Here is a 122,375-nt window from a genome sequence, read left to right on the forward strand (position 1 = left end):
TCACATAGACGTGATAAAAGAGAATGTCGATAAAGTATAGCTCAAGTCTTCCAGCTGGATGTACAGCAGTAAGGACAAATGTATTTTTGTAAAAAAAATTAAAAAAATAAATAAAAAAAAAGCCAAAGTTATGTAACTTCTATTTAATTACTTGAGATTCACTGATGTTAGTAACATGTGAGGAGTTCAGATGTTGCCTTGAGTGAATGTACTTGTGTTCCTGACAGTAATTACCCACAGTTTATAGGCTGGTAGAGTGAGAAAAGTTACTGTTTGGACATATTTTGAAAGAAACACAGATGATAAAAGTAAAGCTGATTGCAAAATTTATTCTGGACAATTGTCAATATGTGGAGTGATAATTAGCTTTAACAATACAAGCTGTCTCAACAAGGATAAGTGACTTTGTGAAAAATGATTCCTGCTGTGACTGTGCTTCTGAGATTTCTGACCAAAATCACAGCTGACAACCACATCAAAGCAATGAAGGGAACACTATCATTTGTTTGTTTTTCTGTGTATATTTGTGATAGAAACCTGAACCTACTATTGCTGGGATGCTGGGAAGTGCTGATAGTGTGGATTGGCTCTGCTTTCATTAGACAGTGTGACAGGCACAGAGACTGTCGATGTCTCGAGTCAGCTGTGGTCATGTAAAGCTTAACTCTGGCCTACTTGAGGTTTATTTCTACCATCACAAAACACCCAAGGAGTTTTTCGTTACCACTGTTGTCAATGTGCTTGCTCAGGTTGTGGATAAGACCAGCCCTTACTCTTGTGAAGCGCCTTGGGGTGATTTATGTTGTGATATCTTATATACAATGCATCCAGAAACTATTCACAGTGCTTCACTTGTTCCACATTTTGTTATGTTACAGCCTTATTTCAAAATAGATGAAATTCATTGTTTTTCCTCAAACTTCTACACACAGTACCCCATAAGGACAATGTGAAAATTAGGTTTTTTTTTTTACATTTTTGGAAATTGAGAAAAAAATAAACTGCCATGAAGCTCAGAATTGAGCTCAGGTGCATCCTGTGCCCACTTATTGAGATGTTTCTACACCTTAACTGGAATCTACCTAGGGTAAATTCAGCCGATGGGATATGATTTGGAAAGGCACACACCTGTCTATGTATAAATTCCCACAGTTAACAGTGCCTGTTAGACCACAAACCAAGCATGAAGTCTGTAGACCTCCGAGACAGGATTGTCTCAAGGCACGAATCTGGAGAAAGGTACAGAATCATTTCTGCTGCTTTGAAGATACCACTGAGCACAGTGGCCTCCATCATCTCTAAATGGAAGAAGTTTGGATCAAACAGGACTCTTCCAAGAGCTGGCCGGTCATCTTAACTAAGCGATCAGGGGAGAAGGGCCTTAGGGCATTCATACATGTGCACATGCACGCCCTCCTGCAGATGCCATTAAAAGGAAAATAAAATATTTGTTATCAAAATTCCCCCCAGATAAATGTTCTCTTGATTAAAATGAGCTGCAATTTTACATGGTTTTTCTAAAATAAACCAATATTATAATGCTTGGATTTCAGAAGAAACTAAATTTTGTCAGTTTAGTGAAATATGGGTGGCTCTATAGCTTTAAGTCACTCCTCTCGAAAATAGAGTCACAGAATCCTGGAGAGTGGATGCTGAACTGATGGCATGTCACTGCTGTCCCGTATCAATGACTCACTGAGGCCTGAGTGCCCTGACCTGTCACTGGTCTGTCTGTCTCTCTTGCTGGGCCTGTTGGCAGCACTGACGTCTCACCAATATGGTGTTGGTAACACCAGCTTACAATGTCCTACTGCAGCCAGTTAGACATTTTATAGCAAACCAGCAGCTCTAACATGTGTTATGCACTACACATGAACATTTTTTTAAACATCTGCCTAATGTGCTTGTAACCTGGAGTGTAGCTCTGACATGTTGCAGTTTAACTTGAAATTCTGTCTATTAGTTGCTCAACCATTGATACATTGTGAAAGGAAAGGTGTCACAGGGCAGATGCCTGTCCTGCATGCTTTACACAATACAACATAATTGTCCAAATAAATATACATGTGCCTGTAATGACATTTTTGGAGCCGATCCCATTGGTCATTGGAGAGATGCGGGGTACACATTAGACAGGCCGCCAGGCCATCGCAGGGCCAACACATATGGACAGACAAACACATTCTCACCCTCACCTATAGTCAATTTAGAGTCTCCAGTTCATCTAACCTGCATGTTTTTGGAGGTGGGAGGAAGCCAGACACCCACACCAAACACTAACAGGATTTTTTTCATGTCATGTTTTGTAGCAATCAGTCAAAAATAATCTTCTGATCAATATATTTTTTTAGATTATCCATCTATGCTTTTTGGTTGTTGAGATTATATTTTTTTTTCACAGCCAAGTCATAAGATGTTCACCACTGACTTTTATAGAAACCCTTTTGTGATTGCATCATAGAATTTAAGGTAAAACAAGGTGGAGACAATGAAGAAAACTACAAATTGTTCTGCTGAACAAGATTATATTTCAGTCACTAACCATTGCTGCTCTTTTCTAATGCAGCATCATATTATAGAAATACTTTAACCTACACATTATTTAAATACAACCCCAATTCCAGTGAAGTTGGGACATTGTGTAAAATGTTTCTGGATGGCGGCATTTCTGGATGTTGTTGATGTATGGCTTTCGCTTTGCATGGTAGAGTTTTAACTTACACTTGTAGATGTAGCGATGAACTGTGTTCACTGACTGGTTTTCTGAAGTGTTCCTGAGCCCACACGGTAAGATCCTTTACACAATAATCTTGGATTTTAATGCAGTGTCGCCCGAGTAGACGATGAAATCCCTAAATTCCTTGCAATTGAACGTTGAGAAACATTGTCCTTAAACTGTTGGACCATTTTCTCACGCAGTTGTTCACAAAGTGGGGGATCCTCGCTCCATCTTTGCTTGTGAACGGCTGAGCCTTTTGGGGATGCTCCTTTTGTACCCAATCATGACATTCACCTGTTTCCAATTAGGTGTTCTTTGAGCATTCAACTTTCCCAGTCTTTTGTTGCTCTGTCCCAACTTTTTGAAACCTATTGCAGGCATCCACTTCAAAATGAGCAAATATTTGCACAAAAACAATAAACTATCTGTCTGAACATTAAATATCTTGTCTTTGTGGTGTATTCAATTGAATATAGGTTGAAGAGGATTTGCAAATCATTGTATTCTGTTTTTATTTACATTTACACAACGTCCCAACTTCACTGGAATTGGGGTTGTACTTCAGCATAAACACATTTTAAGGGGACAGCTTTTATTTCATTCAAGACTAATTAAAATCTCAGGCCTGTAGACAGGATCTGAAATGGGGAGTTCACTTTTGGTGAAAGTGGACCTTTGTTGGCAGGGGGTCTGGACGTCGATGAAGGCCCCCAGAAAATTTGGGGTTTTTGATATACAGGGATGCATTTTGTAACCTCAATCCCACCCCCCACTGCAGCTTAATGTGTTATGTATATTTTCGGCTTCCCTCATCCTTACTGATTTTGAAGCTAGAACCCCAAGCAGACTCAATGCCGTACTTAGACATTACATAAAAAAAAAAGAAGATATTGTTTCACATCCCACTTTAGGGCCACTTCACACATAACATAAAGTTGTGCAAAAGAAGCAGAAGTAAAAACACAAGAGGTTACATGGACTCTAGGGGCTTTCCTTAAGTTTACAGTCTTTAACAAAATTATATAATTTTATACCATTTTTCTTCTTCATAAATTTAAGTGATTGAAAGAATAAACAAAGCACTTTGTGAAAAACATTGAAGCAAGACAAAACAAGACAGGGAGCCTCTTTGATCTGGAACTTTAAAGTGGACTCTACATCACTAAGCTCCACCCATTTACTGTCTGATTTCACTCAGCCATAGAAAGTCACAAAAGTTTCAAATACTTAAAGACATTAAATATATTAATTACACTTTGTTCTTGGGTTCTTTTAACTACCACAAGTATGATTAAAGTTTTCTAAATACCTTCTAAACAAAACCACTGATTAAAAGAACATTTCACCATGGCAAAGCATTAGTAATTCAAGAATCACATTTAACATACACCAAGTTATAAAAGAAAACATCTCCTGAAGAAAAGCATCAACAGGTTAAATTGGGACTGCGCAAATAGTCTTTTGCTTAATTACACACACAAAAGAAAAACATAACTTTCATACTTGGATAAAATAAGGTTATTTATAGTGTTGCCAAAGTAACTTCAAAAAGTTCCTTTTTTAGTTTCTTTTTCAGTTACTTCATTAGCAGCTTTATGCAATTACTTTATTAGAAGCTACCAACAACTTACAACTAATATGCAATGTAACTAGTAATCTAACTTGGTTACTCTTAAGATTGAGCAATCAGAAAAGTAACTAATCAGCCAAGTATCTAATAGTTACTTTTCTTAGTACTCAATCTTAAAAATAACCAAGTTAGATTACAAGTTACTTTATTAGTTACTGTACTGTAAAAAGTATCTGTAAAATGCACCTGTAAAAAGCAACTAATAAAGTAATTTTTCAAAGTTACTTTGGCAACACTGGTTATTTGGAACACAAAGTGGTTGTGTCCTTCACACTGAAGCTCTGGTGATGAACAAAGTTTGCCTTGCAGATTATGTGTGACCAAGGAATGCTTTGAAGAGCATTTTGGAGACATGAAGGCGATAAATTGGTCCAGGGATGCAGAACCTTAACTTCTCCTGGCTTGGAATAGCTCTGGTCTTATCATTTGGTTGTTAGATGTCCAATAACTTACTCTGACTGGAATTTCACCCACAACTAGTTTCCAGAACACCTTTGAAGAAACTGAATTACAAGTAGGAATCACACCGCTGGAACGTGGCTGACAGAAGTGTTTCAGGAGACATCCCAGTCACTTGTTCTGTTCAAAACTACTTTAAAAATGTAACAATGATGGCTTAGTCCAAGAATTCCCCCCAGCAGTGTATTTTATTCATAGCCAGCAATTCCAATAAGTGCCATTATTTACAGTGAAAAGGAGGCACAAACACAGTATGTACATAAAACTTACAGCAACGCAGTATATGCATCAGGACCACAGCTCCAACACAATCACACTCTACTGGCAAAAACATCCCCATTTAAATACCTAAAGCCCCGCCCCTGGTCATACCAAGAGATAATCAGAAGGGGATGTTTAAACATTGCTCAAAAGCAATTTATAACACAAAAACAGAAAACAAAACTCAAAGTAATAGAAATGCTTTACCCATCTTTGGTAAACAGAAATAAACCATAAAATGTGACAAATTTAAATTTACACACACAAAAATGGTTCAGCCCGAGTTCAGCTGGTTCCTTGGAGTGCGCCACAATGCACTATTTGAAGCGCAACCAGGAAGCACCTTGGTTTGGCCCGAGAACAGCTGAGAGCTGTGCAGCAACAGGTGAGAGAGTTTGTGAATGTTCATTGTCCAGGATATGTACTGGTATATGTAGGCGCAGAGTGTGCACCCTCAGACACGCTACACATGGAAGAAAGTGTATATGAGTTCATGCAGGGGAACAGCGCGCTGCGCACACGGTCCCTAGGCACAGAGGGAGAGAGAAGGAGGGCCACGCAAGGCTGAGAGGGATGTGGTGCTACAAGCGCCCCATCACAATCCCCCAGGTGGAACCAGGACGTCAGGTCAAAAGTGCAACAACAGTCTTTTCATTTTGAGACATCAACCCTTTTAGGAAAGAGAATTAATATACTTTATTGGACAATAATTCTGAATGAGGCCAGGTTCGCTACATGTGACAGTGGTGTGATGCACCATAGGAATGATAGATTAATTCAAGGTGGAGGTGGGATTACACCAAGGATCAGCTCTGAGTCCTTTCTTGTTTGCAATTGCAATGGACAGGTTGACAAATGAGATCAGACAGGAGACTTCATTGACTACGATGTTTGCAGAGGACATTGTGCAGTGGTGGGCACAGCTAACCAAAAAGTTAGCTTTGATAACCATTAATCCGATAACTGAAAAGTTATCTTTTATGACGCTAAACCAATAAACTGATAAAAAAATGTATCTTTATTACAGATAACGATAAGCTTTAGTATTGATTTGGACATGGCCACATCAGATTACACTGTCGGCTTCTGATAAACCAGTTTCACTTTAAGCGCCACAGGGGCTGCTGGGTAAATTCAAGGATCACAAACACAAAAAGAACGCACAAGAAATGAATGAATAAAAAAATAAAACCCCAAACACTGTCATCATCTTTCAAAATCAGTAAAACATAGTATTAGAAGTTACAGTTTATCTCAGTATTAGATACACCATCATTTACGAGCTAAAAGCTGCTGCTTTTTTCACACACTATGAACCCTGCGGCTTAAACAACCGAAATAGGTCCATTAATGCATTGACTGGCAGAGTAAAAGACACGTAGTAAATATAAATTCTTACCTGTTAGTTTCAGTGGGGTTCATTAAATTCTGAAGAAATAATCCACCTAAGGTGTCCTGATTATCCAAAACAGTGTCTAAGAAAAGTCCCTCTGTAACACAGCTGCGCCATGAGATCCCCTTTCGCCCATCAAGTGTTGCCGATTAAATTATCCCGTCAGCCACAAAGAAATAAAATAATGTTAAAATTAGTCCATTTTGTTTCTGCGTCGAGCGGACGGTAACACCAAAGTGAACCTGATCTACGTCAGTAGGAGCAAGAGTACATGTATGCACATGTATACAGGAGTACATGTAGTATGTGAATGAGAAGGAGCTTGGTGGAATACTGCGGTTACAAGGAGTAGAAGTGGTGAAAGTAGATAAGTTTAAATACTTGTGGTCAGCTGTCCTAAGTAATGGAGAGTGTGGTAGAGAGGTGAAAAAGAGAGTGCAGGTAGGGTGGAGTGGGTGGAAAAAGGTGGCAGCAGTGATTCATGACAGAAGAATATCTGCAAGAGTGAAGGGGAAAGTTTACAAGACAGTTGTAAGACCAGCTATGTTGTACAGCTGAAGATGTTGCGATTCTCTTTGGGAGTGATGAGAATGGACAGGCTTAGGAATGAACATATCAGAGGGACAGCTCAGGTGGGACAGTTTGGAGACAGTCAGAGAGACAAGATTGAGATGGTTTGAACATGTGCAGAGGAGAGACCCAGGTTATAGTGGGAGACGGATGATGAGGATGGAGCCACCAGGCAGGAGGAGAAGAGGGAGGCCAAGGAGGAAGTTTATGGATGTGGAGGGGGAGGACATGCAGGTGGTTGGTATGACAGAGGAAGATACAGAGGAAAGGGTGAGATGGAAACAATTGACCCCCTGTGCCAACTGCTAACAGGAGCAGCCAAAAAATTATTATTATTATTAATATTATTATTATTATTAAGTAGTAGTAGTATGAAAAATGTCTTCAAAAGTGGATCTTTAATCAAGGGGTGTTGTGGAGGGCATGCACTGCCCCCAACACCCCCTTTCCATCTGGAATCTCCCCTGGTTTGCAGTATGTGAGCAGGAACAATCAAGAATTTGTGTATTTATGTGGAATGTGTAACCTGATTGAGATGTAAGAAGCTTTTCTGGGTGCATTTTACATCATGTCATCCTCAGAAAGATATTTTTGGCGTATGTTGGGGGAAAAAAAGCTTTAGTGCTTGTTGTTAATGTGTCACAGGTCTACAGCTGTGTTTTTAGTTTAACCACAGCAAGGACACTCACGGAGACACTCAGAACAGACTTTGAAAGAAAAGAAAAGTTTAAAATTATGTTTGTAAAACTCTGCATCTGTTCACTGTGTTGGCACTGTGCTAAGAGTCTACACTCAAACACAAAAGGCTGACACTCCCCCCCCCCTCTTAGAATGCCAATAGGACACAGAGGAACAGACAAAGGAATAAAAAAACAAAACAAAACAGAGACATTATCCTAAAAATCAATTTTTGAATGTTTTGAATGTAATGTGCATATGTCACAAGGATGCGGTAAATTTTATATCTTTCATGCAGCCATGATTTTGTGTCAACATGGCATCAGCGCAAACCCTGTCTTTTGACTAAAAAGATTAATCCAGGTTTTGAGTATATTTCTTATTGTTACATGGGAAACAAGGTACCAGTAGATTCAGTAGATTCTCACAAATCCAACAAGACCAAGCATTCATGATATGCACACTCTGATGAAATTGGGCTATTAGTAAAAAAAAGTAGAAAAGGGGGTCTTCACAATAATAGTAGCATCTGCTGTTGACACTACAAACTCAAAACTATTATGTTCAAACTGCTTTTTTAGCAATCCTGTGAATCACTAAACTAGTATTTAGTTGTATAACCACAGTTTTTCATGATTTCTTCACATCTGCGAGGCATTAATTTTGTTGCTTTGGAACCATGATTTTGCTCATTTACTAGTGTGCTTGGGGTCATTGTCTTGTTGAAACACCCATTTCAAGGGCATGTCCTCTTCAGCATAAGGCAACATGACCTCTTCAAGTATTCTGACATATCCAAACTGATCTATGATACCTGGTATGCGATATATAGGCCCAACACCATAGTAGGAGAAACATGCCCATATCATGATGCGTGCACCACCATGCTTCACTGTCTTCACTGTGAACTGTGGCTTGAATTCAGACTTTGGGGGTCGACACAAACTGTCTGTGGCCCTTGGACCCAAAAAGAACAATTTTACTCTCATCAGTCCACAAAATATTACTCCATTTCTCTTTAGGCCAGTTGATGTGTTCTTTGGCAAATTGTAACCTCTTCTGCACATGTCTTTTATTTAACTGAGGGACTTTGCGGGGGATTCTTGCAAATAAATTAGCTTCACACAGGTGTCTTCTAAACCCCTGGCAATAATTATGGAATCACCGGCCTCGGAGGATGTTCATTCAGTTGTTTAATTTTTTAGAAAAAAAGCAGATCACAGACATGACACAAAACTAAAGTCATTTCAAATGGCAACTTTCTGGCTTTAAGAAACACTATAAGAAATCAGGAAAAATAATTGTGGCAGTCAGTAATGGTTACTTTTTAGACCAAGCAGAGGGAAAAAAATATGGACTCACTCAGTTCTGAGGAATAACTTATGGAATCACCCTGTAAAATTTCATCCCCAAAACTAACACCTGCATCAAATCAGATCTGCTCATTAGTCTGCATCTAAAAAGGAGTGATCACACCTTGGAGAGCTGTTGCACCAAGTGGACTGACATGAATCATGGCTCCAACACGAGAGATGTCAATTGAAACAAAGGAGAGGATTATCAAACTCTTAAAAGAGGGTAAATCATCATGCAATGTTGCAAAAGATGTTGGTTGTTCACAGTCAGCAGTGTCTAAACTCTGGACCAAATACAAACAACATGGGAAGGTTGTTAAAGGCAAACATACTGGTAGACCAAGGAAGACATCAAAGCGTCAACACAGAAAACTTAAAGCAATATGTCTCAAAAATCAAAAATGCACAACAAAACAAATGAGGAACGAATGGGAGGAAACTAGAGTCAATGTCTGTGACCGAACTGTAAGAAACTGCATAAAGGAAATGGGATTTACATACAGAAAAGCTAAACGAAAGCCATCATTAACACCTAAACAGAAAAAACAAGGTTACAATGGGCTAAAGAAAAGCAATCGTGGACTGTGGATGACTGGATGAAAGTCATATTCAGTGATGAATCTCGAATCTGCATTGGGCAAGGTGATGATGCCTGAACTTTTGTTTGGTGCCGTTCCAATGAGATTTATAAAGTTGACTGCCTGAAGAGAACATGTAAATTTCCACAGTCATTGATGATATGGGGCTGCATGTCAGGTAAAGGCACTGGGGAGATGGCTGTCATTACATCATCAATAAATGCACAAGTTTACATTGATATATTGGACACTTTTCTTATCCCATCAATTGAAATGATGTTTGGGGATGATGAAATCATTTTTCAAGATGATAATGCATCTTGCCATAGAGCAAAAACTGTGAAAACATTCCTTGCAAAAAGACACATAGGGTCAATGTCATGGCCTGCAAATAGTCCGGATCTTAATCCAATTGAAAATCTTTGGTGTAAGTTGAAGAAAATGGTCCATGACAAGGCTCCAACCTGCAAAGCTGATCTGGCTGTTATGTGTCGGACGCAGGACGGAGAACCGACCAGCGTTTGAAGGACCCAGTATAAAATAAGCAGAGCACGGTACAAAGGATAACAAAATTTAATGACATAACAGTGCGTGATAAATACAACAAATGAGTGCGCGGTCTGGTGAGGTGATAATACAGTGCGCTCCCAGCTGCACAAATGGTCCGGAGCCAGAAACAGTTTGGACCCAAGGACCCCGCCAACACCCCCCAGGTGGCCGCGACAAACCGAGTCTGTGAAAGAAGAAATCATCATGTGAGCCCACACTTCACACACAGAGAGACCGCTCAAAGGTGTACACAAACAGCAAACACTTCCTGGCTTAATTACTAATCAGCTTCCCACCCTGCAGGCATGGAACACCCTGTTCACCTACTCAACTGCAGTGGAAGCTGATTAAACGACTAACATAACAGCTCAATATAATAAGGTGTGAGGGACACCACATTTACTGACTGTACTAATGTTAGTCACAAAACCTAACGTACCTCAGGAAGTGTGCTGACGAGCGTGAGACCTCACCCCCTCCTCTTTCACAGACCATGGCATCAAACCTGGACGTTCTCTGCATCCATAATGATGAGATGGCTCTCAAGACGACGATCTCACCCGTCTGGTCACAAGGTCGAGTCTCTGGCAAATACACACTGTGTACTCCAGACTTAAATGCCACCATGCTCCAATCTGTGTAGATGCACCACAGCTGTGAGTCCTGACGAGCTGCACATGATCAGCCTCAGGTGATCAGGGTGAGGTCCTGATAACTCAGCCAGACAGCCACTCAGTCCTAAACGCGTACCACGTGGAAGGAAAAACAAAAGACAGAAACAAAAGACAGCCAGGCACCCCCAGCCTCACAACACTGGCAACAGCAATCAGAGAAAGTTGGAGCCAGATTGATGAAGAGTACTGTTTGTCACTCATTAAGTCCATGCCTCAGAGACTGCAAGCTGTTATAAAAGCCAGAGGTGGTGCAACAAAATACTAGTGATGTGTTGGTGCGTTCTTTTGTTTTTATGATTCCATAATTTTTTCCTCAGAATTGAGTGATTCCATATTTTTTTTCCCTCTACTTGGTCTAAAAAAGTAACCGTTACTGACTGCCACAATTTTTTTCCTGATTCCTTATAGTGTTTCTTAAAGCCAGAAAGTTGCCATTTGAAATTACTTTAGTTTTGTGTCATGTCTGTGATCTGCTTTTTTTCTGCAAAATTAAACAATTGAATGAACATCCTCCGAGGCCAGTGATTCCATAATTTTTGCCAGGGGTTCTAACTGTCACAGCACTTACAGGTAACTCCAGACTGTCTTTGATCATCCTGCAGCTGATCAGGGGGTGAGCCTTTGCCATTCTGGTTATTCTTCTATCCATTTTGATGGTTGTTTTCCGTTTTCTTCCACGCATCTCTTTTTTGTTTTTGTTTTTTTCCCCATTTTAAAGCATTTTACAACATTGGAGATCATTGTAGATGAACAGCCTATAATTTTTTGCACCTGCGTATAAGTTTTCCCCTCTCCAATCAACTTTTTAATCAAACTACGCTGTTCTTCTGAACAATGTCTTGAACGTCCCATTTTCCTCAGGCTTTCAAAGAGAAATGCATGTTCAACAGGTGCTGGCTTCATCCTTACTTAGGGGACACCTGATTGACACCTGTTTGTTCCATAAAATTGACAAACTCACTGACTGAATGCCACACTATTTTTGTGAACACCCCCTTTTCTACTTTTTTTACTAATAGCCCAATTTCATAGCCTTAAGAGTGTGCATATCATGAATGCTTGGTCTTGTTGGATTTGTGAGAATCTACTGGTACCTTGTTTCCCATGTAACAATAAGAAATATACTCAAAAACCTGGATTAATCTTTTTAGTCACATAGCAATACTATTATTCTGAACACTACTGTAGGTGTTTTGCAGGCCATGTTTTCCTTGAGCTTTGACCAAACTACTCCAAAATCTAATCAACTCTAGATATCTATCAAAGTAATATTCCCACCAAGACTGAAGGAAATCCATGGGGCTGTTTGAGTTATTTTGTACACAGAAACACACCTGATATTGCCACTTTGCTGAGGCCCAGAGAAATCAGTGTTCATATCAATCCAACAGTGCAGTTGCTGGACTGATGTTTTGTTTTGTCTGGTGGTAGGTGCTCTCTGTGTTCAAGGATAAAGTGGTTCAGTTTTGGATAGAACTGAGCAAATGTCAAGGCCGCACAGAACATATATTACAGTATCACTGAATCAGAAAGAAATAATTTGCATGGATCGGTGTCAAACATATACAATAAGGCATGTGTGTTGCCCCTTGTGTTTTTTGCAATGGAACTGTGGCTTAACTCAGATTATTCTGTGGAGAAAAACATTCATCAGAACGTTTCAGAAGACAGCATTGAGCTATTTGAGTGTTCTGTCGAGATGATCTCCCGTATAGTGTAAATTGACAGTTAGTGTGTTTGCTTTAAAGACAGCGTGTACATGCAAATCTTTATTTTAAAGAGAAAAGACACTTATTGCTGTATTTTTATGTAAAGGCAAAACTTATGTGGGTTGTCTTTAGTGGGGAAGCTCAACGCAGCGGGTGAGGTGTAGATTTCACCAGTCGTGCTGAACGCACCACAGGTGAGCTGTTCCTGTGTTTATAAATATAATACAGAGATAAACTGTGACTATTAATATTGCAGTTTACTGCTTTTTATAAAGACGATGACCATGTTTGGGATTTTATTTTTTTATTTATTTAATTTTCGTGCATTTGTTTTGTTTTTGTGAATGCAGTTCTGTTAACGGTTTTTAAATATATAATATAGAGATACACTGCGATTTACTGCTTTTGATAAAGATGACAGTGTTTGGGTTTTTTTTTATTTTTTTATTTTCATGCATTTGTTTTGCATTTGTGATCCTGCAGCCCCAGCACCCCCTGTGGTGCTCAAACTTGAAATTGGCTTATCAGTAGCCGATAGATGTGGCCACAACCGATTCAATACTAAACGTTAGCGGTTAAAAAGTTAACTTTTCAGTTTTCACCACTGTGTGCAACAACAGCAGGTGTGCCTAAATTATACCTGACCTTTCAACCGAATATACCAGTTTTTGAAGAATTTTTTTAAACATTTCTGTCATTTTCTGTTATGACAGCACTTGGATTTCACTTGGAATGTTCAGTGCTATACTAGACGTTTCTTTGTTTCCATTGTTACACTATACTATACAAAAACAGGAAATTGAGTTGCATTTCAATCTGAGAACCACCAGTTAATTACACATCATACATTCATTCATCTTCTACTGCTTAGTCCAATTAAGGGTTGCGGGGGGCTGGAGCCTATCCCAGCAGTCATAGGGTGCGAGGTGGGGTACACCCAGGACAGGACGCCAGTCTGTCGCAGGGCCACAAACCGACAAACAAACACAGAGACACACACACACACACACACACACACACACACACACACACACACACACACACACACCTAAGGATAATTGTAAAGATTCTAATCCACCTAACCCGCATGTTTTTGGATGTGGGAGGAAACCGGAGCACCCAGAGGAAACCCACGCAAACACGGGGAGAACACGGGGAACTGAACCCACGACCTTCTTGCTGTGAGGCAACAGTGCTAACCACTAAGTCACCGTGCTGCCCACATCATACATGTTTCATAAATTAAAAAAAAAAAAGTTTTCAGACAGGAGTATAAAGCACCCTGGAGTCTCTTTTAGAGGATTTCAGCATAAAACTAGTGTGTAGCAAAGTTTAAATCTGCTATTTATTATAATGTATTTAATACTGTGATGAAGCATTTCCAGGAAATAATACAAAACTGATGTTACTGTTTTCTTCTATTCTCTTCCCATTTTCAATAAAAATTCATTGTTTTTAGTGCTTAAATAACATTAATGTTGTGTGTTGGGGGGTTTGGCTGGATGTTTTTGTGTTGTTTTCTTTTCTTTGCTCTCCAGGTGGTATGCAAACTGGTTTTTGTCTGTGGAGAAGGTGCTGGCAGAAGAGTCCTTCACCCTCATCAGCATTATTAGCTGCACCTGTGGATGATGCTCACGTGTAAACTTAGACTTTCAGCTGAAGCAGATAATGAGATGGCGTTCTGCATTTAAGCCATGAGTGGTTCAAGCAGAATTGCCGGGAACTCGACCTTGTGACGTTCGTTTGTGAGACACTGAGGACCGCGCCAGGGTTTGACACATCGTACCTGTGAAGGAGGACGGGTGAGGGACACATGCTGTCAGCACACATCAGAGGTGTTTATTGTCTGAATGATTGTTAACAGTAATTTGGCATTTTGTTACACAGTATATGTGAACATTGATGAGAATTGTGCAGTTTGCTTCTCACTGCCGTGGCGTACATACTGATGATCCTCCACCTGTTGTCAGAAGCTGCTCATTTACATAAAGCTTAAATTCAGACCTGAATGTGTTGCTGATAGTGTGTGCCTCTGAAAGATATTTGCTGTAGCTCTGTTGACTTACCTCACCTTTTCCATCCTTCACAGAGTCAGTTTGTCGTGTCCACCTGGGGGGTGTTTGGCGGTGAATCTGTGTCCAGAAGCGCCGAGGCTTCGATCCTTCTGGGCGCTGGAGAGCACGCCGTCCTTCACTCCACCAGACAAACCACATATTTATGTTGTACACTAATTATTGCACTAGAGGGGGAAATAAAATCGTTTTGTTTGTGGAACCGCTTTCTGGTTATTTAGCGCTGGGTTCGGTCAGACGTTGGTCCTCTCCTCAACCTGCGTCTGCACATAACAGTAGTTCCCGGCCATTCCAAAATGGACCCAGTGGCAGAAGCGGTTCCGTTTGCCGAAAGAGTTCAAGAACACTTGGAGAAAATATGGGAGCAATTACAGCATCTCGCAAACCAAATTAAACAAACAGATGCCCGCGTTACGGAGCTTGCAGCGCAAGCCGTTCTGCTTCCTGCTGCTCCAGCTGCGACACCATCGATACCGGTGCAGATAACTCCGTCACCCAGAGATTCGGCTTCCGAACCAATCATTTGTCATCCGGAGCCTTATGCGGGAAACGTTGAAGCCTGTGCTCCGTTTCTGATGCAATGTTCTCTGGTTTTTGCTCAGCGACCGGCTTCCTTCTCTTCTGATGGTAGTCGTCTCATATGTGACAAATTTGCTCCGAGGTGACACTTTAGCTTGGGTCACTGTGTTGTGGAGTAATAACTCTCCATTGTTAGGATCCTTTAAGGATTTCTCTCGGGAGTTCCGCTTGGTTTTTGACCATCCAGTGAAAACAAATACCGTTGCCCAACGGTTGCTGAATCTCAGGCAGGGGAGGCGGAGTGCAGTGGATTACTCTGTGGATTTCCGAATTTTTTCTGCTCAGTCCGGTTGGAATGCCGCAGCTTTAAGAGGAGTGTTTGTAGATGGTTTGAACGATCCATTAAAAGACGAGCTAGCAGTCCGTGACGAACCAAAAGATTTAGATGAACTAATATCTTTGGTTATTCCTCTAGATGATCGGATAAAGGAGCGTGGACGCGAGAGAAGACGGACATCAGAGCGGGTTTCTTCGTCTCGGGGCTTTCCCCGACACAGATCTGGGCTGCCTCTTCTTCGCCCCACTGAGACTCCTCCGACGGGACCACTGGCTCCTCTTGCAGATGAGCCCATGCAGCTCGGACGAGCTGAAGCCGCCATATTGCCCCAGTCACATAAGAGTCAAGAAAGATAGTGATGACGTATCTTCAGGTGTTCTGGGACAGGCATAAAACGGGACACACACAAAAAAAAAAAAAACCCTTTGGTTGTTTAGTTATTTGGGTTATTTGTGTTTTTTTTGTAAGGGGTTATAAATTGTTTGGGGATTTAGAGGCGGTTCCGGAGGAGTGAACGACTGGCAGTTCGGCGCTCGGCTGGACTCAGGTAATCGTTTGTTTTCATTATTTGGACTTAGGTATTTTCTGTTTGAGGATTGGGTCGTTTTGTTTTGTTGTTTTTTATTTCCCTGCTTCCCTAACCCCAACCTCACTTTGCTCTGAGACCGTTTTGTCTTTTGGGTTGTGGGGTGGTGCAGGTTGGTCACGCTGAGCGTTTCTCAGAAGACCTCTGCACCTAGGCGGGGGTTGTCAGGGGCGTTTTTTTTGGGGTTTGGTTAGGGCCTGGTTCCTCTCCAGCCCTGGTGGGCCTCTGACCGTTCGTCATTGGTGTTACCGGGGTGTGGTGCAGCGGGAACATACCTCAGTCGGAGTGGTGGGCCGATCTGTTGCCGTTCGCCATTTCGTTAGTTCCACCCCTCCCGATAGGCTGGTGGTATGGTCGGGTTGCGGCACCGGACGGCTTTCCGGTTTTCCGCTGCGCTTCGGGGATGGGACCGGGTTAGTTTTTCCTGTTTCCTTCCCCAGCTTAGTAGTTTTGTGCCGTTCACCAAAATAGGGCTAACGATAGGCTCTGGGAGTGATCTGGGGTCTTTCGGGGTGCTGGGGGGGTAACAGGGTTTGCCAGTTGTTTTATTTTGCCCCCGGGGTGTTTTAATGAAGTCCGCCGGGGGTTGGATTTTTGTGTTATGTTTCCTTCCAGGTTCCACCTCCAGGGTCGATGGGACGGTCCTCTGGGGGGGAATTGATTGTGGGGCCGATTAACCAAGTGTGGCCAGGTCTGGGGTTCCTGGGCTGTGGGGAGGGTACCTCCTGGGGTTGATGGTACGGTCCTCTGGGGGGCGCTGTTCCTCCGTGTAAACCTGGGGACCTCTGTAAGATTCCGGTTTTGGTTGTTCTCTCCTGGAACTGGCGGTAAAGGTCTTCTGGGGGGGGGGGGGGGGGGGTTCTGCATATCGTTCTGGGGGGGGGGGGGTTGTTTGTTATTTTTCTTTGTGAATTTATGTTTGTCTTGTGTTGTTGGGGCTGTGTTGGGTTATTGCATTTGGGAGTTTTTTTTTTCTTCCCGGGGTTGGATGGGACGGTCCCCTGGGGAGGGTTTGGGTGGGTTTTGTGTTTTTCTTCTATGTTGGGTTATATATGGGACTTGTTTGGGGTTTTTGTTGATTCCAGCCGCAGTGCCCTGTCCTGCCGTCTGCTTTCTGTCATGGACCCCGGAGGGAGGTGTTGTTCTCGGGCCTGGTCTGTTTGGTCGCCGGGAGGCTTCCTGTTGATGGGGGGGTACTGTTGTGTGTTGGGGGGTTTGGCTGGATGTTTTTGTGTTGTTTTCTTTTCTTTGCTCTCCAGGTGGTATGCAAACTGGTTTTTGTCTGTGGAGAAGGTGCTGGCAGAAGAGTCCTTCACCCTCATCAACGTGATATGCAGCACCTGTGGATGATGCTCACGTGCAACCTTAAAGACTTTCAGCTGAAGCAGATAATGAGATGGTGTTCTGCATTTAAGCCATGAGTGGTTCAAGCAGAATTGCCGGGAACTCGACCTTGTGACGTTCGTTTGTGAGACGCTGAGGACCGCGCCAGGGTTTGACACATCGTGCCTGTGAAGGAGGACGGGTGAGGGACACATGCTGTCAGCACACATCAGAGGTGATTATTGCCTGAATGATCGTTAATAGTAATTTGGCATTTTGTTACGCAGTATATTTGAACATTGATGAGAATTGTGCAGTTTGCTTCTCACTGCCGTGGCGTACGGACTGATGATCCTCCACCTGTTGTCAGAAGCTGCTCTTTTACATAAAGCTTAAATTCAGACCTGAATGTGTTGCTGATAGTGTGTGCCTCTGAAAGATATTTGCTGTAGCTCTGTTGACTTACCTCACCTTTTCCATCCTTCACAGAGTCAGTTTGTCGTGTCCACCTGGGGGGTGTTTGGCGGTGAATCTGAGTCCAGAAGCGCCGAGGCTTCGATCCTTTTGGGCGCTGGAGAGCGCGCCGTCTTTCACTCCACCAGACAAACCACATATTTATGTTGTACACTAATTATTGCACTAGAGGGGGAAATAAAATCGTTTTGTTTGTGGAACCGCTTTCTGGTTATTTAGCGCTGGGTTCGGTCAGACGTTGGTCCGCTCCTCAACCTGTGTCTGCACATAACAATTAAAGTCGTATTAGTCAACCCAAATTTTATTTGCTTGGTCAGTCAGTACAGTACCATGTGAATAAATTAATCAAAACATGACACCAAATTGTATCTTGCACATGTGCTGTAGTAAATTGTGGTCTCAATTTATATACTTTTGTTTTCTCTGTGTCTCCTCAGGGACTCCAAATTTTACACACATTTTCACATTTTAAATTACCTTAAGTTATTTTCTGGGCTTTTTCTTTTATTACTTTAAAATATGTGGCCTGTGATTAAAGCTGACAGTAATTGACTTCCTGTGCCTTCAGTTCTAAAAGGTGTCTTTTTAACATTTGTGTGCTTCTCAATATGATGACAAATAGTTGTGCATTTCATCGTCACACTACAAATTGTACCACACTCTAATATAGCAAACTTTGGAAACTAACTTGCAAAAACTGTATCTATGTCCATGAATTCTAAAAGTCTTAGGAAGAAAACATTTCTGCTGTACCATGGGACTTTTTACAGGCAGTGACACGCCACTGGGACTGTGATTGATTGAAACACCGTTGGATGACCGGGTGGCTGGCTGACAGCAATCAGCGCTGCAGCCTAATCAACACTATCCCACACCCAACATTTGCCAATTTACTCTTTCACATGCACCAGTTGCCACAGTGACATTTGTTCTCACCACCCTGACATGCTGATAACAAATACTTCATCGTACTAAGAGCTCGTAAAAATTATTCACTAATTTCTTACCTTTCCATCTAATCCAGCTGTGGTTTCATCTGCCTTGTGCACAGCAAGGGCATCTCTTGGTTGCAGGATGTCACGACAGTGGGCGGGGCCACAAGTGTCACTCTAGAACCAGTCCTCTTGAAGCTTCATCTGATTGACGGAAGCTAGTCTGTGCAGCAGTGCAAACGCTACATTTAAATGATGGAAAAAGCAAGACACCGGTGACACCCTTCAGTCACAATCAAGTATTATTACTTCAACTCAACTCAAAAGTGCTGCTCTCATTTCTGATATAAGATGCTGTATTTCTGTGCTCCTGCCCAGTTTGTTTTTCGGATAGTCTCTTGGTTTTGTTGTAATTTGGTACAATCACCACAGCAGGTGAAGGCTTCTGTAAGAGGCAATCTGAAAAGAAGAAAGAAATAGTGTGTTTTATCCTATCTCCAGTGTCACACAGACCTTTGCTTTGAACACCGCTGACCTTCGCTAAAGAAAGATGGGGGAATTGGCGTTCTCTTGCCAGTCCTTACAGAGTGCTTCCTTTGGTGCCAAAAACAATGATGATTCACAGCCCAAGATGGAGTTGAGCTCAGTATACATTCTGCTCATCTGCTATTCTGCTATTTCTAATGCAATTGCCACTATTTTGCTACCCAATTTAACCAAACTGACTTCAAATGTGCCATTACACATATGAAGCCTGGAAGATACCATAAACCTAATGAAGGGAGGAAAAGTAAGAAACAAATACCGTCTTTTTAGTATCCCGACAGGTGAAGAAAACATTGGTTACATAAAATGAAAAGTGACTGACAAAAGTGGATGGCTGTCTTCAAAGACAACAACACAGCGTGTAACTATAATTAAGACTTCTATCTGTGGGTGTTCAATCCCTGTATTGAGCTAGTGTTTAAAATTAAGACAGAGGCCACATTTTCCACCTTGTGAAATGCAGCACACTGCACTGTGCATGTACCGCTGCTGGTTTACACCTGAGGCACTTGTCACTTTCACACCAACAACCATTTGATACCACATATACTTAGACCCCCGTAGCACATAGCAAGAATGAGCAAGAATCAGGCGGAATGGGGGAAAAAAACAAACCTCGAGGTACAGTCGGGAAGGACAGACAGTCAGACAGTCATGTAGGACTGCTGGACGACTACGTGGAATGTTGGCGGATCCACTCCGGATTGAGTCGTGCACACCCGGGCTCCACCAGGGAGTTTGGGCTCCATGAAAAGAAATCTTACTGGGCCACTCCCATATTATTTTGTCAGTGTTATAAATGTATTAGGGGCCTCTCTGGGCCCCTGTCAATCCTGGGCCCTTAGAATCCTTCTCCTTATTCTCCCATTTCAGCACCCCTGCCTGCACAACCACAACCCAAACATTGTTGGACAACAGTATGGAGACACAGACTACTGTCAGATTGCACCAGAAACATAAAGTGCCCAGACTGGTGGATGGATGCGCTTGAGGGCTGTAACTTACTCACTCACCCACTCATACACGATTCACTCATCCACTCGCTCCCTTGCGTGCACTGGCCTCTGACCAGGACATTGTGGCAGCAGGATGGACATGCGTCTCCCACACATGATGGACTGTCAGAAGTGTGCTCATGGACACAGCACGGCGAAGGCAATGTATTGATCAAACAGAGTGCATGGAAGAGGTGTGCTCTGCGATGACCCGTCGCTTCCCCGGCATGTGGCACGCCGCAGGACTGTGCTTGATATGGGATATATTTATGCACATGGCGCAGCTGGGGCAAGAGGGGCTTCCCTGGCCATTGTCCGCCCTGCGCAGTGAGATGCATCTGAGGCTGTACCGGAGATGAGTTCACATGTATATTTATGGTGTCATGGTCTGGCGGAACAGGTCCACCGTCATTTTTCCAACAGAGTTAGATAGTAAATATGTCATAATCTGTGTATTACGGGGGTGACATCCCATTCAGCTGCATTGTGGGTGCTGCGCTGAGCCTCTGACACGCACAATGACGCATGGACTTGCAGTGACCGACGGTGCTTTCGGTTTGATTGCGCAATGTTCATGTCCATTGCACATGATGGATGCGTACCACATACATGTTGCATATCACCATATACTTTGCGCTCTCTGAACGGGATCCAGTGGAGGTGCATGTACATGGTACAAGCGGGACATTCCGGCAGGATCTGACATGCCCGATCCATGTTGGGGTTCCCCCAACTGCGATCAGATTGTTCCGACCGGTGTTATGACACCGTATGAATATGTAGATTGCAGTAGGATTGCGCTTAGACTGCACATAGACTGCCATTGGAAGGGTGTCCCACCTGGACTGCACCACAAGTGTTTTGCAAATTGCTGTGAGACTGCTGTCCGACATTTTTAGACTGCACCTCGACACTTTTCAGATGCGGGCCAGTTCGTCATCCTGACGTCATTCGGCCTCATTCGTGCTATGTATGATGGGGGTCTTAAGCTGATGCATTTTTATTGTCCCTAACAAGTAATCATTTGAGCTTTAGAACACCTATCAGCAGGTTTAAAGTGGCGTGTAGTGAGTTTGACCCAGAGTGTGTTTATTGCTGTGACAGTTGAGTTTCCAGCTATGCACAACATGTCCCATCAGTGACACTGAAATGTTAGGGATTATACGCCAATACTATAACATACAGTGCAGAATTAGAACAAAAGAAGAAAAGAAAAAGTAAGTTCTACACAGGTCCATTAGGCGGGTGCTTATCCCGAAATACCATAGAACGAAATGGATGTTCAGACATACGCATTTGCCTTTTAGTTAAGGTTAGGGTTAAGGTTAGAATAGTAATAAGAGGGTTAAGGTTAGAATAGTAATAAGACCTCCATCCGGAAGTGTGACATCTACACCACCTCCCAGTGGAGTAATATCAATCAATCAATCAATCAATTTTTTTTTTATATAGCGCCAAATCACAACAAACAGTTGCCCCAAGGCGCTTTATATTGTAAGGCAAGGCCATACAATAATTATGTAAAACCCCAACGGTCAAAACGACCCCCTGTGAGCAAGCACTTGGCTACAGTGGGAAGGAAAAACTCCCTTTTAACAGGAAGAAACCTCCAGTAGAACCAGGCTCAGGGAGGGGCAGTCTTCTGCTGGGACTGGTTGGGGCTGAGGGAGAGAACCAGGAAAAAGACATGCTGTGGAGGGGAGCAGAGATCGATCACTAATGATTAAATGCAGAGTGGTGCATACAGATACATACACATATACAATATGTGGTATATGTCAGAATTTGGCTGAAAAATGTGTTTGAATTGTCACGTGACATGGAACCTGTACATCTTCCATAGGTGTTAACTTGACTCCAGAAAGGGCAAAGAGGCTGCAGGTTTCTTTGTAACCATCAACTCCACCAGGTGGTTTCATTGATGAAGTCATCCTGTCTGCTGTTAATCAGTGAAATCACCTGATGGAGTTGGTGGTTACAAAAAAACGTGCACACTCTTTGCTCACTCTGGAGTCAGGTGGACACTTAAGATCCGCTTGCACGCCTGGGTGTCTGTTTTGTGTAGTCTGGGGGCGTCCTGTGATTTCCCCCTACATTAGTACATGGGGTTTTTCTGGCATTAGTTCCTGGTTTTTCCTCATGTCTCCCTTTTTGTCATGCCCGGCCCTGATCCAGGTGTTAATCCTTATTTTGCCTCTTTATTTAGTTCATCCCCTTCTGCCCCAGCTGTGTTTTATTAATTGCTATTTTCATGATTTGGTTATTCTCTGTTCTAGTTTTGCTTTGTTACTTTGTTTTTTGTTGCTTTTCATATTTCTGCCATTATCAGTTCTATTCTAGTTTGTTCTGCTGGTTTATTTTTGTCATTGTTTATCATTTAGTTATCTGTTATGCTGTTATATTGAGTTTTGTTTTCTGTTTATTAAGTCGTCTTGGTTTGCCCTGTCCTCTCTTTATGTATTTTCAGTCATAGTCAATTCCAGTTTACTTTTCATTTGTTCCGTTATTCCTCATGCCCAGTTAATTATGTTCACTCCACGCCCTGCACCTGCCACTGTTTTTTCCCTCACTTTGGTTCAGTCTGTTGTGTTTCCCTTCACTCACGCTCTTTGCACCAGCTCACGTCTTTGTCTATTACATCACTCCACTTTGTGCACTCCCCTCCTTACAATCTTCCCCGTGTTTAATCTTTGTTCACTAGCCACGCCCCCTTTTCTAGATTGTTCCTCACATGCACTTCGTTAACACCACCTGTCCCTCGTTTCACATCGATTTGTCCACCTGCATTTAAACCTCACAGTCCCTTCACTTCCCTGCCAGAGTGTTGTCTTCTTACACTTTCCAGCACCCGTCACAGTCCTGAGTTTTGTTCTGACGTATTCCGAATCCTGCTCTGTATTCTTCGACCATGCCTCTTGCTTCATCCCAGATGTCGGTGTTTGCTCATGCCTGTGACCCCTGTTCCTTTATGACTGCGTCTCTGCCTAATCCTGCTAGTACTTCTGCTGTGCTGACTGACCATATGTGTACCGAAACCAAGCCTGGAATAAAGACCATGATTTCTCTTCCACCAAAGCCTAGTCTGGGAGTTTGCATTGTGGGTTCAGCCACTTCGGGTGCCGGGCAGCCGCCCGTCCTGACACTTTTTGTGTTTTTGTTTCTCATTAAGTTTTTATGTGCTCATATTCTGTTATTTGGGGCCTCATACATCCGTCTCCACACTAACATTCTGATGTATCAAAAGTGAAATGACCGTGGATTTGTGTGGTGCATCACGCAAAAAACGGCTTGCATTCGTACATTTCTACAGCTATTGTTCCACTGGCGACATGTAGAGGTGATGCTGGGAAACCATTAATACTGTGAAAACATGAAGTCAAAAGAGTGATGTGCACACCAGAGACACACTTATGAACAATTAACACACTCGCATGTTTGCAATTATATGGGTGGATATAAAAGCATGCGCAAAGTGATGCGTGAAATGTCATTACCAATAGCTAAGTTAGCATTGTCAGAAGACCTTGCAAATTGTGCAATCCGATGTGATTTCTTTTATTTTCTGTGTGTGTTCGGTGCTCTGAGCTCACAGTGGCCTCACACACACTCTCCCACTAACATTTTTCCCATTTCATGTTTATTCCGTTTGCAAGGGTACCAAATAAACTATCCCTGCGTGTCTCCATGTCATGTCCAGTCATCTGTGACTCACACTCGGTATAAATTATTTTCTGTATTCATGTTGACTAATCTGACGGAGTGAGGAATCCCAGCTCCCAGGGCCTATTTACATGAATTTGCACATTTAAATAGGGGTGTGGAAAGGAAGGAGCTTGGTGTGTGTGCATGTGCGCTCAATTTCACACTGATAGGGATGTACAAATGGAACATGCTTGGACCTGCCCATAAGCACACTTTGATACATCTGAATTTTTTTGTGCTCACACCAGTTTCTGGGATTTCCGGAGCACAGCGGTGTTTTTCTGTATCTGTTAGCTGTTTAATCTGTGCAGTTAGATTGATCTACTTATCTAGATTACGATTTGTTTCCCAGTGTAATCTTTACGTGCCTTAACTAAAGCACTCCTTCTGCTGAATCACCTCTAAATTATTTACACATTATTCACTTTGCGTGTTTTTAGGAATCCGCTAGCTTAGCATAGCTACTAGCTCTTAGCCGATTTAGCATGGCGGCTTCTCCTGTCTCTCCCGCACTTTTCTGCTCTGGGTGTGAAATGTTTAGTTATTCCTCGGCCTCCTTTAGCAGTAACGGTACTTGTAATAAGTGTAGCTTATTCGTAGCTTTGGAGGCCAGGCTGGGCGAATTGGAGACTCGGCTCCGCACCGTGGAAAATTCTACAGCTAGCCAGGCCCCTGTAGTCGGTGCGGACCAAGGTAGCTTAGCCGCCGTTAGTTACCCCCCTGGCAGATCCCGAGCAGCCGGGAAAGCAGGCTGACTGGGTGACTGTGAGGAGGAAGCGTAGCCCTAAACAGAAGCCCCGTGTACACCGCCAACCCGTTCACATCTCTAACCGTTTTTCCCCACTCGACAACACTCCACCGAGGATCAAACTCTGGTTATTGGCGACTCTGTTTTGCGAAATGTGAAGTTAGCGACACCAGCAACCATAGTCAATTGTCTTCCGGGGGCCAGAGCAGGCGACATTGAAGGAAATTTGAAACTGCTGGCTAAGGCTAAGCGTAAATTTGGTAAGATTGTAATTCACGTCGGCAGTAATGACACCCGGTTACGCCAATCGGAGGTCACTAAAATTAACATTAAATCGGTGTGTAACTTTGCAAAAACAATGTCGGACTCTGTAGTTTTCTCTGGGCCCCTCCCCAATCAGACCGGGAGTGACATGTTTAGCCGCATGTTCTCCTTGAATTGCTGGCTGTCTGAGTGGTGTCCAAAAAATGAGGTGGGCTTCATAGATAATTGGCAAAGCTTCTGGGGAAAACCTGGTCTTGTTAGGAGAGACGGCATCCATCCCACTTTGGATGGAGCAGCTCTCATTTCTAGAAATCTGGCCAATTTTCTTAAATCCTCCAAACCGTGACTATCCAGGGTTGGGACCAGGAAGCAGAGTTGTAGTCTTACACACCTCTCTGCAGCTTCTCTCCCCCTGCCATCCCCTCATTACCCCATCCCCGTAGAGATGGTGCCTGCTCCCAGACTACCAATAACCAGCAAAAATCTATTTAAGCATAAAAATTCAAAAAGAAAAAATAATATAGCACCTTCAACTGCACCACAGACTAAAACAGTTAAATGTGGTCTATTAAACATTAGGTCTCTCTCTTCTAAGTCCCTGTTGGTAAATGATATAATAATTGATCAACATATTGATTTATTCTGCCTTACAGAAACCTGGTTACAGCAGGATGAATATGTTAGTTTAAATGAGTCAACACCCCCGAGTCACACTAACTGTCAGAATGCTCATAGCACGGGCCGGGGCGGAGGATTAGCAGCAATCTTCCATTCCAGCTTATTAATTAATCAAAAACCCAGACAGAGCTTTAATTCATTTGAAAGCTTGACTCTTAGTCTTGTCCATCCAAATTGGAAGTCCCAAAAATCAGTTTTATTTGTTATTATCTATCGTCCACCTGGTCGTTACTGTGAGTTTCTCTGTGAATTTTCAGACCTTTTGTCTGACTTAGTGCTTAGCTCAGATAATTATAGTGGGCGATTTTAACATCCACACAGATGCTGAGAATGACAGCCTCAACACTGCATTTAATCTATTATTAGACTCTATTGGCTTTGCTCAAAAAGTAAATGAGTCCACCCACCACTTTAATCATATCTTAGATCTTGTTCTGACTTATGGTATGGAAATAGAAGACTTAACAGTATTCCCTGAAAACTCCCTTCTGTCTGATCATTTCTTAATAACATTTACATTTACTCTGATGGACTACCCAGCAGTGGGGAATAAGTTTCATTACACTAGAAGTCTTTCAGAAAGCGCTGTAACTAGGTTTAAGGATATGATTCCTTCTTTATGTTCTCTAATGCCATATACCAACACAGTGCAGAGTAGCTACCTAAACTCTGTAAGTGAGATAGAGTATCTCGTCAATAGTTTTACATCCTCATTGAAGACAACTTTGGATGCTGTAGCTCCTCTAAAAAAGACAGCTTTAAATCAGAAGTGCCTGACTCCGTGGTATAACTCACAAACTCGTAGCTTAAAGCAGATAACCCGTAAGTTGGAGAGGAAATGGCGTCTCACTAATTTAGAAGATCTTCACTTAGCCTGGAAAAAGAGTCTGTTGCTCTATAAAAAAGCCCTCCGTAAAGCTAGGACATCTTTCTACTCATCACTAATTGAAGAAAATAAGAACAACCCCAGCTTTCTTTTCAGCACTGTAGCCAGGCTGACAAAGAGTCAGAGCTCTATTGAGCTGAGTATTCCATTAACTTTAACTAGTAATGACTTCATGACTTTCTTTGCTAACAAAATTTTAACTATTAGAGAAAAAATTACTCATAACCATCCCAAAGACGTATCGTTATCTTTGGCTGCTTTCAGTGATGCCGGTATTTGGTTAGACTCTTTCTCTCCGATTGTTCTGTCTGAGTTATTTTCATTAGTTACTTCATCCAAACCATCAACATGTTTATTAGACCCCATTCCTACCAGGCTGCTCAAGGAAGCCCTACCATTATTTAATGCTTCGATCTTAAATATGATCAATCTATCTTTGTTAGTTGGCTATGTACCACAGGCTTTTAAGGTGGCAGTAATTAAACCATTACTTAAAAAGCCATCACTTGACCCAGCTATCTTAGCTAATTATAGGCCAATCTCCAACCTTCCTTTTCTCTCAAAAATTCTTGAAAGGGTAGTTGTAAAACAGCTAACTGATCATCTGCAGAGGAATGGTCTATTTGAAGAGTTTCAGTCAGGTTTTAGAATTCATCATAGTACAGAAACAGCATTAGTGAAGGTTACAAATGATCTTCTTATGGCCTCGGACAGTGGACTCATCTCTGTGCTTGTTCTGTTAGACCTCAGTGCTGCTTTTGATACTGTTGACCATGAAATTTTATTACAGAGATTAGAGCATGCCATAGGTATTAAAGGCACTGCGCTGCGGTGGTTTGAATCATATTTGTCTAATAGATTACAATTTGTTCATGTAAATGGGGAATCTTCTTCACAGACTAAAGTTAATTATGGAGTTCCACAAGGTTCTGTGCTAGGACCAATTTTATTCACTTTATACATGCTTCCCTTAGGCAGTATTATTAGACGGTATTGCTTAAATTTTCATTGTTACGCAGATGATACCCAGCTTTATCTATCCATGAAGCCAGAGGACACACACCAATTAGCTAAACTGCAGGATTGTCTTACAGACATAAAGACATGGATGACCTCTAATTTCCTGCTTTTAAACTCAGATAAAACTGAAGTTATTGTACTTGGCCCCACAAATCTTAGAAACATGGTGTCTAACCAGATCCTTACTCTGGATGGCATTACCCTGACCTCTAGTAATACTGTGAGAAATCTTGGAGTCATTTTTGATCAGGATATGTCATTCAAAGCGCATATTAAACAAATATGTAGGACTGCTTTTTTGCATTTACGCAATATCTCTAAAATCAGAAAGGTCTTGTCTCAGAGTGATGCTGAAAAACTAATTCATGCATTTATTTCCTCTAGGCTGGACTATTGTAATTCATTATTATCAGGTTGTCCTAAAAGTTCCCTGAAAAGCCTTCAGTTAATTCAAAATGCTGCAGCTAGAGTACTGACGGGGACTAGAAGGAGAGAGCATATCTCACCCATATTGGCCTCTCTTCATTGGCTTCCTGTTAATTCTAGAATAGAATTTAAAATTCTTCTTCTTACTTATAAGGTTTTGAATAATCTGGTCCCATCTTATCTTAGGGACCTCGTAGTACCATATCACCCCAATAGAGCGCTTCGCTCTCAGACTGCAGGCTTACTTGTACTTCCTAGGGTTTGTAAGAGTAGAATGGGAGGCAGAGCCTTCAGCTTTCAGGCTCCTCTCCTGTGGAACCAGCTCCCAATTCAGATCAGGGAGACAGACACCCTCTCTACTTTTAAGATTAGGCTTAAAACTTTCCTTTTTGCTAAAGCTTATAGTTAGGGCTGGATCAGGTGACCCTGAACCATCCCTTAGTTATGCTGCTATAGACGTAGACTGCTGGGGGATTCCCATGATGCACTGTTTCTTTCTCTTTTTGCTCTGTATGCACCACTCTGCATTTAATCATTAGTGATCGATCTCTGCTCCCCTCCACAGCATGTCTTTTTCCTGGTTCTCTCCCTCAGCCCCAACCAGTCCCAGCAGAAGACTGCCCCTCCCTGAGCCTGGTTCTGCTGGAGGTTTCTTCCTGTTAAAAGGGAGTTTTTCCTTCCCACTGTAGCCAAGTGCTTGCTCCTAGGGGGTCGTTTTGACCGTTGGGGTTTTACATAATTATTGTATGGCCTTGCCTTACAATATAAAGCGCCTTGGGGCAACTGTTTGTTGTGATTTGGCGCTATATAAAAAAAAAATTGATTGATTGATTGATTATTAAGTATTCACAGCCTTTGCTCAATAGTTTGTTGATGTACCTTTGGCAGCAATTACAACCTTGTGTCTTCTTTAATACGAGGTCTGTTAGAAAAGTATCCAACCTTATTATTTTTTTCAAAAACCATATGGATTTGAATCACGTGTGATTGCGTCAGCCAAGCTTGAACCCTCGTGCGCATGCGTGAGTTTTTTCATGCCTGTCGGTTGCTTCATTCGCCTGTGAGCAGGCTTTGAGTGAGGTGTGGTCTACCCCTCTCGTCTATTTTTTATTGCGAATAAATGTCTGAACGATTTGGATCTTTGCTGCATCAATTTTTTTCCAGAAACTGTAAGAGACCTCCAGGTGGACACCGTTCGAAAAATTAGTATGGCTTTCAGGGACGATTTTATGGGGATTAAACAGATTACGGGGTGTTACTGCCCCTTTAAGGACGGCCCGGAACTGCTGAGAGCTTTGTTGATCCGGGACCTCGTCTGACTTTCACAAAAAGGCAGAAGATGTGGACATCAGCACTTTTTCTGGCACGTTCCACCGTTACAGGAGTTTTTTTTTTTCATGGAAAAAGAAGCCGAGGGACGCGCCACGGAGCCGTTCATTACGCGGGACAAAACCACCTCGGTGTTGGTCTCACAGGACGGCTTAAAGGTGGATTTCAGACGGATTCTGGTTGCTTTCCAGTCGTGTGAATATCCGATTGTGATTGTGCATGAGCTGAACAATTCCTCCGCCTTTGTTCCTCTTTCCATGACAAAAACTCCTGTAACAGTGAAATGTGCCATTCATTTCTAAACTGGACGCTGTCTTGATCCTGTATGTCCTCTGACTAGCACAGGAATTGTGAAAAGACGTGGACATCAGCACTTTTTCCGGCACATTCCACTGTTACAGGAGTTTTGTTTTCATGGAAAAAGAATCCGAGGGACGCGCCACCGTGCCGTTCTTGATGCGGCACAAAACCACCTCGGTGTTGGTCTCTCAGGACGGCTTTCAGACGGATTCCAGTTGCTTTTCTGTCGTGTGAATATCCGAGAAATTGAGCTTGAGCTGGACAAGCCCTAACATGTCCTGTGAGGCTTTATCACGGCGTTTCTTTGTGCCAAGCGGCTGCACCACGACGCGCCGAACTCCTCCGCACGTCTGTCTTAATGTGCCGGAAAAACTGCTGATGTCCACGTCTTTTCACAATTCCTGTGCTAGTCAGAGGACATACCGGATCAAGACAGCGTCCAGTTTAAAAATGAATGGCACATTTCACTGTTGCAGGAGTTTTTGTCATGGAAAGAGGAACAAAGGCAGAGGAATTCCGCGCGTCGCGGCGGAGCTGCACGGCGAAAAGAAACGCCGTGATGAAGCCTCACAGGACATGTTCTGGCATGTTCAGCTCATGTACAATCACAATGGGATATTCACATGACTGGAAAGCAACCGGAATCCGTCTGAAATCCACCTTTAAGCCGTCCTGTGAGACCAACACCGAGGTGGTTTTGTTCCGCATAATGAACGGCTCCGTGGCGCGTCCCTCGGCTTCTTTTTCCATGAAAAAAAAACTCCTGTAACGGTGGAATGTGCCGGAAAAAGTGCTGATGTCCACATCTTCTGCCTTTTTGTGAAAGTCAGACGAGGTCCCGGATCAACAAAGCTTTCACGTTGGAAATGATCTGGTTGTTTGTGTGGGGTGTCAGCCTGTCCATCGGCGCTGGGAGCGCGCTGCGCTCTCAGCAGTTGTGGGCCGTCCTTAAAGGGGCAGTAACACCCCGTAATCTGTTTAATCCCCATAAAATCGTCCCTGAAAGCCATATTAATTTTTCGAACGGTGTCCACCTGGAGGTCTCTTACAGTTTCTGGAAAAAAAATTGATGCAGCAAAGATCCAAATCGTTCAGACATTTATTCGCAATAAAAAATAGACGAGAGGGGTAGACCACACCTCACTCAAAGCCTGCTCACAGGCGAATGACGCAACCGACAGGCATGAAAAAACTCACGCATGCGCACGAGGGTTCAAGCTTGGCTGACACAATCACACGTGATTCAAATCCATATGTTTTTGAAAAAAATAATAAGGTCGGATACTTTTCTAACAGACCTCGTATGATGCCACAAGCTTGGCGCACCTGTCTTTGGGCAGTTTTGCCCATTCCTCTTTGCAGCACCTCTCAAGCTCTATCAGGTTGGATGGGGAGCGTCGGTGCTGTCACCCCAGTCTGAGGTCCAAAGTGCTCTGGAGCAGGTTTTAATCCAGGATGTCCCTGTACATTGCTGCATTCATCTTTCCCTCAATCATGACTAAGTCTCCCATTTCCTGCTGCTGAAAACTATCCCCACAGCATGATGCTGCCACCACCATGCTTCACTGTAGGGATGGTGTCTGGTTTCCTCCAAACATGACGCCTGGCATTCACGCGACAAAGAGTTCAATCTTTGTCTCCTCAGATCAGAGAATTTTGTTTCTCATGGTTTGAGAGTCCTTCAGGCAACTCCAGGAGGGCTGCCGTATGCCTTTTACTGAGGAGTGGCTTCCGTCTGGCCACTCTACCATACAGGCCCAATTGGTGGATTGCTGTAGAGGTGGTTGTCCTTCTGAAAGTTTTTCCTGTCTCCACAGAAGAATGCTGAAGCTGTGACAGAGTGACCATTGGGTTCTTGGTCCCTCCCTGACTAAGGCCCTTCTCCCCGATTGCTCGGTTTAGATGGGTGACCAGCTCTAGGAAGAGTCCTGGTTTATCTGAACTTCTTCCATTTACAGATGATGGAGGCCACTGTGCTCATTGGGACCTTCAAAGCAGCAGAAATGTTTCTGTACCCTTCGCCAGATTGTTGCCTCGAGACAATCCTGTCTCAGATGTCTACAGACAGTTCCTTTGACTTCATGCTTGGTTTGTGCTCTGACATACACTGTCAACTGTGGGACCTCAGACTGGGCGGACAGTTCATCTTTCAGCAGGACAATGACCCTAAGCACACAGTCAAGATATCAAAGGAGTGGCTTCAGAACAACTTTATGAATGTCCTTGAGTGGCCCAGCCAGAGCTCAGACCTGAATCCAATTGAACATCTCTGGAGGTTTGTGGATAATTCATGACTTGCAGCTGATTCACATTTTGGGGGTTAACGGGGATAACAGTGAAGTGCAGCACTCCAGCACTCATCACCACGGACATCACATCTGATCACATGCCCTCTTTTTATAAACAAAACCAATGTGTCATATTATTTGGGAAGGAATCACATAAAAACAAATTAGAAAACAAACCACAGCCGTTAACATCACCATCATCCAGGCCATCATTCTACATCAGCGTGTGCAAAAACAGCCTTTTTCTACACCCTCCCTACTTTGGCCAACTTTGCCGCTGTACAAGGTGCTTAAAGAGTAAAGCAAAAACGCCTGCTGTGGGTCTGTGCTGCATATAGCTCCTTCATTCATCACCACGGAGGTCACTCACATCCAGTGTTGCCACAGTTACTTTGCAAAAGTAATCCAATTACTGATTACTGATTACTCCTTGAAAAAGTAACTTAGTTACTTTACTGATTACTCAATTGTAAAAGTAACTAAGTTAGATTACTAGTTACTTTTTTAGTTACTTTCCCCAGCTGCCGACAACAACCTACGTCAACATGACAATGATACCTGTTTTGCCAAAACTCACTTTATAGTCACCCTTTCTTGACTTCAATGAAAATAAATACTTGTTTTATAAAAAGTAAAATAAAGACCTCTTTCTTGACCTCATATTTAACTGTTGACAGCACTGTAACAGTAAAACTTGCAATTTCAAACCTACATTGTTTATAAATGTAACTATTAAATTCTAACATTTTTCTAACATTTAAATTCTCTCTAAACATTTTACTTGTTGAAACTATTATTATTTTAAGCAATATTAGTAGTTGTAGTAAAAAACGGCTTAAAAACTGGACCTTTAATCTAGGGGTGTTGTGGGGAGGGGGGGCACATCCCTGCCCCACGCCCCCATTCCATCTGGATTCGCCCCTGCTTTGGCGTTTCAGCACAAAGAATGGATAACATTTATTTATGCAGAAAACAGGACCAGATTTACAGGTAAGAAAGTTTTATTGCGTTTTCACATCATGTGGTCCTCAGAAAGAGAGTTTAGGTGCATTTGAGTGGAAAACAGTGATAGTTGTTGACGCGTCGCGGAGGACCAGCTGTTTTTAACGAGACGATACGGAGCAGCTCAGAATTCTAAATAAAGGAGGGGAAAAAGTATAAAAATGTCTTTGTAAAGCTCAGTGCAGGTGTGCTGATCACCACGCTTTAAGAGGTGAGGACGAGTCGAGCAGCTGCAAAAAACCGTGGATGAAAAGCTCACAGCTCACTGAAAGTGTGTAGTTCAGTCGAACCCGACCTCCTGCCCACAGACCAAGTTTAATGCTGCTGTTGACCCACAATGAAAAATAATAGTAACGCACAGTGACATGGAGAAGTAACTTTAATCTGATTACTGATTTGGAAAGATTAACGCGTTAGATTACTCGTTACTAAAAAAAAGTGGTCAGATTACCGGCATCACTGCTCACATCTGATCACATTTCCTCTCTTAAAAAAAAAAAAAGCTTCACTAGCTTAGCCAATGTTTAATTTTTACAACAGCAATTGGTCTGATGAATTTCATTTGCCTTGTGCATTCGGTAACCTATATTGTAAATACACACCACTTTATTCATAAAAATCACAGCAAATTGCCCACATCATTGTGCGTACAGTGAGCATCTTCTGGCTGACTATGGTGTCATCTGTGCTTCATTTGTGCCTCCTTTGATTGTATAGCCTCTTTGTCCCTTCTGTGTTTGTTTGGAACATGCTCAATTGGGAGTGACTACTACGAGTATTTACAGACTACTATTGCACAGCGACTCCTGCTGGTCTCTGTCACATTCACACACACCCCCCCCCCCCCCCCCCCCCAAACTTCCTTCTGGGTCACGGCATCAGTGTAGTGGCTTGCTCTGCACTATGTTGTGTTTTTGGCTGCTCCCACTTGCTCCCCTTGGGACGCAAACTCACAATCTTCGGCATGGGAGGCGGATGCTCTGACCAGAAGGCTAAAACCCATGTGACCAGAGAGTCCTTTTAGCTGTTGAGGAGTGAGGTTTACTGACTACTATTGCACAGCAACTCCTGCTGGCCTCATACCACTACAGGACTTGAGGAGTGCAACATGTGCCACATATTGTATGTACAGATTTACAAAGAGAAAGGACATGAATTTAAAAATTTGGTTTAGTTTGGTCAAATGAGAAAATGTTACTTGGGCACATTAAGGCTACACACTTAATGTTATTATTTACAAGATTGCAAGAAACTGCATTAACCAGTTTAGCAGAATAGCATTTTGAGTAGTACACTGAAAACTGAGCTTCACTTAAAGTACTTTGGAATGGCTACCAGCCCTTACACAACCCTCAAACACAGTAAGTGTGTATAGGTGATGGATGGCATCAGTCTGCATCTTAATTATATGCTGTCAACTTATAGGAAAGCAAACACTTAAGCCTTTCTTTGGTTTCTTGCACTGTTTAAAGATACATAATCAACAGAGATTCACAGCCTTTTTTCATTCTTCTTGTGGGGAAATGGCTTCTCCTTTATGTGAGTGTTGCATCAGTGTCTAAACAGTGACAAGATATATTGCCAAAGGTAACGTGTCAGACATACTCGAATAGGGCATGTGAGACTTGGAGAAAATTTAGCAGTAAATAGCGAAAAGCTTTGTCAACAACTTCTCACAGAGGGGAAAACAAAGCCTTTGCAGTAGACACAGCTGTGTGGCAAAATGGCAGCCATCACAGCTCGATTTCCCACTGGGGCTTCTGGGAGACGAGAGAGATAATTATTTCCTAAGAGGTGCTGCATTTCCTTGTTTGACTTAATCCCAAGGTTACTCTGCTGTCTAAAATAGACACACAAACAGATCAAACTTCTAAAATGTCACTACAAACTACAACAAACAAGCAGCAGTCTTAGTACTTTCATCAGCTCTTTCAGTCAGCATCATCAGAGAGAATATGAAATCTGAAGTCTGTAGATGCTAAAGAAACTCCCAAGGTATAAATTTTATTATCGTCAGCTCTGATGTTTATGGTAGCAGCCATAATACTTTCTGAAATTCCTAGTGAAGAGGTTTGTCTGAATATAAATAGAGTGTAGTGTGGACTTGTTCTCCTTTTGCTGCTTCTACTGATTGATTCTACTCAGAATGGAAAATCCAGAGATCTGCTACACTGGAAACACCCACAGTGTAAACTGACATCAGAATTATGTATGTGACCCGGATGTTTGGCCATTTCGGCGGTACTGGCGAGTAAACAACAGCTCATGGAAGAGCACATAATACTCTTTCAGATGGCGAAAGTTTACGAAAATGTCCCAAAACATCTTGAGAAACCTGTGAGATATAGAGATGGAAAAAGAGTGAAGCACGGTTGTCAAACGAGATGAAGATGAAATTAATTGGTGGTAAAGATCCATATGAAGTGCCATCATCTACATGGTCGGAGAGAGAGTTTGCTGTCAAGTATTACATATGTGGATATCGTAAATTATTTTCACCTAGTTCCTATACATCAGAGGACTTGAAAAATACAAAAGCTTGGATGTGTATAACCAGTTTGAGTTTCAAAAGTGTAGGTAGGCTGGCTATAGACCCAACACAAATCTTGCGGGAACTTTGCTGCGGGCGGGAGCGGGCAGCTAAAAATAAACACTGTGGGAACAGAAGCGACAAGATGACTCAGCCAACAAAGGAGAATAGTGTAAAGTATGCGTGTCCACATGCTACTTTCATCTTAAATAATTTAATAGGAACAGTGGACACTACAGGAGCGAATAGAGAGAGACACAGCACAGCGAATTTGTGTCTCTCTGTGTCACAACAACGCAGCGAGTTACTGCATGTCAAGGGCATGCAGTAACTGAACTGTCACATGAAACTGTCTTTAAACTGAAAACAGCCAAATAGTAACGCTATGTGGACGGACATGGAGAGGAGAAGAATCAAGCAGTGTTTCCCTTCTATTATTATTTTTATTAGTAAAGAAGAAGTGTTTTTTGTTGTTGTTGTTTTTGGTAATTAGGGTTAGGGTTACCAAAACGTTTTGGCGCATGCAGAGTCTCACTCCAGTCAAAGTTCCAAAGTTGGCAACTGTGTAAAATAGGTGGCATAGGATTATTGGAAATCTGTGACCATAGTGAAAATGAACTGTAGAGGCACTCTTGGCCACTTCCCCCTCATCTGGTACAACAACTGCATGACGTCTGGTTGGCAAGACAAGCAACAGATGACAGTATCACCTATGGAAAGCTGTGTTCAGAATTACAGTATGCCTCGGTTGAGGGAATGAGCCAAAATGGTAATGTATTCGAGAGGGATGCCAATCAACACAATATGCAAATTTCTTCATGCTGCTATTAGCCTTTTAGTATTTGAATCTACAATATCCATCACTAGAAATCTTGATATCAATCCGCAAAAGATTTTCTGCATGGGATTTCTTATAGTGTCACTGTGATGAGCTTTGATTTCCTTTCTGATACATATTCAAATGATAATTTCAACCCCTCAAAGGATTAATTTACCTCTACATTGGAGATGAGCACAAATGGATTCCTGAATATCTCCATTCTATTTATGAGGTTATAGGGACTAATAATCTGATTTAATGTAGTGTCATTTACTTTATTTTTATTTTATAATTTACCCATGATAACAGACAAGATTTATCTGGCTGTCATTAAATATATGTGTACATCTGAAAAGAACACAAAAGACGATTGTATCTATGTACTACAAATACCTGCACAGTCACCCCAAAGGGCCATTAAACATATTACTCATTCAAGGTTTTTTTTTTTATAATAATAAAATTGATAAAAATCTATGTAAGATAATGTCTTTACAGGCTTTCATTTTCAACAATGTTGAAAATGTATAAAATTAATGCTGCAGGCACTTCAGGGACGAGCAACGCTATTTTTACTGAAACAGGAAGGAAACTTGGTACTGTGTTTTCAGTGTGCAGTTTACAACTTCAAGGATAAATTTGTTTCTTTTAGTTGTCATCAGCTCTTGACTGGATCCCCATGTTGAGTTGGCCTGTTTTTTATGCCAGGCACACATGGAGAATGGACAAGTGGAATTAGTCTATTAGTTAATAATATCTAAAAAAAATCTGAAGAACATATTTTTGTGTAATCTTGTGGTGATTAATAACCGCAAATGCTGACTTTGTGGAGAAAAACATCTCAGCATTTTTGCTCTTGGAGTTCAAAAGGGTTAATTTCCTCTTCTAGAAGTTGATCTAGTAAACAATTTCTAACCTGATGTTTAAAGCAAGCCTCATCAGATAGAGTTTTAGTATGTCCTGGTAAACTATTCCATAAAAACCTGGCACTGATAAAAGAAAATGAGGATAACTTTTCTCCAAAGATGTTAAGTTGTAATCTTTGTGGCTCTCTATGAGCTCTTGATCCTAAGCACCTTATCCTTCCCAGATGAGTTGCTGCACAATGGAGCAGCACAAAATATACCTGTATGAATCACTTTCCTTCTTTTCTGACCAGTTATTATGGTGCATTTATGGAGATGCAAAGCCATGGATATAAAAATATCAATACTATGGGACACAACACCAGTGTGGTAATGCAAGCAGGCATGCGCACATGTAGCAAAAGCCATTAACTTTCTTACTTGTACACAGGGGACAAAACAGTACATCCCTGCAGTTGCCATCATCTCTTCTTGGGAGCTAAATATTACAATAATTGTCACATTCAAAGATTATGTGCAAACTAACCAAAGGGTTATGTGATTCCAACCACAGCAGTTAACCTGCAAACAAACCCATGAACATCTGAACAAATCAAGTTTGAAAAAAGTAATACAAACTTTCAGAGGTTGCATTAAAGGCATTGTTTAGCCAACACACTCACTTGCAAATTACCAAATGTTACAGCAATTTATACAGTTTCAGAAAGTTTTCTGTAATATTGTATAATTACCATCTTTCATTGAGAGTTTCAGTTGGATCTGCATAATTAGGTCATTATTTCTATATAGATTTTTCTTGCCCATCTCCTCAATCAATCATCAATTTTGTATTTCCTTGTACTCATCCCTATTGTTTTCTGGGACCATAAATAAGACAATATAAGCAAACACTGAAATAAAAACAATTATAGAGGAGTTGAAGTCATCAGATCATTTTGACTGCCAATTTCCAGATGCTTTGCCGAACACCTATATTCATTCAGAAGATACCTTGTGTCTCTCACGTAGTGAGCTGTCTGTCAGTAAGGAGCATGTGTTCGGAAGTCAGTGAAAAGGTGTCAGGAAGAGAAAAAGGCTACTTGCATTTCTGAACACGTGCCCCTGGTCCAAAATAGTGGCAGAAATAAATTAAGGAATATTAGTTGAGGTGTCAAAGCGAGCGACAGACAGGTGGATGACAGCAGGCATAAAGTACCTAGGTGCAACATCAAGAAATATTTTGGCTTTGTTAAATAGAATTATTCATGGCATCTCTTTTTCCATTGAGTTTTCTTTTGGTTCAAATTCTACTCTGTACATTAAACTATTCCAGTATATGGTGCAATGTTACTCTCATGAAGAATTCGCAGTAAAATATCACTCACTTACTCATCTTCAACTGCTTATCGAGGATCGGGTCATGGGGCAACAGCTCCAGCAGGGGACCCCAGACTTCCCTTTCCTGGGCCACACTGACCACCTCTGGCTGGGGGATCCCGAGGTGTTCCCAGGCCAGTGTGGAGATATAATTTCTCCACCTAGTCCTGGGTCTTTCCCGGGGTCTCTTCCCAGATGGACGTGCCTGGAACACCTCCCTAAGGGGGTGCCCAGGGGTCATCTGGTAAGGATGCCCCTGCGCGTATATGAGTCCAAGATGAACTTCCCTTTTTGGAATAAAAAAGTATATCATGATCGTGATGCCCGAACCACCTCAGGTGGCTCCTTTCAACGTGAAAGACCAGCGGCTCTACTCTGAGCTCCCCAGATATGATCGAGCTTCTCACACTATCTCTAAGGGAGACAAAAGCCAGCCTCCCAAGAAAGACCATTTCGGCTGCTTGTACCCGCAATCTAGTTCTTTCGGTCATTTTATCAGGAAGATTTGTAGCAAAATCTATGAAAAAAGAATGCAGAAAAATTCACACAGATTTGTGACACAAGATCATAAGAGCAATCCCTTTGTTTGAGGAAATGAGACTCTTGGTGGATCAAAAAGAGATTTATTTAATGCAGCACTCAAAATAATAATAATAATAATAATAATAATAAAAACAGGTGTCAAACTCTATTAGGTGCCTCAGAGGTAAACAGTCCAAGGCTGAGTACATGGGTGACAGTCCAAAATGTAGGCAGAAACGTAGAACCCCGAAGACGAAAGCAATCATCAACTATACAAAAAAGCACACAGGGGAAAACTACTCAAACAGCACAGAAGGAAAGCAAGTTTACCATCTGGTACAGGAGAACAGGGGCCTCATGTACAAAGACTTGCATGGATTTCCTACTGAAACATGGTGTATCCCAAATCAATCAATCAATCAATCAATCAATTTTTTATATAGCGCCAAATCACAACAAACAGTTGCCCCAAGGCGCTTTATATTGTAAGGCAAGGCCATACAATAATTATGTAAAACCCCAACGGTCAAAACGACCCCCTGTGAGCAAGCACTTGGCTACAGTGGGAAGGAAAAACTCCCTTTTAACAGGAAGAAACCTCCAGCAGAACCAGGCTCAGGGAGGGGCAGTCTTCTGCTGGGACTGGTTGGGGCTGAGGGAGAGAACCAGGAAAAACACATGCTGTGGAGGGGAGCAGAGATCGATCACTAATGATTAAATGCAGAGTGGTGCATACAGAGCAAAAAGAGAAAGAAACAGTGCATCATGGGAAAACCCCAGCAGTCTACGTCTATAGCAGCATAACTAAGGGATGGTTCAGGGTCACCTGATCCAGCCCTAACTATAAGCTTTAGCTAAAAGGAAAGTTTTAAGCCTAATCTTAAAAGTAGAGAGGGTGTCTGTCTCCCTGATCTGAATTGGGAGCTGGTTCCACAGGAGAGGAGCCTGAAAGCTGAAGGCTCTGCCTCCCATTCTACTCTTACAAACCCTAGGAACTACAAGTAAGCCTGCAGTCTGAGAGCGAAGCGCTCTATTGGGGTGATATGGTACTACGAGGTCCCTAAGATAAGATGGGACCTGATTATTCAAAACCTTATAAGTAAGAAGAAGAATTTTAAATTCTATTCTAGAATTAACAGGAAGCCAATGAAGAGAGGCCAATATGGGTGAGATATGCTCTCTCCTTCTAGTCCCCGCTAGTACTCGAGCTGCAGCATTTTGAATTAACTGAAGGCTTTTTAGGGAACTTTTAGGACAACCTGATAATAATGAATTACAATAGTCCAGCCTAGAGGAAATAAATGCATGAATTAGTTTTTCAGCATCACTCTGAGACAAGACCTTTCTAATTTTAGAGTTATTGCATAAATGCAATAAAGCAGTCCTACATATTTGTTTAATATGCGCTTTGAATGACATATCCTGATCAAAAATGACTCAAAGATTTCTCACAGTGTTACTAGAGGTCAGGGTAATGCCATCCAGAGTAAGGATCTGATTAGACACCATGTTTCTAAGATTTGTGGGGCCAAGTACAATAACTTCAGTTTTATCTGAGTTTAAAAGCAGGAAATTAGAGGTCATCCATGTCTTTATGTCTGTAAGACAATCCTGCAGTTTAGCTAATTGGTGTGTGTCCTCTGGCTTCATGGATAGATAAAGCTGGGTATCATCTGCGTAACAATGAAAATTTAAGCAATACCGTCTAATAATACTGCCTAAGGGAAGCATGTATAAAGTGAATAAAATTGGTCCTAGCACAGAACCTTGTGGAACTCCATAATTAACTTTAGTCTGTGAAGAAGATTCCCCATTTACATGAACAAATTGTAATCTATTAGACAAATATGATTCAAACCACCGCAGCGCAGTGCCTTTAATACCTATGGCATGCTCTAATCTCTGTAATAAAATTTTATGGTCAACAGTATCAAAAGCAGCACTGAGGTCTAACAGAACAAGCACAGAGATGAGTCCACTGTCCGAGGCCATAAGAAGATAATTTGTAACCTTCACTAATGCTGTTTCTGTACTATGATGAATTCTAAAACCTGACTGAAACTCTTCAAATAGACCATTCCTCTGCAGATGATCAGTTAGCTGTTTTACAGCTACCCTTTCAAGAATTTTTGAGAGAAAAGGAAGGTTGGAGATTGGCCTATAATTAGCTAAGATAGCTGGGTCAAGTGATGGCTTTTTAAGTAATGGTTTAATTACTGCCACCTTAAAAGCCTGTGGTACATAGCCAACTAACAAAGATAGATTGATCATATTTAAGATCGAAGCATTAAATAATGGTAGGGCTTCCTTGAGCAGCCTGGTAGGAATGGGGTCTAATAAACATGTTGATGGTTTGGATGAAGTAACTAATGAAAATAACTCAGACAGGACAATCGGAGAGAAAGAGTCTAACCAAATACCGGCATCACTGAAAGCAGCCAAAGATAACGATATGTCTTTGGGATGGTTATGAGTAATTTTTTCTCTAATAGTTAAAATTTTGTTAGCAAAGAAAGTCATGAAGTCATTACTAGTTAAAGTTAATGGAATACTCAGCTCAATAGAGCTCTGACTCTTTGTCAGCCTGGCTACAGTGCTGAAAAGAAACCTGGGGTTGTTCTTATTTTCTTCAATTAGTGATGAGTAGAAAGATGTCCTAGCTTTACGGAGGGCTTTTTTATAGAGCAACAGACTCTTTTTCCAGGCTAAGTGAAGATCTTCTAAATTAGTGAGACGCCATTTCCTCTCCAACTTACGGGTTATCTGCTTTAAGCTATGAGTTTGTGAGTTATACCACGGAGTCAGGCACTTCTGATTTAAAGCTCTCTTTTTCAGAGGAGCTACAGCATCCAAAGTTGTCTTCAATGAGGATGTAAACTATTGACGAGATACTCTATCTCACTTACAGAGTTTAGGTAGCTACTCTGCACTGTGTTGGTATATGCATTAGAGAACATAAAGAAGGAATCATATCCTTAAACCTAGTTACAGCGCTTTCTGAAAGACTTCTAGTGTAATGAAACTTATTCCCCACTGCTGGGTAGTCCATCAGAGTAAATGTAAATGTTATTAAGAAATGATCAGACAGAAGGGAGTTTTCAGGGAATACTGTTAAGTCTTCTATTTCCATACCATAAGTCAGAACAAGATCTAAGATATGATTAAAGTGGTGGGTGGACTCATTTACATTTCGAGCAAAGCCAATTGAGTCTAATAATAGATTAAATGCAGTGTTGAGGCTGTCATTCTCAGCATCTGTGTGGATGTCAAAATCGGCCACTATAATTATCTTATCTGAGCTAAGCACTAAGTCAGACAAAATGTCTGAAAATTCACAGAGAAACTCACAGTAACGACCAGGTGGACGATAGATAATAACAAATAAAACTGGTTTTTGGGACTTCCAATTTGGATGGACAAGACTAAGAGTCAAGCTTTCAAATGAATTAAAGCTCTGTCTGGGTTTTTGATTAATTAATAAGCTGGAATGGAAGATTGCTGCTAATCCTCCGCCTCGGCCCATGCTACGAGCATTCTGACAGTTGGTGTGACTCGGGGGTGTTGACTCATTTAAACTAACATATTCATCCTGCTGTAACCAGGTTTCTGTAAGGCAGAATAAATCAATATGTTGATCAATTATTATATCATTTACCAACAGGGACTTAGAAGAGAGAGACCTAATGTTTAATAGACCACATTTAACTGTTTTAGTCTGTGGTGCAGTTGAAGGTGCTATATTATTTTTTCTTTTTGAATTTTTATGCTTAAATAGATTTTTGCTGGTTATTGGTGGTCTGGGAGCAGACACCGTCTCTACGGGGATGGGGTAATGAGGGGATGGCAGGGGGAGAGAAGCTGCAGAGAGGTGTGTAAGACTACAACTCTGCTTCCTGGTCCCAACCCTGGATAGTCACGGTTTGGAGGATTTAAGAAAATTGGCCAGATTTCTAGAAATGAGAGCTGCTCCATCCAAAGTGGGATGGATGCCGTCTCTCCTAACAAGACCAGGTTTTCCCCAGAAGCTTTGCCAATTATCTATGAAGCCCACCTCGTTTTTTGGACACCACTCAGACAGCCAGCAATTCAAGGAGACCATGCGGCTAAACATGTCACTCCCGGTCCGATTGGGGAGGGGCCCAGAGAAAACTACAGAGTCCGACATTGTTTTTGCAAAGTTACACACCGATTCAATGTTAATTTTAGTGACCTCCGATTGGCGTAACCGGGTGTCATTACTGCCGACGTGAATTACAATCTTACCAAATTTAGCTTTAGCCTTAGCCAGCAGTTTCAAATTTCCTTCAATGTCGCCTGCTCTGGCCCCCGGAAGACAATTGACTATGGTTGCTGGTGTCGCTAACTTCACATTTCTCAAAACAGAGTCGCCAATAACCAGAGTTTGTTCCTCGGCGGGTGTGTCGCCGAGTGGGGAAAAACGGTTTAGAAATTGTGAACGGGTTGGCGGTGTACACGGGCTTCTGTTTTAAGAACTAACGCTTCCCCTCTCACAGTCACCCAGTCGGCCTGCTTTCCCCGGCTGCTCGGGATCTGCCACAGGGAACTAACGGCGGCTAAGCTACCTTGGTCCGCACCGACTACAGGGGCCTGGCTAGCTGTAGAATTTTCCACGGTGCGGAGCCGAGTCTCCAATTCGCCCAGCCTGGTCTCCAATGCTATGAATAAGCTACACTTATTACAAGTACCATTACTGCTAAAGGAGGTCCGAGGAATACTAAACATTCCACACCCAGAGCAGAAAAGTGCGGGAGAGACAGGAGAAGCCGCCATGCTAAATCGGCTAAGAGCTAGTAGCTGCGCTAAGCTAGCGGATTCCTAAAAAACACGCAAGTGAATAATGTGTAAATAATTTAGAGGTGATTCAGCAGAAGGAGTGCTTTAGTTAAGGCACGTGAAGATTACACTGTGAAACAAATCGTTATCTAGTTAACTAGATCAATCTAACTGCGCAGATTAAACAGCTAACAGATACAGCAAAACACCGCTGTGCTCCGGAACAGGAAGTGATACAATACCGCAGTGAGAGCCAACCACCAGAATTTGCAACAAAAAAAAAAAAAAAATTATTTTTCATGTTGTCATTATGGGGTGTTGTGAGTAGAATTTTGGGGGAAAAATTTATTTACTCCATCATGGAATAAGGCTGTAATAGCAAAATGTGGGAAATGTGAAGCGCTGTGAATACTTTCTGGATGCACCGTAGTGTTTTGAACATTGACTAACATGTTTAGCTTGTCAATATATGCATTTTTACATGTACTGTACAAAAACAATACACATTACTCAGTCAAAATAACTAGACGTTTAAATTTAGAAAATCTATTTCTGAACGACTTGATTATCACAGACGCCTTCCTCCTAAACTATAAAGGAACAGAACATTATCAGCTGAAGCACTCGTGTGCTTCTGAACCTTCACCAGGGCAGATCTGCTGCTGTGAGACGGCGATGACAACAAGGTAACATGTAAATGATCCCGCTGAAGCCACACTTCTGGCTTCATTAGCTGTGATGTGGACTCTGCTGCAGTGATCATAACTCATTCTCACCTGCCTCAAAGACAGCCCTGCTCGTCTGCACACCACCGTCCAGGTCGCTTCCTCCTCGACATCACAGACTCATTAGAGAGGCCCACCCATCAGCAAAGGGGGTGGGGGAGTTAAGAGCAACGCTGAGGGTTTTAGCTGGGAGAGAGGAAAGAGTCACTTTGTGTTTTCAGTGACAACACAGAAAATTCATGTCTATCCCGTATTATCCAAAGAACAGTGTAAATTCAGTGGGTGGTCTCTTTTTGCAATAACGGTAATTAGTCTGGTTATAATCATATCTATACACAAATACACATAATATACAATGTGAAAGTGAAGCGCTCATGCAGTAATATCACAGTGTCTTTGGAGTGAATGATATTCTATTTATTATTATTAAGCAAACAAAAATACATTCAATATGAATCTGTTTCTGTCACACTGGGACCTGCAAAACACTACATTTTGCAGTACAGTTCAAAGAAGTATAAAATATGTAAAAATAGCAATACTTTGATCATCATCAAGACACACATACTGCCAAAAAAAAAAAAAAAAATACTCAAAGGGGGAAGAAAAACTTTGAGCTGTTTATGTGATCGCACTGTGATGTCAGGTTCAAAACATCTCTCCAACAAAAATGCACTTTCATCTCACCTAACTGCATCATCAGCCTGGCAAGTTACAACCTCGAGAATGCACCCAGACCCAGAAAATAAATCAAAGGTCCTGCATGCGTGCAAAGAACAGATCAAAAAGGTAGAGGGAATATTTCTGACTGAATGTGTGAAAAGACAAGTTCAAATGGTGATGTGACAGGCGTCAACAAGCAGGTGCTGAAGGTCATTCATTAGGTTATGGTGGGAGGCGATGCCTTCCCAGGTGTCTCCGCATCTTCACCTTCAGGAATGGCTGCATAATCATCTAAGAGGTTCAAAGTGAAATAGCTTGTTTGCTGTAATTTCAGCACCTCATTGCCCCAACTGGTCCATCCAGGTTGTAGATTTCTCGCAAACAGCTCCAAGCATTTTGAATTGGCTCCAACGTAAGGCTTCAACACCTCTATGAAAATGACAAGAAAAAACAGGGAAAATGAATGGCGGGTCAGATGTGCATCTGCTTCCATGATACTTGGGCACAACAGTTGTGGTCAAAGTCCAGCTAATCACTAATAGCAGATAAGCTTTTCATGCAACTTTTGAAAACCACTAGTGGTCCAATTAGCTACAGCCTGACCAATATATTGGTTGGCTGATGATATTAGCTGACAAGAGCCTTTCACAAACATATTGGTAAATTAGATCAGTGTTATTTTTGCCAATATGTGAAGTTTTTTTTTTTATTTTACTGAATAAACAATGCAGAAAAACACTTTCAATTTATTCTTAATGTACTGTCTTTATATAGCGCCAAATTATAACAATGTTGCCTCAAGGCACTTCACAGGGTAAAGTCTAACCTTACCAACCCCCTGAGCAAGCACACAGGCGACAGTTGTAAGGAAAATCTCAGTGTGCTCAATGCACAGTTTGTCCAACAGAGGGCACTCCAACTGCATCATTTACAATGCTGTCAAGCACAGCTGGATCCCCATCACCCATTCGTCACATTAGCAACAAGAAACAAAGGCAAAGCAACCAGATCGCATTAATTTTCAATCAGGCTGGGCATTTAACAGCAACATGAGACAAGTGGGCATTATGTTACCAGCTAGGAGGGGTCAAAAGAGATGAGAAGTTTATCTTATGCAAATGCAAAGCAATGCGAGATGGCAACTGCCAATCCAAGTTGGTAAATGTTGGTGATAATTATTTATAATAAAGTTCATGTTTAAATTGTAACACATCAAGCCTCAATTGCCATTTTTAATGTATATATCGGGAGATACAGTACCAGTTGAAAGTTAAGACAAATGGATCTTTGGCTTTTTGCCTCTGTACACCATCATAATAGAATAAGATGTGTGTTTAAACTTAACAGTCTAAACTGTCATGTCTATCAAATTTTTTTTTTTGCTTCCTAATATCCATATTGTATCAACACCACACTAAAATCATACGTTTGTTCCTGACTGCTCCTGAGTGCTTCGACACAAATCCTGTCAGTGAAATTGACATGAAGTCAAGCCAAAAATGCATTATATTTATATTATTAATTATATTATTAAATGTATTTTACATGTGCATTTTTATTTGCTAATATTTCTTATATGTTTAATACTTTCTGTATTGTGAACAAACTTTGTGTTGAATGGAAACTACTGTTTAATTGAATTTGTTCACTTGATTACTTATGTACATCTTGATCAACATGCAATCTTGGCACACAAAACCTTTTTGGGAACCTCCATGTTTATGCTACAACATACTAAAATTGTTTAGTACTTTTTGAGACCAAAACGAAAAAGCCAAGCTTAGCGGTTAATGATATTGGTACCTTCAGCTAAATCACAGTTAACCTTTCAGTTTGCCAATCAGATAAGTACTCAGTAAGCTGTGCCCACCACTGGGTAACAGGCTCAGGTAATACTAGAAACCTTGCAGCTTTACCACAGAACAGATTTTCTACTTGGAGACTGGCAGTGACCTTGAGTCTATAACTGATGATATCCCAGCACACCTTGACAGAACTCACTGGCTCTGGCTCGTGCCACATTGTCTGCTCGTTTGGATGCCTCAAAGTGTGGACACTCAACTCAAGCCAACACCCGTGTAGTTAAGGAGCTCAATCGCTATGATCCCCGAAACAAATCCTGCCTCCCGTTTTAACTGGTCTTACGGACATCAGCGAGACAGAGTCAGACAGGTCGAAAGGCCAAACATGCACCTCTCCAGCTAATTCAAAACCCCTATCTGTGACTCAGGCTCTCATAGTTGAACAGAGATAAAACGTCTAATTATACTCTTAACTCTTTGAGACAAGACAGTCAAAGAAAAAATCTGAAAGAAAGCCCAGTATAAAAGGACTGTTTTATTCATATCCGGAGAAGTAATGAAACGGGATTTATCATTTCTCCTACTTGCAATCCTTGTTTGCTTCACTTGTTTCTTTTGTGTCTTTGTCACTCCCAGACACGACACAAGAAATGGCTGCGAGGAAAATCAGCACAGTGTAAAATCGATTGAGATAAATTCAAGGACTTTTTTCCTCATATCTGAAGCAACATCATTCTCTGATGATGGCAACATATCTGTTTAAGGATTGTTTGACACACAGCTAACGCTCTGCCGTGTATTTAGTTTGTGTGTAATGTTCTGTTTGTGTATAATACAACCCCTGGCAAAAATTATGTAATCACCGGCCTCAGAGGATGTTCATTCAGTTGTTTAATTTTGTAGAAAAAAAGCAGATCACAGACATGACACAAAACTAAAGTCATTTCAAATGGCAACTTTCTGGCTTTAAGAAACACTATAAGAAATCAAGAAAAAAAGATAGTGGCAGTCAGTAACGGTTACTTTTTTAGACCAAGCAGAGGAAAAAAAATATGGAATCACTCAATTCTGAGGAAAAAATTATGGAATCACCCTGTAAAATTTTCATCCCCCAAATTAACACCTGCATCAAATCAGATCTGCTCATTGACATTGACCCTATGCCATGACATTGACCCTATGTGTCTTTTTGCAAGGAATATTTTTGCAGTTTTTGCTCTATGGCAAGATGCATTATCATCTTGAAAAATGATTTCATCACCCCCAAACATCCTTTCAATTGTCCAAAATATCAACATAAACTTGTGCATTTATTGATGATGTAATGACAGCCATCTCCCCAGTGCCTTTACCTGACATGCAGCCCCATATCATCAATGACTGTGGAAATTTACATGTTCTCTTCAGGCAGTCATCTTTATAAATCTCATTGGAAAGGCACCAAACAAAAGTTCCAGCATCATCACCTTGCCCAATGCAGATTCGAGATTCATCACTGAATATGACTTTCATCCAGTCATCCACAGTCCACAATTGCTTTTCCTTAGCCCATTGTAACCTTGTTTTTTTCTGTTTAGGTGTTAATGATGGCTTTTCGTTTAGCTTTTTCTGTATGTAAATCCCATTTCCTTTAGGCGGTTTCTTACAGTTCGGTCACAGACGTCGACTCCAGTTTCCTCCCATTCATTCCTCATTTGTTTTGTTGTACATTTTCGATTTTTGAGACATACTGCTTTAAGGTTTTCTGTCTTGACGCTTTGATGTCTTCCTTGGTCTACCAGTATGTTTGCCTTTAACAACCTTCCCATGTTGTTTGTATTTGGTCCAGAGTTTAGACACAGCTGACTGTGAACAACCAACATCTTTTGCAACATTGCGTGATGATTTACTCTCTTTTAAGAGTTTGATAATCCTCTCCTTTGTTTCAATTGACATCTCTCGTGTTGGAGCCATGATTCATGTCAGTCCACTTGGTGGCAACAGCTCTCCAAGGTGTGTTCACATCCTTTTTAGATGCAGACTAACGAGCAGATCTGATATGATGCAGGTGTTAGTTTTGGGGATGAAAATTTACAGGGTGATTCCATAATTTTTTCCTCAGAATTGAGTGAGTCCATATTTTTTTTCCTCTGCTTGGTCTAAAAAAGTAACCGTTACTGACTGCCACAATCTTTTTTCTTGATTTCTTATAGTGTTTCTTAAGCCAGAAAGTTGCCATTGAAATGACTTTAGTTTTGTGTCATGTCTGTGATCTGCTTTTTTTCTACAAAATTAAACAACTGAATGAACATCCTCCGAGGCCGGTGATTCCATAATTTTTGCCAGGGGTTGTAACCATGCACAGTTACCAACTGAGCACTATTCTTAATGACTTCCTCCCACATAATAATAATAATACAGTCTGAAATGTGCCACACTACAGCCCCTCCTGTAAAATAGTCTCACCAAATCACTCACTATCTCAAGGAAGTGCCATCAGCTGGCTGGAAAAAGTCCTGCAAAATTTACAATCCATTTTTTCAGGGCCCTGCATGGTCAATCTATCATGCACAGTCTACAGCACAAGGGATGTGTCCAACCCCACTTCACGTAATCTGGGTGCACAGTTGGTGCAGAGCCGAAAGGGGGTGACATTGACTCAATTAGTCAATGGGTGTGTTTTGGGTATAACATTAACTAAATCAATCAGAGTTTCACCTGTCACTGCCTTCAGGAAAAAGGTACACCAGGAAGTGGTGCAATGCCATTTAGATGGCAGAGTGTGAAGTGAGAAAAGAGGTTTTTGTGCAGAAAGCATCAAAGCATGCAAACAAGAGCTCCGTGAGGTGCAGCATTTCACAACTTTTTCTTCCAGAGTGCAAATTACCCTTGTTTTTTTTTTGTTTTGTTTTTTTTTTTTGGGGGGGGGGGGGGACTTTGGGGGTTGTTCCATAAGGGCCCCTTCACACATGACACGAAGTTGGGCAAAAGAAGCAGGAACCGGCCGAAAAAGAGAAAAAAACAACAACAAAAACGATTTGGCCTTTCAATTCAGTTTTACTATAGTTTGATGCACCACTGGGCATCCCTGTGTGTACAAGCAGAATGTATGCAGGTCCTGAGCTGGCCCATATTTAGTGAAGGTTATCTATGAATAGAAGAAAAAAATGTGATCACTCAGGGCAAAATTATGGAATGTCAACATATGATTCCAAATTCCAGGATGTTGAGAAAACTCTCCCACCCCCTGCATGCCACACTGATGTCCTGTCAGGGCACCTTCAGCAAAAGCCTGAGGCCCCTGAGGTGCTCCACCTGTGGCAATCAGACTGTATAACTCCTCCCACTTCTGGAGAATGAATACATAATGATCAGAGTTTTTCATTTACTCAGAGCTATGTGCAATGCTGTCAACATCTTGTGCAAGTGCACAGGAAATTTTGCTGAGTAAAATTTACTCAGCAGGGATAACATTTGATCCCAGTCTAAATAGAGTAAAAAACAATATTGTAGAGTGAAATTAGCTCTACCGCTGATTGAACGACCCCCCCGCCCCACCTTGCCTCCACTGCGCATGCGTCATTTCAGAGCACAGCTGCTCTGTGGGCGAACTGTCTTCGCCAAAAGCGATCAAATGAATTAATGGGATTATTAACCATCAAAATTTCCTGTGTGTCTTCCGGCAATTTTGTATAAACATGCTGTACTCACTGTTCTCAGTGTTAACAAAAAAGAAAAAAAGCAATCTTTAATGTTTCGGCACTCTGGCAAAACAATTTCCTTCGGGATTAAGAAAATTCTTCTTATTCTAATTTAAGAGATCTTTTCTCCTGCTTTTTCCTGATTTTTCTCCTGCATTTGTTGCATCTGATTCTCACCTTTCTTACTCTTTTCAACTTTGTAACTACACATATGCACCTCAGCCTTCTCCTTCTGTTACATTTAAACTCATATCCTGCATTCCCTTCCAAAGGTGGGACGAAGTCACTGTCAAGTCATTCTCAAGTCATGAATCTGCAAGTCTCAAGTCACCTTGCAAACAATTGGTGGTCATCATGACTTGAGACTTGACTTGGAACTTGACGTGAGAATTGTGACTTGCTGATTCATGACTTGAGAGTGACTTGTTGGTGACTTCGTCCAACCTCTGCCTCAACCCAATACTCTACACCACTGCTAGTCATACCACTGGTTTATAAATATGGTGTTTAATCTTGGTCCCAGAATACACTCTCTGGATTATTTCTGCACCCAGTTTTTCATCTCCAACTACAGTAGTGTTCAGAATAATAGTAGTGCTATGTGACTAAAAAGATTAATCCAGGTTTTGAGTATATTTCTTATTGTTACATGGGAAACAAGGTACCAGTAGATTCAGTAGATTCTCACAAATCCAACAAGACCAAGCATTCATGATATGCACACTCTTAAGGCTATGAAATTGGGCTATTAGTTAAAAAAAGTAGAAAAGGGGTGTTCACAATAATAGTAGCATCTGCTGTTGACGCTACAAACTCAAAACTATTATGTTCAAACTGCTTTTTTAGCAATCCTGTGAATCACTAAACTAGTATTTAGTTGTATAACCACAGTTTTTCATGATTTCTTCACATCTGCGAGGCATTAATTTTGTTGGTTTGGAACCAAGATTTTGCTTGTTTACTAGTGTGCTTGGGGTCATTGTCTTGTTGAAACACCCATTTCAAGGGCATGTCCTCTTCAGCATAAGGCAACATGACCTCTTCAAGTATTTTGACAATCCAAACTGATCCATGATACCTGGTATGCAATATATAGGCCCAACACCATAGTAGGAGAAACATGCCCATATCATGATGCTTGCACCACCATGCTTCACTGTCTTCACTGTGAACTGTGGCTTGAATTCAGAGTTTGGTGGTTGTCTCACAAACTGTCTGCGGCTCTTGGACCCCAAAAAACAATTTTACTCTCATCAGTCCACAAAATATTCCTCCATTTCTCTTTAGGCCAGTTGATGTGTTCTTTGGCAAATTGTAACCTCTTCTGCACGTCTTTTATTTAACAGAGGGACTCTGCGGGGAATTCTTGCAAATACATTAGCTTCACACAGGCATCTTCTAACTGTCACAGCACTTACAGGTAACTCCAGACTGTCTTTGATCATCCTGGAGCTGATCAATGGGTGAGCCTTTCCCATTTTGGTTATTCTTCTATCCATTTTGATGGTTGTTTTCCGTTTTCTTCCACGCGTCTGTTTTGATGAACAGCCTATAATTTTTTTGCACCTGCGTATACGTTTTCCCCTCTCCAATCAACTTTTTAATCAAACTACGCTGTTCTTCTGAACAATGTCTTGAACGTCCCATTTTCCTCAGGCTTTCAAAGAGAAAAGCATGTTCAACAGGTGCTGGCTTCATCCGTAAATAGGGGACACCTGATTCACACCTGTTTGTTCCACAAAATTGACGAACTCACTGACTGAATGCCACACTACTATTATTGTGAACAACCCTTTTCTACTTTTTTTTACTAATACCCCAATTTCATAGCCTTAAGAGTGTGCATATCATGAATGATTGGTCTTGTTGGATTTGTGAGAATCTACTGAATCTACTGGTACCTTGTTTCCCATGTAACAATAAGAAATATACTCAAAACCTGGATTAATCTTTTTAGTCACATAGCACTACTATTATTCTGAACACTACTGTACGTCCGCTACTATAGATATTTAAATGTTTTCACTCTTCTGAATACTTCTGTCCACAAGATAACATTGCCTATCATTGCGGCGACGAATTAAACCTTCAAGTTTGACTGAACTCGAAGCGAGACTACCTGAAATCCTAACTTCAAGCTTGATGAAATTTCAGTCAGTAGACAGTCTTGTGGATAGCCTGAATTTAGTGCTAAAAACCACACTTGATAAGATTGCGCCTCCTCTATTAAAGCCACGCCTTCCCAAAGCACAGACACCTTGGTTCAACAGTTATTTGCGTGACCTTAGGCAGAAGGCTAGAGGGTTGGAACGGAAATGGCGTAGTTCCAAACTAGAGGTGTTTCACCTTGCATGGCGTGAAGCTATTTTAGATTATAAGCATGCTTTATTGGCTACGAAGCAGGCGTATTATTCTGAATTGATCAACAAAAACAAGCATAACTCAAAGTTCTTGTTTGATACGGTGGCATTTCTTATTCATGGACAGCCACCTGTTGGTCGTTCTCCTTTTTCAGCACAGGACTTTCTGGACTATTTTGAAAAGAAAATAGAAGATATTATGTTGAGCACATCTCAGCATACTTTGGTCCAGTCATTGTATTCAGCTACTGAGCTGGGGACTACCACTGAGGTGCTGCCTAGAATCACAGAATTTAACAGTATCTCACAAGGTGTGCTGACGAAACTCGTGATGCCTACTAGAAGCACAACTTGCTTATTTGATCCTATACCAACAAAATTGTTTAAGGATGTTTGGCCGGTTCTTGGGCCGACTGTGCTGTTAACCTTTCTTTAAACTCTGGATCTGTTCCAAATTGTTTTAAATCTGCCGTGGTTAACCACTACTCAAGAAATCTAATCTTGATCCTGGTGTACTGAAAAATTATAGGCCGATATCAAATCTATCATTCTGCTCTAAAATTCTGGAAAAGGTGGTTTCACGGCAGCTTGTGGACTATCTTACTGAGAATGACCTTTTTGAGCCACTGCAGTCTGCTTTTAGAAGACATCACTCCACAGAAACAGCACTTATTAAAGTAGTTAATGATCTGCGAGCAATGGACTCGGATACTACTACAGCATTGGTGTTGTTGGATCTCAGTGCTGCGTTTGACACAGTTGATCATCATATTCTACTTGATAGGCTAGAAAACTGTTTCGGGATTACTGGAACTGCTCTTGCGTGGCTGACGTCTTATCTGTCTGGCCGTTCCCACTGTGTTTTGTGCAATGACACTACCTCTGACTTTAAGGGCATGAAGTTCGGGGTTCCGCAGGGATCCGTTCTGGGTCCCCTGCTTTTTTCCCTGTATATGGCACCCCTTGGGAACATTATGCGGCGTTTCGGGGTTGCTTTTCATTGTTATGCTGATGATACTCAGTTGTATATGCCGATAGCTGCTGGAAATCCTGTCCACATAAAATCTTTACAGGACTGTCTCGCAGCAGTGAGAAGTTGGATGTCTAGCAACTTTCTACTTTTGAACTCTGATAAGACTGAAATGATGGTTCTTGGTCCAGCAAGACATTGGCATCAATTTGATCAGCTGGCGCTTAGCCTAGGTTCATGTGTTATACATCATACTGACAAAGTGAGGAACCTTAGGGAAATTACAAGGACTGCTTTCTTTCATCTGAGAAATATAGCGAAGATATGCCCCATCCTGTCTATGGCTGATGCTGAGACTCTGATTCATGCGTTTGTCTCTTCTAGATTGGATTATTGTAATGCTTTATTTTCTGGCCTGTCGCAGTCTAGCATTCGAGGACTTGGTACAGAATGCTGCTGCCAGACTTTTGACACAAAGTAGAAGGTTTGACCACATTACTCCCATTCTGGCATCCCTTCATTGGCTACCGGTCTCTGCCAGATCGGATTTTAAAGTTTTATTGTTGGTTTATAAAATTGTTCATGCACTGGCACCTTCCTACCTGGCGGACTTGGTTAAGCCCTACGTACCTGCGAGGCCCTTGCGTTCGCAGGGCACAGGGCTTCTGTGTGTTCCGAGGATGAACAAAAAGTCTGTGGGGTATAGAGCCTTCTCCTACCGTGGTCCGGCTCTTTGGAACAATCTACCTGCTGTTATTTGGCAGTCTGACACAGTGGAGATTTTTAAATCAAGACTGAAGACCCACTTTTTTAGACTGTCTTATCATTAATTTTTTAATCTGTTTGTGTTTGCTTTGTAATTTCTTTTTATTCTACTGTGTTTTATCTTTTTACTTGCTTCTCTTGCTTTTAATTTTGATTTTAGATTAATTTGTGTTGTTGTGAATTATGTGAAGCGCCTTGGGGCGACTTTGTCGTGAGTTGGCGCTATATAAATTAATAAATTGAAATTGAACTGAATTGAAATTGATAACATCTCATCCATCATTCATCTCATTCCATCCTGTGAGACATGTCACACCATAATCAAAACAATTTAGATGCTGTTAGTGACCATCCGATGATCCACCGGGATTACTTTGTGCACTTCTGTGACCGGTTTCAAAGTATACAGCATTCGCAAAACAAACAGCTATAGAGACGTCCGAAAATAAAGCAGTCGTGAGTACTCGTGTTTTTCTGACAGCGGTGACATAGCTTTTAGAGATGTCCCAGGGCACACATGAATGGAATGTATCTGCTAACATTAAGAACTGGGGAACAGATTCTTTCCAAAGTGATGTCGTGTTATGATAACTTGTTTTAAGTGATAACTGTTAATTTTGATGCAGTCACGGTAAAAGCAGCAGATGTGAGAAGATTTAGTGCACCTGCACAACCATTAGTCATAAACACAGCCTGTGAAAATCAAAACAAAATGCTTCTAAGTGTTGTATATAACTGTGAAAAATCTAAATAAAAATACATATGTGTGATGAGACAGCCTGTGAAAAACAATGTCGCAGAGACATTCCACATCCATGTTCACAGCGGCAATAAAACAGCCAAGAGGTGCATGTTAAAACAGTGTGCTGCAGCGCACACACACATTGAGATCCAAATTCCGACAGACTCTCTCCAAGTAAATTAAAACTAAAGCCTACCAGCTCCACTGAGGAGAACACTACGAAAGAGGAAAAAACTGAACATGCCACTCACCCACACCATCAAAGAAGCCTCCACGCACACATTGCGTGCACGATCGCCAGTCGGAGAACATACGTATGTTGGCCCACTATAAATACTCACATGGATCGCCAGCCAGAGAACATGCCCAGGTCCACTAGTCCTCAGGTACGGATCGCGTGCACAATTGCCGGCAAGAGAACAATGCCTGGCAGCAGCTCTGCCTTCAGCTCAAGTTCTGTGATGATTGTGGCACGTTAGATAGAAAGTCCATTATCTCCTGAAAATAATGTATTCTGACTTTTTCCAATGTAAGAAATACATTTGCATGTCCAGGCGGTCTGTGAAAAACAACACGTTAGGTTCCAAAATCTGACAGACTCTGAAAAAGTTAAGAGTTTCGGTGTGAAGTGTGTTATCTCTGTAAATACGAGCTATGACTTTCAAATAAAAGCTCAGAAGCTTCCTTATCAGACATAACCACATTCGTTTCACTCTGTCTGTCAGCCATCGGGATGTTTCTGCTCATTCTAAAATGTACGTAACATACCGAGAAATGCAGAGAATTGCAGAGTAAGACATGCTTCAGAAATGCACCTCTTAACTCGCTCAAGGAGAGGAATATTTAGCAATAAAATACATCACAGAGCAGTAATTACGAGTGCATGTGCACGGATAGACTTACAATCATGAATACTTTAATGAATACTTTGATGTTGTTTTGCTAACTGGGACATAAAAAAATGTGCGACATGTCCCTTAATGATGGATGCAAACACACCATTATTGAATGCCCCAGGCATTTTCTCTCCTTCCTAGATCTTCTGCATCAAATCCCACATCTCTTCACTCTTACGCAAAGCCCTTCCTCAATTCCACCAGTATTTCATTCAGTCCTGAAACACTTCCAGTCTTCATCTTTTTAATATTTCTTTTACTTCCCCACTCCAAAATCTACCCTTGATTTAGGACTCTATTCTCAAAATAACACAACAGGATTTTCTTAATTGAGCAGTTTTACAAAGTGCCCTACTTCTGGTGCCAGCACATCCACTCAAAACCACACCTTGCTCATCTTTTATCTTTATTTAAATCAATTCTACAAGTCACCTTGTCGCCAGCATTCACTATTATAAAATGTTTTTCCTCTGTCTTCACCTCCTTCAATAAACGTACCTCAACTTTTTACACTATCCTCTTTATTGGCCTGCCCATATGTTTCTCATTTTTTCTCTCTCTCTCTCCCTGATGCACAGCATTTCTTCTTATTGTCTCTGTTGGAATTTATCGCATCCTGCACTACTCTAAATACAATTTTATTATTATTTATTTATTATAAATTATTATTCCTCTACATTCTCAAATGATCTTGCTTTATTGAAACCTTTGTTCCTCAAATCTTCCTCTTTCCTTCTTCACCACTTTCTCCTTGTAATTCCTTCTTGCTGTCTAACGTGTCCCATTCTCCCAGTCCATCACCACACACTGTGCTGTACTATAGCACTTTCTCCATTTATGACCTTGCCATTCTTGATTTCTTTTAAATGAGATCTTCAGCGCATTAGCTATCTATTTTGTTGTACTCCTCCTCTGCTACTGTAGATCACACAGTGATTTGGTTTTGCCTGAATTTTAAAAACTATTGGGAAAAAAAAAAAATTCTACAAGACAAGCCCTCTTAAGTCTCGTGTCCACATGTTCCTGTCAGGTCCCAGGTGGGCTCCAGACAGAAATTGGGACACAAAGGGCATCCAAAGCCACAAAAAGTGGCGGAGCTGAAGCTGGGAATGAGATGGAATATTTCGCTGTCTGCTTTGTGCGCTCCTGCGGTGAACTTTAGGATAACAGATTGGAAACAGATCTGCATCAGTGTTTTGTACATGTCCAATCCCGTCATCTTGCAGTGGGGTTTCATGCACATTGCAGACGGCCCAGTTAGGTTGCCACGAGCTTGCTGATAACCCGGTTGGGTTTCCTATGACTCATCCAAAGTTTTGTTCCCAATGATCTTAATGCAGATGGTGGGCGGTGCGCTCCAGGATGACTATGTATGCTTGCAGATGGATTGCGGTGGGGTTGATGATTATTCGATGAATTTGCCATTTTGCAGTTTTTTCTATCGGGAACTCAACCTCAAACCTAATGGGACGCATGTGGCAGGGGTTTTTTAGTGACCTTTAACTCTCTTCTTAAAAGTCACTTTTGTGTATGGCCTGTTCTTAAATATTTTCATTTTCTGAAATTATTTTATGATATCCAGTCTATGATGATATCATACTATTGCAGCAAGGATGCTTTGGGGACCTTCACAGAGCCAAGTGTGTTTTCTTTACCTTCTCCACAAAATATTGGAACACTGCTCAACTCTTGATGTCTGTATCACCTCAAAGTGAACACCACTTTGTTTACCTAACCAGCTTGAGCCTGGATACACACTGTCTATGTGTAAAGTTTTGGTTCTGTATTTTTATTGTAAAGCATGTATTTTGTGTATTTATTTATAAAGTGTATAAAGTTTATTGTAATTATTATCATTACTACTACTATTACTACAAGCTGCCCCTAACTAGAACAACGTGGTGTGAAGTTGTTGAATGAAGAGTTGTGGTCCTCAAAAATCCTGACAGTCTGAGAACTGCAGCTCATGGAAATTCAGCTAGAGTGCTTCATTTCAATATAACTTTTTTTTTTAATATTTGCAACTGTTTGTGATGTAAATGTTTTATTACATCCTAGATTGATATTTTGGTACAGTAAGGTGTTGGACTTTTTTTTAACTGTTGTCTTAAAAAAGGATTTTCTTAAAACTTGCCTTTGCAGTTTACCAGAAGGCACATGAATGACTTCAGCCTAGGCTATACCTGTTTTGGTGCCTTGGTGGCTTCCCTCATGAGTTTTTTTTCTTGCATGATCACTCAGCTTTTGAGAATGTCCAGGCAGATTAACTAAATAAGAAAAAATAAGATAATCTTTATTGTTCCACAGTGGGGAAATTTGCATTGTTGCAGCAAGAAGTGACAGAGCGTATAAAAAAGGTAAAAAAAGAAGAAAACTACCATGCTTCAGACACCCGTGAGACATGATTAGACAATGAGCCCACATAATATTGCACATGCAAGAACACAGTTATTGCACATAGTAATTAATTAAATTAAAAAGTTATGATACAATGAAAAAGCAGTCAGACAGTTCAAGTGTGCTGTGTAGTCTACTGGAACAGCGCTGATTGCGCAATGTGACAGCGGCAAGAAGAAAGGGCCTATGGTGACTCTCCTTAACACACACTGGGTGGAGCAACCGGTCACTGAAGGAAGTGTTCAGTGCTGTTCAGTACTCTGCATTAGGTGTTGCACATCTGTCAACATGGATGATAGCTTAGCTATCATCCTCTTCTCTCCAGTACCAATCATTCCATGCTTTCATGTTGTTTATGCCAAATGACCTTGCCATGTGAATGTTGCAGCAAAAATCGAAATTCAATGGTCCAAGGAGCAGTTTTCTGATCTTCTATTGCCTAATCTTATGAGCCTGTGCCCAGTCCAGCCTGTTTCCTGTTCTTAGTTGACAGGGTTGGTACTCTGTATGACCTTCTGCCGCTGTAGCTCATCTGCTACTTCACATGCTGTGTTCACAGATGCTCTTCCGCCTACCTTGATTGGAATTCTGACGCTTGGTTTGAGCCACGTCTACATGCCTAAATTTGAGGGATTGCACGATTCTACTTTTTTATGTCCAGTATGATACAGATACTGGAACTTTCATTATATGCCGAAACCAATACCAATCCTCTAACGTTTTCCCTGTCAAAACAACTAATATGTTAAGAAACACATTTGCCTGGATTTAATTTTCTAACCAAACCATCTAACGAACCTCAAACTGAACCTCAAACCTCAACTGCATAAATAGCCCACATTGTGACTTAAATGTGCAACAAGACTGCTTTGTGTTTAATATCCAATCCAGTATTTTTTATCAATATCGGACCGATACCAACCAAAAATATTTGATTTCTGCACCTGTAATAAATGCATTATGTTTCTGACACATGAATGGCTAATTTGATATTTACTTTAATCTGCAGTTGAACATGTGTACTTGTGAATATATGCCACACACTTTTGCACACAAATGCTTAATACTACTGCATTGCAAATCCTGTTCACAAATTATTTTCACAATTTAAAATACATAAATCCACATGCAAAATGTGTACAAGATGAATATTAAGAACAGCGATTCATAATATATTACAATGTCAATATGGCAAGGGAATCAATTTGCCATAGCTGTTGACATGAAGAGGCACAAATGAATAAACACACAAACACACACTGCTTGTTATTCACTTTCAGAGAAGCACAAATACTTTTTCTAGAGTCTGATCATCTGGCGAGGATGTGTTCTGCCCATAGTACAGTAGCAGTGCCCCTTGTCTCTCCATAGCAACCACAAAACCACGAATGTCACTGACAGACACCGTATCTGAGAGAAGAACAGACGTGGGTCAGAGATTCTCCGCACTGCAGGCTCAAGGGTTGTGGCTTTACACCATCAAGCCTGCCCACTGGTTCTACCAGCCCTAATGCCCCCCACACACTATGTAAAGCCAACCAAAAATGCTGACATCTGAAACTCAAGGAAAAAAATCATTCCAATCATTTCAATTGAAGAAAAAAAAACAGAGGGAAGAAACAATACAGAAAAGCTGGGAAGATGTACAGCCATAAACAAAGAATCATTCACATAATATGAACACAGTATGCAGCCAGGCCCATCAGCAGTTGGACAGTGATAACATTTGTAATTTCCCCTTTGTAAACCACCACAATGGAGCTGAAAATGAACAATCAAGATGTGCTTATCATGTAGAGTTTTAAATTTAAGAGAAATTTCAGTCATTTTATACACAGTAGACAGAGTGTAACTTCTTAATTTAGATGGTGCAACTTTGTCCTGTTCCATCAAAGGTCACAGCTTCATGATCAAGCAGACCACAGAAGGATTTCCATAAATCATAAATCAAATCTACGTTCATGTCTCCTATGTTCCTTTTGGCAAACTGTTGTTGAAATTTAATTTCTTCTTTTCAAGAAAATCCTGCTCTCTTCCACTCCATCACACATACAGTTGTGGTCATAAGTTTACACATCCTGGAAGAATTTTACATTGTTTTGGCCATTTTTCAGAGAATATGAATGACAGCACAAAAAAAAATTTTCCAATCATGGTTAGTGGTTGTGTGAAGCCATTTATTGTCAAATAACTGTTTACTCTTTTAAAATCACAATGACTCCAGAAACTAACCAAATGACCCTAATCAAAAGTTTACATACCCTGGTGATTTTGGCTTGATAACATGCACACAAGTTTACACAAGCGGGTTTGAATAGCTACAAAAGGTAACCATCTCTCACCTGTGATCTGTTTGCTTGTAATCAGTATGTGTGTGTATAAAAGGTCAGTGAGTTTGTGGGCTCCTGACAGACCTTTGCATCTTTCAACCAGTGCTACACTGATGTTTCTGGTTTCTGAGTCATAGGGAAACCAAAAGAATTGTCCAAGAATCAGTGGCAAAAGGTAATTGAACTTATTAAACAGGAAAGGGATATAAAAAGATATCCAAGGGACTGAGAATGCCAATCAGCAGTGTTCAAACTGTAATTAAGAAGTGGAAAATGATGGATTCTGTTGGAACCAAACCACAGTCAGGCAGACCAACAAAAATTTCAGCAACAACTACCGGGAAAATTATTTGCCATAGGGATGGACTGAAGAAAAGTAATTTCTCTTGACAAACACAACTTACAGTTGTGAAAAAGCCTCACATCAACTCTATCAATTACTTATACACTGTGTATTTTTGTAAAACACACACACAAATTCCTTTATGGTTAATGCAATATTTTTGTTGAAACTCTTGAATTCAAGGAAAGAGTCTACTGTCACATCTTGACTGTGTCATTTTGACTCCATTGTGGTGGTGTACAGAGGCAAAATTACACAATAGGTGTTACTGTCCAAACACTTATGGACCTGACTGTATATCTTAATCTGGTTCATCTTTATGGTGTCACATTTCTACAATGGTATCACTGTGATTCAAAGAAATGTATACAGGAATTATCAAGCCACTTGGACTCGGTGGGACCGTTTTAAACACTGTCTGCATTTTGTGTTCTCGACAGCGCAATGAAGTGAAATCTCCAGAGAGCAAAAGAACTGACGTCAGTCCTGTCTTACGTGTAGCCTCTGCATATTCACTCTCAAGGTCTTACATGGATTAATGTCCCTGTTGGTGTTACATCTTGACAACGGCCAAACTAAAGCAGAGATACAGTAACTGATATATCGCAACTTCAAGAAGTCTGAAGATTGAAGTTTCACATCCTCTGGTTAAAAGAGTAGAACAGAACCCCTCACAGAAGATGATGCCAACTTTCTGTGTTGTTAAAAAGCAGGCGACAAAGCACATCATACCACATTCTAATAAGCCAGTCAGTTGATACTTCACTAGTTTTTGCACATAGCAGCCATCATCCTCTTCTGACGGAGCAAAAAACAAAAGGCACATTTTAAATTACAGCTACAATATCTCAAGAAATGATTCAGATTTCAAATATATGTGATTGCATATTAGCAGGCTGCAGTAGGATTTGGATCACTTCAGTGAAGTTGCATTCAAATATAATAGTCAATGGTGATGCTGCATTGCCATCTGGTGGTACAATAAAATGCATGCAGTATTTAACTGTATCCAGGAGATACATCATGCTATGATTTGCAAGCCAGAAAAGCTGAGAATATTTACCTGAAAGTGAAGGCTTATGGGAATGAAGCGCTGATGGGACACTGACAATCACACGGTTATTGTCAACAGGAGCAGCCAATGTCTCTGACGAGCTGAAGGTAAAGATGACAAAGTCAAAAACTATGTTGGTACTGTTGTACTTGTGGAGGACAGTCTACTATACAAGGTTTTCCTTCTGATTGATCAAGACAAAATACACCTTCAAATTAGGAACATACGAGTGGCCCTAACCTCTGCTCTGACACTACAGAATGCCCCCAGAGTACTAACGAAAAAACACAAACAGGAGGCCCTTAAAAAAGACTATAAGACTTCACTGATGTTTAAGTTGACGGTTGTCAGTTGACAATTCCAGATCTGTTTCAACTGTCAGATGGTTGGGAGAATGAGATAATGGCAACAAGCAAATGGCCCCCTGCATGGATTTAGATATTAATGAGCATCTCATATGGAAATCCCAAAACCTGCATGGCCGTGCAACACACAGGGTATACACACTGAGACCTGTCCATTTCTGGGTTTTTTATATAGCGTCTGTAAAATCAGAATAAGAATATCTTTAATTGTCATTGCACAAAACTACAAGTGAGGTAGAGACTCTCATTTCAGTGCTGTTTGAGACACTAGAAATAAGAATAAAAATAAAAACAGATAACAGGCACAATATAAGCTAAAAAATAAGTTTACAAACTATATAAATAACACATTTGCATTGAGTGTTCAAGTTCAGTATTATCAGGTTTGTTCGGTATTCAGGGAACTGACAGCTCTGGGGACAGTCTGTTTAGTTTTGGACATCATGGTTCTGAAGCATCTCCCTGATGGTAACAGTTCAAAGATGTGATGATCAGGGTGGGATGAGTCACTGAGGATGCTGTGGTCTCTCCTGAGGCCATGGATGCTGTAGATGGCCTCAAGAGAAGGGAGAAGGCAACCAGTGAGTTTTTGGGCGATGCTGATGGCCTTCTGGAGTGCTTTCCTCTCGGCAGCAGTGCAGCTGGTGAACCACAGCACAATTCCATAAATCAGGACCGAATGATGAAGCACTTGTAGAAGGCCACCAACAGCCTCTCCGTTTGTTCTTCCTGAGTAGTCTCAGGAAGTACAGTCCCTGTTGAGCCTTTCTCAGGAGTGCTCGGGTGTCTGCTGTCAAGGTCAGTTAACTTCTTAATGTGTGTGCCCAGGAACCTGAAGCCTGAGACCCTCTCCACATAATCTGTGTTTATGCAAATTGGCTGAATGTCTTGTTTATTTCTCCTGAAATCTATTATTAGTTCTTTGGTCTTAGAGGTGTTGAAGATCAGGTTGTTTTCTGCACACCATACAGACAGCCGCCAGACCTTTCCCCGAGTTTGATCTCCACCCATCCCAAGATGAACCCCACCCCAGCATAGCTCCCCCACTATATTCTGTATTAGTGTATAGTGTGTGTGAATATATACAGTGATGCAAATAAGTATTTGATCCCCCGTCAGTTTTGCAGGTTTTCCCACCTACAAAGAATGGAGAGGTCTGTAATTTTTATAGTAGGTACACTTCAACTATGAGAGACAGAATCTAAAAAAAAAAAAAAAAAAAAAATCAAAAGAATCACATTGTATGATTTTTAAATAATTAATTTGTATTTTATTGCATGAATACAATAGAAAAACAGACCTTAATATTTGGTACAGAAACCGTTGTAATTACAGAGATCAGATGTCTCCTGTAGTTCTTGACCAAGTTTGCACACTGCAGCAGGGCTTTTGGTCCACTCCTCCATACAGATCTTCTACAGATCTTTCAGGTTTTAAGTTTCAGCTCCCTCCAAAGATTTTCTACTGAGTTCAGGTCCGGAGACTGGCCAGGCCACTCCACGACCTTGAAATGCTTCTTACAGAGCCCCTCCTTAGTTGCCATGGCTGTGTGTTTGAGGTCATTGTCATGCTGAAGACCCAGACATGACCCATCTTCAATGCTGTTACTGAGGGAAGGAGGTTGTTTGCCAAAATCTCAGGATACACGATCCTATCCATCCTCCCTTCAATACCGTACAGTTGTCCTGTCCCCTTTGCAGAAAAACACCCCCAAAAATGCTGTTTCCACCCCCATGCTTCACGGTTGGGATGGTGTTCTTGGGTTTATTCTCGTCCCCCAAACACAGTGAATGGAGTTGATACCAAAAAGCTCTATTTTGGTCTCATCTGACCACAGGACCTTCTCCCATGCCTCCCCTGGATCATCCAGACGTGTTGGCTTGAGCAGGGGGACCTTGCTGCCCTGCAGGATTTTAAACAATGACAGCATCATGTGTTACTAAAGTAATCTTTGTGACTGTGGTCCCATCTCACTTCAGGTCATTGACCAGGTCCTCCCGTGTAATTCTGGGCTTTCTCAGAATCATCCTGACCCCCAGACTAAGGAAGACTGACAGTCACCTTGTGTTTCTTCCATTTTCTACTGTAATAATTTCGCCAACAGTTGTTGCCTTCTCACCAAGCTGCATGCCTATTGTCCTGTAGCCCATCCCAGGCCTACAATGGTGTCCCTGGTGTCCTTAGACAGCTCTTTGGTCTTGGTCATGGTGGACAGTTTGAAGTGTGATTGATTGAGTGTGTGGACAGGTGTCTTTTATACAAGTAACAAGTTCAAACAGGTTAATTCAGGTAGAATGCAGAATAGGAGGGATTCTTAAAGAAAAACTAACAGGTCTGTGAGAGCCAGAATTCTTACTGGTTGGTAGGTGATCAAATACCGATTTCATGTAATAAAATGCAAATTAATTATTTAAAAATCATATAATGTGATTTTCTGGATATTTTTTTTAGATTCTGTCTCTCACAGTTGAAGTGTACCTGTGATAAAAATTACAGACCTCTCCATTCTTTGTAGGTGTGAAAACTTGCAAAATCATCAACAGTGGATCAAATACTTATTTGCCTCAGTGTGTGTGTCCTTACACACACACACACACTATATATATATATATATATATATATATATATATAATATATATATATATATATATATATATATATATATATATATATATATATATATATATATATATATATATATATATTGTACGAGGTCTGTTAGAAAAGTAACGGACCTTTTTATTTTTTTCAAAAACTATATGGATTTGATTCATATGTTTTTACATCAGCCAAGCTTGAACCTTCGTGCGCATGCATGAGTTTTTCCACACCTGTCGGTTGAATCATTCGCCTGTGGGCAGGCTTTGAGTGAGCACTGGTCCACCCCTCTCGTCGTTGTTTCATTGCGAGGAAATGGCGAAACGATTTGGGCTTTTTTTCCCATCAGAATTTTTTCAGAAACTGTTAGAGACAGGCAGCTGGAAACCATTCTAAAAATTTATCTGGCTTTCGGTGAAAATTTTACGGGCTTCACAGAGAATAAGGAGTGTTACTACAGCTTTAAGGACGGCCCACAATGGCGCACGGCGCGCCGCGCTCCGAGCCGCCATCGAGAGGCAGAAACCACCACATCATTTCTAAACGGATGGCTGTATGGATCAGGGACCGTCGTGTGCAATTTCTCTGGTTATCACAAGAGCTGGACATCAGCCATTTTCTGGCAGATTTCACTTTTAACAAGAGATTTTGTCATGGAAAGCCGCGCGGAGGCTTCGCGCGTCACGACCGAGAACAAGTTGGGACATGCCTATCTCGGCTTTCAGTGCTTACCAGTCGAGTGAGTATAAGAGAAATTGTGGAGAGCTGGGCATGTCCCAACTTGTCCTCTGACACTCTGAAACGGAGGTGTTCCTTTGTCTCGCTTCATCAGCAAATCGGTTGTGACGCGCGAAGCCTCCGCGCGGCTTTCCATGACAAAATCTCTTGTTAAAAGTGAAATTTGCCAGAAAATGGCTGATGTCCAGCTCTTGTAATAACCAGAGAAATTGCACACGACGGTCCCGGCTCCACACAGCGATCTGTTTAGAAATGATGTGGTGGTTTCTGCCTCTCGATGGCTGTTCGGAGCGCGGCGCGCCGTGCACCATTGTGTGCCGTCCTTAAAGCTGTAGTAACAGTCCTTATTCTCTGTGAAGCCTGTAAAATTTTCACCAAAAGCCAGATAAATTTTTCGAATGGTTTCCAGCTGCCTGTCTCTAACAGTTTCTGAAAAACTTCTGATGGAAAAAAAGCCCAAATCATTGCGCCATTTCCTCGCAATGAAACAACGACGAGAGGGGTGGACCACTCCTCACTCAAAGCCTGCTCACAGGCGAATGACGCAACCGACAGGCGTGAAAAAACTCACGCATGCGCACGAAGGTTCAAGCTTGGCTGACGTAAAAACATATGAATCAAATCCATATAGTTTTTGAAAAAAATAAAAAGGTCTGTTACTTTTCTAACAGACCTTGTATGTGTGTGTGTGTGTGTGTGTGTGTGGTAGCAATTACTCAACTCAACCTTTATTTCTAAAGCAAATTCAAAAAGACAGCAGTTGACCAAAGTGTTGTACATAATTAAAAAATGGGCACCAAGTTACCCACAATCGTAACTAAATGAATTAAAAATAACAATAAAATTACAACAGGCAATAAAACAGATAAAAGACAAAGTAAATAAACAATAGAAAGTAGTAGGAAATAATTTAATTTTATTTTATTTTATTTACATAGCACCAAATCACAACAAAGCTGCCTCAGGTGCAACACATAAGTAATGTCTAACCTTACAAACCCCTAGAGCAAGCACACAGGCAACAGCATTAAGGAAAGACTCCCTCGGATGATATTGAGGACGAAACCTCAAGCAGACAAAACTCAAAGGGGTGACCCTCTGTTTGGGCCATGCTACCGAAGGACAACAAATAAGGTCAATTTGTGAGCATTAAGCAACAGGAAAAACAGAAGAGACACTAAGGTGAAACAAAGATGTAATTATAGCCTTAGTCTTCTTGAATATGATGCCACATGCTCAGTGCATCTACAGTAGTGTTCAGAATAATAGTAGTGCTATGTGACTAAAAAGATTAATCCATGTTTTGAGTATATTTCTTATTGTTACATGGGAAACAAGGTACCAGTAGATTCAGTAGATTCTCACAAATCCAACAAGACCAAGCATTCATGATATGCACAGTCTTAAGGCTATGAAATTGGGCTAGTAAATAAAAAAGTAGAAAGGGGGGTGATCATCCTGGAGCTCATCAATAGGTGAGCCTTTGCCATTCTGGTTATTCTTCAATCCATTTTGATGGTTGTTTTCCGTTTTCTTCCAAGCGTCTGTTTTTTTTTGTCCATTTTAAAGCATTGGAGATCATTGTAGATGAACAGCCTATAATTTTTTGCACCTGCGTATAAGTTTTCCCCTCTCCAATCAACTTTTTAATCAAACTGCGCTGTTCTTCTGAACAATGTCTTGAACGTCCCATTTTCCTCAGGCTTTCAAAGCGAAAAGCATGTTCAACAGGTGCTGGTTTCATCCTTACATGGGGGACACCTGATTCACACCTGTTTGTTCCACAAAATTGACAAACTCACTGACTGAATGCCACACTACTATTATTGTGAACACCCCCTTTTCTACTTTTTTTTTTACTAATAGCCCAATTTCATAGCCTTAAGAGTGTGCATATCATGAATGCTTGGTCTTGTTGGATTTGTGAGAATCTACTGGTACCTTGTTTCCCATGTAACAATAAGAAATATACTCAAAACCTGGATTAATCTTTTTAGTCACATAGCACTACTATTATTCTGAACAATACTGTATCTTTGGGCAGTTTTGCCCATTCCTCTTTGCAGCACCTTTCAAGCTCTATCAGGTTGGATGGGGAGTGTCAGTGCACAGCCATTTTCAGATCTCTCCAGAGATGTTCAATTGGATTCAGGTCTGGGCTCTGGCTGGGCCACTCAAGGACATTTACAGAGTTGTCTTGAAGCTACTCCTTTGATATCTTCTCTGTGTTCAGAATCATTGTACTGCTGAAAGATTAACCGTCGCCCCAATCTGAGGTCAGGACTGCTCTGGAGCAGGTTTTCATCCAGGATGTCTCTGTACATTACTGCATTCATCATTCCCTCAATCCTGATTAGTCTCCCAGTTGCTGCTGCTGAAAAACATCCCCACAGCATGATGCTGCCACCACCATTCTTCACTGTAGGGATGGTGCCTGGTTTCCTCAAAACATGACGCCTGCCATTCACACCAAAGAGTTCTATTTTTGTCTCATCAGACCAGAGAATTTTGTTTCTCTCGTGAGAGTCCGTCAGGTGCCTTTTGGCAAACTCCAGGTGGGCTGCCATGTGCCTTTTGCTAAGTAGTGGCTTCCGTCTCGCCACCCTATACACTGCTCAATCTGCTAAGGCATTCATGCAGAGGAACAAGTACAATGTTCTGGAATGGCCATCTCAGTCCCCAGATCTGAATATTATTGAAATTCTGTGGTGTGATTTTAAGCGGGCCGCCCATGCTCGGAAACCAACAAACCTGAGATGTTTTGTAAAGAAGAATGTTCCAAAATACCTTCAACCAGAATCCAGACTCTCATTGGAAGCTATAGGAAGCGTTTAGAGGCTGTTACTTCTGCAAAAGGAGGATCTACTAAATATTGATGGATTTTTTTTTTCTGTTGGGGTACCCAAACTTATAAACCTGCCTAATTTTGTTTAAAGAATTATTGTACACTTTCTGTAAACCCTATAAACTTCATTTCACTTCTCAAATATCACTGTGTGTGTCTGCTATATGTTATATTTAACTGAAATTGCTGACAACCAATGATTTATAAAGGAAAATCATGGAAATCATCAGGGGTGATTGAACATTGGATTGCTAAATGATAAAGAATTAGTGGAAAAAATAAGAAAAGACATCGAAATATATAGAAACGAAAATGACCGGGGAGGAATAGATTCCACAATATTGTGGGATGCTATGAAGGCAGTAATACGGGGTAAACTAATATCAATAGCTTCATACAATAAAAAACAAAAACTGAAGGAGTACCAGGAAACTGTGAAGGAATTACAAAAACTCGAAGAATTGCACAAGAAGATAAACGACACAAACACATTGTTAAAAATCAAGGAAGCTAGAACTAAGATTGATAATATACTAACAATGGAAGTGGAAAAAAAAAAATCAGATTTCTAAAACAGACTTACTATGAAGGAGGTCCGAAAGCAACTAAATCATTGGTGAGGCAATTAAGAAACAAACAACAGCTGAGTACAATTTTAAAAATTAGAGACCCTATATCAAAAGCACTAAAGTTTAAACCAGAAGAGATCGAGAGAGCATTTGAAGAATATTATACAAATTTATATAAACAACCCAGAGCTGCCGACGATGAGACAATTAAAATATTTCTAAATTCATTAGATCTTCCAAATATAGGAAATTCACAAAATACTAAAATTTGCTCTGAGATTACAGAGAAAGAATTAGAAGATGCAGTTAAAAGAATGAAACCTAATAAGACTCCAGGGACTGACGGATTTCCCATAGAATGGTATAAGATCTTCAAAAAAGAACTTAATCCAATGATGTTAGCATCATTTAATCAGACACTAAAGAATGGGAAACTTCCTCCATCATGGAACGAGGCTACAATCACGGTCATACCCAAGGAAGGCAAAAATAGAGAATACTGCGAAAACTATAGACCAATATCAATACTAAATTGCGATTACAAAATATATTCATTAATTATTTCTAATAGATTCCAAACCTTCATATCAGACATAATAGACGAAGATCAATCTGGCTTTATTAAAGGGCGGCAGACTCATGACAATATTAGGAGGACTCTACATGTAATCGAAGAAATCCAGAAAAAGGAGGAAAGTGCAATATTATTAAGTTTAGATGCCGAAAAGGCTTTTGACAGTGTTAGCTGGAGATTTCTGTATCTTTGTCTGGAGAAATTTGGTTTAAATTCACAATCTGTCGCATGTATTCAAACATTATACCAGAATCCTAAAGCAAGAATCAAGATAAATGGTAGTCTCTCGAACTGGTTCAAACTTGAGAGGTCCACAAGACAAGGCTGTTGCCTCTCCCCTATTCTATTTGCAATATTTATTGAACCCTTGGCCCAAGCAATAAGACAGGCCTGTTGTGGGCTGGGGTGTTTGGCTGGTTTGGTTTTTGTTTTCTGTTTCTCCCACCAGGTGGTATGCATTCAGGACTGAGTGGCTGAGCATCAGGACCTCACCCTGAACACCTGAGGCTTGTTATCACGTGCAGGTCATCAGGACTCACAGCTGTGGTGTATTTTGTCTTAATCAGAGATTGCTGTATTTAAACCTTGAATGCACAGTGTGTGATTGCCAGAGACTCGACCTTGTGAGCAGACGTGTGAGATCGACGTCAGGAGAACAATCTCACCATCACGGATGCAGAGACCGCTCCAGGTTTGACGCCACAGTCTGTGAAGGAGGATTGGGTGAGGTCTCACGCTCTTCAGCACACTTCCTGAGACTCGGTTTGTCGCGGCCACCTGGGGGGGTGTCAGCGGGGTCCCTGGGTCCAAACTGCTGTGGCTCCGGACCGTTTGCGCTGCTGAGAGCGCGCCGTGTTTTCACCTCACCAGACCACGGACTGTTTAGTTGTTTAGCACTGTATCACCCCACTGTTATGTTATTTAAATTTTGTTACCTTTTGAACCATGCTCTGCTTATTTTATGCTGGGTCCTTCAAACGCTGGGTCGGTTCTCCGACCGCGTCCGAAACATAACAAGGCCAAGGAAATAGAGGGAGTTAAAATTAGAGAAACTGAACATAAAACTGGATTATTTGCAGACGATGTCTTAATATATTTAAAACGACCAGAAATAAGTCTCCCTAAATTGATGAACATTTTTGACTTTTATGGTCTCTTGTCAGGGTACAAATTGAATAAAATGAAGACAAGTTTTGTCTTTTAACTATAGTCCAACAACAGACATGATTAAACAATACAACTTCAAGTGGGTGAAAGAAACAGTTATCTGGGCATAACAATTACAAACAATCTAACCAATCTGTTGTGTGGGCCGCCAGAAGAGGATGTACTGCTGGCCCACCACCAAAGGGCGCCCTGCCTGAAGTGCGGGCTTCAGGCATGAGAGGGCGCTGCCGCCACGGACACAGCCGGGAGTGACAGCTGTCACTCATTAATTCCTGACAGCTGTCACACATTCTTCATCATCGCACTCCATAAAGACCAGACGTCATCTCCACCTCGTTGCCGAGATATCGTACTTCCTTGGAGGTAATATCCTCAGCCGTTTCTTTTGCAATATATCTGTATATTGTGAGTGTTTGCAGGAGTACCGGTTCCTTTTTCTGTGGAAGCTGAGTGAGTGCAGGACGGCACTCTTTTCCTCTGAGGAATCACTGCGGTACTCTACTGAATATTGAGTGAGAGGTGGAGGTGGCATTCCCACCGTTGTTGTTACTGGGTGTACACACACCCACACTTGACTGTCTTTGTTCTCGCCAGCAGTACCAGATCTGACAGTCGGGGACGGTGATCACCTGGGAATTCGGGACTTGGCGGCTCCAGTATTCACCAGGTTCTGTGGCAGCGGAAATCGTGTGGTTCCGGCTCTTCTCAGGACAGACGTCTTCTATCCTCGAGCCTGCCCACACGTCACCTTTGTGATTTGACTGTAATTATATTCTGAGATTGTCTGCATTTCGTTGTGCACGTTTCACAACATTAAATTGTTACTTTTTGGCTCATCTATTGGCCGTTCATTTGCGCCCCCTGTTGTGGGTCCGTGTCACTACACTTTCACAACAGGATATCTCGGCCAGCGTCATGGACTCCGAGGGGCGTCACCCGGCTGTTGAACGACCAATGGGAGAGCAGGGAGCGCAGGCATCTGCAGGAGACGTGATTGGTGAGCTGCAGCACATTCTCACCGCCTTTACGGCTCCGTTGGATCAAATGACTGAGCAAAACATCCTCCTGAACCGCAGGGTGGAGGTTCTCTCCGCACAGATGGCGGCGAGCGCTCAGGGCGCTGCTGCAGCTCGTCCTCCTGCCGACCCTGTGCAGGATATAAACGTTCCAGTGGTGGTTCAACAACCCCTCCCACCATCCCCTGAAGCATACATAAGCCCTCCTGAGCCGTACGGAGGTTGTGTGGAGACGTGCGTGGACTTTCTTATGCAGTGTTCGCTCGTCTTCGCACAACGTCCCGTCATGTACGCGTCAGATGCTAGTAAAATAGCTTATGTGATTGCTCTGCTTCGGGGTAAAGCACGCGCCTGGGCTACGGCGCTCTGGGAACAGAACTCATGGTTGTTATCAGCATACACTGGGTTTGTGGGGGAGGTCAGAACAGTGTTTGATCACCCTAACAGAGGAGAGACCGCTTCAACCGTGCTGCTGTCAATGAGACAGGGACGCGAGAGCGCAGCCGCTTATGCAGTCAACTTCCGCATCGCGGCTGCGAGGTCCGGCTGGAATAACGTTGCGCTCCACGCCGTCTTCATAAACGGACTGTCGTTGGTCCTGAAGGAGCAGCTGGTAGCTAAGGAGGAACCGCGGGATTTAGATGGGCTTATCGATCTCGTTATACGGTTAGACAATCGGTTGGAGGAGCGCCGTCGGGAGCAAGGCGAAGGACGTGACCGGATACGCGCCGCCCCTCTCCCTTCCGGGTTCGAAAAGGGGCCGCCCTCCCCACGCTCCACAGCCGCAGCGCTCTGTGGGGCAACAGCTCCCCCTGCTGACGTTGTTAGGGAAACGCACAGGGCCAAAATGAGGAGGCTGATCCGTGGAGAGTGTTTTCTCTGCAGCTCAACTGAGCACACACAGAGAAACTGCCCCAAACGGCCACAACAACAACCGCCCTCAGAGACTGGGCTAAGGGGGGGTCAAAACATTCACGTGAGACACACACAGATTGCCACACGACTCCCAGTTACAATCCTGAGCGGGGATTTAACCCTTCAAGCCCCAGCACTGGTGGACACGGGGTCAGAAGGGAATCTGCTAGACAGCAGATGGGCAAGGGAGGTAGGGCTCCCCCTGGTGGCGCTTCCTTCGCCAGTGCAGGTGCGGGCACTAGATGGCACTCTCCTCCCTTTAATCACACACAAGACACAACCAGTAACTCTGGTGGTGTCTGGAAACCATCGGGAGGAGATTGAGTTTTTTGTAACTCCTTCTACCTCCCGCGTGATTTTGGGCTTCCCATGGATGTTGAAGCACAATCCCCGGATTGATTGGCCGTCTGGGGTGGTGGTTCAGTGGAGCGAAACCTGCCATCGGGAGTGTTTAGGATCCTCGGTTCCTCCCGGTTTACAGGCTAAGGAGGAGGTCAAAGTCCCTCCCAATCTGACGGCAGTGCCGGTTGAGTACCACGATCTTGCTGACGTCTTCAGCAAGGATCTGGCACTCACCCTTCCCCCGCACCGTCCGTACGATTGTGCCATTGATTTGGTTCCAGGCGCTGAGTTTCCGTCCAGCAGGCTGTACAACCTCTCACGACCTGAGCGCGAATCAATGGAGACCTACATCCGGGACTCATTAGCTGCCGGGCTGATCCGGAACTCCACCTCCCAGATGGGGGCAGGTTTCTTTTTTGTGGGCAAGAAAGATGGCGGACTCCGTCCATGCATTGATTTCAGGGGGCTGAATGAGATTACGGTTCGCAACCGATACCCGTTGCCATTGTTGGATTCCGTGTTCACCCCCCTGCATGGAGCCAAAATCTTTACTAAGCTGGATCTTAGAAATGCGTATCACCTGGTTCGGATCCGGAAGGGAGACGAATGGAAGACGGCATTTAACACCCCGTTAGGTCACTTTGAGTACCTGGTCATGCCATTCGGCCTCACCAACGCCCCCGCGACGTTCCAAGCCTTGGTTAACGACGTCTTGCGGGACTTCCTGCACTGATTCGTCTTCGTATATCTGGACGATATTCTCATCTTTTCTCCGGATCCTGAGACCCATGTCCAGCATGTACATCAGGTCCTGCAGCGGTTATTAGAGAACCGACTGTTTGTGAAGGGCGAGAAGTGCGAGTTTCACCGCACGTCTTTGTCCTTCCTGGGGTTTATCATCTTCTCTAACTCCGTCGCCCCAAGGTTGCGGCGGTGAGAGATTGTCCCCAACAAGCCGTAGGAAGCTGCAACAGTTCCTCGGCTTCGCTAATTTCTATAGGAGGTTCATTAAGGGCTACAGTCAGGTAGTTAGCCCCCTGACAGCCCTGACCTCTCCAAAAGTCCCCTTCACCTGGTCGGATCGGTGCGAAGCCGCGTTCAAGGAGTTGAAACGACGGTTCTCTACTGCGCCAGTTTTGGTGCAGCCCGACCCTAGCCGCCAGTTCGTGGTTGAAGTGGACGCCTCTGACTCAGGGATAGGAGCCGTGCTATCCCAGAGCGGAGAGACCGATAAGGTTCTTCACCCGTGTGCCTACTTTTCTCGCAGGTTGACCCCAGCTGAACGGAACTATGACGTCGGCAATCGAGAACTCCTTGCAGTGAAAGAGGCTCTTGAGGAGTGGAGACACCTGTTGGAGGGAGCGTCTGTGCCATTCACGGTTTTCACTGACCATCGGAACCTGGAGTATATCAGGACCGCCAAGCGGCTGAACCCCAGGCAAGCCCGCTGGTCACTGTTCTTCGGACGTTTTGACTTCCGGATCACCTATCACCCCGGGACCAAGAACCAGAGATCGGATGCCTTGTCCCGGGTACACGAAGACGAAGTCAAAACGGTGCTGTCGGATCCACCGGTGCCCATCATCCCGGAGTCCACTATCGTGGCCACCCTCACCTGGGACGTGGAGAAGACCGTCCGGGAGGCCCTGGCACGGAGCCCGGACCCCGGAACCGGTCCGAAGAACCGTTTGTACGTCCCACCAGAGGCCAGAGCTGCAGTATTGGACTTCTGTCACGGTTCCAAGCTCTCCTGTCATCCAGGGGTGCGAAGGACCGTGGCAGTTGTCCGGCAGCGCTTCTGGTGGGCGTCTATGGAGGCCGACATCCGGGAGTACATCCAGGCCTGCACCACCTGTGCCAGGGGCAAGGCTGACCACAAGAGGTCCCAAGGGCTTCTCCAGCCACTTCCTGTGCCTCATCGCCCCTGGTCCCATATCGGCCTGGATTTCGTCATGGGCCTCCCGCCGTCCCAGGGCAACACCACCATCTTCACGATAGTGGACCGATTCTCCAAGGCGGCCCACTTCGTGGCCCTCCCAAAGCTCCCAACAGCCCAGGAGACAGCAGACATCCTGGTCCACCACGTCGTCCGTCTGCATGGGATACCCACCAACATCGTCTCTGATCGTGGTCCCCAGTTCTCCTCACACGTCTGGAGGAGCTTCTGCCGGGAACTGGGGGCCACTGTGAGCCTCTCATCCGGGTATCACCCACAGACCAATGGACAGGCAGAACGGGCCAATCAGGAGTTGGAGCAAGCCCTGCGCTGCGTAACATCCGCACACCTTGCTTGCCTCTACTGGTGGTTGGCTCTCACTGCGGTATTGTATCACTTCCTGTTGCGGAGCACAGCGGTGTTTTGCTGTATCTGTTAGCTGTTTAATCTGCGCAGTTAGATTGATCTAGTTATCTAGATTACGATTTGTTTCACAGTGTAATCTTCACGTGCCTTAACTAAAGCACTCCTTCTGCTGAATCACCTCTAAATTATTTACACATTATTCACTTTGCGTGTTTTTAGGAATCCGCTAGCTTAGCGCAGCTACTAGCTCTTAGCCGATTTAGCATGGCGGCTTCTCCTGTCTCTCCCGCACTTTTCTGTACTGGGTGTGAAATGTTTAGTTATTCCTCGGCCTCCTTTAGCAGTAATGGTACTTGTAATAAGTGTAGCTTATTCGTAGCTTTGGAGGCCAGGCTGGGCGAATTGGAGACTCGGCTCTGCACCGTGGAAAATTCTACAGCTAGCCAGGCCCCTGTAGTCGGTGCAGACCAAGGTAGCTTAGCCGCCGTTAGTTCCCCCTGGCAGATCCCGAGCAGCCGGGAAAGCAGGCCAACTGGGTGACTGTGAGGAGGAAGCGTAGTTCTAAACAGAAGCCCCGTGTACACCGCCAACCCGTTCACATTTCTAACCGTTTTTCCCCACTCGGCGACACACCCGCCGAGGATCAAACTCTGGTTATTGGCGACTCTGTTTTGAGAAATGTGAAGTTAGCGACACCAGCAACCATAGTCAATTGTCTTCCGGGGGCCAGAGCAGGCGACATTGAAGGAAATTTGAAACTGCTGGCTAAGGCTAAGCGTAAATTTGGTAAGATTGTAATTCACGTCTGCAGTAATGACACCCGGTTACGCCAATCGGAGGTCACTAAAATTAACATTGAATCAGTGTGTAACTTTGCAAAAACAATGTCGGACTCTGTAGTTTTCTCTGGGCCCCTCCCCAATCGGACCGGGAGTGACATGTTTAGCCGCATGTTCTCCTTGAATTGCTGGCTGTCTGAGTGGTGTCCAAAAAATGAGGTGGGCTTCATAGATAATTGGCAAAGCTTCTGGGGAAAACCTGGTCTTGTTAGGAGAGACGGCATCCATCCCACTTTGGATGGAGCAGCTCTCATTTCTAGAAATCTGGCCAATTTTCTTAAATCCTCCAAACCGTGACTATCCAGGGTTGGGACCAGGAAGCAGAGTTGTAGTCTTACACACCTCTCTGCAGCTTCTCTCCCCCTGCCATCCCCTCATTACACCATCCCTGTAGAGACGGTGCCTGCTCCCAGACCACCAACAACCAGCAAAATCTATTTAAGCATAAAAATTCAAAAAGAAAAAATAATATAGCACCTTCAACTGCACCACAGACTAAAACAGTTAAATGTGGTCTATTAAACATTAGGTCTCTCTCTTCTAAGTCCCTGTTGGTAAATTATATAATAATTGATCAAGATATTGATTTATTCTGCCTTACAGAAACCTGGTTACAGCAGGATGAATATGTTAGTTTAAATGAGTCAACACCCCCGAGTCACACTAACTTTCAGAATGCTCGTAGCACGGTCTGGGGCGGAGGATTAGCAGCAATCTTCCATTCCAGCTTATTAATTAATCAAAAACCCAGACAGAGCTTTAATTCATTTGAAAGCTTGACTCTTAGTCTTGTCCATCCAAATTGGAAGTCCCAAAAACCAGTTTTATTTGTTATTATCTATCGTCCACCTGGTCGTTACTGTGAGTTTCTCTGTGAATTTTCAGACCTTTTGTCTGACTTAGTGCTTAGCTCAGATAAGATAATTATAGTGGGCGATTTTAACATCCACACAGATGCTGAGAATGACAGCCTCAACACTGCATTAATCTATTATTAGCTCTATTGGCTTTGCTCAAACTGTAAATGAGTCCACCCACCACTTTAATCATATCTTAGATCTTGTTCTGACTTATGGTATGGAAATAGAAGACTTAACAGTATTCCCTGAAAACTCCCTTCTGTCTGATCATTTCTTAATAACATTTACATTTACTCTGATGGACTACCCAGCAGTGGGGAATACGTTTCATTACACTAGAAGTCTTTCAGAAAGCGCTGTAACTAGGTTTAAGGATATGATTCCTTCTTTATGTTCTCTAATGCCATATAACAACACAGTGCAGAGTAGCTACCTAAACTCTGTAGTGAGATAGAGTATCTCGTCAATAGTTTTACATCCTCATTGAAGACAACTTTGGATGCTGTAGCTCCTCTGAAAAAGAGAGCTTTAAATCAGAAGTGCCTGACTCCGTGGTATAACTCACAAACTCGTAGCTTAAAGCAGATAACCCGTAAGTTGGAGAGGAAATGGCGTCTCACTAATTTAGAAGATCTTCACTTAGCCTGGAAAAAGAGTCTGTTGCTCTATAAAAAAGCCCTCCGTAAAGCTAGGACATCTTTTCTACTCATCACTAATTGAAGAAAATAAGAACAACCCCAGGTTTCTTTTCAGCACTGTAGCCAGGCTGACAAAGAGTCAGAGCTCTATTGAGCTGAGTATTCCATTAACTTTAACTAGTAATGACTTCATGACTTTCTTTGCTAACAAAATTTTAACTATTAGAGAAAAAATTACTCATAACCATCCCAAAGATGTATCATTATCTTTGGCTGCTTTCAGTGATGCCGGTATTTGGTTAGACTCTTTCTCTCCGATTGTTCTGTCTGAGTTATTTCATTAGTTACTTCATCCAAACCATCAACATGTTTATTAGACCCCATTCCTACCAGGCTGCTCAAGGAAGCCCTACCATTATTTAATGCTTCGATCTTAAATATGATCAATCTATCTTTGTTAGTTGGCTATGTACCACAGGCTTTTAAGGTGGCAGTAATTAAACCATTACTTAAAAAGCCATCACTTGACCCAGCTATCTTAGCTAATTATAGGCCAATCTCCAACCTTCCTTTTCTCTCAAAAATTCTTGAAAGGGTAGTTGTAAAACAGCTAACTGATCATCTGCAGAGGAATGGTCTATTTGAAGAGTTTCAGTCAGGTTTTAGAATTCATCATAGTACAGAAACAGCATTAGTGAAGGTTACAAATGATCTTCTTATGGCCTCGGACAGTGGACTCATCTCTGTGCTTGTTCTGTTAGACCTCAGTGCTGCTTTTGATACTGCTGACCATAAACTTTTATTACAGAGATTAGAGCATGCCATAGGTATTAAAGGCACTGCGCTGCGGTGGTTTGAATCATATTTGTCTAATAGATTACAATTTGTTCATGTAAATGGGGAATCTTCTTCACACACTAAAGTTAATTATGGAGTTCCACAAGGTTCTGTGCTGTGCTTCACTTTATACATGCTTCCCTTAGGCAGTATTATTAGACGGTATTGTTTAAATTTTCATTGTTACGCAGATGATATCCAGCTTTATCTATCCATGAAGCCAGAGGACACACACCAATTAGCTAAACTGCAGGATTGTCTTACAGACATAAAGACATGGATGACCTCTAATTTCCTGCTTTTAAACTCAGATAAAACTGAAGTTATTGTACTTGGCCCCACAAATCTTAGAAACATGGTGTCTAATCACATCCTTACTCTGGATGGCATTACCCTGACCTCTAGTAATACTGTGAGAAATCTTGGAGTCATTTTTGATCAGGATATGTCATTCAAAGCGCATATTAAACAAATATGTAGGACTGCTTTTTTGCATTTACGCAATATCTCTAAAATTAGAAAGGTCTTGTCTCAGAGTGATGCTGAAAAACTAATTCATGCATTTATTTCCTCTAGGCTGGACTATTGTAATTCATTATTATCAGGTTGTCCTAAAAGTTCCCTAAAAAGCCTTCAGTTAATTCAAAATGCTGCAGCTAGAGTACTAACGGGGACTAGAAGGAGAGAGCATATCTCACCCATATTGGCCTCTCTTCAATGGCTTCCTGTTAACTCTAGAATAGAATTTAAAATTCTTCTTCTTACTTATAAGGTTTTGAATAATCAGGTCCCATCTTATCTTAGGGACCTCGTAGTACCATATCACCCCAATAGAGCACTTCGCTCTCAGACTGCAGGCTTACTTGTAGTTCCTAGGGTTTGTAAGAGTAGAATGGGAGGCAGAGCCTTCAGCTTTCAGGCTCCTCTCCTGTGGAACCAGCTCCCAATTCAGATCAGGGAGACGGACACCCTCTCTACTTTTAAGATTAGGCTTAAAACTTTCCTTTTTGCTAAAGCTTATAGTTAGGGCTGGATCAGGTGACCCTGAACCATCCCTTAGTTATGCTGCTATAGACGTAGACTGCTGGGGGGTTCCCACGATGCACTGTTTCTTTCTCTTTTGCTCTGTATGCACCACTCTGCATTAATCATTAGTGATCGATCTCTGCTCCCCTCCACAGCATGTCTTTTTCCTGGTTCTCTCCCTCAGCCCCAACCAGTCCCAGCAGAAGACTGCCCCTCCCTGAGCCTGGTTCTGCTGGAGGTTTCTTCCTGTTAAAAGGGAGTTTTTCCTTCCCACTGTAGCCAAGTGCTTGCTCACAGGGGGTCGTTTTGACCGTTGGGGTTTTACATAATTATTGTATGGCCTTGCCTTGCAGTATAAGGCGCCTTGGGGCAACTGTTTGTTGTGATTTGGCGCTATATAAAAAAAAATTGATTGATTGAATTGATTGACACCCGACGGCCTGGAGTGAACATCTGGCCTGGATCGAGTATGCGCATAACAGCCAGGTGTCCTCTGCCACCGGCCTCTCCCCGTTTGAGGTGTGTTTGGGGTGTCAGCCCCCATTGTTTCCCGTGGTGGAGGGAGAGGTCGGTGTGCCCTCGGTCCAGGCCCACCTGCGGAAGTGCCGTCGGGTGTGGCGCTCCGCCCGTTCTGCCTTGTTGAAGGCCCGGACGAGGGCGAAGACCCATGCGGACCGCCGGCGATCCCCGGCCCCTGCTTACCAGCCCGGGCAGGAGGTGTGGCTGTCCACGAAGGACATCCCCCTCCAAGTGGACTCCCCCAAGTTGATGGACCGTTACATTGGACCTTTCAAGATCCTCAAAATCCTCAGTCCTGCCGCAGTGAAGCTCCGACTCCCAGCTTCACTGCGGATCCACCCGTTTTTTCATGTGTCCAGACTCAAGCCTCACCACACCTCACCCCTCTGTGCTCCCGGTCCGGCGCCGCCTCCTGCCCGGATCATTGACGGGGAGCCGGCTTGGACGGTGCGCCGGCTCCTGGACGTCCGTCGAATGGGCCGGGGGTTCCAGTATTTGGTGGACTGGGAAGGGTATGGACCCGAAGAACGCTCCTGGGTGAAGAGGAGCTTCATCCTGGACCCGGCCCTCCTGGCCGATTTCTACCGCAGGCACCCGGACAGCCTGGTCGGAGCGCCAGGAGGTGCCCGTTGAGGAGGGGGTCCTGTTGTGTGGGCCGCCAGAAGAGGATGTACTGCTGGCCCACCACCAAAGGGCGCCCTGCCTGAAGTGCGGGCTTCAGGCACGAGAGGGCGCTGCCGCCACGGACACAGCCGGGAGTGACAGCTGTCACTCATTATTCCTGACAGCTGTCACACATTCTTCATCATCGCACTCCATAAAGACCAGACGTCATCTCTACCTCGTTGCCGAGATATCATACTTCCTTGGAGGTAATATCCTCAGCCGTTTCTTTTGCAATATATCTGTATATTGTGAGTGTTTGCAGGAGTACCGGTTCCTTTTTCTGTGGAAGCTGAGTGAGTGCAGGATGGCACTCTTTTCCTCTGAGGAATCACTGCGGTACTCTACTGAATATTGAGTGAGAGGTGGAGGTGGCATTCCCACCGTTGTTGTTACTGGGTGTACACACACCACACTTGACTGTCTTTGTTCTCGCCAGCAGTACCAGATCCGACAGTCGGGGACGGTGATCACCTGGAATTCGGGACTTGGCGGCTCCAGTATTCACCAGGTTCTGTGGCAGCAGAAATCTTGTGGTTCCGGCTCTTCTCAGGACAGACGTCTTCTATCCTCGAGCCTGCCCACACGTCACGTTGTGATTTGACTGTAATTATATTCTGAGATTGTCTGCATTTCGTTGTGCACGTTTCACAACATTAAATTGTTACTTTTTGGCTCATCTATTGGCCGTTCATTTGCGCCCCCTGTTGTGGGTCCGTGTCACTACACTTTCACAACACAATCTGTACAAAATAAACTATATTCCTCTTAACCAGGAAATATACAAAGATATGGAGAAGTGGGGAATACTGTTACTCGATATGAATGCAAGAATTGATATAATTAAGATGAATGTACTACCCAGAATTTTGTATCTGTTCCAATGTTGCCGGTGCCAATACCCACCTCACAATTTGTAGAGTGGATAAAAAAATCTCAAGATTATTTGGAATGGGAGGAAACCAAGAATCAAATACTCAACACTTCAAATACCTAAGAAAGAGGGGGGATTGGCACTTCCAAACTTACAAAATTATTATTACACCGCACAGATGAAATCTTTGATTTGCTGGTGTACCATCGACTGTTCTACTAAATCTTTAGTTGGTTGGCATATGACACAACCTCAAACCAGGAATCATGAACTCAAAATTTAAGGAATGGTCAAACAGAGGCCTGACTATGTTTAGCAAATTAATCAAAACAGGTGAAATTAAGACCTTTCAGACTCTACAAAGAGAATTTGACTTGGACAAACAAGATTTTATATGTATCTTCAGATTCGGGACTATTACCGCAAGGAAATAAGACCAGGTCTTACAGGGAAATAAATGCAATTACAGAAGTACTAAGTAACACATACAAGAATATATCTGGAAAACTCATTTCAAAATTGTATCAAGGCTTGGTAGGTAACAGTAAAACTTCAACATTATACATAAGAGATAAATGGAAAAAAGAACTAAAGACGGAGATAAGTGATGAAATGTGGTATGACATCTGTGTAACACAACAGGACACATCGAGTTCTAAAATGTGGAAAATGTTTTGCTGGAAAAAATATTGTATGTTTTTTCATTACTCCAAAGATAAAGAAGAGTTCACTGTCTGTACATCAACCTTGCTGGAGATTGTGTGGAGAGCAGGATGTTAACCACACACATATATTTTGGCATTGTATTAAGTTGACAAGCTACTGGGATAATGTTCGAAAGAATTAAAAGACATACTGGGATATGAGCTACCCAATACATGTACAGTATTGTATTTAGCATATTTAACAGACATTGCAATCCCAACTAAAGACCGATACTTGGTGAAGATTCTTTTGGCGGCCACAAGAAAAGCAATTACGCAAAAGTGGTACAAGGCCACCACTCCCACCTTGGGCAACTGGAGAGAAATAGTGGATGACATCTACAATATGGAAAGGCTTACATATATCATAAGACTACAGCTACCAAAATGTGAAGAGCTGTGGACAAAATGGACAGAATTCAAACTTCGGTGATGTAAACTGGGACCTATTTAAGATTGTATTGTGAAAAAGTAATATGTTGTCAATTGTCACATGCCACTTTGTTCTGATGTGTTATCGTTCTTTTAAAATGTGATTTATGTTATAATGAAAAATAAAAATAAGTATATAAAAAAAAAGAAATCATCAGGGGTGCCCAAACTTTTACATACAACTGTATTTGTAAATCTAAATGATTTTGCTCAGATACTTAGTAAATATGAATCAGCTTTTGTGTGAAACTGACTAGAATTTACGAAATATTTTTTGGCAAGATAACTCATCATGTGGTGTGCTATTACTAAATCCAACACATTTTATTAACATGTACTTAATTTTTTGGTTACGTTTAGTTAATATATTCAATTTTTTTCATTAAATATGTAGAACTTAAAATCTATTCAATTATATTATGTGTCACTTTGTTGCCACTATTGTTCTGAGTAAACATTGCTCAAATTTTTACACTGTACATGAAAACATCCTCTCATCGCTCCTTTTTGTGGATCTTAATGGACCTCCTTTGGAGAGATTCAACCCAGCCTGGATTAATCAGGTCGTCACCTATCCTCATCAGGGCTTCTGGGCCAAGAGCAAAAGAAGCTGATCCCAGGCCTGTGTGGTCGCTTCCGTTTGAAAGTAAGGGCTAATCTGTATAAACTATTAAGTGTTAGCACTGTGTTGGCTGCTTTGTGTGTGCGTGTGTGTGGGTGTGTGTGTGTGCTGTCACTGGTTTGGTTTGTTGATGTTCTTAGTGCAGACTTGATTCCTTGTTTACATTTGATTCAAATTGATGCGTGTGTGGAGGTTGTATGTGATGTGTTTGCTAACATGAGGCAAGTAAGTGCACAGGCTTGTAATAATGGCTGTTTTGAGTAAGTCATCGCTCTGAGGCACGTGTACGCGCCCCCCCCCAATCCCCGCGCTGCAAGTGAGCACCCCCAAAAAACGCGGTATAATTCACACACTGTGTGTGCCTTTCCAGATCATATCCATTCAACTGAATTTGCCACAGGTGGACTCCAATTAAGTGTGTAAACATCTCAAGGATAATCAGTGGAAACAGGAAGCTCATTTTGAGCTTCATGGCAAAGGCTGTGAATACTTATGTACATGTGATTTCCGAGCTTTTTATATTTAAATAAATTTACAAAATCTCCAAAAAAAAACTTTTCACATTGTCATTATGAGGTATTGTGTGTAGAATTTTGAGGAAAGAAAGAGAATTTAAGCCAGTTTGGAATAAGCTGTAACATCAGAAAATGTGGAAAAATGAAGTGCAGCGAATACTTTCCAGATGCACTGTATCTAGCTAGCTAGCTAGCTAGCTATCTCATTCATTTGCCCATTCATCTTTATCTATTTAAATTGGTAACCAGTGCACTGTACTTCACAGTATGACACTATAATCAGTTAGATCTATGCGGTAGTATACCATAATACCGTAATATAAATATTACTTTATCAAATATTTGACTGGGTTATTTGGAAATGTAACAGAAAAAAGTAAAAATAAAAATTAAAACTTACTAAATTCGTTCACTCATCACGCTCTTCAGGATGTTGTAATTTTGTTGGATAAGTGTGGAGGACGTATGGCTGATCGCATACAATGTACGGTACCTTGTTTGGGCAAATTATCCATTTCCATTTTTGCAGCCCATTCGCACTGTTGTGACAACCACCCACTGAACAATGTGGACCTGGCATGCTGCTTTAACACTGCTTAAAAATGCTAAATTAACTTTAAAGTGCAAGATAATAATGGATCACACTCCAGTAATGCAGCTTTTTTTACTAAGTGGGTAGCTGTGAACTTTGACCGGAGTATTTGAAATTGTCATGGCACATTCATGTGGATAACATTGATTTGGCTTATTGAATGCAAATCAAACTTTTTTTTTTTTTTTTTTTTTTTTTACCTTGGAGAGTCGTTTGAAAGGGATTGGTATCGACCAAGGACCAGCACTTCATAAGGCTTCTTATGCGGAGAATCCAGTGGAAATACAAAGTGCCCAGATGTGGTAACCTGACAAAAATAAATAATAAATAAATAAGCAGGCTCATAAAACACATGGAATTACATTGTTTTCATATTGAAGTGCTTTCAAAGTTTCTGAACCTTAACCCAGAACCACTCAGCCACAACCTCCACATCCCAGTGTGGGTATAGCTCATCATAGACAAACTGCAGGTGGCTGGGCCGATTTGTTACCCAAGTGACCACCAAACAATTCGGGGATGCCAACAGGGGGATGGGGAGCCGTTTCAGCTGCGATGAAGGCTAAAGAACTATACCTTCATTTCAAGAGAAGAAAAAAGTAATTATGATAAAAGCAGCCACCTCACCTTGAAAAATTTCTTAAACCTTCTCAATGCCAGTTACCTGCGACTCCTTTAATAGACTTGTTTCCCATGGAGGATCCAAAACTATTAAATCAAACCTTTGTCCATCTGGTGAAACACAAACAGTATTAACAAATAACTGTCAGGTCCGGAAACACTGTGAATTGAATGGGAACCTATATTCAATTGAATACACCACAAAGACAAGATATTTAATGTTCAACTGATCAACTTTATTGTTTTTGTGCAAATATTTGCTCATTTTGAAATGGATGCCTGCAACACATTTCAAAAAGCTTGACAGTGGTATGTCTACCACTGTGTTACATCACCTTTCCTTCTAACAACACTCAGTAAGCGTTGGGGAACTGAGGACACTAATTGTTGAAGCTTTGTAGGTAGAATTCTTTCCCATTCTTGCTTGATGTATGACTTCATTTGTTCAACAGTCAGGGGTCTCCATTGTCATATTTTGCGCTTCATATGTGCCACACATTTTCAGTGTGACAGGTCTGGACTGCAGACAGGCCAGTCTAGTACCGGCACTCTTTTACTATGAAGTCACACTGTTGTAACACGTGCAGAATGTGGCTTGGCATTGTCTAGCTGAAATAAGCAGGGACGTCCCTGAAAAAGACGTTGCTTGGATGGCAGCATGTGTTGCTCCAAAACCTGGATGTACCTTTCAACATTAATGGTGCCATCACAGATGTGTAAGTTGCCCATGCCATGGGCACTAACACACCCCCATACCATCACAGATGTTGGCTTTTAAACTTTGCGCTGGTAATAATTTGGATGGTGTTTCTCCTCTTTTGTCCGGAGGACACAACGTCCATGATTTCCTAAAACAATTGAAATGTGGACTCATCAGACCACAGCAAACTTTTCCACTTTGCGTCTGTCCATTTCAAATGAGCTCGGGCCCAGAGAAGGCGGCGGTGTTTCTGGATTTTGCTGATGTATGGCTTTCGCTTTGCATGGTAGAGTTTTAACTGCACTTGTAGCGACGAACTGTGTTAACTGACAATGGTTTCTGAAGTGTTCCTGAGCCCACATGGTAAGATCCTTTACACAATGATGTCTGTTTTTAATGCAGTGCCACCTGAGGGATCAAAGGTCACAGGCATTCAGTGTTGGGTTTTGGCCTTGCTGCTTACGTGTAGAAAGTTCTCCAGATTCTCTGAATCTTCTTGTTATGTGCCGATGCAGGTTGAGGAGCGGACCTGCGTCTGACTGAACCCAGCGCTAAATAACCAGAAAGCGGTTCCAGAAAAAACAAAACAATTTTATTTTCCCCCTTTTGTGCATTACTCTGTGTACAAACATAAAAGTGCGTTTATCTGGCGGAGTGAAGGACGGCGCGCTCTCCAGCGCCCAAAGGGATCGAAGCCCGGCGCTTCTGGACTCACGTTCACCGCCAAACACCCCCCAGGTGGACACGACAAACCGATTCTGTGAAGGATAGAAAAAGTGAGGTAAGTCAGCAGCTATAACTAATATCCTTCAAAGGCACACACTATCAGCAACACATTCAGGTCTGAATTTTAAGCTTTATGTAAATGAGCAGCTTCTCACAACAGGTGGAGGATCATCAGTCCGCACGCCACGGCAGTAAGAAGCGAGCTGCACAATTCTCATCAATGTTCAAATATACTGCGTAACAAAATACCACATTACTATTAACATTTATTCAGACAATCAATCACCTCTGATGTGTGCTGACAGCATGTGTCCCTCACCTGTCCTCCTTCACAGGCACGATGTGTCAAACCCAGGCGCGGTCCTCAGCGTCTCACAAACGAACATCACAAGGTCGTGTTCCTGGCAATTCTGCTCGAACCACACATGGCTTAAATGCAGAACGCCATCTCATTATCTGCTTCAGCTGAAGTCTTAAGGTTGCACGTGAGCATCATCCACAGGTGCTGCATATCACGTTGATGAGGGTGAAGGACTCTTCTGCCAGCACCTTCTCCACAGATAATAAATCAGTTTGCATAACACCTGGAGAGCAAAGAAAAGAAAAGAACACCAAAATGTCCAGCCAAACCCCCCCAACACACAACACTTCTGATTATATTATGGACTGTAGATGATGAAATCCCCAAATTCCTTGCAATTAAATGTTGAGAAACATTGTTCTTAAACTGTTGGACTATTTTTTCAAGCAGTGGTTCACAAAGTAGTGATCCTCGCCCCATCTTTGCTTGTGAATGGCTGAGCCTTTTGGGGATGCTCCTTTTATACCCAGTCATGACACTCACAATTAGTGTCCTCAGTTCCAAAACGCTTATTGAGTGTTGTTAGAAGGAAAGGTGATGTAACACAGTGGTAAACATACCATTGTCAAAAACTTTTTTGAAACGTGTTGCAGGCATCCATTTCAAAATGAGCAAATACTTGCACAAAAACAATAAAGTTTATCAGTTTTAACATTAAATATCTTGTCTTTGTGGTGTATTCAATTGAATATAGGTTCAAGAGGATTTGCAAATCATTGTATTCTGTTTTTATTTACATTTTACACAACGTCCCAACTTCATTGGAACTGGGGTTGTATGTGTGTGTGTGTTTGTGTGTGTGTGTGTGTGTGTGTATATACGAGGTCTATTAGAAAAGTATCCGACCTTATTATTTTTTTCAAAAACTATATGGATTTGAATCACGTGCGATTACATCAGACAAGCTTGAACCCTCGTGGGCATGCGAGAGTTTTGTCATGCCTGTCGGTTGCATCATTCGCCTGTGGGCAGGCTTTGAGTGAGGAGTGGTCCACCCCTCCCGTCTATTTTTTCATTGTTTAGGAATGGCTCAGAGACTGCCGCTTTGCTTGATCAAAATTTTTTCAGAAACTGTAAGGCACATCCGAGTGGACACCATTCGAGATATTCAGCTGGTTTTCGGTGAAAATTTTAAGGGCTGATGAGAGATTATGGAGTGTTACTGTCGCTTTAAGGACAACCCACGGAGCCGGAGGGCGCGCCGCGCTCCGAGCCGCCGTCGGTCAACCTGTTTCGAGCTGAAAACCTCCAAATTTAAGCCTCTGTTGACCCAGGACGTGAGAGAACAGAGAAGTTTCAGAAAAGGTCAGGATCAGCAGTTTATCCGAACATTCCACTGTTAAGGAGATTTTGTAATGAAAGACGTGCGGACGGATTCGCGCGTCGGCAGGCAGCCGCTCATGGCCCGGCGCCACAGAGAAACACCTCCATTGGAAGCGTTACGGGACAAGTTTGAACATGCCCAGCTGTTAAACAGTTTCTCGGATACTTACTCGACTGAAAACCATCGAAAGCCGCCTGAATTTTACGAATGGTTATCAACACGGAGGTGTTTCTCTGTGGCGCCGGGCCATGAGCGGCTGCCTGCCGACGCGCGAATCCGTCCGCACGTCTTTCATTACAAAATCTCCTTTAACAGTGGAATGTCCGGAATAACTGCTGATCCTGACCTCTTCTGAAACTTCTCTGTTCTCTCACGACGTCCTGGGTCAACAGAGGCTTAAATTTGGAAGTTTTCAGCTCGAAACAGGCTGACGACGGCAGCTCAGAGTGTGGCGTGGCCCTCCGGCTCCGTGTGTGTCCTTAAAGCGACAGTAACACTCCATAATCTCTCATCAGCCCTTAAAATTTCAGCGAAAACCAGCTGAATTTCTGGAATGCTGTCCACTCGGATGTGCCTTACAGTTTCTGAAAAAATTTTGATCAAGCAAAGCGGCAGTCTCTGAGCCATTCATAAACAATGAAAAAATAGATGGGAGGGGTGGACCACTCCTCACTCAAAGCCTGCCCACAGGCGAATGACGCAACCGACAGGTGTGAAAAACTCACGCATGCGCACAAGGGTTCAAGCTTGTCTGATGTAATCGCACGTGATTCAAATCCATATAGTTTTTGACAAAAATAAAAAGGCGGTTTCTTTTCTAATAGACCACTATACTATATATATATTATATAGTATACACACAACACACACACACACACACACATCCGAGGTATGTTAGAAAAGTAAAAGTAAAAACCTGATGGTTTTGAATCAAGCCTGCCTTGCGTGAGCCAACCTTGAACCTTCGTGCGCATGCCGTGAATTTTTTCACGCCTGTCGACTGCGTCATTTGCTGGCCAGCAGCGTTTGTGTGAGGTCGTGTGTAGTACGCTCGTCGGATTTTCATTGCAAGGAGTGGAGCAGCGCCGCATCAAATTTTGCCAGAAACTGAGCGACAGCCAGGTGGAAACCATTCGGAAAGATTCAGACGGCCATTCTTCTATCCATTTTGATGTTGTTTTCCATTTTCTTCCACGCGGTCTCTGGTTTTTTTGTTCATTTTGAAGCACTGGAGATCATTGTAGATGAACAGCCTATAATTTTTTGCACCCTGCGTATAAGTTTCCCTCTCCAATCAACTTTTTAATCAAACTACGCTGTTCTTCTGAACAATGTCTTGAATGTCCCATTTTCCTCAGGCTTTCAAAGAGAAAAGCTAGGTTCAACAGGTGCTGGCTTCATTCCGTATATAGGGACACCTGATTCACACCTGTTTGTTCCACAAAATTGACGAACTCACTGACTGAATGCCACACTACTATTATTGTGAACACCCCCTTTTCTACTTTTTTACTAATAGCCCAATTTCATAGCCTTAAGAGTGTGCATATCATGAATGGTTGGTCTTGTTGGATTTGTGAGAATCTACTGAATTACTGGTACCTGTTTCCCATGTAACAATAAGAAATATACTCAAACCTGGATTAATCTTTTTAGTCACATAGCACTACTATTATTCTGAACACTACTGTATATATATGGTGTGTTGTGTGTGTGTGTGTGTGTGTGTGTGTGTGTGTGTGTGGTGTGTGTGTGTGTGTGTGTGTGTGTGTGTGTGTGTGTGTGTGTGTGTACGTATGTATGTGTATTTATGCTACCAAAAACCATTGCTGTATCACAGCTAAAAGTGGTTGTATTCTTGTTAAATCAGAAAGCAGGAAGGCTGCGTGTGGTGGTATGACATATTCCTGTCCCATCAGTGGTTACCACCGTGGCCCAATCAGATTTGTTCTCTGTCACCTGAGAGAACAAGTCAAGATGTGATGTACAGCCTTCCTCGGGGTCGAGTAGCTGGACGCATTTGTCCTGGTGCCCCATCCACTACAGGAAGGTCTTGGCCATTTCACACAAAGCAGCAAGATTACACTCCTGCAGTGGCAGCGGCTCCGTCACTGTGTCCGTCACGCTGCCGTTTCAAATATCCGACACATCTGGCAGCGTCCAATAACGACTTGGTTCCCTCCAGGAATGACGGTCCTGATCGAATCGTCACATATTACAGAGACAGTTCTGTCAGGGTACTTTTCAAAACATAAAGGTTGAACTTGTATTGAGCCTGTAGATGAACATTTTTAACACAGAATAACAATCTATTAAGCTTCATTCTGTGATACTCTTGAATTAAACATTTACAATAATCTGATTATTCTCTTCTTGATACACTGACTCCAAACTCATGACTACATTTCACCAATGATGGCAAAGTAATTTCTAGTCAATATCAGCTTTCGATAATCTCTCTAGCTACACTGGTAGTGGAGATATTGTGAGTAAGGGAGGATTTTTTCTCGTATGTCTTCATATTGTGACTTGCTCATGAAGTACCAATATCAACTGATCACAGATATTTACTGATCCATATGAGCTTTTGATGAAATCTCCAGGTGCATTTATTAGCAGAGATATCATGGTAAAATAAAATAATAAATTGTGGACTTCACAACAGAGATGGATCTAGACATTTGTGTGTGTGGGGGGGATTACATACCCACCGTATTGGATTTTGGTCATGCAGTGGGTTGTGGGAAATGTGTGCCTGCTGCGAACGCACAGACACGCTCAGAAAGCAAACAAAAGCCTCAGAATGCTGAGTGTACTTGTTGTGTCCCTGGATGCTGTTAGAAAAGTATCGGACCTTTTTATTTTATGCAAAAAATATATGGATTTGATTCATATGTTTTTACATGAGCCAAGCTTGAACCTTCGTGCGCATGCGTGAGTTTTTTCACGCCTGTCGGTTGCGTCATTCGCCTGTGAGCAGGCTTTGAGTGAGCACTGGTCCACCCCTCTCGTCGTTAAGGAAATGGCGGAATGATTTGGAGCTTTGCTGCATCAATTGTTTCTTGAAACTGTGAGAGACCTCCAGGTGGACACCATTCGGAAAATTAATATGGCTTTCAGGGACGATTTTACGGGGATTACACAGATTAAGGAGTGCTCCAGACGGTTTAAAGACCGCGCTCCGAGTGCCGATCGACAGGCTCAAACCCCGCTGAAACAACCAGATTTCCAACGTGAAGGCTTTGTTGATCCGGGACGTCGTCTGACTTTCACAAAAGGCAGAAGGCATGGACATCAGCACTTTTTCGGCACATTCCACTGTTACAGGAGTTTTTTTCATGGAAAAAGATGGATGAATGCGCCACCGTGCCGTTCATGGCGCGGGACAAAACCACCTCCATGTTGGTCTCTCAGGACGGCTTTCAGGTGGCTTTCAGACGGCTTCCGGTTGCTTTTCAGTCGTGTGAATATCCGAGAAATTGAGCATGAGCTGGACATGCCCCAACATGTCCTGTGAGGCTTCATCACGGTGTTGCTTTGCGCCATGTAGCTCTGCCGCAACGCGCGGGATTCCTCCGATCCTCTTTCCATGACAAAAAACTCCTGTAACAGTGGAATGTGGCATTCATTTCTAAACTGGACGCTGTCTTGATCCCGTATGTCGTCTGACTAGCACAGGAATTGCGGAAAACGTGGACATCAGCAATTTTTCGGCACACTGATACAGACGTGCTGCGTGCGTGTGTTCACAATTGCTGAACGAGCCGCGTGGGTATGCGTGTGTAGAACAGGTGATCAAAGCAGTGTGCGAGTGTGTGGCCGAAATGTTCGTTAAGCTGCTACAACCCCTGGCAAAAATTATGGAATCACCGGCCTCGGAGGATGTTCATTCAGGTGTTTAATTTTGTAGAAAAAAAGCAGATCACAGACATGACACAAAACTAAAGTCATTTCAAATGGCAACTTTCTGGCTTTAAGAAACACTATAAGAAATCAGGAAAAAAAATTGTGGCAGTCAGTAACGCTTACTTTTTTAGACCAAGCAGAGGGAAAAAATATGTAATCACTCAATTCTGAGGAAAAAAAATATGGAATCATGAAAAACAAAAGAACGCTCCAACACATCACTAGTATTTTGTTGCACCACCTCTGGCTTTTATAACAGCTTGCAGTCTCTGAGGCATGGACTTAATGAGTGACAAACAGTACTCTTCATCAATCTGGCTCCAACTTTCTCCGATTGCTGTTGCCAGATCAGCTTTGCAGGTTGGAGCCTTGTCATGGACCATTTTCTTCAACTTCCACCAAAGATTTTCAGGACATCTTTCTACTCATCACTAATTGAAGAAAATAAGAACAACCCCAGGTTTCTTTTCAGCACTGTAGCCAGGCTGACAAAGAGTCGAGAGCTCTATTGAGCTGAGTATTCCATTAACTTTAACTAGTAATGACTTCATGACTTTCTTTGCTAACAAAATTTTAACTATTAGAGAAAAAATTACTCATAACCATCCCAAAGATGTATCATTATCTTTGGCTGCTTTCAGTGATGCCGGTATTTGGTTAGACTCTTTCTCTCCGATTGTTCTGTCTGAGTTATTTTCATTAGTTACTTCATCCAAACCATCATGTTTATTAGACCCCATTCCTACCAGGTGCTCAAGGAAGCCCTACCATTATTTAATGCTTCGATCTTAAATATGATCAATCTATCTTTGTTAGTTGGCTATGTACCACAGGCTTTTAAGGTGGCAGTAATTAAACCATTACTTAAAAGCCATCACTTGACCCAGCTATCTTAGCTAATTATAGGCCAATCTCCAACCTTCCTTTTCTCTCAAAAATCTTGAAAGGGTAGTTGTAAAACAGCTAACTGATCATCTGCAGAGGAATGGTCTATTTGAAGAGTTTCAGTCAGGTTTTAGAATTCATCATAGTACAGAAACAGCATTAGTGAAGGTTACAAATGATCTTCTTATGGCCTCGGACAGTGGACTCATCTCTGTGCTTGTTCTGTTACACCTCAGTGCTGCTTTTGATACTGCTGACCATAAACTTTTATTACAGAGATTAGAGCATGCCATAGGTATTAAAGGCACTGCGCTGCGGTGGTTTGAATCATATTTGTCTAATAGATTACAATTTGTTCATGTAATGGGGAATCTTCTTCACACACTAAAGTTAATTATGGAGTTCCACAAGGTTCTGTGCTGTGCTTCACTTTATACATGCTTCCCTTAGGCAGTATTATTAGACGGTATTGTTTAAATTTTCATTGTTACGCAGATGATATCCAGCTTTATCTATCCATGAAGCCAGAGGACACACACCAATTAGCTAAACTGCAGGATTGTCTTACAGACATAAAGACATGGATGACCTCTAATTTCCTGCTTTTAAACTCAGATAAAACTGAAGTTATTGTACTTGGCCCCACAAATCTTAGAACATGGTGTCTAATCACATCCTTACTCTGGATGGCATTACCCTGACCTCTAGTAATACTGTGAGAAATCTTGGAGTCATTTTTGATCAGGATGTCATTCAAAGCGCATATTAAACAAATATGTAGGACTGCTTTTTTGCATTTACGCAATATCTCTAAAATTAGAAGGTCTTGTCTCAGAGTGATGCTGAAAAACTAATTCATGCATTTATTTCCTCTAGGCTGGACTATTGTAATTCATTATTATCAGGTGTCCTAAAAGTTCCCTAAAAAGCCTTCAGTTAATTCAAAATGCTGCAGCTAGAGTACTAACGGGGACTAGAAGGAGAGAGCATATCTCACCCATATTGGCCTCTCTTCAATGGCTTCCTGTTAACTCTAGAATAGAATTTAAAATTCTCTTCTTACTTATAAGGTTTTGAATAATCAGGTCCCATCTTATCTTAGGACCTCGTAGTACCATATCACCCCAATAGAGCACTTCGCTCTCAGACTGCAGGCTTACTTGTAGTTCCTAGGGTTTGTAAGAGTAGAATGGGAGGCAGAGCCTTCAGCTTTCAGGCTCCTCTCCTGTGGAACCAGCTCCCAATTCAGATCAGGGAGACGGACACCCTCTCTACTTTTAAGATTAGGCTTAAAACTTTCCTTTTTGCTAAAGCTTATAGTTAGGGCTGGATCAGGTGACCCTGAACCATCCCTTAGTTATGCTGCTATAGACGTAGACTGCTGGGGGGTTCCCACGATGCACTGTTTCTTTCTCTTTTGCTCTGTATGCACCACTCTGCATTTAATCATTAGTGATCGATCTCTGCTCCCCTCCACAGCATGTCTTTTTCCTGGTTCTCTCCCTCAGCCCCAACCAGTCCCAGCAGAAGACTGCCCCTCCCTGAGCCTGGTTCTGCTGGAGGTTTCTTCCTGTTAAAAGGGAGTTTTTCCTTCCCACTGTAGCCAAGTGCTTGCTCACAGGGGGTCGTTTTGACCGTTGGGGTTTTACATAATTATTGTATGGCCTTGCCTTGCAGTATAAGGCGCCTTGGGGCAACTGTTTGTTGTGATTTGGCGCTATATAAAAAAAATTGATTGATTGAATTGATTGACACCCGACGGCCTGGATCGTGAACATCTGGCCTGGATCGAGTATGCGCATAACAGCCAGGTGTCCTCTGCCACCTGGCCTCTCCCCGTTGAGGTGTGTTTGGGGTGTCAGCCCCCATTGTTTCCCGTGGTGGAGGGAGAGGTCGGTGTGCCCTCGGTCCAGGCCCACCTGCGGAAGTGCCGTCGGGTGTGGCGCTCCGCCCGTTCTGCCTTGTTGAAGGCCCGGACGAGGGCGAAGACCATGCGGACCGCCGGCGATCCCGGCCCCTGCTTACCAGCCCGGGCAGGAGGTGTGGCTGTCCACGAAGACATCCCCCTCCAAGTGGACTCCCCCAAGTTGATGACCGTTACATTGGACCTTTCAAGATCCTCAAATCCTCAGTCCTGCCGCAGTGAAGCTCCGACTCCCAGCTTCACTGCGGATCCACCGGTTTTTCATGTGTCCAGACTCAAGCCTCACCACACCTCACCCCTCTGTGCTCCCGGTCCGGCGCCGCCTCCTGCCCGGATCATTGACGGGGAGCCGGCTGGACGGTGCGCCGGCTCCTGGACGTCCGTCGAATGGGCGGGGGTTCCAGTATTTGGTGGACTGGGAAGGGTATGGACCCGAAGAACGCTCCTGGGTGAAGAGGAGCTTCATCCTGGACCCGGCCCTCCTGGCCGATTTCTACCGCAGGCACCCGGACAAGCCTGGTCGGGCGCCAGGAGGTGCCCGTTGAGGAGGGGGTCCTGTTGTGTGGGCCGCCAGAAGAGGATGTACTGCTGGCCCACCACCAAAGGGCGCCCTGCCTGAAGTGCGGGCTTCAGGCACGAGAGGGCGCTGCCGCCACGGACACAGCCGGGAGTGACAGCTGTCACTCATTAATTCCTGACAGCTGTCACACATTCTCATCATCGCACTCCATAAAGACCAGACGTCATCTCTACCTCGTTGCCGAGATATCATACTTCCTTGGAGGTAATATCCTCAGCCGTTTCTTTTGCAATATATCTGTATATTGTGAGTGTTTGCAGGAGTACCGGTTCCTTTTTCTGTGGAAGCTGAGTGAGTGCAGGATGGCACTCTTTTCCTCTGAGGAATCACTGCGGTACTCTACTGAATATTGAGTGAGAGGTGGAGGTGGCATTCCCACCGTTGTTGTTACTGGGTGTACACACACCCACACTTGACTGTCTTTGTTCTCGCCAGCAGTACCAGATCCGACAGTCGGGGACGGTGATCACCTGGGAATTCGGGACTTGGCGGCTCCAGTATTCACCAGGTTCTGTGGCAGCAGAAATCTTGTGGTTCCGGCTCTTCTCAGGACAGACGTCTTCTATCCTCGAGCCTGCCCACACGTCACGTTTGTGATTTGACTGTAATTATATTCTGAGATTGTCTGCATTTCGTTGTGCACGTTTCACAACATTAAATTGTTACTTTTTGGCTCATCTATTGGCCGTTCATTTGCGCCCCCCTGTTGTGGGTCCGTGTCACTACACTTTCACAACACAATCTGTACAAAATAAACTATATTCCTCTTAACCAGGAAATATACAAAGATATGGAGAAGTGGGGAATACTGTTACTCGATATGAATGCAAGAATTGATATAATTAAGATGAATGTACTACCCAGAATTTTGTATCTGTTCCAATGTTTGCCGGTGCCAATACCCACCTCACAATTTGTAGAGTGGGATAAAAAAATCTCAAGATTTATTTGGAATGGGAGGAAACCAAGAATCAAATACTCAACACTTCAAATACCTAAGAAAGAGGGGGGATTGGCACTTCCAAACTTACAAAATTATTATTACACCGCACAGATGAAATCTTTGATTTGCTGGTGTACCATCGACTGTTCTACTAAATCTTTAGTTGGTTGGCATATGACACAAACCTCAAACCAGGAATCATGAACTCAAAATTTAAGGAATGGTCAAACAGAGGCCTGACTATGTTTAGCAAATTAATCAAAACAGGTGAAATTAAGACCTTTCAGACTCTACAAAGAGAATTTGACTTGGACAAACAAGATTTTTATATGTATCTTCAGATTCGGGACTATTACCGCAAGGAAATAAGACCAGGTCTTACAGGGAAAATAAATGCAATTACAGAAGTACTAAGTAACACATACAAGAATATATCTGGAAAACTCATTTCAAAATTGTATCAAGGCTTGGTAGGTAACAGTAAAACTTCAACATTATACATAAGAGATAAATGGAAAAAAGAACTAAAGACGGAGATAAGTGATGAAATGTGGTATGACATCTGTGTAACACAACAGGACACATCGAGTTCTAAAATGTGGAAAATGTTTTGCTGGAAAAATATTGTATGTTTTTTCATTACTCCAAAGATAAAGAAGAGTTCACTGTCTGTACATCAACCTTGCTGGAGATTGTGTGGAGAGCAGGATGTTAACCACACACATATATTTTGGCATTGTATTAAGTTGACAAGCTACTGGGATAATGTTCGGAAAGAATTAAAAGACATACTGGGATATGAGCTACCCAATACATGTACAGTATTGTATTTAGCATATTTAACAGACATTGCAATCCCAACTAAAGACCGATACTTGGTGAAGATTCTTTTGGCGGCCACAAGAAAAGCAATTACGCAAAAGTGGTACAAGGCCACCACTCCCACCTTGGGCAACTGGAGAGAAATAGTGGATGACATCTACAATATGGAAATGCTTACATATATCATAAGACTACAGCTACCAAAATGTGAAGAGCTGTGGACAAAATGGACAGAATTCAAACTTCGGTGATGTAAACTGGGACCTATTTAAGATTGTATTGTGAAAAAGTAATATGTTGTCAATTGTCACATGCCACTTTGTTCTGATGTGTTATCGTTCTTTTAAAATGTGATTTATGTTATAATGAAAAATAAAAATAAGTATATAAAAAAAAAGAAATCATCAGGGGTGCCCAAACTTTTACATACAACTGTATTTTGTAAATCTAAATGATTTTTGCTCAGATACTTAGTAAATATGAATCAGCTTTTGTGTGAAACTGACTAGAATTTACGAAATATTTTTTGGCAAGATAACTCATCATGTGGTGTGCTATTACTAAATCCAACACATTTTATTAACATGTACTTAATTTTTTGGTTACGTTTTAGTTAATATATTCAATTTTTTTCATTAAATATGTAGAACTTAAAATCTATTCAATTATATTATGTGTCACTTTGTTGCCACTATTGTTCTGAGTAAACATTGCTCAAATTTTTTACACTGTACATGAAAACATCCTCTCATCGCTCCTTTTTGTGGATCTTAATGGACCTCCTTTGGAGAGATTCAACCCAGCCTGGATTAAATCAGGTCGTCACCTATCCTCATCATGGGCTTCTGGGCCAAGAGCAAAAGAAGCTGATCCCAGGCCTGTGTGGTCGCTTCCGTTTGAAAGTAAGGGCTAATCTGTATAAACTATTAAGTGTTAGCACTGTGTTGGCTGCTTTTGTGTGTGCGTGTGTGTGGGTGTGTGTGTGTGCTGTCACTGGTTGGTTTGTTGATGTGTCTTAGTGCAGACTTGATTCCTTGTTTACATTTGATTCAAATTTGATGCGTGTGTGGAGGTTGTATGTGATGTGTTGTGCTAACATGAGGCAAGTAAGTGCACAGGCTTGTAATAATGGCTGTTTTGAGTAAGTCATCGCTCTGAGGCACGTGTACGCGCCCCCCCCCCAATCCCCGCGCTGCAAGTGAGCACCCCCAAAAAACGCGGTATAATTCACACACTGTGTGTGCCTTTCCAGATCATATCCATTCAACTGAATTTGCCACAGGTGGACTCCAATTAAGGTGTGTAAACATCTCAAGGATAATCAGTGGAAACAGGAAGCTCAATTTTGAGCTTCATGGCAAAGGCTGTGAATACTTATGTACATGTGATTTCCGAGCTTTTTTATATTTAATAAATTTACAAAATCTCCAAAAAAAAACTTTTCACATTGTCATTATGAGGTATTGTGTGTAGAATTTTGAGGAAAGAAGAGAATTTAATCCATTTTGGAATAAGGCTGTAACATCAGAAAATGTGGAAAAAGTGAAGTGCAGCGAATACTTTCCAGATGCACTGTATCTAGCTAGCTAGCTAGCTAGCTATCTCATTCATTTGCCCATTCATCTTTATCTATTTAAATTGGTAACCAGTGCACTGTACTTCACAGTATGACACTATAATCATTAGATCTATGCGGTAGTATACCATAATACCGTAATATAAATATTACTTTATCAAATATTTGACTGGGGTTATTTGGAAATGTAACAGAAAAAAGTAAAAATAAAAATTAAAACTTACTAAATTCGTTCACTCATCACGCTCTTCAGGATGTTGTAATTTTGTTGGATAAGTGTGGAGGACGTATGGCTGATCGCATACAATGTACGGTACCTTGTTTGGGCAAATTATCCATTTCCATTTTTGCAGCCCATTCGCACTGTTGTGACAACCACCCACTGAACAATGTGGACCTGGCATGCTGCTTTAACACTGCTTAAAAATGCTAAATTAACTTTAAAGTGCAAGATAATAATGGATCACACTCCAGTAATGCAGCTTTTTTTACTAAGTGGGTAGCTGTGAACTTTGACCGGAGTATTTGAAATTGTCATGGCACATTCATGTGGATAACATTGATTTGGCTTATTGAATGCAAATCAAACTTTTTTTTTTTTTTTTTTTTTTTTTTTACCTTGGAGAGTCGTTTGAAAGGGATTGGTATCGACCAAGGACCAGCACTTCATAAGGCTTCTTATGCGGAGAATCCAGTGGAAATACAAAGTGCCCAGATGTGGTAACCTGACAAAAATAAATAATAAATAAATAAGCAGGCTCATAAAACACATGGAATTACATTGTTTTCATATTGAAGTGCTTTCAAAGTTTCTGAACCTTAACCCAGAACCACTCAGCCACAACCTCCACATCCCAGTGTGGGTATAGCTCATCATAGACAAACTGCAGGTGGCTGGGCCGATTTGTTACCCAAGTGACCACCAAACAATTCGGGGATGCCAACAGGGGGATGGGGAGCCGTTTCAGCTGCGATGAAGGCAAAGAACTATACCTTCATTTCAAGAGAAGAAAAAAGTAATTATGATAAAAGCAGCCACCTCACCTTGAAAATTTCTTAACCTTCTCAATGCCAGTTACCTGCGACTCCTTTTAATAGACTTGTTTTCCCATGGAGGATCCAAAACTATTAAATCAAACCTTTGTCCATCTGGGTGAAACACAAACAGTATTAACAAATAACTGTCAGGTCCGGAAACACTGTGAATTGAATGGGAACCTATATTCAATTGAATACACCACAAAGACAAGATATTTAATGTTCAAACTGATCAACTTTATTGTTTTTTGTGCAAATATTTGCTCATTTTGAAATGGATGCCTGCAACACATTTCAAAAAGCTTTGACAGTGGTATGTCTACCACTGTGTTACATCACCTTTCCTTCTAACAACACTCAGTAAGCGTTGGGGAACTGAGGACACTAATTGTTGAAGCTTTGTAGGTAGAATTCTTTCCCATTCTTGCTTGATGTATGACTTCATTTGTTCAACAGTCAGGGGTCTCCATTGTCATATTTTGCGCTTCATAATGTGCCACACATTTTCAGTGTGACAGGTCTGGACTGCAGACAGGCCAGTCTAGTACCGGCACTCTTTTACTATGAAGTCACACTGTTGTAACACGTGCAGAATGTGGCTTGGCATTGTCTAGCTGAAATAAGCAGGGACGTCCCTGAAAAAGACGTTGCTTGGATGGCAGCATGTGTTGCTCCAAAACCTGGATGTACCTTTCAACATTAATGGTGCCATCACAGATGTGTAAGTTGCCCATGCCATGGGCACTAACACACCCCCATACCATCACAGATGTTGGCTTTTAAACTTTGCGCTGGTAATAATTTGGATGGTGTTTCTCCTCTTTTGTCCGGAGGACACAACGTCCATGATTTCCTAAAACAATTTGAAATGTGGACTCATCAGACCACAGCAAACTTTTCCACTTTGCGTCTGTCCATTTCAAATGAGCTCGGGCCCAGAGAAGGCGGCGGTGTTTCTGGATTTTGCTGATGTATGGCTTTCGCTTTGCATGGTAGAGTTTTAACTTGCACTTGTAGCGACGAACTGTGTTAACTGACAATGGTTTTCTGAAGTGTTCCTGAGCCCACATGGTAAGATCCTTTACACAATGATGTCTGTTTTTAATGCAGTGCACCTGAGGGATCAAAGGTCACAGGCATTCAGTGTTGGGTTTTGGCCTTGCTGCTTACGTGTAGAAAGTTCTCCAGATTCTCTGAATCTTCTTGTTATGTGCCGATGCAGGTTGAGGAGCGGACCTGCGTCTGACTGAACCCAGCGCTAAATAACCAGAAAGCGGTTCCAGAAAAACAAAACAATTTTATTTTCCCCCTTTTGTGCATTACTCTGTGTACAAACATAAAAGTGCGTTTATCTGGCGGAGTGAAGGACGGCGCGCTCTCCAGCGCCCAAAGGGACGAAGCCCGGCGCTTCTGGACTCACGTTCACCGCCAAACACCCCCCAGGTGGACACGACCAAACGATTCTGTGAAGGATAGAAAAAGTGAGGTAAGTCAGCAGCTATAACTAATATCCTTCAAAGGCACACACTATCAGCAACACATTCAGGTCTGAATTTTAAGCTTTATGTAAATGAGCAGCTTCTCACAACAGGTGGAGGATCATCAGTCCGCACGCCACGGCAGTAAGAAGCGAGCTGCACAATTCTCATCAATGTTCAAATATACTGCCGTAACAAAATACCACATTACTATTAACATTTATTCAGACAATCAATCACCTCTGATGTGTGCTGACAGCATGTGTCCCTCACCTGTCCTCCTTCACAGGCACGATGTGTCAAACCCAGGCGCGGTCCTCAGCGTCTCACAAACGAACATCACAAGGTCGTGTTCCTGGCAATTCTGCTCGAACCACACATGGCTTAAATGCAGAACGCCATCTCATTATCTGCCTTCAGCTGAAAGTCTTAAGGTTGCACGTGAGCATCATCCACAGGTGCTGCATATCACGTTGATGAGGGTGAAGGACTCTTCTGCCAGCACCTTCTCCACAGATAATAAATCAGTTTGCATAACACCTGGAGAGCAAAGAAAAGAAAAGAACACCAAAATGTCCAGCCAAACCCCCCCAACACACAACACTTCTGATTATATTATGGACTGTAGATGATGAAATCCCCAAATTCCTTGCAATTAAATGTTGAGAAACATTGTTCTTAAACTGTTGGACTATTTTTTCAAGCAGTGGTTCACAAAGTAGTGATCCTCGCCCCATCTTTGCTTAGTGAATGGCTGAGCCTTTTGGGGATGCTCCTTTTATACCCAGTCATGACACTCACAATTAGTGTCCTCAGTTCCAAAACGCTTATTGAGTGTTGTTAGAAGGAAAGGTGATGTAACACAGTGTAAACATACCATTGTCAAAACTTTTTTGAAACGTGTTGCAGGCATCCATTTCAAAATGAGCAAATACTTGCACAAAAACAATAAAGTTTATCAGTTTTAACATTAAATATCTTGTCTTTGTGGTGTATTCAATTGAATATAGGTACAAGAGGATTTGCAAATCATTGTATTCTGTTTTATTTACATTTTACACAACATCCCAACTTCATTGGAAATGAGATTGTATGTTTGTGTGTGTTTGTGTGTGTGTGTGTGTGTGTGTATATACGAGGTCTATTAGAAAAGTATCGACCTTATTATTTTTTTCAAAAACTATATGGATTTGAATCACGTGCGATTACATCAGACAAGCTTGAACCCTCGTGGGCATGCGAGAGTTTTGTCATGCCTGTCGGTTGCATCATTCGCCTGTGGGCAGGCTTTGAGTGAGGAGTGGTCCACCCCTCCCGTCTATTTTTTCATTGTTTAGGAATGGCTCAGAGACTGCCGCTTTGCTTGATCAAAATTTTTTCAGAAACTGTAAGGCACATCCGAGTGGACACCATTCGAGATATTCAGCTGGTTTTCGGTGAAAATTTTAAGGGCTGATGAGAGATTATGGAGTGTTACTGTCGCTTTAAGGACAACCCACGGAGCCGGAGGGCGCGCCGCGCTCCGAGCCGCCGTCGTCAACCTGTTTCGAGCTGAAAACCTCCAAATTTAAGCCTCTGTTGACCCAGGACGTGAGAGAACAGAGAAGTTTCAGAAAAGGTCAGGATCAGCAGTTTATCCGAACATTCCACTGTTAAAGGAGATTTTGTAATGAAAGACGTGCGGACGGATTCGCGCGTCGGCAGGCAGCCGCTCATGGCCCGGCGCCACAGAGAAACACCTCCATTGGAAGCGTTACGGGACAAGTTTGAACATGCCCAGCTGTTAAACAGTTTCTCGGATACTTACTCGACTGAAAACCATCGAAAGCCGCCTGAATTTTACGAATGGTTATCAACACGGAGGTGTTTCTCTGTGGCGCCGGGCCATGAGCGGCTGCCTGCCGACGCGCGAATCCGTCCGCACGTCTTTCATTACAAATCTCCTTTAACAGTGGAATGTCCGGATAAACTGCTGATCCTGACCTCTTCTGAAACTTCTCTGTTCTCTCACGACGTCCTGGGTCAACAGAGGCTTAAATTTGGAAGTTTTCAGCTCGAAACAGGCTGACGACGGCAGCTCAGAGTGTGGCGTGCCCTCCGGCTCCGTGTGTTGTCCTTAAAGCGACAGTAACACTCCATAATCTCTCATCAGCCCTTAAAATTTTCAGCGAAAACCAGCTGAATTTCTGGAATGCTGTCCACTCGGATGTGCCTTACAGTTTCTGAAAAAATTTTGATCAAGCAAAGCGGCAGTCTCTGAGCCATTCATAAACAATGAAAAAATAGATGGGAGGGGTGGACCACTCCTCACTCAAAGCCTGCCCACAGGCGAATGACGCAACCGACAGGTGTGAAAAAACTCACGCATGCGCACAAGGGTTCAAGCTTGTCTGATGTAATCGCACGTGATTCAAATCCATATAGTTTTTGACAAAAAATAAAAAGGTCGGTTTCTTTTCTAATAGACCACGTATATATATATATATATATATACACACACACACACACACACACACACACATACGAGGTCTGTTAGAAAAGTAAAAGTAAAAACCTGATGGTTTTGAATCAAGCCTGCTTGCGTGAGCCAACCTTGAACCTTCGTGCGCATGCGTGAATTTTTTCACGCCTGTCGACTGCGTCATTTGCTGGCCAGCAGCGTTTGTGTGAGGTCGTGTGTAGTACGCTCGTCGGATTTTCATTGCAAGGAGTGGAGCAGCGCCGCATCAAATTTTGCCAGAAACTGAGCGACAGCCAGGTGGAAACCATTCGGAAGATTCAGACGGCCATTCTTCTATCCATTTTGATGTTGTTTTCCATTTTCTTCCACGCGTCTCTGGTTTTTTTGTTCATTTTGAAGCACTGGAGATCATTGTAGATGAACAGCCTATAATTTTTTGCACCTGCGTATAAGTTTTCCCCTCTCCAATCAACTTTTTAATCAAACTACGCTGTTCTTCTGAACAATGTCTTGAATGTCCCATTTTCCTCAGGCTTTCAAAGAGAAAAGCATGTTCAACAGGTGCTGGCTTCATCCGTATATAGGGGACACCTGATTCACACCTGTTTGTTCCACAAAATTGACGAACTCACTGACTGAATGCCACACTACTATTATTGTGAACACCCCCTTTTCTACTTTTTTACTAATAGCCCAATTTCATAGCCTTAAGAGTGTGCATATCATGAATGGTTGGTCTTGTTGGATTTGTGAGAATCTACTGAATCTACTGGTACCTTGTTTCCCATGTAACAATAAGAAATATACTCAAAACCTGGATTAATCTTTTTAGTCACATAGCACTACTATTATTCTGAACACTACTGTATATATATGTGTGTGTGTGTGTGTGTGTGTGTGTGTGTGTGTGTGTGTGTGTGTGTGTGTGTGTGTGTGTGTGTGTGTGTGTGTGTGTGTGTGTGTGTACGTATGTATGTGAATTTATGCTACCAAAAACCATTGCTGTACTCACAGCTAACAAGTGGTTGTATTCTTGTTAAATCAGAAAGCAGGAAGGCTGCGTGTGGTGGTATGACATATTCCTGTCCCATCAGTGTTACCACCGTGGCCCAATCAGATTTGTTCTCTGTCACCTGAGAGAACAAGTCAAGATGTGATGTACAGCCTTCCTCGGGGTCGAGTAGCTGGACGCATTTGTCCTGGTGCCCATCCACTACAGGAAGGTCTTTGGCCATTTCACACAAAGCAGCAAGATTACACTCCTGCAGTGGCAGCGGCTCCGTCACTGTGTCCGTCACGCTGCCGTTCAAATATCCGACACATCTGGCAGCGTCCAATAACGACTTGGTTCCCTCCAGAATGACGGTCCTGATCTGAATCGTCACATATTACAGAGACAGTTCTGTCAGGGTAACTTTCAAAACATAAAGGTTGAACTTGTATTGAGCCTGTAGATGAACATTTTAACACAGAATAAAAATCTATTAAGCTTCAATTCTTGTGATACTCTTGAATTAAACATTTACAATATCTGATTATTCTCTTCTTGATACACTGACTCCAAACTCATGACTACATTTCACCAAATGATGGCAAAGTAATTTCTAGTCAATATCAGCTTTCGATAATCTCTCTAGCTACACTGGTAGTGGAGATATTGTGAGTAAGGGAGGATTTTTTCTCGTATGTCTTCATATTGTGACTTGCTCATGAAGTACCAATATCAACTGATCACAGATATTTTACTGATCCATATGAGCTTTTGATGAAATCTCCAGGTGCATTTATTAGCAGAGATATCATGGTAAAATAAAATAATAATAATTGTGGACTTCACAACAGAGATGGATCTAGACATTTGTGTGTGTGGGGGGGATTACATACCCACCGTATTGGATTTTGGTCATGCAGTGGGTTGTGGGAAATGTGTGCCTGCTGCGAACGCACAGACACGCTCAGAAAGCAAACAAAAGCCTCAGAATGCTGAGTGTTACTTGTTGTGTCCCTGGATGCTGTTAGAAAAGTATCGGACCTTTTTATTTTATGCAAAAAATATATGGATTTGATTCATATGTTTTTACATGAGCCAAGCTGAACCTTCGTGCGCATGCGTGAGTTTTTTCACGCCTGTCGGTTGCGTCATTCGCCTGTGAGCAGGCTTTGAGTGAGCACTGGTCCACCCCTCTCGTCGTTAAGGAAATGGCGGAATGATTTGGAGCTTTGCTGCATCAATTGTTTCTTGAAACTGTGAGAGACCTCCAGGTGGACACCATTCGGAAAATTAATATGGCTTTCAGGGACGATTTTACGGGGATTACACAGATTAAGGAGTGCTCCAGACGGTTTAAAGACCGCGCTCCGAGTGCCGATCGACAGGCTCAAACCCCGCTGAAACAACCAGATCATTTCCAACGTGAAGGCTTTGTTGATCCGGGACGTCGTCTGACTTTCACAAAAAGGCAGAAGGCATGGACATCAGCACTTTTTCGGCACATTCCACTGTTACAGGAGTTTTTTTCATGGAAAAAGAAGTGGATGAATGCGCCACCGTGCCGTTCATGGCGCGGGACAAAACCACCTCCATGTTGGTCTCTCAGGACGGCTTTCAGGTGGCTTTCAGACGGCTTCCGGTTGCTTTTCAGTCGTGTGAATATCCGAGAAATTGAGCATGAGCTGGACATGCCCCAACATGTCCTGTGAGGCTTCATCACGGTGTTGCTTTGCGCCATGTAGCTCTGCCGCAACGCGCGGGATTCCTCCGATCCTCTTTCCATGACAAAAAACTCCTGTAACAGTGGAATGTGGCATTCATTTCTAAACTGGACGCTGTCTTGATCCCGTATGTCGTCTGACTAGCACAGGAATTGCGGAAAACGTGGACATCAGCAATTTTTCGGCACACTGATACAGACGTGCTGCGTGCGTGTGTTCACAATTGCTGAACGAGCCGCGTGGGTATGCGTGTGTAGAACAGGTGATCAAAGCAGTGTGCGAGTGTGTGGCCGAAATGTTCGTTAAGCTGCTACAACCCCTGGCAAAAATTATGGAATCACCGGCCTCGGAGGATGTTCATTCAGGTGTTTAATTTTGTAGAAAAAAAGCAGATCACAGACATGACACAAAACTAAGTCATTTCAAATGGCAACTTCTGGCTTTAAGAAACACTATAAGAAATCAGGAAAAAAAATTGTGGCAGTCAGTAACGCTTACTTTTTTAGACCAAGCAGAGGGAAAAAATATGTAATCACTCAATTCTGAGGAAAAAAAATATGGAATCATGAAAAACAAAAGAACGCTCCAACACATCACTAGTATTTTGTTGCACCACCTCTGGCTTTTATAACAGCTTGCAGTCTCTGAGGCATGGACTTAATGAGTGACAAACAGTACTCTTCATCAATCTGGCTCCAACTTTCTCCGATTGCTGTTGCCAGATCAGCTTTGCAGGTTGGAGCCTTGTCATGGACCATTTTCTTCAACTTCCACCAAAGATTTTCAATTGGATTAAGATCCGGACTATTTGCAGGCCATGACATTGACCCTATGTGTCTTGTTGCAAGGAATGTTTTCACAGTTTTTGCTCTATGGCAAGATGCATTATCATCTTGAAAAATGATTTCATCATCCCCAAACATCCTTTCAATTGATGGGATAAGAATAGTGTCCAAAACATCAACATAAACTTGTGCATTTATTGATGATGTAATGGCAGCCATCTCCCCAGTGCCTTTACCTGACATACAGCCCCATATCATCAATGACTGTGGAAATTTACATGTTCTCTTCAGGCAGTCATCTTTATAAATCTCACTGGAATGGCACCAAACAAAAGTTCCAGCATCATCACCTTGCCCAATGCAGATTCGAGATTCATCGCTGAATAATAAATTATATCATTTGGATGGACAAAAAATCTTGTCCATCCAAATTGGAAGTCCCAAAAACCAGTTTTATTTGTTGTTATCTATCGTCCACCTGGTCGTTACTGTGAGTTTCTCTGTGAATTTTCAGACCTTTTGTCTGACTTAGTGCTTAGCTCAGATAAGATAATTATAGTGGGCGATTTTAACATCCACACAGATGCTGAGAATGACAGCCTCAACACTGCATTTAATCTATTATTAGACTCAATTGGCTTTGCTCAAAATGTAAATGAGTCCACCCACCACTTTAATCATATCTTAGATCTTGTTCTGACTTATGGTATGGAAATTGAAGACTTAACAGTATTCCCTGAAAACTCCCTTCTGTCTGATCATTTCTTAATAACATTTACATTTATTCTGATGGACTACCCAGCAGTGGGGAATAAGTTTCATTACACTAGAAGTCTTTCAGAAAGCGCTGTAACTAGGTTTAAGGATATGATTCCTTCTTTATGTTCTCTAATGCCATATACCAACACAGTGCAGAGTAGCTACCTAAACTCTGTAAGTGAGATAGAGTATCTCGTCAATAGTTTTACATCCTCACTGAAAACAACTTTGGATGCTGTAGCTCCTCTGAAAAAGAGAGCTTTAAATCAGAAGTGCCTGACTCCGTGGTATAACTCACAAACTCGTAGCTTAAAGCAGATAACCCGTAAGTTGTAGAGGAAATGGCGTCTCACTAATTTAGAAGATCTTCACTTAGCCTGGAAAAAGAGTCTGTTGCTCTATAAAAAAGCCCTCCGTAATGCTAGGACATCCTACTACTCATCACTAATTGAAGAAAATAAGAACAACCCCAGGTTTCTTTTCAGCACTGTAGCCAGGCTGACAAAGAGTCAGAGCTCTATTGAGCCGAGTATTCCTTTAACTTTAACTAGTAATGACTTCATGACTTTCTTTGCTAATAAAATTTTAACTATTAGAGAAAAAATTACTCATAACCATCCCAAAGACGTATTGTTATCTTTGGCTGCTTTCAGTGATGCCGGTATTTGGTTAGACTCTTTCTCTCAGATTGTTCTGTCTCAGTTATTTTCATTAGTTACTTCATCCAAATCATCAACATGTCTATTAGACCCCATTCCTACCAGGCTGCTCAAGGAAGCCCTACCATTATTTAATGCTTCGATCTTAAATATGATCAATCTATCTTTATTAGTTGGCTATGTACCACAGGCTTTTAAGGTGGCAGTAATTAAACCATTACTTAAAAAGCCATCACTTGACCCAGCTATCTTAGCTAATTATAGGCCAATCTCCAACCTTCCTTTTCTCTCAAAAATTCTTGAAAGGGTAGTTGTAAAACAGCTAACTGATCATCTGCATAGGAATGGTCTATTTGAAGAGTTTCAGTCAGGTTTTAGAATACATCATAGTACAGAAACAGCATTAGTGAAGGTTACAAATGATCTTCTTATGGCCTCAGACAGTGGACTCATCTCTGTGCTTGTTCTGTTAGACCTCAGTGCTGCTTTTGATACTGTTGACCATAAAATTTTATTACAGAGATTAGAGCATGCCATAGGTATTAAAGGCACTGCGCTGCGGTGGTTTGAATCATATTTATCTAATAGATTACAATTTGTTCATGTAAATGGGGAATCTTCTTCACAGACTAAGGTTAATTATGGAGTTCCACAAGGTTCTGTGCTAGGACCAATTTTATTCACTTTATACATGCTTCCCTTAGGCAGTATTATTAGACGGCATTGCTTAAATTTTCATTGTTACGCAGATGATACCCAGCTTTATCTATCCATGAAGCCAGAGGACACACACCAATTAGCTAAACTGCAGGATTGTCTTACAGACATAAAGACATGGATGACCTCTAATTTCCTGCTTTTAAACTCAGATAAAACTGAAGTTATTGTACTTGGCCCCACAAATCTTAGAAACATGGTGTCTAACCAGATCCTTACTCTGGATGGCATTACCCTGACCTCTAGTAATACTGTGAGAAATCTTGGAGTCATTTTTGATCAGGATATGTCATTCAGTGCACATATTAAACAAATATGTAGGACTGCTTTTTTGCATTTGCGCAATATCTCTAAAATTAGAAAGGTCTTGTCTCAGAGTGATGCTGAAAAACTAATTCATGCATTTATTTCCTCTAGGCTGGACTATTGTAATTCATTATTATCAGGTTGTCCTAAAAGTTCCCTGAAAAGCCTTCAGTTAATTCAAAATGCTGCAGCTAGAGTACTTCTTACTTATAAGGTTTTGAATAATCAGGTCCCATCTTATCTTAGGGACCTCATAGTACCATATCACCCCAATAGAGCGCTTTGCTCTCAGACTGCAGGCTTACTTGTAGTTCCTAGGGTTTGTAAGAGTAGAATGGGAGGCAGAGCCTTCAGCTTTCAGGCTCCTCTCCTGTGGAACCAGCTCCCAATTCGGATCAGGGAGAAAGACACCCTCTCTACTTTTAAGATTAGGCTTAAAACTTTCCTTTTTGCTAAAGCTTATAGTTAGGGCTGGATCAGGTGACCCTGAACCATCCCTTAGTTATGCTGCTATAGACTTAGACTGCTGGGGGGTTCCCATGATGCACTGAGTGATTCTTTCTCTTTTTGCTCTGTATGCACCACTCTGCATTTAATCATTAGTGATTGATCTCTGCTCCCCTTCACAGCATGTCTTTTTCCTCGTTCTCTCCCTCAGCCCCAACCAGTCCCAGCAGAAGACTGCCCTTCCCTGAGCCTGGTTCTGCTGGAGGTTTCTTCCTGTTAAAAGGGAGTTTTTCCTTCCCACCTTCGCCAAGTGCTTGCTCACAGGGGGTTGTTTTGACCGTTGGGGTTTTTACGTAATTATTGTATGGCCTTGCCTTACAATATAAAGCGCCTTGGGGCAACTGTTTGTTGTGATTTGGTGCTATATAAATAAAATTGATTGATTGATTGAATAAACTGACTGACTGAATATGACTTTCATCCAGTCATCCACAGTCCACGATTGCTTTTCCTTAGCCCACTGTAACCTTGTTTTTTTTCTGTTTAGGTGTTAATGATGGCTTTCATTTAGCTTTTCTGTATGTAAATCCCATTTCCTTTAGGCAGTTTCTTATAGTTCGGTCACAGATGTTGACTCCAGTTTCCTCCCATTCGTTCCTCATTTGTTTTGTCGTGCATTTTTGATTTTTGAGACATATTGCTTTAAGTTTTCTGTCTTGACGCTTTGATGTCTTCCTTGGTCTACCAGTATGTTTGCCTTTAACAACCTTCCCATGTTGTTTGTATTTGGTCCAGAGTTTACACACAGCTGACTGTGAACAACCAACATCTTTTGCAACATTGCGTGATGATTTACCCTCTTTTAAGAGTTTGATAATCCTCTCCTTTGTTTCAATTGACATCTCTCGTGTTGGAGCCATGATTCATGTCAGTCCACTTGGTGCAACAGCTCTCCAAGGTGTGATCACTCCTTTTTAGATGCAGACTAATGAGCAGATCTGATTTGATGCAGGTGTTAGTTTTGGGGATGAAAATGTACAGGGTGATTCCATAATTTATTCCTCAGAACTGAGTGATTCCATATTTTTTTCCCTTTGCTTGGTGTAAAAAAGTAACCGTTACTGACTGCCACAATTTTTTTTCCTGATTTCTTATAGTGTTTCTTAAAGCCAGAAAGTTGCCATTTGAAATGACTTTAGTTTTGTGTCATGTCTGTGATCTGCTTTTTTTCTACAAAATTAAACAACTGAATGAACATCCTCCGAGGCCGGTGATTCCATAATTATTGCCAGGGGTTGTATATGTGTTCATAAACGCTGTACCAGCCACTCTGTGTGCTCCATGTGCGCACGTGAGCACAGGAGCTGTCCACCCAGAGAAGGCACAAACAGGCTGACAACTGCCAGTGATCACCTGCTGTTGTACAGTCCGGTGAAAAATCCTTTTAGGTGTTTGATCAGTATACAAGGTCTGTCCAAAAAGTATCGTACCTTTTTATTTTTTTCAAAAACTATATGGATTTGAATCACGTGTGATTACATCAGCCAAGCTTGAACCTTCGTGCGCATGCGTGAGTTTTTCCACGCCTGTCGGTTGCGTCATTTGCCTGTGGGCAGGCTTTGAGTGAGCACTGGTCCACCCCTCCCGTCGGATTTCTTTTGTCTGAGAACTTGCTGAGAGGCTGCCGCCTTGTTCCATGAAATTTTTTTCAGAAACTGTTAGAGACAGGCAGTTGTAAACCATTCGATAGATTCAGTTGGATATCGGTGAAGATTCTGTCGGCCTCACGCGGATTATGGACTGTTAAAACCTTTTTAAAGACGGTCCACAGTGGTGGAGGGCGCGCGGCGCGCCGAGCGGCCATTCGACAGGCTGGATCGACCAGATCATTTCTAAACTGAATACTGTGTTGATCCGGGACATCATGTGACTACCACAGAAATGACAACAGAGCTGGACATAGCACTTTTGCGGCACATTCCACTGTTACAGGAGATTTTGTAATGAAAGACGTACGGAGGATTTCGCGCGTCGGCACGAAGCAGCTCAGGAGGTGCAGCAAAAAAAAAAAACACCTCCGTGTTGGAAACCATTCAGAAGATTCAGACGGCTTTTGATGGCTTTCAGTCGAGTGAGTATCCGAGAAACTGTATAACAGCTGGACATGCCCCAACATGTCCTGTGAGACTTCCAAAACGGAGGTGTTTTTTTGCTGCGCTTGCTTGCATTGCTAGATTTTATTCGTCCTGCTGGACTCTAAACTGCTGTTGAAGTGTGTTGGGAGTGTGTCAACTTCCCCAATGTATGCAACTTTCAGATGTAGCCAGTGGACTTTCTCTTTTCTCTTTTTTAAACTATTTTTTGTTGACATTTTACTTGATACGCATCTTAACACAACTGTAGTTGGATTATCGCTGTGGGACAGGACTTCACATGGGATGCATTTGTCAGCAGATCGACACTGCCAGCACATAGCACACCCGGGTGAAGGGGACTTGACCAGCTGTCTGCGCTGAGCTGTGGAACGCAGGGTACCGGAGGTGAATTACATGTTTATTTATATCGTCATGTGCTGGGCAAACATTTCCACATCATACCTGCTAGACTTTAGAAGCTGAACATGTAATAATATGTGCGTTACAGCAGTGACATCCCGTTCAGCTGCGTTGCGGCACTGCACCAAGCCTCTGACGTGCTACTTTATTACATAACCAACATTTCCTTCGCCCTCCCTGGACTGGGTCCAGTAGAGGTGGACAAACGTGACACAGCATGTCGGCAGGCTTTGCTGTGACCAATCAATCTCAGAGCTCAATCAGCCGCGATCAGATCATTTCAGATGCTGTTTTGATGCTGTCAGAATATGTAAATTGCGGTCAGATGGTCGTCAGATTACACATGGATCGCTGTCGGATAGGTGTCCCATCTCGATGGCACCCGGAGAGTTTTGAACATGCGCGTCACACTCGGGTCTGCCGGCTAATTTTGACCGGTCGACTTCCGCAGATGGCTGTAAGAACGTTTTGGAACTGAAATCTGACACTTTTCAGATGTGTGCCAATTCATAATTCCGATGCCACTCTTTATACCACAACCACTTTGTGTGACGGGGGCATAAAGATTAACCAGGAGTCATGTGCAACAAAATCTGCTAGTGTTGTAGACTGGGTGATGTCAGTTGGAAAATGTGGCTGTTCGAAACCTGTACCAAAGCAATCTCTAGGTGTGTTCTGGGTGTCACCATGTTCAGGTTTCACTGCCAAAGAGCCTCTCATGCCAAGTTGCGCTGCTCATCAGATGGAGTTATGTCACTGAAGAGTGCAAGCGGTACCATTTCTGTAGTTAAATACCACAGGTGACGGGATAAAACAATTATGGCACTCTTTGATACAGTCGGATTGACTGCCTTGTGCTGCAGGCATTTCTTAAACAAACACAAGTCATTCCACGGAGCATCCACAGCTTTAGCACAAGTGTTCCACTATGAACTGTAGATCAAGCACACAAATTTGACAAATTCACACAATTATTCCACCCTGCTGTTTGGTAGTAATGGCAGCAAGAAAATGATCTCATGTTGTAGAAAATGATTTTGGCTGAATACTGAAGTTTGGCCATCTGTTGGATGTTGTACCCCGTGCTGATCCTTCACGTGGATGAAACATATAACATCTTATGACCTGCTCATTGGTTGGCAGCCTGCAGCCTGTAATTTCTTCATCCTTTTCTGTTATGCCAGCTCCAAGACCAAATACAGCAGCAGATTCATGAGTGTTCTTTGCTTTTTTAGCTGATTTTTGCCCTATTATCATCCTGTGTCAATATACAATGTACTACATGTACGTATACTGTATTGGAGCAAAACGTCTATAAACAATATACTTCTGGGAAATTATATAGTTCTGGAAAACTGAAAGTAAGAGTGCAGAAGACTGATATAACCACTATTTACCTACCATATATAAAAATGCTCGATATACGAGGTCTGTTAGAAAAGTATCCGACCTTTTTATTTTTTGCAAAAACCTGATGGATTTGAATCACGTGTGCTTGCATGAGCCAAGCTTGAACCTTCGTGTGCATGCGTGAATTTTTTCACGCCTGTCGATTGCGTCATTTGCTTGTAAGCAGCCTTTGTGTGAGGACGGGTGTAGTCTCTCATCGGATTTTCTTTGCAAGGAAAATAGCGGAACAACTGGAGCAGTGCGACTGCATCAAATTTTGCCAGAAACTGGGCGACAGCCAGGTGGAAACCATTCGGATTATTCAGACGGCTTTCGATGACGATCCTATGGGCATCACACAGATTAAGGAGCGGTACAACCGGTTTAAAGACATCCGCTGTAACATGCTCACCTCTTCCACAATTTCTCAGATAGTCACACGACTAAAAAGTCACCGAAAGCCGTCTGAATCTTCCAAATGGTGGAAGAGGTGGGCATCATTTTTCGGAGTCCAGCATGTCCTGTGAGACTTCAACACGGTGGCGCTTTTGCTCTGTCAGCAGCTTCGTGCCGAAGCCATCGGCATGAATTTCGCTGCAACTCTTTTCATGGCCAAATCTTCTGTCACAGTGGAATGTGCCGAAAAATTGCTGATGTCCACCTCTTCCGCAATTTCTCGGATAGTCACACGACGGTCCCGTGTCACCACAACGTTCACTTTGGAAATGATCTGGTCATTTCAGCATGTTGATGGCCGACCGGAGCGTGGCTCGCTCTCCACCGTTGTGCAGACGTCTTTAAACCGGTTGTACCGCTCCTTAATCTGTGTGATGCCCATAGGATCATCACCGAAAGCCGTCTGAATAATCCGAATGGTTTCCACCTGGCTGTCGCCCAGTTTCTGGCAAAATTTGATGCAGTCGCGCTGCTCCAGTTGTTCCGCTATTTTCCTTGCAAAGAAAATCTGACGAGAGACTCCACCCATCCTCACACAAAGGCTGCTTACAAGCAAATGACGCAATCGACAGGCGTGAAAAAATTCACGCATGCGCACGAAGGTTCAAGGTTGGCTCATGCAAGCACACGTGATTCAAATCCATCAGGTTTTTGCAAAAAATAAAAAGGTCGGATACTTTTCTAACAGACCTCGTATGGAGGCATATCCACTCTCCATGCAGCGGTTTGCTGAGTGGCTTTCAAACACTTGAGCCCTATGGAAGTAAATGGACTGCATTTATATAGCGCTTTTCCATCTGCATTAGACGCTCAAAGCACTTTACACCTCAATGCCTCACATTCACCCCGACATGAGGCTGCTGCCATGCAGGGCGCCCACTACACACTGGGAGCAACAAGGGGATTAAGGACCTTGCCTAAGGGCCCTTAGTGATTTCCCGGTCAGGCTGGGACTTGAACCAAGGAACTTCTGGTCTCAAGCCCAACGCTTTAACCACGAGAGGTGTCTGGGTCTGGGACAGTGGAGAAGTCCTACTTCCTGTTAAAATCGTAAAAGACAAGACCTACTGCAGCAGACCAAGAGTAAACACTAATTGGAAGCACTGAGTAGTGCTGACCTCTATTGGTTATATCTTTACCTACCATATATGAAAACAGTCAAGAATTTCACTCTTCTCCCAGAGGTATTTCCACTCTCCATACAGCTGTTTGCTTAGTGGTCTCAAGCACTTAAACCCTATAGAGGTGTCTGGGATTGGGAGAATGGAGAACTTCCTGTTTCAGCAGCAATTAAATGATCTGGGAGAGAGCTTAATATACTGTTTACCACTCTCCTAGAGACTCCATGCAGCCTGTAGGCTAAGTTTAAGATTGTGGCAGTAAGAATGGGAACACACTTGTAACCAGTGTTGCCACAGTTACTTTGAAAAAGTAATCCAATTACTGATTACTGATTACTCCTTGAAAAAGTAACTTAGTTACTTTACTGATTACTCAATTGTAAAAGTAACTAAGTTAGATTACTAGTTACTTTTTTAGTTACTTTTCCCAGCTGCCGACAACAACACTCTGCCACCTCAACATGACAATGATACCTGTTTTGCCAAAACTTACTTTATAGTCACCCTTTCTTGACTTCAATGAAAATAAATACTTGTTTTATAAAAAGTAAAATAAAGACCTCTTTCTTGACCTCATATTTAACTGTTGACAGCACTGTAACAGTAAAACTTGCAATTTCGAACCTACATTGTTTATAAATGTAACTATTAAATTCATTCTAGCATTTTTCTAACATTTAAATTCTCTCTAAATATTTTACTTGTAGAAATTAATATTATTTTAAGTAGTATTAGTAGTTGTAGTAAAAAAAGGCTTCAAAACTGGACCTTTAATCTAGGGGTGTTGTGAGGGGGGCACATCCCTCCCCCACGCCCCCATTCCATCTGATTCGCCCCTGCTTTGGCGTTTGAGCACAAAGAATGGATAACATTTATTTATGCAGAAAACGTGACCAGATTTACAGGTAAGAAAGTTTTATTGTGTTTTCACATCATGTGGTCCTCAGAGAGTTTAGGTGCATTTGAGTGGAAAATAGTGTTAGTTGTTGACGCGTCGCAGAGGATCAGCTGTTTTAACGTGCAGATACGGAGCGGTTCAGCTCAGCTCTAAATAAAGGAGGAAAAAAAGTATAAAAATGTCTTTGTAAAGCTCAGTGCAGGTGTGCTGATCACCGTGCTTTAAGAGACGACGAGTCGAGCAGCTGCAAAAAACCGCGGATGAAAAGCTCACAGCTCACTTAAAGTGGGCAGTTCAGTCGAACCCCGACCTCCTGCCCACAGACCAAGTTTAATGCTGCTATCGACCCACAATGAAAAATAATAGTAACGCACAGTGACTTGGCGAAGTAACTTTAATCTGATTACTGATTTGGAAAGATTAACGCGTTAGATTACTCGTTACTAAAAAAAAGTGGTCAGATTAGAGTAACGCGTTACTAAGTAACGCGTTACCGGCATCACTGCTTGTAACCACTTAAAATTGTGGTAAAATGAAAACATTAGTGCTTGCAGTAGTTTATAATCACCTATGCCAATGTTTTTAATATTGCCATTATTTCAGATTTTCATGGCCGATGTGGACCAAGTAGAATTTATCCAAATTTTACAGTGTGTTTTTACTTGCGGTAGAACATTTCTATTATATAGCCATGACAATATTTTTGAATTGGGAGGTCTGATGCACCCTAATATGTACTGCTGAGCTGTAGGGGGAGCTCCGTAGAGAAGAATACAATAAAAAAAGAGACAAAACTGCAAAAACTGATCAAACTTACATAGTTCTCCTTTAACCTACCTTCTCGTGGAAGGCCTGCATATCATGTTCCCCCTGGTTGAGATCACTGTGTTTTCGTTTCCTTCTCTGAAAGTCAAAATATACATAATAAATATAAGTTCACCTGAAAAGAGGAACAATTTCAGACAATGAGAGATGAATATTTGCTACAATTTCAGTATATCAAGTTGCATGAATTTTGTTTTGACCAGCTGCACAAGTTAATTTTAAATGTAAAAGAGAATTTCTACATAAAAGCAATAATCAAAACTGGGTCTTTTCAAAATATCGGTTTCACTGACTTATTTCTCAAAGTTGCAGTATATGGTTCTGGCACACGTTTGTGCATTTAATTAAGTGATTTTTAAAATATATCAAAACAATGTTTGATTAAAATGTTTTGAAATGTATTTTTAAATTGGCATCCCTACAATTAATGAACATATAATTTGCATTTGTGGTTATACCTGTGTGCAATAATTTGGGTAAATCTTCATTTTCTGCATCTTTCTTCCAGTTTTGTGTGTGGGTTAGATGGATGCCATGTGCTCCGAGATTTGAACATAGTTGTTGATTTTTTTTTTTTTTTTTTTTACCTCCACCAAGGAGGTAGGTAATGTTTTCACCCGTGTTTGTCTGTTTGGTTGTCTGTTAGCATGATAACTCAAAAAATAATAAATGATTTCAATGTAATTTGGTGAGCATATAGATAATGTTCCTGGGAATAAATGATTCAATTTTGGAGGTGATAAGGAATCTAGTCTGGAACTGAGATCCAGAAGGACGTTGGGCACATCAGTAACATTTTACTCAAAACATTGTTAGAGGAGGTAGATGAAATTTGGTGGAGAGATGGACAATGTCTTAGAAAATGAGGGATTTAATTTTGAATTTGAGCTGGAACATCCAGGATCCTGAAGTTTTATAGGCATTTAGGAACATTTAATTTAAAAATGTATTAAGCAGACGAATAATCTGAAAGGAAACAATTTATGATGATGATGTAGCGATCATTCATCATGTTTTGGACAAATTTCACCATAATCGAGTGATCTGCTGTCTGTTCTCTGATCTGTTAACACGTCCAGATGTGCGCAATGTTCCCCCAATGTCTGGCATGTGTTAACACGCTGAGACGTACAATGTGTACAAGGTCTATTAGAAAAGTATCCGACCTTATAATTTTTTTCAAAAACCATATGGATTTGAATCACGTGTGATTACATCAGACATGTTTGAACCCTCGTGGGCATGCGAGAGTTTTTTTCACGCCTGTCGGTTACGTCATTCACCTGTGGGCAGTCTTTGAGTGAGGAGTCGCCCACCCTCTCGTCGTTTTTTTTATTGTTTAGGAATGGCTCAGAGACTGCTGCTTTGTTTGATAAAAATGTTTTCAAAAACTGTAAGGCACAACTGAGTGGACACCATTCGATAAATTCAAATGGTTTTCGGTAAAAATTTTAACGGCTGATGAGAGATTTTGGTCTGGTAGTGTTGCTTTAAGGACGGCCCACGGCGCCTGACGGCGATCTGCGCTTCCAGGCGGCAGCGTCTCGCCGTTTCAAGTTGAAAACTTCCACATTTCAGGCTCTGTTGACCCACGAAGTCGTCAGAGAACAGAACTTTCAGAAGAAGTCGGCATGAGGACTTTATTCGGACATTCCATTTTTAACGGACATTTTGTAATGAAAGAACGTGCGGGCAGAGTCGCATGTCGGGCCGGACCCGACCGCGGGGGTCGCGACAGGAAAAACACCTCTGTGTTGGAAACCTTAACGGGCAAGTTGGAACATGCCTAAGCTGTTAAACAATTTCTCAGTTACTCACTTGTTGAAAGCCATCAAAAAACGCCTGAATTTTACAAATGGTTTTCAACACGGAGGTGTTTTTCCTGTCGCGGTGCACACAGATTCGCCGAGTCGTCACGGAAACGACTCGGCGAATTTGCGCGCACGTCTTTCATTACAAAATGTCCTTAAACAGTGGAATGTCCGCATAAAGTCCTCATGCCTGCCTCTTCTGAATCTTCTCTGTTCTCTCACGACGTCCTGAGTGAATTAAGCCTTAAATTAGGATGTTTTCAGGTCGAAACAGGCCGACGACAGCGCCTGGAAGCGCTGCGCGACGTCCCGCTCCGTGGGAAGTCTTTACAGCGACAGAAACACCCCATAATCTCTCATCAGCCATTAAACTTTTCACCGAAAACCAGCTAAATTTCTCGAATAGTGCCCACTTGGATATTCCTCACAGGTCCAGAAAAAATTTTGATAAAGCAACGCGCGCCGTCTCGAGCAGCGTGTGAAACAAAGGAATTCAGCCGAGAGGGCTTAACCACATCTCACTCAAGGCCTGCCCACAGGGAAATGATGTCACCGACACGTGTGAAAAAACTCACGCATGCGCACGAGGGTTCAAGCATGATTGGTGTAATCGCACATCATTCAAATCCATATAGTTAAAAAAAAAAGTGTTGGTTTCTTATCTAATACACCTCGTATTTCATGCAAATAACAAGCCGTTGTCAGTTGTGGTTACAGGGTGCCCCCTGTCATACATATGTTAAGAAGTAAGACGTGCATATTAATGACTTCCCGTCAGTGCCCTTGCGGGATTTTCAAATCGATCTCTGCCAAAAGGACCCCTGGGTGGGTCCCGAACAATTGTCTGATCTCTGCCTTGGGCACATACAGCTGTTTTTACTGTAATTGCCCATGAGTACTCTATACATATGACATGCTGTCTCACATACCAATGTGTCCTGTCTCCTTTGTGTGTTCCTGCTATACATACGACAGAGCTGTATATAAGATCTGTGAATTCTGTGAAATAAAGCATCTACAATGATGATACGATAAACATGTAGAATTACTGAAAGAAATAAAAGGCACGCACTTGCATTGCCAAAATGAGGAAATTGCGTTACCTTCATCCAACATAAATTCTACAGTTTAGTTTGCCTTTGGTGGAGGTAAGAGTTAAGTTTTTACTGTCACGTGCACAGTAAAAACAGGCAGTTATACCACACAATGTTCAATCGCATCTGTTCATTCTCCCGAGAAAATTTGCATGTACAAAGTTCACATCAGATTATTTAAAAAAGAAACACATTATAAAATACACAAGGATGTACTTGAAGACTTTTAATTTCCAGTCAGGGCCACCAAAACATCCAGCTGTGCGCCCCTAGCGGCGGCGAGTGGAACTTTACCTTCACTTTACGGGGAAGGTCTGCTTCCTGAAATATGTCCGTTTTTCCCTTGTCCACAGCACTGCTGATGCTTGTATTGTAGTAGCTTTTTAAAAGTTGAAAATACTGGGACTTGAAGCGACACTTGACATATGACTTTAGATTTTCTGTCCACCGGACGCAGCGCGAGTACCCCTGATCAATGAGAGCGCGTGCGTCCAAAACGAAGCCGTGCGTGTCGTGGACCACCACGGACATTTTGTAAAGCTGGAGACTAAATATAAAAATGGCTCGGTACAAGGTTAAAAACAAAAATCAGTACGCGCGAACACAGGACAGAAGGTACGGAGATCCCTTCAAGTGTAAATAGATCCTATTTCAAACAAACACGAGCTTCGAGGCTTCGACACAGTGTTTCGAAACTTGTGTTGCCAGATAACGCTGAGAAATTCCCGCCTTGCTATGGTTAAAATTCGATCTTAATACTGGCGTGAGGGCACAAATTACCCTTTAATGCTTTACTACCTCATGAATATGTCTCGGTTGATTGATATAAATTTTTAATTTTACCTCGAACAGACACAATGTGAAATTGGCATGAACACGAAATCTCCAAAAACAACACAGAAAAGAAAAAAATATGCTCGAGAAGCAAGAAGCAGAAATGCTTATTGAGTCCTAACCCTTTTTCAGTTTTAACTGCGAAAGATCCCCCCGCTGCCCACCATATATTTAACTTCTTGATTATAATGAACTTATTAAATGTTTATAATATTTACAGTTTTATATAATAAAACATATACTGTCAGAAATAATAATAACTTACAATCGTGAAGTTGCCAGAAGCAATCAAATAAAAAGTCAGTAATACTGATCCCAGCCACACAGGCTTCTCATAAAAGTCCACCACAGCCATTCATTCATTCATTCCTTTCATTCCGCTTATCCAGGTATGGGTCTCTGTGGAAGTCCACCAAGCAGCTCACTCCACACTTCCCTATCCTTGACCAGGCTTTCAAATTCCTCCTGTTCTTAAGCCATTTTGGAGACATAA

The 122,375-nt window shown here is 42.2% G+C and overlaps 1 protein-coding gene across 1 annotated transcript; it reads right to left on the reverse strand.

Annotated features, from left to right (window-relative positions):
• Window positions 1-45,014: 45,014 nt before the first annotated feature.
• mettl4 (methyltransferase like 4) lies at window positions 45,015-121,692 on the reverse strand. The gene is made up of 8 exons (XM_034170927.1): window positions 121,343-121,692; window positions 118,156-118,221; window positions 105,527-105,887; window positions 100,617-100,686; window positions 100,356-100,530; window positions 100,156-100,262; window positions 62,627-62,718; window positions 45,015-45,707 (listed from the first exon to the last, which is right to left on the reverse strand). The coding sequence occupies exons 1-8, from the start codon at window positions 121,577-121,579 to the stop codon at window positions 45,496-45,498; spliced, it is 1,320 nt and encodes a 439-aa protein (XP_034026818.1). The 5' UTR covers window positions 121,580-121,692; the 3' UTR covers window positions 45,015-45,495.
• Window positions 121,693-122,375: the final 683 nt, after the last annotated feature.

The sequence above is a fragment of the Thalassophryne amazonica genome, chromosome 1 (assembly GCF_902500255.1).
Source record: "Thalassophryne amazonica chromosome 1, fThaAma1.1, whole genome shotgun sequence".
Lineage (NCBI taxonomy): Eukaryota > Metazoa > Chordata > Actinopteri > Batrachoidiformes > Batrachoididae > Thalassophryne > Thalassophryne amazonica.

Bases quoted from the DNA above. Each gene is read 5' to 3' on its own strand.
- mettl4 (XM_034170927.1), bottom strand. From the start codon at position 121,579: ATGTCCGTGGTGGTCCACGACACGCACGGCTTCGTTTTGGACGCACGC. The intron at 105,888-118,155 runs GTAGGTTAAAGG...GTGACGATTCAG, and splicing joins TGCAGGCCTTCCACGAGAAG to ATCAGGACCGTCATTCTGGA. The intron at 100,263-100,355 runs GTTCAGAAACTT...TATTTTTGTCAG, and splicing joins CTGAGTGGTTCTGGGTTAAG to GTTACCACATCTGGGCACTT.